General features: G+C 32.2%; 1 protein-coding gene and 1 non-coding gene across 2 annotated transcripts; one reads left to right on the top strand and one right to left on the bottom strand.

Annotated features, from left to right (window-relative positions):
• Nucleotides 1-38023: 38023 nt before the first annotated feature.
• Nucleotides 38024-113300, bottom strand: LOC126887464 (protein yellow-like). Its single transcript, XM_050655010.1, has 6 exons — nt 113139-113300; nt 62848-63249; nt 60583-60805; nt 54446-54632; nt 44966-45160; nt 38024-38286 (listed from the first exon to the last, which is right to left on the bottom strand). The coding sequence occupies exons 2-6, from the start codon at nt 63220-63222 to the stop codon at nt 38076-38078; spliced, it is 1191 nt and encodes a 396-aa protein (XP_050510967.1). The 5' UTR covers nt 63223-63249; nt 113139-113300; the 3' UTR covers nt 38024-38075.
• Nucleotides 66101-66173, top strand: Trnay-aua (transfer RNA tyrosine (anticodon AUA)). The gene has a single exon. It is a non-coding gene; the product is annotated as a tRNA-Tyr (tRNA).
• Nucleotides 113301-141121: the final 27821 nt, after the last annotated feature.

Raw genomic sequence — 141121 nt, 5'->3', positions numbered from 1 at the left:
CCGCTATCAAAAATTGAATTTTTGATTGCGGCAATAATTTTTTTTGATTTCCATAAAATTACGGAGCAATCGTTTGAGAACGCCACACATTATTATTTCTTGAAGCTTTTGGAAAATCTAGGTATACCAGGGGTGACGAAGACGTCGTCGTCCTCAAAGGTTTTGAAAGTAGCCCCTGAAATTCCGTGCTGTCTGTCTTTGAATGTGTATGTAGGTATATTATATATACTTATACAGTGGAACCCCGATAAGTCGGCCTCCGATATCCCGGAAGTCCGGCTAACCCGGATAATTACATATTACAGAACATTAAAAAACTTAAATTCAGTATTTAAAACGTAAGTATATTTAAAGTAAAAATATATACCACAGCTTTGACCAACTAATATTTTTTATAATTAATGTTTTTAATTTTAATTTTAATTTTAAATTAATCACTTTGACATTTATGTCAAATTTCCGGTAAACGTTTACAGACTTACCAATACTAGCGCTCGCGAATTTGTAAATATCCCCTCTACGTACGAGCTCACAGCGTATACACATAAAATTTCCTATCTAGAAGTTCTTGTCAATATTCTTTCAATGTCATATTTCAGTCTGTCAGTTTGAAGCCAAGATGAAGACTCCATTATATTTTAATTATATTCTTTTAACATCGACTTATTGTCGACATTGTTGTAGCCTAAATGGCTTAATTTTTATAATGGTAAGGTCATTCGACCTACCTATGTAGCTAGTTCCAACTAATTTGCTTCTGAAATAAGTAACCACATGTTTTAATTTTTTCCTAACTTTTTAACAGTCAAAATTTAAACTTTGCCTTTTTATACAGTGGTTTAATTATTTAAGGTTTCAACCTGATGATGGACTGATTAGTCCGAAAACGTTTGTTTTGTACTAGTGATGTAACCAATTTTTTCCAACCTGGATCTTTTTAGAAAAATTTTAATAAATTTATATACCATCTACCTACAAGAGAAGTTTTACTTCCATAGTAATTTTTTATTATGGTATACAGTCAATGAGAGGAATGTTTTTCCTTTTTATTATATTTGGTATTCTCTTCATACTATGTGTACAAATGATTCCAATATAACAAAATAATACAAAATATAAAATTATATTACTAGATTTCTGATCACCAAAAACTGATTTAAAAGAAAATGTATTCATTAATAAAAGCAAAACATGGTAAAGCCCATCAACTTCATTTAGAAAGATTAATGTCCTACGAGAATTTGACTCCGTCAATAATTAACAAACTTTTGCTTCGGAACAAAGAAAACTTTTAAGATTCATTTGGCTTTTAAATTTTTCGCAATATTTTCCTACTGAAATAATAACTTTGACAATAAATCAATGATTAGTTAGTTTATGAAGTATCTTTTGTATTTGCCAAGAGTTAATTCTCTTTGTAGTTATGGAATATTTTTAAGATAAAATCTGTGTCTGCAAAGAAATAACTTTGTGAAAAAGCATACAATTTATTTTAGAATTTTTTTAATTACACTGAAAAAAATATTGTACATAGTACCAATGAACGGCAATCATTGAATTTTTTTACATTGATTCAACGAAAATTTCGTTAATACTATAAACACGTAGTCATTAAGTAATGACCATATTCATTATTACAATGTAATTCTATTTATTAAAAAATAATGAATAGAATCATTAATTCAACGAATCGTTTTATCTATTCAATGACTTTTTTCACAATACTAATAATTTGTTCATTGTCTATACGAAACTATGCATCAGGATTATGCGGTTAAATTAATGAATATAAAACGTTGCACTATGTACAGTGTTCATTAAATTACGAACTCGTTTATTGAATCAATGTTTTCCTACATTAAATTAATGTTTTCGTACATTAAATTAATGTTTTCGTACATTAAATTAATGTTTTCGACTTTGATTAATAACTCGATACATTGTTTTGATGTAACGCAATCATTGTTTTAACGTAATATACCTGAACCAATGATTAATACATTGTAACAACAATCTTGTACATAAATCGATACATTTCTTAAAACTCTATAAGTGTTTTTATTGGTGTAAAAAATCACGTGACAACAGTTGTAACCTCCTAGCAGACAGTTACCCTGCAGCTGCAGACTCTGAAGAGCGGTGTTTGGCACTAGTGATTTGGTTGATTTTTCTAAGGTATGTATTTACATATATTTTTAACTATTTATAAATTATTTTGTTGGATTTCTATAAAAAAAGTTGTACTTCTATTTCCACTTTTGCAGATTAATATGGACTTTGGAGTGGCATTTGGAAATGGAAATGGACTTATTGATGGATGGAACAGCAATTTCGAAAGAATTATCTCCTTTCTTTAGTGTGAAAGTCATATCAAGGATAAAACAAATAAATTTTTATTTGAAAAGATTACCTGCCCATGAAGACATTACGGAATGTAAGTACCTATTTCATTATTCAATGCTACATATCTAGTATTAATTAATTTTTTTTTATTTACCTGATGCCTCGACAACTAATAGCCATTGGCATGGTAGGTACGGTGCATTTTTTCAGTCAGGTACCCAGTGTCATGTGTAGTGTGTGTGTTGAGTAAGTGTCTTGTTACTTTGAAAAGTCGACGTCATTGTCTTTGCAAAGAGACGCTAATTGTATCCGAACGTCTGCAGTCCCTCTGGTGAGTAATTAATTTTTGTTCTCTGTAAATTTTTTGAAAAGCTAATTCGACAAATGAATCGCTTATTTATGAAATGCCTCTTGTCACAAAGTGTAAATTTTGGGAAACAAGAAAAAACTGTTTAATTTTATAAAAAACGATTTTATACTTTTCTGATTTTTCCAAACATTTTAAGGACCTTAAAACTCAAAATAAATCATGTTAGTTACACTTTTTAAAATCAATACTGTATTTTTTTATTATTGAAAATAGCTGACAAAAGGCCTTTCATAAACAAAAGTGTTGTTTTACGGGAAAATTTTAATTGGTGGCTGAATGTACACCGTGTTTATTTATAATTAATATTACTTTATTAAAACAGTTCTAAGACAATACAATTAGCTAAAATTAAATGCCATTTTATACATTTTTGCTCATTTTTTGGTTGCAACTGTAGGCCATAGGGCAAGCTCATTGTAAAACCACTTGTGTTCTTGAAGGAAGTACTGCAAAAGTTTCTTCAGGTCATTAATTTTTTCTTGATGAGTTATTGGTACCTTTGATTCATGAATTATCCTTGCTAATAACGAAGGGGAAGATGGATCAGCAATAGACAGTGGATTAGATAATAACTTAAAGGTTTTTCTAAGAAATTCACTTATAAAATCAGGTACAACAACCACTCCTTTTTTAAATCTTTCGCAAGTAAATTCATAGTAGGAAGAAATAGTTAACATTTCCTTTTTTGTTTTTCTCAATTTTACTTTCTTCTGAAACACTATGTTGCTAACAGTGCTTTTATTTATGAAAAGCCCCTTGTCATCGACATGAGGCTTTTCATAAGTAAACGATGTGCGAATATATGGGTTATCATTTTTTAAGTTAAACTAAAATTTGAAAAAAAGTGATACGAGGCCTTTCATAAATAAGCGATTCAAATAGGTAAAATAAAATAGGAACCATTTGAAAATATTTCTAAATGGTATAATTTTAAAAAAGATTAGTAAATTAAATCTTTAGATGATTAAACCGTAAATAATTGAAAAATATTGTTAACTCTTGCAGTCGGCAGTATCTACACTGAACCAAAAAAGTACGTAAATATAATGAAAAAAACATTGATTCAAAAACGGGGAGCATTAATTTTCGTCCAAAGATCAGTATCGTTGGTCGAATGTAAGTATGTAGATACATTAACTAATGCTCAAAAACATTAACTTCTATGAACTAGTACGTTCATTCAATGTACTTTCTAGTTAAGAATTAATGTACCGATACATTGATTCAATGTACCGATCCATTGATTCAATGTACTTTCTAGTAAAGAATCAATGTATCGGTACATTGAATCAATGTATCGGTACATTGAATCAATGGATCGGTACATTAATTCTTAACTAGAAAGTACATTGAATCAATGGATCGGTACATTGAATCAATGTATCGGTACATTAATTCTTAACTAGAAAGTACATTGAATGAACGTACTAGTTCATAGAAGTTAATGTTTTTGAGCATTAGTTAATGTATCTACTTACATTGGACCAACGATACTGATCTTTGGACGAAAATTAATGCTCCCCGTTTTTGAATCAATGTTTTTTTCAAGTGTATGTTAAATCAGTGTATGTTAAAATGATCGGTTTCTTTATTCTCAAACGAATTACCAACAGAATTGTGTCAATAAACCCAATCTTAACAAGGATAGTCTACTCAAACATCAAAATAAGCTCAGTAAAAGGGCAGTAAGAGAACGGGACCATAAAAATAAAATTTATGGGAATTTTTGACACTTTTCTGGTAGAGGCGCGACAGCTCGTAGGATCGTGACGTATGACGGTTCGTTCGAAGGGATAGGGGATGACGACTACAAAGGCATACAGAAATAATAAAAACAGATGCCATGAAAAGCCGATTTATCAGACAAGAAGAAGATTTGACAAATGAGAATAAGTAGACTTGGCAGACAAAAAGAAGAAGACTTGAAATACGAATAATCTCCTTCAATTTGATGCCTCAAACGCTTAAATCGGACCAATAGCAACAAAGATACGATATAGTGTCTACTTGGCAATGTCGTTGTGTTTGTTTTTTTTTTGGCTTAATATATTCGCAACCCCTTCCTCTCCTTCATTTAACGTCTCGAATATTAAAATCGTATCAATAAAAATGGAGAAACGAAATAGTGTACTTTTGACCATAACATTGTGTTTGATTTTTTCTCTGGTAGCCTCGATATCCCTCCGCTTTAATTTAACGCGTCAAATGTAACAATCTGACCAATAACAAAGAAGATATGATGTAATGCCATTTTGGCACTGCCTGTGTGTTTGTTTTTTACCTTTACATATTCGATGTCCCCTCCCCTTTCATTTAAAGCATCAAACGTAGCAATCGGACCAGTATTACCAAAGATATGAAGTAATAAGTAATGCCTGTATAGCAATGCAGTCATGTTTTCTATTTCTTTCTAATGACACAAAATCTTTCACGTTCTATGTATTTCTCGAGAAATATGAATCAGAATAGAAGAGGGCAGAAGCACAATGACAAGAATGAAGAAGCTTCCCTTTTGTTGAGGCTTAAACCTTGAGTTAAAAATACAACTGCCGGGGTGCTATGTGCTATCCGTATTATATGTACTACGGGGTGGAAACGTGGACACTGAAGAACATTGACGTGAGGAGACTCACTGAAGAAACTTTAGGGAATGTTTTGGATATAATAACAACGAATTATTTAGAGCCGCGGTCTCAAAAGTAAAATCGCTCTGATGATGCCATGCCAACCTTGCCAAAAGCGAAGACAGCATCTAGAGAAGAAGTGATGGTAAGGTCCGAAGGAAAAGTCTCCTAGCCTATTAAGTATGAAATAGGCATTAGGCCAGGAAATTCATTAAGTCTATTGATATTTAATCGGATAATGGATGAAAGCATTAAGAAAAATAAAAAAGAAAAGGATATAGAATTAAATAAAAGAAAATACAGATATCTTTACAATATTTGTTGTGAATAAGCCACAAGTTTACTTTAAAATTAGGTTTATTTTAGCGTTTCGATTTCCACTTCGGAAATCGTTATCAAATTATAAAATATTAACAAACTTATATAACTATCAAAGCAAAGCTGATGTAATTATCTACATTCAAAGTTACTATCGTATAAAATAACAACCAATCATTATTTACTACAGGGAAATAATCTAGAAATAGACCATGTTCGGGAGATTCAAAGATCCAGGTAGCTGACTACTTTTTAGTTATTTTAGACCTATAGGAAGAAAACCTACCTGTTTCTTGCCTATAGTTCGCGTCTGTTTTTTTTTATATTATCAATTTAGTGCAAAAAATCGCGATTTTTTTTATTTTTTGCACCCCGTTCAAAATCTAAATAGTTGACATAAAACTACAAAATTTAATTTTTTAGAACATTGAAAAACCCTCAAAATGCCGATTTTCGAAAGTTAAAAAGTTAATTTGTTGCTACGCAAACTGCAAAATAAGTGAAAATCGTTGTTTGTTAATAACTTTTACTAAAAGTACTTTTAGTCCGTTCTTTAACGGTAAAATATTGCAAAACCTCTAAATTTTAAAGAACCCCTTGGATTGACATGGAAATTGGCATACACATAGCTAATAAGTCAAAGAAAAAAAGTGATATTGTGCCGATATGTGCTTTTGCCCTGGGGGTGGTTTTCACCCCCTCTTGTAGGTGAAAAAATATTCGTCCAAAGTAAGTCAGGAAATGGATAAATTGGCTAATTTTAAGAAACTTTTGTTCTATAGAGTATAGAGTTTTTTCACCAAGTCAATACTTTTCGAGTTATTTGGCAGTGAATATGTTCATTTTTTTTTTTCAACAAAATAGCCACGCTTTTAGACAGTTTTTCGCAAATAACTAAAATAGTAATATTTTGTCGAAAAAACATTCTTAGCAAAAATATAGCCTGTAAAAAATTTTAAAAATGGTGTATATCACACGTCTCTATACCTAGTAGAAGCAGAGTTATAGCTAATGAAAAATAGGTTCATATTCGTCAAATTCCAAATGGAATACTTTAACGTGAACAACTCCTTACTCCTTACAACTTATTTAAAGTGTTTAAAAAAGCTTCATTTTTGTTTTATAAAAAAAATTTCTAGCATCAAAAGTAAACAAGTTACACTAAAAATAGTTAGTCCCATTTTGTTTTGGTAAAAAATATCGAGAAAATCACCCCCTAATTAGTATCTTAAATGAACTTAATCGTTACGACTTCACAAGTTTCTTGACTCGCGTATGTATTGTTTATATGATCTGTAAGTTTCATCTGTTCAAAGTCCTTATTATTGAAATGGCTGTAGTTAAAAGTGGTTGAACGAGTCACTGATCACGAATGTATGCAAATTTAGAAACACCAAATCTTAATCAATTTTTGTCTAACAGAAAAACAAAAAAATACGTGATATTCAGAAAACCAATGCTGACTTTTTTTGTTTTTAGAGATTTTTGGTATCTCTAACAATTTTTAAATTATTTTGAAAAAAAGCATATTTTTCAAAATTAAAATTTTTAAAAATTTTACTTCGAAACCAAATTTTTTCAAAAGTAAGCACTTTGAATCGATGAAACTTGCAGATCACATAAACACAACATAAGTAAAATAATTTGTGGATCGGTAACGATTAATTTCATTTAAGTTGCTAATTAGGGGGTGGTCTTCCCGATTTTTATTTGCCACAACAAAAGGGACCAACTTCATTTTGAGCGTAACTTGCTTAAATTTAATGCTAGAAGCTTTTTGTAAAACAGAAATAAATATTTTTTTAAACACTTTAAAAAAGTTAAAATGAGTTTTCCCCAAAAAGGGCATTTTTTGGATATTTCACGTCGAAATATTCTATTTGAAATTTGGTGAATATGAATCTTTTTTTCATTGGCTATAACTCTGGTTCTACGAGATCCAGAGACCTAACGCGTACACCATTTTTTTTTACTTTTTTATAGGCTATATTTTTGATAAGAACGTTTTTTTCGACAAATACTTTTTGAGTTATTTCCGAAAAACCGTCTAAAAATGTGGTTATTTTGTTGAAAAATGAACATATTATTCACTCGCAAATAACTCTAAAAGTGCTAACTTGGCGAAAAAGCTCTATAGAACAAAAGTTACTTAAATTTAGTCAGTTTACCCATTTCCGGACTTATTTTGGACATATATTTTTTCACCCACAAAAGGGGGTGAAAGTCACCCCCAGGGCAAAAGCACACATCGGCACAATATCACTTTTTTTCTTTGACATGTAAGCTATACGTATGCCAAATTTCATGTTAATCCAAGTACTTCTTTAAAATTTAGAGCAAGAACCGTGAAAGAATGTACTATTTAGAACAGTGTTTCGCCCAAAGTTGGGTATTGGGGTAATTAACATATCACTTAAAACTTGAGATCGATCCGTTAATTAGTTTAAAAGTTATTCTATTTGTTTATTCCAGAGACCTTTATTTTGCAATAACATGAGGCAGAAAATAATGAAGATGGAGCAATTCTCAAATGTCAATTCGCAATATGTCAAATGAAAGTAGAAAAGAGATACTAATAAAATTTACTAAAAAAAAGATAAAAAAGTTATCTAATATAGTTAAAAATCCTATTGCCAAATTTTCAAAATATTGTGGTTTAAAAACATTTAGAAACAATTTAAAAATATTGTCCGCAGAAAAAATCATTTTACATATTCAAAATGCTGGTGTTTTACACGAATTTTTAAAAATGTAGTTCAATTAGTGACTAGTCGTGGTAAGTGAAGGGGGATCTGGGGACCGACGAATGCACGAGTTCAAAAACTAAAAAAGGCAACTTAAAACTACTATCATTTTCTATATCTCGGGATATACTGAAAAAATTTTGATTTTTCTTTTTTTAATTTGTATTTAATATTTTTGTACATTACAAAAATGCAATTTGTCTATTTGCAATTTAACATTTGTTGATTAATAAACAGTCTAATTTGTTTAAACAATTTTTGAAAAAATAATTTTTTTCCAAAAATATTTGTTTTTAATCATACTACCATTATTAATCACAGAAAAAGTTAAGGTATACTTTAATAAATAACTTCAATAAATAATTATCTAATAAAAATAATTTATTTATTTAACTTTTAAGTGTAATTTAACTTTTTCTATGATCATTAATGATAATATGATTAAAAAATAGGTTTTTGTAAAAAAATATTTTTTCAAGAATTGTCTAAACAAATTAGACTGATTACTAAATAATAAATTTATAAACAAATTGCATATTTGTAATGTACGTAGAAATTTCATACAAAATTAAAAAAGAAAGATCAAAATCCATTGAGTTGATCCATAGATACAGAAAATTGTATCAGTTTGAAATTGCTTTTTCGGTATTTTAACTCGGTGGATTGGTAGGTTCCCCCTAGTAACCGTCTGAACTACATTTTTGTGAAAATGGTAGAGGGTGCTGTAAAGATACAATGTTTGTGCAAATTTTTTAACAAAAAAATACAAATCCCATTATTTAAAATGACATCAATAAAATTCCTTAATCATTATAAACAAATTAGCTGTGAAATAAAAAGAACACATGCCTAATTTTGTCCCAAATGAACCCAGGCTAAGTTTTTTTATTTGAAAATTCGTGTTAAAATACTAGCTTTAAAGATTGTTGCTACGGACAAATGTTTATAAACTACACAATTTCAAAAATTTGGGATTAGGATTTTTGATTATATTAATTAATTTTTTTATTTTTTTTTAAATATATTTTGATATTATCATTTGTCATACTCAGAATTGCCATACTATTCATTATTTTCTCTCTTATGTTATTGCTAAATAAAGGTCTCTGAGATAAACAAATATAATGCCTTTAAAAATAATTAATCGATCGGCCTCAAATTTTGAAGGTTTGTTAAGTACCAAAATACCCAACTTTGGGTGAAACTCTAAAAATTCTAACTTAAATTTAGTAAAAGTTATTACCAAATATCTATTTTCAGTTATTTTGCAATTTGCGAAGCAACAAATTGACTTTTAAGATTCAAAAATCGGTATTTTGAAGCTTTTTCAATGTTTTAAAAAAATCAGATTTTGTAATCTTATGTCAACTATTTAGCTTTTTAATGGGGTACAAAAATCGAAAAACTCGATAATTTTGCACTAAATTGTTAATAATTAAAAAACGGACGCGAACTCTAAACAGGAAAAAGGTAGGTTTTCTTCCTATAGGACTACAATAACTAAAAAAGTATTCAGCTACCTGGATCTTTGAGTGTCCTGAGAAAATCTTTATTTCGCTGGACTAATTACAATTAATTAAAATATGAAATAATAATTATTTTGGGAAAATGACAATGACTATACTAGAATCAAAAATATCCAAAATATTGAATAAAGATTCTAGCAATATACATGATTCTAGCAATGTCTATTATTTTTCACTGAATATATTTTACATTTTAAGAGAGTATTTTTAGTGCATAAATTTCAGCATCGCTACCATTATTAACAAAAAACTGTTATAATGCTTTTGATCAAAATTTTTCGCTTGAGTTCAACGACGAAAAAACTAAAACAACATAAACGTCCCTTACGTTTCACAGCAGGTTAGGCACCGCTTTTTTGTCTTGCGTATATTTTTTACCCTTTTATCTTACGCCGCGATCGCAAAGGCTTTTCCAAAACAACATTTTTCATGCAGATGACATTTGTTTGACCAGACAAAAAACAAAACGGTCGTTAGCCTATATACCGGTCGTTTAGTATTACAGCAGAAAAAATAATTGGAGAAACGATGACACCCAAGCGACTCCATTTTCAAACAAATAAATATTTAAAAATAAAATCTTTGGATTTCTTAATTCGGAAACAGATTATCTCTTATACTTATTCCCCATCCTTCTAAAGCTTGCAAGGAATAAAGGGTGATGAATTCAGAGACATGGGGAGTCTATATAATTGCACACCACAACACATCAATTCAAAGAGGCAAATATATACAAATCTGTTTCTTAGTACTCAATACGTGAGTAAAAACGCAGGTAGATAAAGGCCTTTAATATTTAATTTCGATTCAGAGATCATTACTACCTCTCTATGGACCATTTCGAACTTTTGTTCTCTTCAGGAGAGAATGTAATGATTCCTTGAATCGAAATTAGACATATTTGCCAAGTATGCCAATTACAAGGAAATAATTAACATTTAGATGCACTCGCGACCTCTATTAAAGAAACGGCGAAATCCAAGCAACTCCATTTTCAAACAAATAAATATTTAAAAATAAAATTTTTGGATTTCTTAATTGGGAAACAGATCTCTCTTATACCTCTTCCCCATCCTTCTTAAATTTGCAAGGAATTAATAAATAAATAAAAAATGCCTCCTGTCGTTCTCTTAAAGTCGTCCGTCCATTTCATCTATGGTCTTCCTATTTTTCTTTTCTGTTTCCAAAGTCACTATAGGTATTCTTCTTAACGTGCTCTATCAAGTTTCTTTGAAGTTGACGATTAACATGGCGAAACTGTCTCTATCTCGAGCTAAATGGTGTTCTGCTTTCTTTATTCCTGTCCACTCCCGGATATTCTTCAACCAAGAGGCCTGCTTTCTATCAATTCCTCTGCGTCCTTCGACTTTACCCATCATAATAAGTTGAAGAATATTATACTGGTCTCCCCTTACTACGTGTCCAAAATAGCCCATCTTTCTATATTTGATGTTATCAAGCAGCTCGCGGGCAGCATTTGCTCTCTTAAGGACGGCCACATTTGTCAGCATAGCCGTACATGGTATTTTCAGTATACGTCTGTGTAGCCACATTTCAAAGGCCTCCAAACGATTAATGGTGGATATTTTTAATATCCATTCTTCGACACCATACAAGAGGACTGACCAAATGTAACATTTAATCATACGCTTTCGAAGTTGAAGTTGCAAGTTATCATTACAGAAGAATAACCTCATTTTTAAAAATGTCTTGCGAGCTATCTCGAATTTACATTTTATCTCTTTATATGGATCTAGTTGTTCAGTAATATGGCAACCAAGATATTTAAAACTGTATACTCTTTGAATTATATCACCATCAACATAATAACCGTGAATCTTGATGGGCCAAACGGCTAAATACCATGTATTTTGTTTTTGAACAGTTTATGTTTAGGCCAAACTCTCTTCCCACTGCGTCAATGGCATATAAAAGGTGTTGTAATCCATTCATATCATCACTTAAAATAACTGTATCGTCTGCATATCTGATTGTATTTATTAGAATTCCATTAACTTTCACACCCCATTCCAATTTATGCCTCGCTTCCTTAAATATTCTATCTGAATATAAATTGAATAACAATGGGGACAGTATACAACCCTGTCTGATACTTCCTTATATTTTGCATATTTCTGTTGATTTTCCATTTATGCAAGCTGTCGCTGTTTGACGCCAGTATAATTTTTCTATGATTCGTACATCTTGACTATCAACTCCTTTAGCCTTTAATATTTTAATTAATTTGTGATGTACTTGATCAAAGGCCTTCTCATAGTCAATAAATACTGCAAAGACGTCTTTCCTTTGATCTCGGCATTTCTGCAATAATACATTTAGTGCAAAGAGTGCGTCCCGGGTTCCCAGTCCATTTCTGAAGCCAAATTGTGTTTCATCCTGGTCTTCTTCACATTTATCTCTGATTCTACTGTGGATGATACGTAGAAAGATTTTCAAAGTGTTGCTCATAAGGCTTATCATTCTATAATCGCTACAGTTTGTCGGACGTTGTTTTTTTGGTAGGGTTATGAATTCGGACTTTAACCAATCTTCAGGGATATCTCCAGTCGAATAAACATCATTAAAAAGTTTGGCTAGTATTCCAATGTTTTCGTCATTTATGAGCTTTAACATTTCTGTAGGTATGTTGTCAGGACCAACGGCTTTCTTGTTTTTTCCCAATTTTATAGCATGTAGTATTTCTGATTTTAGTATTTCTGGTTCTTCATCTTCATCTAAAGTCTCCAGTTCTTCGGGTCTATCATCATTATACAGTTCATTTATATAGTTATACCAGGTAGTTCGAATTTCGTGTTCGTCTATTATCATTTTTCCCGACGAATCGGTTATAGTATGTGGAGTTTTCTTATGATAAAAACCAGCTACTTCTCTAGCATTTTTAAATATATTAAACGTATCATGTTTTTCATTTAACTTTTCTAATTCCTTGCATTTATCCTCCATCCAATTTTCTTTAGCTACCTTTATTTTTTGTTTAATTAGTTTCTGTTTTTCTTTGAGTTCTGTCTTTTTATATTTCAGTTTTCTTCTTTGTTCCATCAATTCCAGGATTTCATTAGTTCACTATGGGTATACTTTTTGAAAAAGACTGAATATATATCAGATAAAACTGTTGAGAGTGTTCTCTTTCTTCCATTATCCCTTTTCTTTGGCCTTATCAGGGTGGCAGATTGGGGCTTGCTATTTTAATTTCGATTCTCCTATCTCTTGGATTTTTTTCTATTTCCTGCCATTATTCCCAATATTGCTCGAGTGATATTTGTTTAATTTTTCCTGTCTCTACTACTTGCTGTATCCATTTTTTTCTTCGTCTATCTTTTTTTTCTTTTTACGATGTTCTTTGCTTTGTGGAATTTTCTTGTAATTGGGTTTGGTTGCATCCTTATCAGATGCCCATACCAGTTCATTTGTCTCTTTACTATTTTATTCAAAGTTAATAGTGTTTTTAAGTTATAACTTGTGATAAAGTCAGTTAAATTAATATAATTACTTATATAATGTCAAAATAATAAAAACGCTTTACGATATGAGTTTGGAGGTATCCTACCTATTTTACGAAAATATGTTGTTGATTTTTAGATCACATTCAAAATTTTTGAAAATTTAGACATTGCTGCTCCGTTATAAACTGTGTCCGAAAACTATGGAATAAATTCATTATTTCCTAAATTATAAATAAATAATGTATTATCTTCAAGCAACGGGAACAAAAAACAAAAAGTAAATTTTGGCGAATGTTCTAGAATGTATTTTATCCTGGTGAAATCCTCCACCATTTCAGAGACTTAATAATTGCCAATAATTGGTCACGGTCACCCTAAACCTCTAACCACAAAGAGAGGGTGGACAAATTATTAGGAACAGTAAAACAGTTTTTAATTTTTTGAATTTGTTCAGCAAGTAATCGACTTTAAGGCTTACATTTATTTTTTGTATACGAGAGTGAGTTTTAAGGTCACAAAACCAATGAGTTTTGTTAGTAAAAGCAACTTTTTTAGCAAACGAATATTTTTCAAAAAAAAAAATCACTAATTTTAATATTTTTGGTAATGAACCCTTTGTTAGTGTTTAATTGCAGTTTCTACGCGTCATGGCATGATCTGAATACAAGCTTCTGCGTTATTTTTAAACGTTCTTATTTAGTTCAATAGTTTGCATCAAATCTTTAGACGTTAATTTGACTGCCCTTTCTTCAATGCAAACGAATGAAAATTTGCAGACATACGCACTCGCGGGAACAATACACGAATAGTCAATAAAAAAGATTTTTTTATGTTTATTAATTGTTTAAATAAAAAAACGATTTTAATGGAAAATGCTTAAATTCTCTTGTTATTTACAATGTAGAAACTTGAAACTTTTACAGATTGTAGCTAATGATATGAACTATACATAATTTTACTTTCGACGTTAATTTTTTACGTTATGCTTCATAAATAAACAATATTGTTTCAAATTTTTTGCCTATTCCGACTACTTTTCATGTTTGTACATCATATGTTTTATACATATTTTAATAAACATAACGATATATTTTAATGTTTGAAAAGTGTAAAACTAAAAAGTAAAAAATAAAAAAATATGAAAAAAAATTTAAGAAACGCTTTTATTTAGTTACGAGTGACTAAGATTAAAAATATTATAAAAAAAAATCAACTAAAAGGCAAAAAATAAAAAAAAAATGAAAAAATCCAACACATTCGTTAAAGAAAAGCGTGGGGCGAAAATCGTTGATTCAATGAAAATGCGCCACGCTTTTCATTGACGAATGTGTTAGATTTTTTCAATTTTTTTTATTTTTTGCCTTTTAGTTGATTTTTTTGTAATATTTTTAATTTTAGTTACTCGTAACTAAAGAAAAGCGTTTCTTAAACGCTTCTGATTTTTTTTCTGAATTTTTTTTTCATATTTTTTTTAAGTTTGAAATATGATACCATTCTTTAATAAGAGCTACAATCAACTGGCGATAATAACTTTCGTGACCCCCCACAGAAAAATGAAAACGGAGAAGACCAGCAACGACTTATATAAAGAGCATCTCCAAAGCGATCTTGGAAATAAATTTATGAGAAGAAGACTGTCACAATAGAAATGAGTGGCTATTGGAAACGGGGAGGCATAGAACGCTATAAAACATAACGGGAAGTTACCAAGTACATAATAATATACGTTGTATATAATATAGGTACAATGTAAAACAAAAATAAGAGCAGGACATTATTTGACAACAGAAAACATAGTTATAAACACAGAAATCCCTCAAGGCGATTCACTAATGCCTTTTATATTTAATTAATTAATGGATAAAATAATAGAACACCTTCCCAGAACAGTTGGATTTAAGGTGGGTAACACATTCTTTAGAGTCGTTTGCTACGCTGACGATGCTGTCTTTATCGCCGATTCTGAAGACAATCTCCAAAGGCTACTGCATGCATTTATTACTAACGCTAAACAACTAAATATGCTCATGAGTACCGAGAAGACTAAGTGCTCAGTAATTTCCAAAGAACCGATAAGATGCAAATTGAAAATTGACTCCAAAACTGTGGAACAGGTGAATCACTTTAAATACTTTGGAGCGGAAATAACAAGCTATGGAAATCTCTCCAAAGAGGTCAGAGAACAAACAATGAAAGCAGCTACCCAAGTAGCACAATAAAAACATTTTAGTTATATTTAAGGTTTATAAAGGTTTTATTGTGGTAAATAAGAAGATAATGGTTTTAAAGTTACCTTGTAGATATACTGTCAGAACTTTAAAACTCTTAAGCATTTGTCACTAGTTCTAAAGTATCTAATAAGACTATCAAATAAGACTAATTAATCTTAATAAATAATTTGTCTTATTGTAGTTTTAAAATGGTTTATTCTCAGTTCACTTTAAAACTAAATAGTTTTATGAAGAACTTCCTGACTGTTTCTTTTCATTAGATTCTTGTTTGTTACCTTTTAGTTTTAAAGCAGTTTTAAAGATTCTCCTAATATGACTAATAAAATCTATTATTAAAACTACTTGATCCCAAGACTATTATGTCAGTAAAACATATGCCTTAAAACTTTGTTTTTAGTTGTCTTTAAAGTTGCTTTCTTAAAAGCAATTAGTAGGCTATATTAAAATCAAACGCTCTTAACTGGATCAATTTGGTTATCGTATAGACTAAACTATGCTTCTTATTAGAAACAATAAAACTAAACCCATCCCCTCTTCTTCCATGTCCAAAATGGTCGGCTATTTGTTTTAGAGCGAAACAGTAGTGCAGTGTGTTGTAAAAAGTGGAATTACAGTTAGTATGGAAGAAATATGTGACGTAGGTACTTAAAATATAAACGAACTGGTCATTTAAAAAAATATATAACACACACAGAACTACGACGCCTCGATTTTAGGTTAGATTCACATTAAAACCGAGTGTCATTATTGACAGCAGCATTAAAACTAAAAGGTTTTAATTCCAAGGCAACCTTGCTTTTATGTAGGATATATGCTCTTGGCAAGGTATAAAACAAAACCATTTGATCTTAACAATTCTCTGTCGATAGACCAAATACTTTTATTTGGATTTCGGCCATATTGCTTTCTGGAGATGCTGAAAGCCATGATAGATTACAATATAAGGCTAACATAAAAATTATAAATAAGCGATTTAAAGACATAAATTCGATTTACTTTAACATTACATTAAAATTGTAGATAAAATTAATATTTTTCGAATTTTAATTTTTTTATTATTTTTATTCTTTAATCGCCAAAAGTCAGAAATTTTAGGGCGCGTGGGTTATTTAGACCTCTTTTTGTTAACATTATCAATAAAGTTGGGTGCGCTAGTGATTTTCTACCTTGACCTTCAGCCATGGACCTTCAACCTTTCTTCGTCCTGTACTGTGTTTTCCTGCTATTTTTTCTTGCATAATACTACTTTATAGCAACCTATATTTAGGAACTCTTATTACATATTTCCGAAGGAATTCAAAATAATCTCAATTTTTTACAAATAGTTTCTGAGGACTTTAGAATTGAATATAAACTAATTAGTGTAACAGGCATTCAATAGTTTAGATTTTTCCATTGCGTTTCCAATAAAATTGTGAATTCCCTGTTTACCGCCATGTATATGTTTAACTGTTATGCACTCATTTTATACACTAAAACATCCAATTAATATAATGGTATACATAACAGGTACATCTCTTGTTAAAATGAGATTATATATTAAAATTTTGTAGTCGGTTATACAATAAATGGTAGTATGTAGGTATTAGCTTTTGGATATCAGCAAAAAAATTTAATTTAATATTTTTTGAAAATCCCGATGGAAAAAATGGATGGACCAAAAGAATGAAAATTATCTATCCATTAAACTGTCCACAAAAGTGCAGCAAGGATCATCACAATAAGTCGAACGTTTGGGAAACTTATTAAGAACAAAATAGAAAATGAATATTAAGCTTAGTCCTGTCGCCAGGGGGATACAACGGCCTCCTTAATTCAGTTGGACTTACCCAAGTTTTCTTTATGTATTTTTACCCGTAGATCACGAATTTTTTGGGTAACAGTTGATCCGGATGTCGATAAGATTGTTATAAACAAAGAACTTGAGGAATTACATAACAGCGATTGCTCGCAAAACAAAACATTATTTTGTATTTTCTGGGTGATTCTCAGCAAAAAATGGTCTTTTGGACAAGTTTTTTCGTAGGATGCCTAGTTTTCGAGATAAACGCGGTTGAACTTTCAACAAATCGAAAAGTGCAATTTTTGAACCCGAATAACTTTTGATTAAAAAATAAAATAGCAATTCTGCTTACAGCATTTGAAAGTTCAAGTCAAATTCTATCGGTTTTGATTATTTGCATTGCTGAAAACTAAGTTTTTATTTGTTAAACAAAGCCATAAACAAAAAGTTTCCCGTGCCCAATGCATGCGTTTTAATGTACGTAATCTACGTTGAAATTGTCTGTATGCACGCTTACTCGTTTGGTTTCAAATTAGAAATGCATTGAAAACATCATTTAATCACTATGTGTTTATAGCTTTGTTTAACCATAAAAAAATTAATTTTTAGCAATGAAAACAATCAGAACCGATAGAATTTGATTTGAGCTTTCAAATGCGGTAAGCAGAATTGCTATTTTATTTTTTAATCAAAAGTTGTTCGGGTTCAAAAGTTGAAATTTTTCAATTTTTTTTAAGTATAACCGCGTTTATGTCGAAAACTATGCATCCTACGAAAAAACTTGTAAAAACATTTTTGCTTAGAATGACCCAAAAAATAGAAAAAAATGTTTTGTTTTGCGAAAAGTCGCTGTTATGTGATTCCTCAAGCTCTTTGTTTATAATAACCTTATCGACATCCGGATCGACTGTTGCCCAAAAAATTTGTGTTCTACGGGTCAAAATACATAAAAAAACTTGGGTAAGTCCATCTGAATTAAGGAGACCGTTGTACCCCCACTGGCGACAGGACTATATGAGGTAAACTCTATACTAAAACAAGCCGTTTTTATAGAAAACCCACCGGCAACTATTGATGAACTCCGTGAAAAATTTTGAACTTTTTCAAAAGAATGCAGCAGCCTATTTTTAATAACAAGCTAAGCATCTTGTTAAGCGTTATGAGTACTGAGTGGAACGCAATGGCGAGCACTTTGAACACATTTTGTATAGAAGCAAAACTTAAAATTCGCATTATTTGAAATGTTGTTATTTCATTTTTCATGTTTAATAAAGCTTTAGTTTTTCAGTGTCATTTGATTTGGCGCATACTCTATTAAATATTTTCAAAGAGATAATGAAAAGATCTAACTAAATTACAATAATAACCGCTAAACTTACCTTTAGACCAAAATCTACGTAGAACTATATCTCTTATGCTCCTGGTGTGTATCAGCATCCACTAATCGTAAACTGGCTCTTCTCTGCATCCTTTCAACCATAGTTCGCGTTCGCGTGAATCACTCCGGACATCTTCGGATCCCGGCGGCGACCAACTCATTCTGACATATATACACGCCATCACCAAACAGTTCCTATTGGTTAGCCATCAAGAAGTCTAAAGAAGAGATTTTGATGATTATTTTTCAGATCTTGCGCTGCTGGTAATGTAAATTTATTACACTTTAGAAATTCTGTCTTGCTCCTCTTCGTTGATCTTGTTTTGTCCCACTTCTTTCTCCACAACAAAATCCCTCTTTTAGACGACTTTTTGGCAGCACCTGGATCAGCCTTGAACAACTTACCCCGGTCTCTAAAGACTCACAGATTAGTTACGCTTATTGACCACTTAGAAACTGTCAATGATCCAATCTTATATCACACAGTTATCAAAATCTCGCTTTCACTCTTACCCTGTGGAGTCAATACATTATTTAATAAATATTTTAACTATTTTTTAAAAATATTTCAATATTTGAAATTAAATAATTATATCAGTAATTTTGTATTTCATTTTATATCTCCTATCTCCACCAGATATAAATATACTCTTACCTTTACCGATAATAACGAACCGACATACGATACCGTACTGGATGCTGTAACAAAAAGAAGATTTAAGTTGATAAAGATTTAAGAAGATAAGTTATATTTAAAAATGTTATAGGTAAAAAATAAAAAGAAATAGGAGAAAAGAAAGATGGAATAAGATCATCCTACCAGGAAGCAAAAAAATGGAAAGAGTTTACCAGAAAAACAACCCATACATGAGAGATTATAAAGGGATACTGCTAAATTGGCCGGAAAAAATAATGAAAAACTGGCAAAACTATTCCACAGAACTGCAAAATAAGAGCGAAGTACAAATGGAAACAAAACATGAAATTGAAGATGATCAGATAGCAATAGAAATACCCACAGAGCAAGAAATAACAGAAATACCGAACGAAATGATAAAATCAGGACGGAAAGACTACAAAAAGAGATATATGGCCTGATAAAAAGAATATGGGAAGTAAAAAAAAATACCAGAAAAGTGGGCCATAGCAAGGATATGCCCTATGTATAAAAAAGGTGATAGAATTCTATGCTAAAAATATAGAGACATCGCACTAATAGAATTAGTTTACAAAATCTTAGCACAAAGTATAAGAAGAAAGGCTAAATCATTATTCGGAAAAATATTGGGAGAATACTATTACCTCCGATTTCGTTGAACCTCCATAGATTTGTATGAAAATTGGTGAGTAGTTAAAGGATATCTCAAGGAACAAAGGTGGTATGGTGCTAACTTGCGCTTTTACCCTGGGGGTGGATGTTACCCCTTCTCGGGGGTGAAAATTATTTTATTGAAAATAACCCCATAATTCGATAGAGGAGCAAATTCTAAGTAAAAGTTGTTATACATTGTGTCCGTAAAATATGGAACAAATTCTTTTTTAGCTAAACAGAGCATTTTAAGAAATAATCCTGAAACAAGTCGATTTTTGATTTTAATTTACGGTAATATTACTCTACTATACAGGGTGAACTACTTTCGAGTAATGACGTCACCGTCATTTTTTTTTAAATGGAACACCCCCATTTTGTCTCAATTTTCGGATTACACTAGCTGAGCTGATGAGCTGATTCCAAAAATGTATCACATGTTGATTCAAATTGGTACAGGGTGGAAAAAAATACAATAGCTTTGTGTGTGTTCATAAAGTAACGCGTTAGTTAAATTAAAAATATTATCAAAAATACTTATTGTATTTTTGATATTTTAATTATTTTTGATTTTAATTAATTTTTGATATTGTTTAATTTAATATTTTAATATCAAAAATTAATTAAAATTTAATATTATGAGCACACACAGAACTATTGTATTTTTGTCCACCCTGTACCAATTTGAATCAACATGTGATACATTTTTGGAATCAGCTCATCAGCTCAGCTAGTGTAATCCGAAAATTGAGACAAAATGGGGGTGTTCCATTTAAAAAAATGACGGTGACGTCATTACTCGAAAGTAATTCACCCTGTATATTAGAATATTATTTTAAAATACGGTAAATTAAAATAAAAAATCGACGTGTTTCAGGATTATTTCTTAAAATGCTCTGTTTAGCTAAAAAATATTTTGTTCCATACTTTACGGACACGTAATTTGACTTGTTCGCATCATGAGTGTATGGTGGCAAGTCACTGGCAAGACTGTATGGTGGTGCTACCATACAGTCATGATGTGAACAAGCCAAATTCGAGCTCAATGGTACCTAGAGCATGAAACATTGGATATTTTAAACATCCATGTTTAAATTCACACCTTTTTGCTATGTTCCTATGACGGATTAATTGTAAAGGGTTTTTACCCAAATATTTTTTACTTTTTTTGGTTAGCATGTTAGATTCAAACAAACACTGATGATGATTGGTCAACCGATTGAAAACTAGTTCTGTTCTGTGATGTAGCCCTGTATAGGGATTTTAACAAATATACTTTTTATAAGGGATTTTATGGTTTTTTGAAATAAAAAGTATAGAGCATTACGCACATTATTGAAATCCAAATACGTATCAAGAAAAACAAAAATCAGACCTTTTAAGACTGTCATCAGACCTACATTAATATACGCATGCCAATCATCGGTACTGATAAAGTCATAAACAGAACCTTTAGTAAGATGGGAGAGAAAAATGCAAAGAGCAATATATGGAGGTTTGAAAATGGAAGGTCAGTGGAGAAGAAGAACCAAAAAAATTGGAAGAACTATATAAAGAGCCAACGATCACAACGACGATAAAAGCACAGAGATTTCGATATCTGGGGCATATCGAGAGAATGGGAAGTAAAACAATGCCAAAAATGGTAGACTAAGAGCTGCTATAGGTGAAATTTCTTAATAATTTTAGGCACGATGGGACCCTATAACTTAAATAGTAGAACCTAAAAGAAAACGTCTAAATACTGTGCCGTCACTTTTCAGTGGCACATGCGTCGACAGTGGCGCATCAAACTTTCCACTTATGGACGGGATAAATAAATTAAAAGTTACCCTCCCTTACTAACAGAATTAAATGTTTTTTATTTTTTTAAGTGCTATGTGATTAACACATAAGATTCAGCGTAAGTTTAACCCACCACCTCCTTCCCCTGCCCCCACGATCAAAAACTTCATTTTTCGTTTTTATTTTTTTTTTTTTTGTAGGATGCAATCAATTTTAAAATTTCAAAAAATTCACACGTATAGCTGAGGCTTTTATAAAACACGTCTATTTTTTATAGACCCGTAGGTAGAGTGTACATAACCTCAAAAAAATGAAAGAAAATTTTTTTTTAAAAAAACGTATAACTTTTTTTGGAGAATAGCTGCAGGTCTAATTTTTTCTTAGTCTTGTGTGTTTTATCAAACACTAAATTTCTAATTTTTTTCAGATTTTTCCGTAAGGCTCGCCTCCTTCAAAAATCCGAAAAACTGTTTTTGGGGGGTTTTTGGGGATTTTCCCTATTTTATAGACTTCATAATATATCAAATAAATTTATTTTTGATAGGTTATATGTAACTTGAAATAATTGAGTCCTGTAGAATATTTAAAAATGAGAGAAACACGTTAAAGCCCCCCCAAAACCCCTTAAAAACAGTTTTTTTGATTTTTGAAGGTGGCCAGCGTTACAGAAAAATCTGAAATAAATTAGAAATATAGTGTTTGATAAAATACACAAGACTAAGAAAAAATTAGATCTTCAGCTATCCCCAAAAAAAAGTTATATACTTTTTTCCAAAAAAAAATTAAAATTTTTTTGAGGTTATGTACACTCAACCTACAGGTCTATAAAAAATAGACGTGTTTTATAAAAGCATTAACTATGCGCGTGAATTTTTTGAAATTTTAAAATTGATTGAATCCCACAAAAAAAATCGAAAAATAAAGTTTTTGATGGTGGGGGCAGGGAGAAGGGGGTGGTGGGTTAAAATTACGATTAATCTTATGTCTTAATCACATAGAACTTAAAAAATTAAAATAATTGAATTCTGCTAATGAGGGAGGGTATTTTTTAATTTATGTATCCCGTCTATAAGTGGAAAGTTTGATGTGCCACTGTCGACGCATGTGCCACTGAAAAGTGACGGCACAGTGTTTAGACGTTTTCTTTTAGGTTCTACTATTTAAGTTATAGGGTCCCATCGTGCCTAAAATGATTAAGAAATTTCACCTATAGCGGCTCTTAGTCTATGGTACTCTCGCGAAAACCAATTCAAAAGAGAAAGAAAGGCAGGCCAAGGAAAAGATGGAAGGACAGTGTGTAAGAAGACCTGAAGAAAAGTAATATTGAGAGATGGAAAGAACTAGCATTGGACAGAAGGAGATGGAGGGAGGTGGTGAGGGAGTGTATAAAAAGACTGAAGTGTAATTAAATTAAATTTATAAGTTATGTAAATTACTTATAATGTTATTAATTATTTATGCAATCAGAAATGTTAACATTTTAGCCCTAGGCCTGCAAGGCCTGTCGAGCTTAATAAATAAATAAATAAACTAAGGGAAGAATCAACGAAAATAAAATACACAGAGAATCTAGACAAAGAGATGGACAAAGAACATATAACAACAGAAAAAATAGAAGAAAATTAGGATATATTTAAAAATGTAATGATATAAACAGTTAAATCAATATGTGGGACTACAAGAAATAACAACAAAGGGAAGCGAACATCCTGGTGGAACGATTTAGTGAAAAGAGAAATGACAGAAAAGAAAAAATTATGGAAAGGATACATAGAAGACGAAACACAATAAAAATATGAAAATTATAAGAGACACAGAACAATAGGTAAAGAGATAGTTAAGATAATTAAGACAGAAAAAGAAAAGTTGGGAATAATTCGGAGAAAATGGAAGAACGGAAGAAGAATGGAAGAAGAATGAAAGAAGAAAGCAGCACAGAAAACGTAAAATGATTTTATAGAACACTGAAAACCTAAAAAGCAGCAACAAAACAAATAATGAGCAAGGAAAGAACAAAAACAAACGATGATAAGAAAATAATGAAAAGATGCAGGGAAGATTTTGAGCTGACACTGAACGGGAAGCAATGGAATACAATGGAAAAAGAAAGCCTACACTACAAGTAACGAATATCTATACAGGTAGGTACCCTAAGTTTTGTTGACGACCAAATAGTGATCGCACAAGCCTAAGATGACCTCAGTTTTATGATGAAAAAACTGGAACGGAAATATACAAAGAATGGGATGGAAATAAACCTAAAGAAAACTGAAAACCTAACAACGTAGAATACAGAAATAAAACAGCTGAGAATAGATGAAGGTAAAAAATCGACGGAACAGACGAGTACAAGTATTTAGGCTTGATAATATCAAAAAAAAAAAGGAAAAACGGAAGAAGATATAAGAAATAAAGAGTTGGACACACAAGAACTGCATACGAAAATTAAAGCCAGTAATATGGGATAAGCCGGTTTCGATAATCTAAGGAGATAAGAACATCAGGATAAAAACAAAATGAAGAACATGAAGCAAGGTTCAAAATTATGGTATTAATTAATGTTTTCGAGAATAGTCCACTTTTGAAGAAAATCCCCAAACAGGTCGATTTTTATTTTTAAATTATTATCATTTTTGACATCTATGCCATAATAATGACGTCATCCATTTGGGCGTGATGACGTAATCGAGGATTTTTAAATATGAATAGGGATCGTGTGTTAGCTCATTTGGAATGTTATTCAATTGTATATTTAGTAATATAAACAGTCACATCATTATTTTTGTACAGGGCGTCAAAAAAATAATTTTCAAATTAAATTAGTTGGTGCAAAAAGAGGAATTTTTGTAGTTTATTTAACTCAAAATACATTTTACTGCTGTTTACCTGTTTAGAAATAATGAAGAAAATGTAAAAATTTATTTAATTAAAAAAATAGGTTTTTGGCCACCCTGTATAAATAATGATGTTAATGTTAATACACTCCTGGCCAAAAAACCGGGACACTTTAAAAATGGGTCATTTTTGATGTCTCGAATCTCCTAAACCTCTTGCCCGATTTTAGTGATTTTTTTAAATATGTTATAGCCTTATTCCCTAAGAATATGGATGTAGTAATAGTGTTGCTGAACAGGTGAATGTCATTGTATACCGGGTGTAAAATAATACTGTGTTTTTTCCTGAAAGTTCGTAACACCCTGTGGAATATTCTAGCATTTAAAAAATATTGAAATTAAAACTCAATTATAGCCTTACCCTTTCTTAACAATCTGCTTTTTGACTCATTCACTTATGTTTTAGAATGAAAAAGTTAGGTACTTTGACAACTAGCCATGTTCTTCATCAATACAGGGTGCTTCTAAATAAGTGCGACAAACTTTAAGGGGAAATTCTGCGTGAAAAAATAATGACCGTTTGATTTATAGACATATTATGTCTGCAAATGCTTCGTTTCCTAGATACCGGATGTTGAATTTTTTCTAACACGCTGACAATTTATTTATTGATCTAAAACCGGTTGAGATAGGCAAATGAAATTTGGTGGGTTTTAAGAGGCAGTTATTACGCATTTTTGACATACAATTATGTATTTTAAATTCACCATTGGCGTGCATATGGGTCATATTACTCGGTCATATTACCTGTATGCACGCCAATGGCGAATATAAAATTTTTAGTTATATGTAAAAAAATGTGAAATAACTACCTCTTAAAACCTACCAAATTTCATTTGCATATCTCAACCGGTTTTAAAACAATAAATAAATCGTCAGTTTGTAAGAAAAAATTAAACATCCCGTATTTTGGAAACGAAGCATTTGCTGACATATGTTTATAAAGCATACTCTCATTATTTTTTTATGCAGAATTAACCCTTAAAGTTGGTCGCACTTATTTAGAAACACCCTGTATTGATGAAGAACATGGCTAGTTGTCAAAGTACCGAACTTTTTCATTCTCCAACATAAGTGAATCAGTCAACAAGCAGAATGTTAAGAAAGGCTAAGGCTACAATTAAGTTTTAATTTCAATATTTTTTAAATGCCAGAATATTCCACAAGGTGTTACGAACTTTCACGAGAAAACATAGTATTATTATTACACCCGGTATACAATGACATTTACGTGTTCAGCAACACTATTACTACATCCATATTATTAGAGAATAAGGCTATAACATATTAAAAAAAAAACACTAAAATCGGGCAACAGGTTTAGGAGATTCGAGACATCAAAATGACCCATTTTTAAGGTGTCCCGGTTTTTTGGCCAGGAGTGTATTAGTGAATAGAAACATTATTTTAAATGAGATACCACACGACCCCTACACCCATTTAAAAAACCATCGATTACGTCATCACGCCCAAATGGATGACGTCACTATTATGGTATATACGTAAAAAAATAATAATTTAAAAATAAAAATCTACCTGTCTCGGGATTTTTCTCAAAAGTGGCCTATTCTCAAAAAAATGAATTTATTCCATAATTTTGAACCTCTCTGTATAATACCATGACAAAAATTATCTTCACTTATGGGTGTGAAAATTGGTCGATAAATAAGAAACCCAAAAACAAAATAAGAGCAACAGAGATTGAATTCCTAAAGAGAAGCTGCAGGGTAACAAGAAGAGATAGAATAAATAACATAGAGATTAAGAATAGAATGGGCATGAACTCAGATATAATAGACTACATAGAACAGAAGACATTGACCTGCTATTATACGGGCATGTCAGAAGAGTAGACCAAGATGAAGTGGGCGATGAAGTAGATCTTTCATAGATGAAGTGGACGAAGCAATGGAAAGAAGAAATCTGCTGGGAGGGGACTGGCAAAACAGAAAAAAACTGGAGAGAACAGTGTGACAGATACAGTGAAAACTGTGGACATCTTAGTATATAAATATGCATGATTACATTAATAATACAATAAATACCTAATATGAAAACATTTGTGAAGCTTACCATGGGTACCAGTCTTTCTGCCATATACCATATCCATAAATCCATATCCACCTTTTCCACAAGGACGCGGCACTAAAACAAAAAGAAAACTGTTAAATAAAGAAAATTAGACAATATAAACAATGAATTACTAACTCTAACATGTGAAATAAATGTGTTTGCTACAAATTCAGTCTTATTTTACATTTATTTCAATATAAAACACTTATAATTTGCGATTTTGTTAAGAACAATGCATTTACTTACCACTTGCATTCAAACAAAGAAAATTGAAATGATAAAAATGAAGTGAGCTATCTATGATCTATTATCGATCGTAGAGCCTTTTGACGCTGCCGAAATACACCCGATGTGACTGCGAATATTACCGAGGGCGGACTTCGCTAAAGAACCGGTTTTGCTAGTGTGTAACAGTACACGCAAAACTAAAATTTTGTTTACCTAAATTCACATAAAAACTGATTTTAAATTATTTATTTAATAGGTAATTCAGGGTAGGGCGTAATAAATTTGCAATAACTTTTGAAAGAAAACCTGTAGGATTTTGAAACTTGGTACACAGATTTATGTTAGTATTACGAGAAACAGTAGTATTGAATCTGATATTAATAATTTTTCCTCTTCTTATTTTCAAGCTTTATAATTTTATATTATTCTTTTATCAATAACTTTTGAAGGAAAAACTGTAAAATTTTGAAACTTGGTATATCGATTTATGTTGGTACTACGCGAAACATTATTGAGTCTGACAATTCAATTTTCTTCTTCTTCTTCTTATTTTCCTGTTTTATATTATTTTTTTATCAATAACTTTTGAAAGAAAAACTGTAGAATTTTGAAATTTGTTATATAGATTTATGTTGGTTCTATGAAAAACAGTATTAAACCGGATATTGATAAATTTTCTTCTTCAAGTTGTTTTCATGCTTTATATCATTTTTTATCAATAACTTTAGAATGAAAAACTGTCTAATTTTGAAACCTGGTATATAGATTTATGTTGGTGTTACGAAAAATAGTATTGAATCCATAGAGTTAAATATTAGCATATATATATATATACCTCTATGATTGAATCTGATATTAATAAGTTTTCTTCTTTTTCTCATTTTCATGCTTTGTAATATGTTTTTATCAATTACTTTTGAAGAAAAAACTGTAGAATTTTGACACTTGGCATAATATAATGTATATTTTTGTTCGTATTACGAAAAACAGTTTTAAAGCTGATGTTAGATAATAAATACTCTTCTTCTGATATTAATAAGTTTTCTTCCTCTTCTTATTTTCATGCTTTGTAATATGTTTTTATCAATAACATTTGCAGGAAATTCTGTAGAATTTTGAAACTTGTAAACTGCTCGTCAAAAGTTAGGGATATAGAAAATTCTGCTGATTTTCATAGTTGATTTTTCGCGAACAGACGGATTCCGTTATTTTTTTTATTTTAGGCTTTTCTTTAGTATTTACACAGTTGTGCAAAGGTTTACTCAAACTTATTTTTTGTACTTATACCGGGTGAAAGAAAAAAATATGTTTTTCTTGTGTTAAGTTTGAGACACCATGTAGCGAGAACGAGGTACAAATGTGAGTATACATCAGAATAATATTGTAGTCTTATGTTTTGTGAACATGCTGTTGTTTGATTGTCCCTGATATCTTTATAAAAAAAAAATTGACGGTTTTGTAATTTAACATGTGTTTTAACCGAAACAAAAGTTTGAGACACCTTGTAGGGAGGAAAAGGCACAAAGGTGAGTATACCCCGATATTATGTTGTAGTCTCATATTTTTTGAATATTTTTTTTTAATTTCTCTGATGTCTTTAATAACCAAGAAACTAGACGGTATTAATCTTTAATATGTTTTTCTATGTTTCACATGTGTGATGTGAAGCATGTCGTCAATAATTCAATTATCTTCGTCTTCTTATTTTCCTGCTTTATATTATTTTTTTATCAATAACTTTTGAAAGAAAAACTGTAGAATTTTGAAATTTGTTAAATAGATTTGTGTTGGTTCTATGTAAAGCAGTATTAAACCGGACATTGATAAATTTTCTTCTTCTAGTTGTTTTCATGCTTTATATTATTTTTTATCAATAACTTTTGAAGAAAAAACTGTGGAATTTTGAAACTTGGTATATAGATTTATTCTGGTACATATTACAAAAAACAGTATTGAATCTGATATCAATAAATTTTCTTCTTTTTGTTGTTTTCATGCTTTATATTACTTTTTCATCAATAACTTTGGAAGGAAAAAATGTAGAATTTTGAAACATTATACAGATTTATGTTGGTATTACGAAAAACAGTGTTGAGTCTGATATTAGTCAATTTTTCTCTTCTTCTTGTTTCCCTGCTTTATATTATTTTTTATAAATAAGTTTTGAAGGAGAATCTGCAGAATTTCGTAACGTATATAGATTGATGTTGGTATTACGAATAACATTATTGAATCTGATATTAATAAATTTTCTTCTTCTTATTTTCATGGTTTATATTATTTTTTATCAATAACTTTTGTTTGAAAAACTATAGAATTTTGAAACTTGGAATAATATATTGATTTATTTGGTTTTACGAAAAAAATTGAATCTAATATTAATAAGTTTTCGTCTTCTTCTCATTTTCATGCTTTGTAATATGTTTTTATCAATAACTTTTGAAGAAAAATCTGTAGAATTTTTTTTTTTTTTTTTTTTTTTTTTATTGAAAATTTACCGCATCCACCAAGAGGTGATTAGCGGGAATACAGTGTAAAAGTACAGTTCCAATAACTTACAATCTATAATATAATTCTATGAGTTTTAAATAATTATCGATATTATTATCTATAATTACAGTATGTATCTTAAATTAAGAATACAGTGTAGGTATAACTTCCAGTAATTTAGATTCTATAATATAGCCCTATACATTTTAAATAGTTTGCGATATTGTCATAGTAACCATCTGTGCCTAAAAGTTTGTTGATGTTGTTAGGAATATTGAATCTAATTCGTTCATTTGCAAAAAGTGGACAGTCAATTAAAAAATGTTTTACATTATTTATTTCGTCACAAATTTCACATTTAGGGGGATCGTCTCTTGTAAACAGGTGAGAGTGCGTGTATCTTGTGTGACCTATACGCAGACGTGTGATAACAGTTTGAAGTTTTCGGGCTCGTATTCTCGATAGCCGCGGGTAAACATTATCCTTGATTGTTCTTAAAGATGTCTGTGAATATTTCCATTCTTGGTTCCATTTACACGTGATTAGATTTCTAAAGTACGATTTTATGTCACTCGCGAGATTTCGACACTCCGTTACCTCTGTTTCGACACTTTCCGACACTTTACGGGCGCACTGATCTGCTGCTTCGTTTCCATCGATACCAATATGAGATGGGATCCATATGAGGGTAATGCGTCTGGAATTTTCTTGAGCCTCTTCTAGTTCAGATTTTACCATTTTCTCTAGGGGGTTTTTAGGATACACATGATTTAAAGTTTGTAAAGCACCGAGTGAATCACTTAGGATCAAGCATTTTGGTATTTTGTTTTTGTTGACATGTTCAAGGGCTTTGAGTATTGCATAAAGTTCAGCAGAAAAAATACTGAAATATTTGGGAAGTTTTACCAAAGTGGCAACCCCACCAGAAGAATAATTACTATTACTTTTTCTGTCATTTCTAAAACAATTGAACTGCTTAGAATTGTAACCTGTGTTTGGACTAAGGTTAGTTTCTTGTAGGCAAATTATTTCTGGACAGTATTCTGATTGGATGATTTGAAGCATGGGTAAACGATGGAACAGTCCATCAATATTCCACTGTAATATAGAGTTGAAAATTAGGCATCGGAGGAAGATAATTCACTGTCAGTGATATCTTTACCTAGATAGTGATTCAATTTATTTTTAAGTCGGGTGAAGCGATGTTTCGTAGTTTTGTCTGATAGGTATGGGTAAGATATGGTTAATAGGTTTATTAAACCGGGGAGATCGGTTGTGTATTCCTGGATAATTTCTATAGGTGAATTGTTACCTTGGGTATTTTCAATTAGCATTATTAGCTGATCATAGTTTAATGGGAGTGTTGTGGAATTTTTATTCATGAAAAATTTAAGTGCGTCAGGAGTAGGTGCTGTGCGTTTAGGTTTTTTGGGCTTTTGGATGTTGGTTTGACGTGGTGTTTGAGGGAGAGCAAACGTTGGATTATTAGTATTCAGATTTTCGATGGGAGGGGATAACGTTTCGTCAATACTTCTTTTCACAGATGTACTGGATGATTCTCCTATGATTCCGAGTGAAGCTTGTTGATCCATTACTTCAGAGGTTTTTTCACATGGATTTTTAGTGGGAATGTTCTCTTCGGTGGGAATTATTTTGCTCGCTTCAGAAGTTGGCAGTAGGGTTTGAGGAGTAGAAGAAATTGAAGAAGGTTTTTGAATATTTATGTTGTTTGGATCACCGTCTTCAGCTTGATGTGATTCAGTATGGGAGAAAAGTTGTGTGTTCTGTTGCTGTGGCGTAGATTCGGTGGTGGTGGTTAGGTCATAAGAGATAGTAGAGTTTTGAGATAACACATTGTCTGTCACAAGTTGTGTATGCTGTTGCTGTGGCGTTGATTCGGTAGTGGGAGTTGGGTCATGAGAAAGAGTAGAATTTTGTGATAACACATTGTCAGATGAAGTATTGGGGCAATTTGACGCAACGTGTCCAGCCTGTTTGCATACGAAACATTCCATCTTGTCCGTTGAAAGAAAAATTCTATTATCATTGCCTTCAAATGAAATTAATAAGGAGGTGTGAAGCTCGAAATTATCAGAGGGTGAAAAGACATACACTTGGCGGCGGAAACTGAGGATGTGGGAATATTCATCACCTGGAATTCCTGCTCTAAGGAAAGACACTGGGGAGGCTATTTGAAGACCAAGACTCTTGATTGCATTTTCTGCAAGTTGGTGGGGAATATAAGGAGAGATATTCGAGATTAATATTCTTTTTGTCGGGGAGACAAGTTTCCTAATACTTAAAATTAGGGATCCGATTAGGATAGTTGGGTGGGACTTCAGAAGTTGATCAACGAGATTTGGGTTGGCTAGATATATGCAGATTCTATTATTTGAGATTCTGGAAGCAAAGGAAATATTTTTTGGTCCGATGACATCACCAATAGCTTTAACGTAATCTAGAAGTTTAAGGTTTTCTTCTGCGTGAAGGACTATGGCTTGCTCTTTTTTGGGTAGGGATGGTGGTTTCGGCGAAGATTTTGCAGCGTTTACGTACGAAATTGATGTAGTAGCTTGAGTATTTGTAGCACTTTGAAGGGCCATGGTTGAGGTAGAAACTGTAGGATTACTGTGTATGTTTGTACTTGTCATGCAGATACAGACAATAGCTTCGTGTTATATTTTTTCTTTAAATGGTTCTGGTATCAGAATTGCATTCAAAGCCATTATGCTGGATGGTCAGCAAGAACCAGCAAACTGGTGAAACCAGCCGCTGGTATGCACTTTTTATAAATTAAATACAATTTATAATGGTTTAATAATATAAAGAAAGCAATACGTACAAATTTTGTCCAGAAATCACTTTTTAAAATACACTATTAAATCGAAATCAAATACACTAATTACTACTGATAAGGTAAACTAGATTTTAATTATACTTGGCACAGGTCTTACTCGTATGAATGCTAGAACAAGACTCCCTGTAGAATTTTGAAACTTGGTACATATGTATTATTCGGTTCGTATTACGAAAAACAGTTTTAAATCTGATATTAGGTAATAAAAACTCTTCTTCTTATTATTTTAATTCTTCAGATCGAATCACCTCATCTACAATATACGTACATAGGTACCTACATAACCAACCACGTGAAAATACAGTCATTTATGCTGTTTTAATGATAGTCTTGACAGTTATAATAAAATAAATATCCTAATTAATTAGGAACTTAATGAAAACGAATATTATGTAGTCGAGATCTCAAATTACAATTGAAAATACTTCCTTGAAATACTATGTTTTATGTATACAGTGTGTCAATTTTAAAATTTACAATGGCTATATCTCACGAACAAAAGCTGATATCGAAAAATGCTTGAAACCGTTTCTAGGATAGTAAGGGGGAACTAAAATGACATGAAAGAGAACTCACCCCCATCAACCCTCTAGGCCCCACCCATCACAACCAAAAAAGTTTAAATTGCAAACCCCTACTTGTGATACATCATTGAAAAGGCTATAAAAAATGCTAATCAATGGTATAATTAATAATTATACAGGGTGAAGCAATAATTGTGAAACTTTGGCTTAAATGAAAAATTTAATAAGGTTTTGTTGAATTAAAAATGTCAATTAAGTAAATATTTAATGTGAATTCCGTTGTTTGGTAAAAAATAATACAGCCTATTTTCATATTCTGCACGAAATTTAGCAAATGTTCTAGTAATAGGGCGACATGCTTGAGTAATTCTTTCTCGCAATTCCCCAAGTGAAGCAAGTTGAGTTTTATAAACAACTGATTTAGGGTAATCCCATAGAAAAAAGTATATATCCTACTATATAACTATTTTATAATATCCTACTATAAAAAGTACTATCCAATTGTATAAATTATAATTATACAGGGTGTTAATATCAGCTGGCTTACTATGACTTTTGTATTTGTAATGATATCTCCCGGACTATTATTTTAAAGTGTCAGCTCGCACTTTTTTTGTTAATTAAAACTTAATTTGCCATTTTTGCCTTAAATCAGTTGTTTATAAAACTTAACTTGTGGTCACTTGGTAAATTGAGAGAAATAATTACTCAAGCATGTCGCCCTATTACTAGAAAAACATTTGTCAAATTTCGTGCAGAATTTGAAAATAGACTGTATTATTGTTTACAAAACGGTACCCACTTTGAATATTTACTTAATTGACATTTTTATCAAATTTGTAGTTCAACAAAACCTCATTAAATTTTTCATTTAAGCCAAAGTTTCACAATTATTGCTTCACCCTGTATAATTATTATTTATACCATTGCGTAGCATTTTTTATAGCCTTTTCAATGATGTATCACAAGTAGGGGTTTGCAACTTAAACTTTTTTGGTTGTGGTGGGTGGGGCCTAGGGGGTTGATGGGGGTTAGTTCTCTTTCATGTCATTTTAGTTCCCCCTTACTATCCTAGAAACGGTTTCAAGCATTTTTCGTTTTCAGCTTTTGTTCGTGAGATATAGCCATTGTAAATTTTAAAATTGACACACTGTATATCCATATACCATCAACAACAGTATCATCCTGTTTTAATTTAAAAATAGTCACCCAGTTTCTATAATTGATCTGTAATTAAAGTTGTAAAACATTGTAAAAGTCAAAAAATGCCTGTTTTAAGTTCGTCCAACAAAACTGTAGCGTAATTACTCCTTTTCGTTTTGTCAGCTGTCACCTACAGCATGATTAATGAAGTTTATCCTGTATGTAGTTTATAGCTCTTCACATCAGAGGTGCGAACTCTCATACATAGTGTATCGATCAAAATTGTCTTTTGATTTATTACTTAACTTTATTAAGGCTAGCACTCTACATACATATTGCACTAAACTATTCAAGTACATAAATATATCACGGGTAGTTTATCAATACACCATTGAGTTTAAAAAAAATACAATTACAATTACAGTTACTAAACAAAACAACAAACGAATACACAATTAACAGGCTCACTGCCGTAACGGTCATATCGTCTTTCCGGATGGCATGTTTACTTGTTTACTGCTCTTATTTGAAACTCTCTGATTCGCTTATTGCGGTGAAGCACTTCACATGTATTGCCAAAGATTTTTATATGAATCAAAATTCTAATAAGTCAGGAAATAAAATTCGAAATTATTTATCCTCCGAGCTTTTTAAGTTGGAAAAATAAAGCATAACAGAGTGGCGAAATACTCGAAAAGGGAAATCTAAATTGTATTTCACGTCCTGTCATTCACCGTGATAATAATTTTAGCGAACTAATTCCTTTAATATCTACCAAAGGTAAATAAAGTATAAACTAAAAGAAAATAAAAGATTGTTCAGATTTGATTACAGTGCAGAGCCTCTATTATGTGCTTATACCTATTTTTATATGAGTTGTCTTTCGCAATTATCTTCCATTTTTTTCGACATGCGCATAGTTTCCCATTCTACAGGTTCTTACTTTCAGGATTTTTATCTCTCATGACCTTGTTCTCCCATCTCTCTATGTATCTCAGTCATCTCAGCATCTGCGCTTTAATCCATTTAACTATACCTTCTACCTTTATTATGTCTCTCCGTTCATGATTCATTCTTCTTCTCATTTCTCCGTTTTTCATTTTTGTAGGGCCCATAATTCTTCAGAGGAGTTTTCTTTCGAATATTCTCAATTTTTCTTCACCTTCTCTGAACCACATTGTCTGAACTACTGGTCTGATTGCTGTAAAACTCTGTGTATTTTCAGTTTTGTATTTCTGACTAAGCTCTTATTCTTCGTTAGTCTATGATATATCCAGTATGAACTGCCTGTTAGTAGTCGCTCTATTACTTCTTCAATTCTCTAGTAATTAACTAGTTTTGATGCGAAATAAAATCATCAAAACTACTTAATTGCAAAAATGCCACAAGAAAATAGCTTCAGAACAACAATTCTCTTGTATTTGCCATTCAAAATTACTCCCAAATATTTAAATTGTTGAACTCTTTTAAAAGTGTAGTTTTTTATCTTGATTTCTCTCGTCTTGTTATCTTCTCTTCTGGAGTAGAGTAGATATTTTGTTTTCCCTTTTTAAATTTCTAGGCCTTTTTTCCGTGCTTCATTTGCCAAGATTGTTACTTCTTTTTTAATCTTTCCTAGTCTCTTCCTATAAGAACTATGTCATATTCATAATATGCTACAGCTTGTGTTGATGAGTGGGCTATATTTGCTTTAATTCCTTTGGCCTTAGTTGTTCCTTCTACTGCTATGTTGGATAGTGTGGTTGGCAGAGAATCACCTTGCCGCACTCCTGTGTCTATTACAATTGATGTTATGCTACCTTCTTACTTTACTTTCCTTTAGCTCATTTCTTTCATTTATCTTACTCTGATTAGCTTTGCAGGTACTTTTTGGATTTTCATTTCAATAAACAATTCAGCTAAATTTAATTTTCTTCCATTGCACCTCTCCAGGGTATATACCAAATCAACATACCTGCGAGCTATTAAGTTGGTTGGATGTAAAATGAAGAATTTTATACCGATAATAATGCCGCTACAGAACATGGCACTTCCTCTTTTATATTTGTGAACAGTATGGATGGCGGTTTTGACAAAACACCGGTTTTCGGTTATACCCGTTCTTTTTGCTTACGGTTTAACCTAGTTTTTTCAAAAACCGGTTTTTAGATTTTTTAATCCAATAGGTTACAATGTTACATTTACAATGCACTTTAGTTTGCGATACTCCACTCGACTCGATACTCGATATCAATATGATCAAAATTAGTACTATCGAAAGAACATCAATATCAATATAAATAAAACACACTTTTTAATAAAACAATTTTAATCTAATAATTATTATATTTATTTATTATTTTATTATTATTATATATTTATTAAATATAATAAAACTTAATTGTTTCTGGCTGATGTGAGTTTGCACTTTCAGTTTGCTTCTGTATTTATAAAATAAAATTTGAATTATGATTTTATTTGGAATAATTACTTGAGAATAATAATTATGATTGGGATCCAAAATAATACCTAACCTAATCCTCATCACCGTAAAAACCTAATAACCGGTTTTTACTTTAAAAAGAAAAAACCGGTTATAACCGGGACAAAAAACAACAGGTAAAACCGGTTATTTCAAAGTAAAAAAACCGGTTTTAAGTTAAAACCGATAGGTTTTTCCCATCCTTAGTGAACAGATCTAGCAGTTTTCATTCTTGCTTGTCTTTCTCGACCTCTAAGTACACGAATCCCTTGATCATTTGATTTTACATAAATCCTACTTTCGTTTGAAAATAGTCCCCCTTTTCCAATTTTCAATGTTCCCGTTTTGGTGTTAAAGACACCAATTTACGTGATCAATCCACTTCTTCTTCTTTAGGTGCCGTGTCCGTATTCAAACGTAGGCCGTCATCATGTTTACAATTTCCAGAAACCTCTCTCTATCGGCTGCTGCGCGAAATAATTCTTCTACTGTGCAGCCACACCATTGTCTAATATTACGCAGCCATGAAAGTTCTTTGGAGCAATCCATCTCTTTCCCTCCACTTTTCCTTGTATTATAAGGCGAAGCAGATGGTATTGAGGTCCTCGAATTATATGGCCGAAGTATTCTGTTTTTCTCCTCTTTATGATGTTTATGAGCAGACGTTCTGAATTCATCATTTGAAGAATATCTTCATTGGAAGTGTGCGAAACCCACGCTATCTTTAGGATTCGTCGATAGCACCACAATTTGAATGCTTCTATTTTGTTTAGTATTGTGGTTTTTAACATCCATGTCTCACAACCATACAATAGGATAGACGACACATAACATTTCAGGACCTTCTTTCGAATATTCATCGACAGGTTTCTGATACATAAAATTGGTTTCCAGGTCATAAAAGCCTTCCGTGATATTTCGATCCTATGGGCCATTCCACGAACATACGCCTGTTTTGGATTACTTCGACAACGAATATTTTACTGTGCAACATAAGAAGTACGAAAGTAAATGGCGCTAATAATTATTCCAATAAACAACAATGTAAGTTGCAATTTACGTTCGTTCTTCTTATTTTGCACAGTAAAATATTCGCCGTCGAAGTAATCCAAAACAGGCGTATGTTCGTGGAATAGGGTATAGTTATTATCTCTTCATCAGAGTCACAATTTACATTTAACCGGCTGCCAAGGTACTTGAAATGATTCACCCTTTCTAACTCCTCTCCATCAATCTACTGCTGCCTGGATAACTCGAGATCCCGTAATTTTCTCTTGCTATATAGTCCTTGGGCACACGAACTCTTCTTCTTAACGTTTTAACTGAAAGACTTACACCTATAGCTTCCAAAAGCTGCTGGTTTAAAATATATGGTAATTCCATATAAGTTTGGTTGAGATATATTCCTATATTGACAATTTCAATCACCTGGAATATTATTGATTTACATGAAAAATTGTTAAAATATTAAAAATAAATTTCTACACTTAGTATTTTATTAAAATTAAAATAACAATATATTATTTTTGATCACTTAAAATAAAAGTTGGGACTAAATCCTGAAAAACGGGAAACTGTTGGCTTCAAAGGTATTCTTAAAATTCTTATATTCGTTTCGTTTGGAGTAACGGTCCTTTTAAAGAATTTATGGAAACGTGAACTTAGTATATAAAGATATCCATTATTCTTCCAGCGAAGTTCTGCAACAAACTGAAGATTGACTGGATCTGACACTAGCACCCTAAAAAATTAAAAAAAAAAATAGTGTGATCAACAAAATATTTTCTTTATTTAGCTTAATGTCTCTACAACTAATGGGCATTGGCATGGTACAGTTGATTTCGCAATCTGATGTGTAATGTCTAGTGTGTGTGTTAAGTAAGTGCCTTGTTAGTTAGTAATGTCGACTTTATGGACTTTACAAAGAGACGCTAATTATACCCGAACTTCTGCGGTCACTCTGGTGAATACCGATCACACAATGAGTTGTAAAGAAAAAAATAGGGGTGTACCAATACAACAAAATAAAATTATTAGGCGTTTTGTAGATTTCCATAAAGCCTTTTGTAACGTTACAAACGTCACATCTTTGATATTTTGTTTTTAAATAATTATTTTACCTTATTTTCTTTAATATTTCATTAATAATTATCTTCTTCTAATTGGTTTACCCATTTTCCCCTTTAAAAATCGGTTGGCGCTCTCTTTTATTACCTTCTTTTATTATCTTCTATTTAATATATCTCTTTCATTTAAATCATCATACTGAACATACCTCGTATATTCATACTCTCCAAATATCTGTATTTTCAATACGGAACATGCCGCTACTTCATAGTACTTGGTTGTCATTTTAAACGTCGTTTTCAATGACAGTGTCACTTCATCGACTTGACCCCCTACTCCCTGACATACACTGGAAGGGAAAAATTAATCCTTAAAAAGGCATGTAATTCGAAAAATAAATCATTTCTATTTCAACAAATCATCTTCCTCTTGGGGTGAGCTACATATAGTTTTTTTTAATAATTTCTTACAGTAATTATATTTCTCCATCTAACAGTTTTTATATTGTTTTTTTTTTATCTAACCTTCCAATTTCAGACCATGTGTTCTGATATTTTAGTTTCAAATATAATTATCTTTTAATTTACATGTATGCACGTTTAGTAATCAGAATTTTAACTATTCTCATCTAAATTTCATTTGATTTATTCTTGTCATCTGCTACTCTTTCTGACGATTAGAACGGCAGATGGCACACGTTGGTTTTTCTTCTTGATGATTGATATGTGTCTCTATTTTATAGTTTTTTGGAAAGAAACCACTTTTCTCCCTCCGGAAGTTTCAACAACCCTCAAATCGCCGGCGATAGAACAACGAGGACCATGTCATCAGGGCTGCAACTGCATCACCAAGACTGCAACGACCAACATCCGTAGGCCTGGTGGCCTAGAACATCCACGTCTCCAGAGCCAGTTGCAGAACCAGCAGCAGTACCATTCGACATCAAGAAGATACCATCAGCTACCAAAAGCCATAAGTATAATCCAGAATTGTTAGTTTTTGGCAAGAATTTAAATACATTTGTTAATGCAATTTACAAGTCATTTTATTTATTATATCTTTATGAACAATAAACATGATTAGTTAAAAACTATGTTTTGTTTGCTTCCATTCCAATTTTCAGAGTTCATTCTAAGGTTAGGACAAGACGAACACACACCTGAGTGACTGAGCTAAGCTAAGGGTGTAACGATGGCTATCTTGGTTAGTTGAGGTAATATTTTCGAATATTGTTTCAATTAGCTGGGGTAGTCAATCGCTTAATTCGTTACACTTTGACACCGTATAGAATTTGACAAAATTCTGCAAGCACTACAAACATGCCGCATTGACTACCGATACACAAGGTTAATTTACGGTGAAACTACATAAAGACACGGATCATATCCCAATCGGCAGAGGAGTCCGACAGGGCGATACGTTATCGTCTAAACTGTTTAGCGAAGTACTAGAATATGCTTGTAAAAGACTTAACTGGGAAGAGCGAGTCCTGAATATTGACCGTAGAAAATTAACAAAAATTTGAAATTCGCAGACGACATAGTTTTATTCTCTGAAAATCTCAAGGAGATATGTACAATGCTACATGAACTTCAGTTAGTGTGTGCCAGTGTAGGCCAAAATAAACATCTCCAAAACAAAATTCATGACAAACCTAGTACCTAGCGGAAATATCAATATTGGAGACGACGAAGTAGAGCTAGTGGAAAAATACATATACCTTGAACGCGAAATAAAGATCACAACAGACAACCAAACATGCGAACTACGAAGAAGAATAAACCTAGCATGGGCAGCCTATGGAAAACTTTAATAAAAAAAAAGAAATATAAGTAGAAAAACGATATACCAAAATCTTTAAAACATAAAACATTTGACCAATGTATGTTACCTGTCATGACTTATGGTGCCGAAACTTTGACATTGACAGATGAAAACGAAAAGGTCAATGCTGAGTATATCGCTTCGTGGCCGAGTTAGAAATGAAGACTTAAGACGAAGAACAGGGGTTACTGATGTAATTTCCCGAATTACCATCCTGAAATGGAACTGGGCCGGACACGTCGCCCAAATCAGTGATGGGAGGTGGACAACGAGATTACTTGAGTGGAGGCCGAGATTAGACAAAAGAAGTAGAGGAAGACCACCTATTCGTTGGACTGATGATCTCAAGAAAATGTCGAGAAATTGGATGCAAAGTGCTCAAAATAGAGCACAATGGACAAAAATGAGAGAGACCTATGTCCAGGAATGGACGCAAAGGCCTGGAGGATGATGATGTGATGAAGGCCCTCTCTTATTGAACCGCAAAACTTATTGAACAGCCTAGTGTGTATGTATTGTTCCTACTTGTTCATGATGAGACCAAGATATTTGACATGACAAAACTATGAAACTATGAAACACAGCAACCAAACTTATAGTAGCCCAAAGAAGAATGGAACAGCCTCTAGTTGGACTGATCTCAGAGACAGGGTTAGAAATGAGGAAGTCAGAAGAAATACAGGCGTCACAGATATCACAGATCGAATATCATGACTGAATTGGAATTTGGGGAACCTTGTATCCTGAATGAAGGACGGGAGGTGGACCCAAAAATTATATTGTTGGGACCACGAGCAGTCAGAAGAAGTAGAGGTAGACCATCTACACGATAGACATCCCACATAACAATTTCATGTTCTTAGTAGATTCATAGAACATACTTTTCAGAAAAAGTATATACTTAGAATATGCGTAATTACCATTGCGAATGTGCAGAGCATATACTGAGTATATACTACATTACAGTACTTAAACGTTCTATGTATATACTTAGAATGTACTACCGCACTTCTTTTCAGTATATACCAAGAACATACTTTTTAGAAGATTCTAAGGAGGTGCTATAAACCTTCTATTTATATACTTAGAATGTACTATCGCACATATTTTTAGAATATGGGAAGAATATTCCAAGGAAGTGCTATATACCTTCTAGTTATATACTTAGAATGTACTATCGCACATATTTTTAGTATATGGGAAGAATATTCCAAAGAAGTGCTATATACCTTCTATGTATATACTTAGAATGTACTATCGCACATATTTTTAGTATATGGGAAGAATATTCCAAGGATGTGCTGTATTTCTCAGAAGTATGTTTTCAACATCACCCAATCTCATCCTATAGGTTCTACCAAAGAATACTAACACACCCACTATGGGGGTGTGTGTATTCTTTGGTTCTACTAATATATTATAGTTACATATTCTAATTGCATATGAGAATGTAGTTATTACATTCTACAATATTACGTAAAAAGTAAGTATAAAATATATAAACTTTAGTTAGTTATATAGGTACCTATGTATAATAAATATTATATGGGTAAGTAGCCTATAATATATAAAATATAAGTAATATATTTAGTTATTATGTGCACATCAAAATAAAAATGCTGCTTATATAATTATATAATAGCCAAATATATAAATATGTATGTAAATTACTAAAATTTATAGGTATCTATATACATTATACATACTTTTACTTACTAGGTATTTAGGAAATAATGAAGTACCAATATGAATTTATTATTTTCAAACTGCTTTTTATGTTCTTAAAAATGTTTTAGTCCTTGTAGCTAGAAATACTTGGTCCTACCTAACATCGTAGACATAAATGCATAACTGTACTGGAAACTATTTTCATATAATTTTGCTCTTTTTTTACCTACCCCCTTCCCTTGTGCAGGTATAAAATGCAATGCAAGGGTCAGAATGACAATGAATGGCCGTTTCCGGATTCCCGAAAATTATAGGTAAAAATACTTAACACTTATGGTATAAACTCAAATCAAAATGGTATTTCATTTCAACTGAAAACGAAACGAGAATTTCTCATTTTTCTTCAATAGAATCAAGTTTTAAACTTTTTACCATACAATTAAAACGGTTTAAGAAAAAATGAATTAGATAGTTCAGTAGTACCTACCAAAATACATAAATTTTATTAATTATTCTTAATGCGAAGTTGATAATCTATATGCTAACATATTGTTCTTCTTCCTATAGGTACATTCAGTATATTCTTTTTAAGATATTTTAAAAGTATATACAAGGATGTGTTAAGCATATACTTTTGCATATACTTACGCATATACTAAGAATATTCGATTAAGGTATATTCTAAGAATAAACTTTTACGAACATTCCGAGATACTACGTACCCGAATGTGCTCAGTATATTCGGTGCAAGAATATTCTTTGAGGCACATGCATAGAACATGAAATTTAGAATGTTTTTTATGGTACATGCTATGCTTGTACTACGCATATACTAAAAAGGATATACTTCGACGAATGTTGGTAGGATATGCTTAGAACATGATCCGAACATCATTGTTATGTGGGATACGACGTCAAAAGGGTTGCTGGTAATTGGTTACAGGAAGTCCAAGAACTGGAAGAAATTAGGGGAAGCCTATGTTCAACTTTGGATGCCGAAGGCTGGATGATATTGTAAGCTTAAAACATTGATTACTTTGAATCTTTCTTTTGTAGAAATGTTGTGTTTTGTAAAAGTGAATATTATTGATTTTGTGATAGATACAAGATTTTTTCAAAGAACCCCACACATGACTATCAAAATGCATTCACAACATTTCACTGTTTGGTGCAGATTTTGGAATGTTTTGGGACCATACTTCTTTTAACATGAGGCTCTGCAAGCAAAGACTGTTACTTGTGCTCGGTGTCGTAACATGAGGAGACTTATTTCTACCTTAATTGAATGATATGGATATGGACGAGATGTGGTTTCACAAGACGGTGTCACATATCATACAGCTCGTGAAACAATTGAATTACTATATGATATTTTCTGGTCGCCTACTCTCTCGTCTCTTGATCAGAATGAGCCACCTAGATCGTGGGATTTAACACCACTGGATTTCTTTTTGTAGACCTGGGTATTTAAGGAATAAATTAACTCTGCATCAACAACATTCAGCCACATTTATGCAAGGTGGTCATAAAAAATTTCGAGAAATGAGTTTTTATGTGCCAACACAGCCGTGGAGGGTATTTTCCTTTGATATTCCATATTTTTTCCATATAATATGTTTTCTATTCAATTTAAATCTTGCGTAAATTTGGGGATAACCTTTATATTCTTCTGTAATTCGTACACAAAGGTTGTGAGTTTTAAAATAATATATGAACCAGTTATCTTTTACCAACCAGTATACTAGTAGTTAGCATATGGTAATAATTGATCTTGAGAAAGCATACGATAGAGTTCCTCGAGAGATTATGTGGTGGGCAGTCAATAAGAAAGGAGTCCCTGGCGAATATGTAAAGATTGAGAGAGATATGTATGAGGGAGTAACGACTAGTATTAGCACAGGTGTGGGAGAGACGGATAAATTTCAGGTGAAAGTAGGATTGCACCAAGGCTGGGTGCTTAGTCCTTATTTTTATTCTCATTAGTTTTGGACCAGATAACAGAGAAACTACAGGGTAGCATTCCATGGTGCCTAATGTATGCTGATGATGTAGTGTTAATAGGAAATAGTGAAAGAGACTTGGAACAAAAACTGGAACAGTGGAGGCAAGCTCTGGAAGGAAAAGGTTTAAAACTTAGTAGGACAAAAACAGAGTATTTGGAATGTTCATTTAAAGATGGAGTTACTACAAATAAAATGGTATCTTTGGATGGTGAAATGATTGTGAAAAGCAATAGTTTTAAGTACCTAGGATCGGTATTACACAGTAATGGAGAAATAAATGGAGATGCATGCAGTAGAATTAGGGCTGGATGGATGAAGTGGAAAGAAACGAGTGGTGTGTTGTGTGACAGAAAAATTCCAATGAAGCTGAAGAGAAAATTCTATAAAGCAGCCATAAGACCGGCTATGATGTACGGAACTAAATGTTGGGCAGTGAAAAAGAAAGGGGAACAACGAATGCATGTGGCGGAAATAAGAATGCTTAGATGGATGAGTGGAGTGACAAAGAAGGATAAAATTAAAAATGAGTATATTAGGAGAAGTCTAGGTGTGGCACCAATTGATGCCAAAATGAGAGAGCATACGTTAAGATGGTTTGGTCATGTTCAACGTCGAGACGTTAATCACCCAATTCAAAGAATAGCTGAAGTGCAGATTTCTGGAAAGAGTAGGAGAGGAAGACCAAAGAAGACCTGGGGTGAGACGATAAGGCAGGACATGTTGGTAAAGGGGATTAACATTGATATAACTCAAGATAGAATTGTGTGGAGAAATGCAATTAGGGAAGCCGACCCCGCATAGGGATGAGGCAAAAGAATGATGATGATGATACTACTAGTTATTGCAAGAGCGACTTACTGCTGATTATTATTGACAACATTCCAAGCGGCGATAGACGTTTCTGTCATTGGACTAAAGAACAAAGTGTTATCATCTTCATTAATCGCCAGAGGAAGTCCTTGGGATGATTTCTTTCCCGCTACCATTATCGGAATTTTCTCAAATTCAGCTGGGGGTCCTTTCGTTAATGTTGCTGTTGGAATACTAAATATTCTAAAATTGGAAAATATATTTTACAAGTATAATAAACGATAACATAAATTTATATAAATATGTTACTGTGAAAGTCCGAAATCCGGTGAATGTCGAGATACACCAGTGAATGTCAACATTCACCAAGTCGCTTGGTGTGTGTCCGAATTATTGGTTAAATATCGTATTTTCTAACATTCACCGGTGAATGTCGACATTCATCACACATTTTTGGTGTATGTTAAAATATATTTCATATCACGTAAGTTTCTTCCCACATAACAATTTCATGTTTTTAGTAGATTCATAGAACATACTTTTCAGAAAAAGTATATACTAAGAATATGCGTAATTACCATTGCGAATGTGAGTATATACATTACAGTACTTAAACGTTCTATGTATATACTTAGAATGTACTACCTCACTTCTTTTCAGTATATACTGAGAATATACTTTTTAGAACATTCCAAGGACGTGCTATAAACCTTCTATTTATATACTTAAAACGTACTACCGTACATCTTTTTAGTTTATACTAAGAACGTACTTTTTAGAATATTCCAAGGAAGTGCTATAAACCTTCTATTTATATACTTAGAACGTACTACTGCACATCTTTGTATTAGAAGAATATATTTTTAAGGATATTCTAAGAGAGTGCTATCAAGTGCTATATTGCTCAGAAGTATGTTTTCAGCATCACCTAATCTCATCTTAGGTTCTACTGGTTCTACCAAATACCTTTTATATTTACATATTTTAATGGCAAATGAGAATGTAGTTAGCACCTATATTCTGCAATATTACTTAAAAAGTAAGTATATATTTATAAATTTTAGTTGTCTATATAAACTATTATATTATAATATTTAGCTAAACTAAACTACGTATGAGTAACTAAAATTTATATACTTATATGTACTTACTTATATGTATTTATTAAATAATATTGAGTTACCAAAATAGATTATACCTATTTTGAAGCACCGCAAACAAATTTGTTATTTAAATAAAGAGATTATGTATGTTCTTTAGTCCTAGTAGGTACTTTATTATCATTCGTCTTCATCCTTACTGCCACACTGCATAGATACATATTTTCGATTTCATGTTTTACCGTTATTTCCTACCCTGATCCATTCAGGTAAGAAATGGTCAGAACAAGACAAGACGGGGTTAGGGGGATATGTATTGTGGAAGTGGAATAACAACATCGGTGTTGCCAAACGGAGGGAAATTTCACTTTTTGCGGGAATTTTCAACATAAAAGGTGATAAAGGGAAAAGTAAAAGGGAATTTTTGTTTCAGTCCAAATTGTGAAATATTAAAAAAAATCAAAATATTTGAAAATAATTAAACATATCTTCTCAGATTTTGTAAACAGGGGGGAATTTTTTATAAAAGTGGGAATTTTTAAGGTTGACGGAAAAAGCTTACTCGATGGTTGGCAACACCAATGCCTTTGCGGTTGTGGGTTTTGGCATGCTTTGGTTCTGGAATGGCCCGTATCACAGCTCCCCGTATTGAATTGAATGTACCTAAATTAAAATTCCAACGATGTTTAAATACTCGTGATAAACTCGAAATGGTAAAGTTATTTCAATTATGAAAACGAATTTTTAATAATAAACGTTAATACAATTAATGTTTCAACTTTTTTACCATACAATAAATTTGAAATGAAATTCGTTCAATACTACCTACATACATAAATTTTAAAAGTATCTACTTATAAGTGTGTGTTAAGAATGTACTTATAAGTATGTGCTAAGAATATTCGATAAAGTTATAATCTAAGAATAAACTTTTACGAATATTCCGAGTAACTACGTACACGAATGTACTCAGTATATTCGGTACGAGAATATACTTTATAGTATATGCAAAGAACATGAAATTTAGAATGTTTTTTAAGGTACATGCTATGCTTGTACTACGCATATACTAAAAAGAATATACTCCGACGAATGTTGGTAGTATATGTTTAGAACTAGGGCTTACAATACCGAGCCAAAATCTCAATACCGGTATTTGGTATTTAAAATTTCAAATACCGGGATCCCGGTATTAAAACCGGTATTATGAATAAAAATATCCACGTTATATTTATACTATCCTCAGTTGTTATATCGACTTGTCATTAAATAATACGGCTTTTTATGCACAGTCATTTGTTTCGAGCTTCTGTCATATGTCATATAATCCGTGTATATTAATATTATACACAGATTATACAACATATGACAGAAGCTCGAAACAAATGACAATAGATGAAAAGCCCTATATATGAAACCTATTAAATTTTGTTTTCAAATGAGAAGATGTTTATAATATTACATAGAGATTAGGAATAGATAGATACAAAAAAGGTGCAAATAGAAAAACTATATATTTGATTCTAGGATAAATTTTGCATATACAGTGGAACCCCGATAAGTTGGCCTCCGATAACCCGGAAGTCCGGCTAATCCGGACCGATTTTCGTCACCCGAAATTGACACAACCTAAACTGATGTGAGTTTTTTAGCGAGAAATGAACAATACTGTATACAACTTTACGCAATTTAGAATTTAGATGTAGGTACCTACTGTGCGTATGTACTTCATGTTTTTGCAATTATAATGGAGTTTATCTGTAAGTATACTGTATATTATTAATTTTTACCATATTCTCCGGCTAATCCGGATTTTCGATAACCCGGATCGGCCGCGGTCCAGATTAATCCGACTTATCGAGGTTCCACTGTAGTACTTTTACTTGTGAAATTTGCTATTTTTAAATTAATTTAACTTTAAAATATATTGATACAAAGATTAACTTACTGTGACATATATTCAATATAGATTACTCTGTGTTTAGACTGCTATATATTTTCAATTATTGTAAATAATTCAGAAAATAAGTGAGCCTAATTTATACACCACAATACACAAAAAAATGAAAAATAGATCTAAAAATGTAAAAACAATTCTGATTATCTTACGGCTTATTTATAAAATAAAGTAGTCTAATTTTAAAAATTTAAGAATTTTTATATAACTCATTTTATGTATTTGTTTAGACGAGATTTAATAATTTGGTCGTAGAAACTGATAGAACCATTCGCCTGAAATTAACGACATTCACGCTTTTAGAAAGCGCTATACTTGACTTGTATATAGGTAATAAACGTGTTTAATAAATATTTTTTACAATGAAATTGGTTGTTTATCTTCAAAAATAATTTCTTGTAATAGCAAAAAATATTTTATAAGAAAGTTTATTGTACATCAATTCACTTTTTATAAATTAAGCTAATACCGACATACCGGTATTTTTATTATAAATATCGGTATCGAATACCGGAAAAAAATCGTCCGGGATTCCGGTATTCGGGATCCCGGAATACCGGTATTGTAAGCTCTACTTAGAACATGATACGAACATCATTGTTATGTGGGTTAAACTTCTTGATGATGATTCTTTACGAATACTATGTAAAATTTTCAATAATATCTATGACACAAGCAATATCCCAAAAGATTGGCTAGTTTCAGAATTTATTACCTTACCAAAGAAACAGGGAGCAAAAAAGTGCGGAGAATATAGGCTAATATGTCTAATGAGCCATACATTAAAACTTTTTCTTAAAATTATACATCGTAGAATATAGAAGCTATGCGAAGACAGAATACAAGACACACAGTTTGGATTCATGAAAGGCGTAGGTACAGAGATGCACTGTTTAGTCTACAGGTTTTATTTCAAAGATGCAGAGATATGACTTGCGATCTTTACACCTGCTTTGTGGACTACCAAAAAGTATTTAATACGGATCAACACCGAAAAATGATGGATGTTCTAACAAAAGCCCAAATGGATGATAAAGACCGACGTATAATACAAAATTTATATTGGAACCAATCAGCCACAATAAGAACGAATCTTGGAGGTGAACCAACGTAAGCGATTCAGATTCTGCGAGGCGTTAGACAGGGATGTAAACTTTCACCGTTAATATTTAACCTATATTCAGAGGAAATATTTAGTGAAGCCTTGGAAAATTGCTAACATGGAATACTTCTAAATGAAGAACGCCTAAACAACATCCGCTATGCAGACGACGCCGTTATTTTTGCAGACAGTTTGAAGAGTTTCCAGTAACTAATAAACAAAGTAAATAAAGTAGGTGAAAGATTTGGACTTTAAGTAAATATATCAAAAACTAAATTTATTATCATCAGCAAAAATAAAATTAGAGACGCCCAACTACCTATCAATAAACTGTTAGCTTAGTCTGGGCTGATTATATCGGAGAATAGGCCATTTTTGGGAAAAGTTATTTACCAGCAATTTTATTTCTGGAATCGAATCTTATTATTGTATGTATTAATAATATAGGTATGCAAAGTCCGCAGATAGTGTGCTACTTTTTTTATAAACAAAATGGCGCCCGAAAATCGTGTTTTTTTCAATTTTTTCTCTATAACTCCAAAGATTTTACAAAATCTTTAAATTTAACTTTACACCAAAAACATTTAAATAAAAATTCACCGCAATTAAATTCTGCATAGAGACGTGTTCTTTTCGATTTACTTTGACGAAAACTTTGAATTAACCGTCGCTATAATAACGACAATAATTATGATGCATAAGAATAGCTATGATTTTTTCATAAAAATACATCATACCTATCTAATGTACCTTACAGAATTGAAATTAGACTATTTAAGCGGCCTCGGGAATATTTTAAAATTATAAACAATTTTTTGGCTTATAAACAAATAGAATATCTCGGGAAATAATAAACTAAATTAAATTGTAAAAACGGTTTTCGAAAAACAGCGGCAGGGCGCTTCTTTTAAAATAAAAAACGTTTAATTGTGATGAGTAGTTCCTGAGATACAACCGGTCAATGTTGACCGGAATTTATGGCAAAGATATAAACAATAGGATCATAATTTTTAAACCATCACCTTTTTATTTTTGTCCTCTTTCTCCACACCAATTTTCATATCCTTAAAGTACTTATAACATATATTATTATAATAAAAACTATCGATAATACGTGTGAAAATTGCCAAAACTAGCAAAATTCCAATCAAAAATTAGGTTGGAGAAAATGTAACCCTCTATGTTCAAAATCGGTATAAGTTAAAAAAAATGCATTTTCTCGGCTTTCCATAGAGCAATTTCCTTCATTCTTTTTTTGTTTCCAAGTAACTCGAGTAGAGCTATCGAACTAACGCATTATTAAATGTCAAACTTGTTTTGGTTTTGGTATAAGAAATTAATTTATTTATTATAACACAAAATTTTAATTTGTTTAAATAAACATTGTTTAAATAATTATACAGCTTTCAAATGAGAATATTTATGTTTTTAACTTTAAAAGGTTCACTTGTAGTAAGTTTATCTAAAAAAAAACCTACAACTGGAAAGAATATGTAGTTTTCTGTTCTTATAAATAAATTAATCTATTATAACAAAACAAAAGCAAGTTTGACATTTAATAATGCGTTAGTTCGATGGATCTACTCGAGTTATTAGGGAATAAAAAAAGAATGAAGGAAATTGCTCCATGGGAAGCCGAGAAAATGCATTTTTTTAACGAATCCCGATTTTGAACTTTGAGGGTTACATTTTCTCCAACCTAATTTTTGATTAGAATTTTGCTATTTTTGGCAATTTTCACACGTATTATCAATAGTTTTTATTATAATAATATGTTATGAGCATTTTAAAGATATGAAAATTGGTGGGGAGAAAGAGTACAAAAATAAAAAGGTGATGGTTTAAAAATTATGATCCTATTGTTTATATTTTTGCCGTAAATTCCGGTCAATTTTGACCGGTTGTATCTCAGGAACCACTCATCATAATTAAACGTTTTTGCTTTTAGAAGAAGCGTCCCGCCGCTCTTTTTCGAATACCGTTTTCATGATTTAATTTAGTTTAATGTTTCCCGAGATATTCTATTTGTTTATAAGCCAAAAAATTGTTTATAATTTTAAAATATTCCTGAGGCCGCTTAAATACTCCAATTTCAATTCTGTAAAGTAGATTATATAGGTATAGTGTCGTGTTATGAAAAAATCATAGTTATTCTTATGCACCGTAATTATTGTCGATATAATAGCGACCGTAAGTTTTTAATTAACAATTCAATTGTTGCTAAACTGTTCATTAAATTTTCATCGGCTTCTGGAATTGTAATCTATACAAAAAGGATTTTATTAACGTTTCGACGCCCAAGTCGGGTGTCGTTGTCAAAATACAAAATAATACTGTATTATTTTGTATTTTGACAACGACACCCGACTTGGGCGTCGAAACTTTAATAAAATCATTTTTAGGTAAAATTGTGGCTTATTTCCCATTTGAATATACTTGATTATAAAAATGCCACAAGAAAATAGCTTCAGAACAACATTATACAAAAAGGGCTTTTACATTACCAAGTTATTTAATTATTGATTAACAATTACTTATCTAAAATTTTAGTTGAAAATTAAAGATTTTGTTGGAAAAACCCGCTTTTTCCGGGGAAATTTTTCTTCGAAGTGAATCGGGAAAAACACGTCTCTATGCAGAATTTAATTGCGGTAAATTTTTATTTGAGTGTTTTTGGTGTAGAGTTAAAATCTTTGGAGTTATAGAGCAAAAATTGAAAAAAACACGATTTTCGGGCGCCATTTTGTTTATAAAAAAAGTAGCACACTATCTGCGGACTTTGCATACCTATATTATTAATACATACAATATTAAGATTCGATTCCAGCAATAAAATTGCTGGTAAATAACTTTTCCTTGTATTTTGATAATTAGCCCAGAGTATCTTGGAACAATAGTAAACAAACAATGGGATCACTCACAAGAAATAAAATATAGAATAGAGAAGGCTAGGAGTGCATTCAATAACATGGCCAAACTCTTTAAATGCCACAACCTTAATCTGGAGATAAAAATAATTCGGAAAGCGGTGAAGATCATAAGCCAACATGTGGTAGTAGTAGTAATCACTTTATTTATTTTTTTTTTTTTTTTATTTAAATTAACGTGCATGTGACATCTATGGCCATTAGCACGAGTTACAGTTTACATGGTAATATTATAAATTACAAATTATAAATATATAGTTAACATAAGTAAAAAAAGATCAGTTAACAATAATTATATTTTGTTTAACAGTTGATTCTTCTCGAGGAATTTGATAACCTTGTTGATTTGGTCTGTACTGTTGAGGACATCTTTGAAGTTAGGACTAATACCAAGCTGTTGGCGTTACGGGTATGTCCTATACGCAGTCTTCGTAAGATTGCCATGTTTTTCCGAGATAAACTAGGGCAGGTAAATAGGTTCACTGAGGGCTTAATTTTATGCAGCACTGAAGTAATTTTATTCCAGTGAATTTGCCAGGTGGATAGAGCGTGCTTCTTCAGTCTGGCTTTTAGATCATTACAGATTTGTACATTAAGTATGGTATCCATCGATGATGCAGCTTTTTTGGCAAGGCAATCGGCTTTTTCGTTACCACTAATGCCAACATGGGATGGTACCCATAATAAAGTGACTTTTGTATTATTTTTAGAAAAGATCGGTATCATTGGTGTTGGAGGTACATGAATTATTGGATGAAAGGCTTGCAACTTCGTCAGCGTCTACGGGATTTAATGTGATCTTAAGCTTTTTAGATAATCTTGTAATTCGATTTTTAAGCGATCTATCAGATACAGCTTGATATATTTACGTAAGGTCTTCTAAAAGAGACTTAATGTTGATGGTAAAGTTATGAGCTTCTTTGAGAGGATCACTGCTACCAAAGAAATTTTCCAGGAAGGCAATAAGCTGTAATGCTGTCAAAGAAAATCTCTCTGGGTTAGCACTAATTAATTGTTCAATAGTTGATTGAGCAGAGGGAGTAATTTTACCAAGTTCTTTGTCATCAGTTTTTAATTTCTTTTTAGGAGCTGTTTTAGGAGTTGCAAAGGCTGTGGGAGATTTATCATTTATAGGGTTTAAGTCTGGGGGGTTATCAGTAACCGATAAAGTGGGTGATTCGAGACTTGTGTCGGTAGAATAAGTTGTTTTGATGCAAGGATTTGAAGGTAAGGACACTGACATTAGAGACTGTTCATTTGGAATTATTAAGTCGTTATTAGTTGGATTGATTTCTTCTTTTGAGGAGAAGAAAGGACGAGACATAGTAGAAGGAGTTTCAAATGGGATTAGGCTAGAAGTTGTATTTTGAGAAAGATTGGTAGATATTTCTTGAGGGTTAGAACAGGAGTCTGCAGTGTGTCCAGATTGTTTACATAAGAAACATTCAAGTTTATCCGAAGTGATAAAGATTCTATTATTGTTATTTTCATGCGATATTAAAATTGAGGTATTTAATTCAAAGTTTTCTTTATCCGGTATAATATAGATAGAGCGTCGAAAACTGAAAATGTGAGCGTATTCGTCCTCAGGTGAGCCGTATCGGATAAAAGAGATAGGAGAAGCAAGTTGTAATCGAAGTTCTTCTTTAAGTGCTTGCTCTATGAGTGAATTCGGGATCGAAGGGCTCACGTTGGACAGTAGTAGCCTCTTTGCAGGTGTAATAAGTCTGCGAATAGATACTGTTTGATTTCTAACAGTAATGGTCGGATAATTTTGCAGAAGATTATCCACTACGGATAAGGAAGAAAGATATATGCATATACGCTGGTTAGAAATTCGTGAAGCAAAGGTTATTTCTTTAGGGGTAACAATTTCGCCGATTGCCTTGATGTATTCAAATAGCACGACGTCAGGAAGAGCGTTCATAACGATGGCGAAACTTCTACTGGGACATGATATTGCTGTTGTAGGTTTTTTTGGTGTGATTTTTGTTACTGCGGCGAAGCTGGGTTGTACTGTTTGTGATGATGTTTGAGATGATGTTGATGCCATAATTTGATTTTAATATTCTGGATGCCAAAATATTAAATATGTATGGCCAGTAAGAACTGGCCTAATTTTTTGGTTGTCGATATTTGCTGTTAATTAAAAATCGCCTTACCAGTATTTTTGTTGGTAAACACAGCACATTAACTAACTAGTTTTTATATGATACACTATTAGCAGAGACGATAAGTGAGGAGTACTTTACTCGTTGGCTTCTGAAATGGGAATGAATCACTTTATTATACAAAATAAAATACAGATTAAAGTTTCTGGAATCTGCTTGGTTCGACCTGAAAAAGACTGCTTTCCGATATTGTAACGCAGATTAGTATTTCCACACAGAAAATACTATCAAATTCAATAGAGATACCCTATATATTCGTTAAAAATATTACCTATCAGTTGCAACTGCTTGGTAAAACACCGTAGCAACCTGAGGTGAATGCGCCAATCCTATTATTCCATCCATCAGAGAAAATTGTTCTCCCGCTATGTTTATGTTCGCATAATCTGGATTAGGATACATTGACGGGTCTGAAACTCTCCATGTTTTGTCGCTAGAGCCATCGTAGACTACGATTCCTAAAATTAAACTGATTTATTAACATAAAGAATATTCTGGAAATTAAAAATGATTTTGCTATCTTTTGACACGTTTTTCACAAAATAGTACGTATATGCAGTGAGAAATGAACGTGTGGAATAAAATTATAGGGGAGTGCAATTAGAACGAAAAGATACAATGTTTCGGAAAAAATCAAACAAGGTTATATTTTTCTAAAACTTTTTTTGTTACTTTATAAATATGTTAAAGTAAAAAGTTCTACTCACAAATTTCGCCGCTAATTGTTTATTAATTGTTTAAACAATAACAATTGTTTTGTATAAATAATGTTAAGAATATGGGTGAATTAATTTTGTGAAAACATTTTATTTTGATAAAAAATGTTTTTATTTTAGTTTTGATTATACTGAACCCGAATCTGACATTACAATTTGCAAATTCAAAATGGCGGATTCAAAATGGCGGATTTTTTCCTAAAAATCCTTAAAAAGTAGTTGTAAAATCCGAATTTTTTTTATAAAACGTGTTTGTTTACATATATGTGGATATTTTTGAGAGGTTGCTGAACCTGAATCAAATTTTGATAATTTATATTATAAAATGGCAGATCCAAAATGGCGGATAACTTAAAAATAGTTGTAAAATAATAATTTCTTCACAAAATGTATTTATTTCAACATATATTTATTTTTGAGAACTTTGATAAACCTAACTTAAATGTTAACATTATAAACTATAAAATGGCGGATCCAAAATGCGGATTTTCTAAAAAGAACATTAAAAAAGAACCTTTTTCTAAAACATTTATTGTTTTTATTTTTAACAGGTTGTTGAATCTGAATTAAAGATTAAAAATTTAAATTTCAAAATGGCGGATCCAAAATGGCGGATATTTAAATGAAAAACAAGTAGAATCCAATTAAACAAATATGGAATTTCATTCTTAAAAAAAAGATAAACAAATAATTTTCACAATAATATTAAAAATTAAAATGTATTAGAAAGAAAGAACAAATTTTCGATTAGAAGGATATAATTACATATTGGAACATAGTTTTTAATTCCAAACAACTTTTCTTTATAAAAATTTTCGATATTGTGAAATATAAAGGTACTTTACTCTTGAGTGAAATTCATATTTTTTGACATACCTCGTACAAAATTAACAAAATTTGATATTTGATGGCTGCATCTTATGTTATATACGATGCAGAGTATTTTATAAAGAATAACTTTTTTTCGTAAAACTGATATTAAAAAAGTTATCAATAGGTTCCAAGTTACGCAGACATACTGTATAAGAGCTAAAAAAAATTTTTTTGTTGAATATTTATTATTGTTGAAGCTTATTATTAAATATATTTTAGGTAAGTTTTAGAGAAAAAAGTTTTGATCACTCTGTATATACATTTTTTCAGCTGATAATTTTCGGTTTATGTATTCCATTTTTGTTATCTTTCTTAGTTTTCTCAAAAAGAAATTGTTTATTTCATTTTAAAACTAAAATAATTCAGTGTTTTTTAAAGATTACATCCTAAGCTTCAAAAAAATATCAAAAAAATTGTATTAGATTTATTCAAACTTGAGTAATACCGTCTTAAAATGGTGGGAATTCTGTAAAACTACGAAGATTTCAAAAATTACATTTTTTGAGACATCGTATTATTTGAATTAAATTTTTGATATTTTTTTTGAATGAAACATCGTCTAATAAGATGATTGAGAGATAAGTTGTGCAAATTTGAGTGTTTTATATGTAAAATTGTATTAGTTACACATTTTTAAATCATTTTTAAACAAAATTCATGTAAGGCTCACTTTCCGCCCACACCGTACTTATGTCCATACATTTTATTTCTTTTTATTACAACCAGAAGATAGCTTGTTTCATCTTCTTACATGTCCAATTTGTAAAATTTCTTTTGATCCATTAGTTAAAGAATTACATTAAAAAAACTCAACCGTGCACTTCTTCCAACGCTAGTGTACAGTGCGCCAATGTGTGTGAGAAGGGTGACTTTAGCGTTATAAATAAAAAATTACAGAAGCTAGAGATTTAATTTTAGAAAAATCTTTATATAAGGTTTATTTTGGAGAATTTTCTGAATTTTTCAATGGTCAAGTCAGTTTTTTTCTAAAAATTATATTTTCGGAGTTATTTAAAAAACATCTAACTTCGCTGTTCATTTGTTTAATAAAAAATGAAGCACCCACTTCTCGAGTAGAACTTTTTGATATGTTGTTTATTAAACATTTCTTAATGAAATTACAAAAAGTTTTATCTTGTTTGATTTTTTCCGAAGTGAAAATCTAAATGCACTCCCCTATTATTGCTATTCTTGTTTCAAAAAATTATAAAAAAACGCTGAGATCTGTCGATTTTTATATACACTGTGTTTCAACGAAAACTTGACCCCCGCAGAAAGTTAAAAACCAAGATATTCTTCAAAATTTAACAAAAATACGCCAATTTATACTAGGAGGCGGATAAAATTTCATACAAAATTCATACCCTCAAATGTAACCCCCTACAGCCCCTTTTTAAATAGCAAATGTGATCGAGTGGCATATCGTTTGAAAGGTATTTTTCTTCTCTACATAAAACTCTATTTTTTTTTTAATTTGCTGAATAATTCTGAAGATTATTTTTTGATGATTTTAACTTCCAATCGTATAGTAAGATATTTGATCACGTGTTTAATTCTGTCCAATCAGATTAAAATTATACTGAGAATTATCTACTGTAGAAAATTACCGGTAGAATTTTTTTAAGTAGATTGTTTCTGTTTAATGGCAACCAGTTTCCTAGTTTTGACAACTGTCCCATTTAAGAAAATATCCATAGTATACGTATTAAAAAATAATCTGACGAATATGACACGACAGTAAGAATAAATAAGAAAATAATGCTTCATTTTTACTCAAATTTGTTGTCATTGGGCAATAGCCACTCGAGCCCTGCGGGCTCTCCTGTCTATTGCCAGACAACAAATTTTCGAAAAACTGTCGCATTATTTTCAATTTATTCTCACTCTCTTTTGATATTATACCCGATAATTTTGGATTTGTCTAATTGATTGGTTGAAAATCATTAATAACAAAAAAATATAAAATTTCAGCAAATTTACCAATTAAATATTCGAAATAACCTCCTCTGACCTCCATACAATAATAGAGCCTATTTTCAAAGCCTCTTCGTGTATTTGAATCTACCTTAAGGGGGGATATAGTCAAATCTGCGTTTTTTTGCATAATTTTAAAACGTTTTCCCTTGAAAGTGGTGGGGTTAAATTAAATAAGTAAAAGGATATGTTAAAGAACAACACTTGGAAATTATTCAGTTAAATTTTTATTGAAAAATATTTAAAAATGAAGCAGTGGCGTCATTTTTAAATAGACGATCCAAAAAAGAAGATGATTTTCGGTGTACACTATATCTTCAGACAAAATAATTTGAAACATACAAACCAAAAGATTATTTCAGTTTAAGAGTTTCTTAAGGTAGTGACGTCGAGTTTTTACGATTATATTGATTTTTAAATTTATGGTATAACTTTAAATTAAAAAATCGAAAAAAAAAACAAAAAAGTGTGTTTGGTAAAGAGAAAAATGGTAATATAAACAAAAAATTGTTAAAATAAGCAAAAACTCGACGTCACTAGGTACCTAGTAAAATATCTAAAAAAGAAGTGTGCACAATTTAAGAAAGATCGATGCATTACTTTTTGAGTTATGATATACACCGCCTCAAAAAAACATGTTTTTCAGAAAACGCGTTTAAAAAAAATGTAGTTTTGTCAATAATACTAAGAAAATTTTTGAATACATAGATCCATATCTCCGTCAATTTTGCTCGGATTAACTTGAAATTTTAATGGTATACTCTTGAAAATATTTACAATCGAATAAGATAATAAAAAAATCGAAAAAATAATCAAAAATACTATAACCCCCTTAATTTAATTGAAATTGAATATTCAATCAACAGATAAGTTAGAACCCAAAATTATCTTTAAAGTTATTAGGTAAATTAAACTACGTAAATTAAAAAATATAGTGTCGTGCAGAGAAAAAAATCTTTCAAATGATGTGCCTCTCGACCAAACTTGATATTAAAAAAAACTGGAGTTGATGCGGGGCAGTAGGGGGTTATATTTGAGGACATAACTAAACTGAAAAATCTTAGATACAGAATCCATTATAATAAAAATTAAAATTGTAAATAATTATTTAAATCTGCAAACTTTTCTTGATGGAAATTCTTTCTGGTACATCCTTAATCTGCGACTTTTACAATTTATAAGACAACAGACGACGAAGAATATAGAAAACAAAAAGGACTGTACATATTTACAAATTCTGTTTTCTAAATTTAAAAATGAGAAAAAGGATAGGGAACTTGACAATTTTTTTTATTTATCTATTATATTTGTCTACATAATATAGAAACAACACATACCAAATATCAACCCTCAAATCGCAATATTTAATTTACAATGAACATTTAAAGTTGTGATCGCCAGCTATCCAACACGTAAAGCGCCGCACGCTATGTGACGTCACGCTGCTCGTTCCAGGATAAGAGAACAAAGAACTGGCAACACTGGAAGATTGTTTGTAATTAATATTGACAGTTCGTTGATTTAAAAACATTGTGTTTTGAAGGCAACTAAAGATCAAAAACGTCGTTTAAAATGGTTAGAGGCATGCAAAAGAAATGAGGAAGATATTTCACAGAAGACATGTAATGATCAGTTTAATGTGAGTATAAAAATCAGACTCTATTCTCATCTACATATCAGTTCAATAAGAACTTATTTTATGTGCACTTCTTTGCTACACAATGCAATAATAATATAATGCAATTATATAATACCTAATATAATACCGTAAAATGGGGTGACTTTGACCGATTTTGTACTTTAATCCTATAAAAATCATATTTTAAATTGTGCTACATTTTTCTATATGCAAATATGTTATGGGTTTAGGCGTCTACTTTCAGTAGCTTAGATTATAATTACAAGAAAATAATCATGACTTAGAAAAAAAAATAAAAAATGGCTTTGGTCAAGTTCACCCCATCTGGGAAGAAGTTGACCGTATATGCATTTTGCCTGTAAAATTATTTTTCCTGTAAGTGGGGTTAATTTGACCGTTTTTTAAACAATTTTTTCTTAATTCGTTATATCGGTGGATTTAACAACCCTTGGAATATTAACTCTTTTTTTTTAATTAAAAATTAATTCTTAGATATTTATAAATTTGAATCGTAAAAAATAATTTTAAAAATTATACAGGGTGGCTGAAGTATATCACAATAGATATTTTTCTATATTTTCGGTCAAATTCACCCCAGCGGTCAAAGTAACCCCATTTTACGGTATATTATATTAATGCAATATACAATATAATAGGTATTTACTAGAGTTTTACAAAGAACCTTATGTTTTTAACACTAATTCATTTAATTCTTTACGATTTTATGATTCCTTATGATTTTATCGCATAATGTACCGTTGTAGCGTTGCAATATTTATTGCTTTCGCCCGTTTATAGGGACGACCAACAAACTGTCCGACGTCACAACCGATTCCGCCCGTTGAAAGAATAAATAAAATTCTGCAATAATAAAATATGAGCTTTTTTGTAAACTGGGGTTCTTTTAACAACATTAAATAACGTTTATCAGTAATATTTCCTTAATATAATTTTTATGCAAGTTCCCTATTAATTAAAGGATGTCTTCGCACTGAACCGATTTTTAGGTTACTAATAATTTTCCTGGATTTATTTATTTACAAATTCTATCATCTCAGTAATTATTATATTACCTAACAGAGCAAATAATACAATTATCGCAGTCACTATCAAAAATGAAACCAGAGTCTTATTGGACCTTGATCTATTCAATTAAAACGTGACGGCACGACTTTAATCATTCATAAAAAATAGAACACAATTTACCTGGTGCTATAGTGTCGCTAATATACACAAAAGCCGAGTCACATTTTCCTTGAATACTTTCATCTATGATAAGGTTAGTAAATATGGAGGCTGCCTGAATTACCTCCCTAGGAAAGACAATAGTCCTTACAACTTGATCAGTCTTTAAATCAAATATCAATATCTTTGGTGGACAAGCTCTTCTAAAGTTTTCAATGGTGTCCAAAGTCCCAGCGTCTAATACCTTAAAATTTAAAATACAAATTAAAAAAAATTATTTATTTATTATTATTTATTTATTTATATATTTATATATTTATATATATTATTTATTTATTTATTTATTTTTCTTCTTCTTCAGGTGCCATCTCCGCTACGGAGGTTGGCAATCATCACAGCTATTTTAATTTTTAAGGCAGTAGCTCTAAATAGTTATCCAAAGCTGCATGCAAACCGTTCTCTCAGGTTCTTCAGCCATGAAATTCGTCTTCTTCCGATGCTTCTTCTGCCATCTATCTTTCCTTGCATTATAAGTCGCAGGATGCCATACTTCCCGCCCCGCATCACATGTCCGAGATACTGTAGTTTTCTTTCTTTAATTGTAACTTCAACTTCCTTCTCTTTACCTATTCTTCTTAGTACTTTGTTGTTCGTAAATCTATCTACCCAGGAAACACTCATAATTCTTCTATAGGTCTACCTTTCAAAGGCGTTAAGTCTTCTCATTGTCTCTGCATTTAACGTCCATGATTCCACTCCATAGTATAATACACTGTATACGTAACATTTTGTTAGGCGTACTTTAAGAGCTAATTAAATCTTTGCTACATAGGACCTTTTTCATTTTCATAAAATTAGAACGTGCTTTTTCGATTCTGACTTTGATTTCTGCAGTGTGGTCATTATTTTCTGTTATAAGTGTTCTTAGGTAAGTGTACTTTTTTACTCTTTCGATCTGTTGGCCCTCTGCTATCAAGATTTCGTTAGTATTATGGTTGTTTTTACTAATTTTCATAAACTTCGTCTTTTTGGTATTGAGAGAGAGTCCGTACTCCCTACTACACCATACTATTTTACTCATGAGTCTTTGTAGGTCTGGTAAACTATCGGGTATTATTACTGTATCATTTGCATATCTGATGTTGTTAACTAAGTCTCCATTTACTCTTACGCCGACTGTTTCATCTTCCAGAGTTTTTCGCATTACCTCTTCAGAATAAGCGTTAAATAATAGAGATGATCGTATGCAGCCTTGCCTGACTCCTGTCTTTATTTCCATCTCTTCAGATTTTTTTTTCAATTCTTACTGTTGCTTGCTGATTGTAATAGAAGTGTGTTATTAGTCTTAAATCTCTTTCATCTAGGTTTTTAGTTTTCAGAATTTCCATGAGTCGATCATGTTTTACTTTATCAAACGCTTTATGGTAGTCTATAAAACAGACGTAAAGAGGACGGTTAACATCCAAACATCTCTGTGTCAACACGTTGAATGAGATTAATGCCTCCTGGTACCCATACCATTGCGGAAACATATTGAGTGTCACTAATATCCAGCTCCAGTTTAGAGTGTATTCTGGCGTGGTTAATTTTCAGAAGAATTTTCAAGGTATGTGACATTAAGCTTATGGTTCGGTAGTCAACTGCATTCTTTGGCATTCACTTTCTTTGGCAAACACACAAATGCTGATGTTAAAATTTCTCTAGGGATGATTCCCGTAGTATAGATAGCGTTGGACAGTTCCACTATTATGTCCAAATTTTTCTCGTTGACCAACTTTATCAGCTCGCTAGGTAATTCATCTGGACCAGCAGATTTATTGGTTTTCATAGAGTCTATTGCCTTTAAACTTTTAACTAATTTAAACTTTTACTGAATTATTATTATAGTAGACTATGCAAGTCAACAATTTGGCATCTATCAAGATGTTAATTTCTCATAGCCTATTGTAGGCTTGTTTATTAAACTAAGCAGAAAATGAGGATTTAATGATAAAAAACGTGACAATTTGTTAACATACCTAACTTTTTTATTATCCAACATAAGTAAATGAATAAAAAAACAGAATGTTAAGAAGGTCTACGGCTACAATGGAGTTTTAATTTCAATATTTTTTAAATCGTCCATAAGGTGCTCCGAACTTTGAGGTAAAACAGTATTATTGTTACACCTGGTACACAATGACATGACACTCCATGGGCTGTCAGTAGTCACTGATGATGATGATGATCTATTGTTTGTTATACTACAGTTGTTTATTACTAAAACGTAAGGAAAAATCAACTTACCCAAAGTCTATTACAGGAATCTATTCTAGTTCTGTAGACCGATATAAGTCCAGAACAGTTATAATTTCCACTCCCAGCACCATGTAGAGTCCAATCAGGGTACGCTTGAAGAACCGGACTTATATCTTTTGGATTATTGATGGGAATGGAGGTTAATGTAGCAGGAACTCCAGATCTTAACCTCGGAATAGAGATGAATATCCTGTCGTTAGTTATCTCAATACCAGTGGGCACTGTAGCTTCTGGTTTAAAATTATGAGCCGCCAATTGTGGCGGGAAATCAAATGTCAGAAAGTTCCATTCTTTTATTAATTGTAGACTCGAGGAACCAGTAATTAAGAAAACTATTAATGATGCAATTATTGCGTGTTTCATTGGTCTACGATATTGAACTAATATGACCTGAAAACAAAAGCAAATTATATAATCTACATTAATAGGACTGGATCCTGTGTACAAAAAAAAGTTTTATTAAGAGCAAGCTGAAAATTTGTTAATAGCTTAACGGTATCTAGTCGGGCAATCTTTGATGTAGGGGAACATTGGAACAGGGGAAATTTTAATTATGGAACTGGTTACAGATTTCGAACGGCAGACTACGAAAATGTCCCCTGTATTTTGTCGGACAGAACTTCCAATTGATTTGGTACTCTCTCATTAAACTTTTATGCAAAAATCAGACTGCTATTTACCTCTAATATAATGCCTATCATTTGACATGTTGTACATGTCGGACTTATTAAAATACCCAACATATTAGTCGGACAAACATTTTTTCATATATTATATAAAGTTTGCTACTGAATAAAGTTAAAAACAACCTGCTAGTTTTCACAATCATAAACTTTGTCAGGATAATACATTCCACAATTAAAATCAGGTTCCACAAGTACAACTTTCCCTGTTTCAATGTTCCCATACATCAAAGTTTGTCCGAGTAGACACCGTTAAGCTATTAACAAATTTTCAGCTCGCTACTAAAAAACTTTCTTTGTACACGGGATCCAGGCCTATAACGCACATCTTTAACACGTTCACTGCCAGACATATTCACGAATCAGAGCACTAGTAACTCGCCATATAAAGAAAACGTTGTGCAGCCCAGTGAGATAAGTTAGTACTATCGTGTGTCGTTGGTCCGGTGCCATATAACATATCAAAACAGGAGAAATTATTTTTCTTAAAAATGACGATGAAATAACCATTAACAACCGGAGGGACGTGCGAGGAATTTTTGTTATTTCTCCCTCCGGGGAAGACCTTTTGCAGTGACACTTCATCGCCAAAACTTTGATTTTCGACCACCTAAAGACTTTATTAAACGCTTAAAATTTAGGTGTTGTCGTCCACTTTAATAATTCGTTGAGTTATAATATTGCAAAATAAATAAACAGATAAGAGAAATAATTAACAGCAACGCGTGTTGACTTATTTATGGATCAAAAAGCTCAATTTTTATTTGGTTAAAAAAGTTAAAGGCTTTCGGGCTTCGGGTCAAGAGATCCCATAGATAGTAACTCTTGTATACATATAGAACTGCCTTCGCTTAAATTTTTATGCAATTTGAGATTGTCAGGAATAAAAATGTTTAATTTCCAGTTGTGACTTCTTCCTTCCTCTTTCCTTGTGCACAATAGGCTTTTCTGCAGTTGAAGTAATAAAGAACAAGTACAGGTCAAAAATAAACGAGGAGAAGAAAATGAGAGTAACAATTTTGAAACTGGAGCCCCTGTTTTAGAGGCTTTGCTCAGAAAAGCAATCACATAATTTTCATTAGCCAGCCAGTTAGATAAATATCTCTTTTTATTTTAATCTCTATGCCTTAATTTTGCTCTTATGTTCGAATAAAAATTTAAATGTCAGAATAGTGCTTTGCTGCTAATCTGCTGCTAGGCTGATACTAAAATTGATTTTTGGGGACTGGGTCATAGTACAAATAAGTTTGGGAAGCCCTGTTTTAATATATGTTTGAAGTTATACTTCTTTATAGTCCTGTCGCCAGGGAGGGTACAACGGCCTCCTTAATTCAGATGGACTTACCCAAGTTTTTTATGTATTTTGACCCGTAGAACACGAATTTTTTGGGTAACAGTTGATCCGGATGTCGATAAGTTTGTTATAAACAAAGAACTTGAGGAATTACATAACAGCGATTTTTTGCAAAACAAAATATTTTTTAAATATTGAAAATATTTTTTGTATTTTTTGGGTGATTGTCAGCAAAAATGGTCTTACAAGTTTTTTCGTAGGATACATAGTTTTAGAGATAAACGCGGTTGAACTTTCAAAAAATCTAAAAAGTGCAATTTTTGAACCCGAATAACTTTTGATTAAAAAATAAAATAGCAATTCTGCTTACTGCATTTGAAAGCTCAAGTCAAATTCTAGCGGTTTTGATTAGGTGCATTGATAAAAATTAAGTTTTTATTTGTTAAACAAAGCCATAAACACATAACACATAGTGTTTCCCGTGCCCAATGCATGCGTTTTAATGTACGTAATATACCTAGAAATTGTGTGTATGCGCGCCTACTCGTTCGATTTCAAATGGGAAATGCATTGAAAACATCATTCAATCACTGTGTGTTTATAGCTTTGTTTAACACTAAAAAATTAATTTTTAGCAATGAAAGTAATCAAAACCGATAGAATTTGACCTGAGCTTTTAAATGCGGTAAGCAGAATTGCTATTTTATTTTTCAATCAAAAGTTATTCGGGTTCAAAAACTGCAATTTTTCGATTTTTTGAAAGTTCAACCGCGTTTATGTCGAAAACTGTGTATCCTACGAAAAAACTTGTAAAAACATTTTTTGCTTTGAATGACCCAAAAAATACAAAACAATGTTTTGTTTTGCGAAAAATCGCTGGTATGTGATTCCTCAAGTTCTTTGTTTATAACAATCTTATCGACATCCGGATCGACTGTTAGCCAAAAAATTCGTGTTCTACGGGTCAAAATACATAAAAAAAACTTGGGTAAGTCCATCTGAATTAAGGAGGCCGTTGTACCCCCACTGGCGACAGGACTATTTACGATTGAGAGTGAAATTTTATAATTCTGGGCGCATACTCACACAGACACAGAATATATTAGTGTTTTTAGTAAATGTATTATTTATTATAATTTTTGTGTCTTTGGATTTGTCGTCCTCGGGAGTAAGATAATAAAATATCTATTATAACATTTTTATACTTCACTTGATCTATTTGTCACCGTGATGTGTAATTTTATCCGAGACGTCACGTAGACGGGGCTTGATAGCTTGGTTGGTAGAGCATTCGACCATAGATCGAAAGGTCCCGGGTTCAAATCCCGGACGATTCATATTTTTTTTATTTTTGGTACTGTTTTAATAAAAAATTTTTGAAAGTGGTAGGTAAGAAAACTAGTTTAATATTTAAATAAAAATACAAGTAAACTGTATAAAATACACATAAGTGTATTTATTTTGTTGCAATTATAATATAGAAGTGCGTAGAATTCTTACGTGCGTACAAAGTACACAAACATTCATTTTATGTTAAGTGCATTTTCAAATTTAAAGCTTAATTCTTAATTTGCACGAATTATTAAAATTTCAAAGATTGATCAAAGAAGGCAAAATTTGGACAACTATACTTTTTAGTTATCAGGCTTCTGTACAAACAGTTCGTTATATCAACCAGGATATACACATACACAGCTCCCCTAGCAACATGTTCAAATATCAACCGTGACACAACATTAGTTCATTACTATTGAGGGTGTGGTCTGTACGCGCTTTTAAATGATAGTTTTAAAAATGTTCTGTACCTCGACATGCTGCAATGCCCATATATTAATTCAACTTTTTTTATTTTAGATGACGCATAAATTACTAATTCTTCTTACTGGTGAACAGATGTTATTTTTCCTATAAATGTGAAACCGCATTTGTCAAACGCTCTGTGAACATTGATTTATAAACGGATATTAATAGGCGCAACAATAAAGCAATAAACTGTTGCCACTATAGTATGCGGTCTATCCTTAAGATGCGGTCTACCTTAAACATGAGGTCTACCTTAAACATGCGGTCTACCTGTGCTATTAATGATAGTGTGCGGTCTACTGATCGCAATCTGATAATTCCTGAAAGATTTGAGCAAAATAGTAAAATTCAAGAAAGCTCTTATAGAAAAAAATATTCAGTCGCAAGTAATAAACATTTAGTCCAAGTAATAAAGCTCAAAATAGGACAAAACCTCGCAATTTTTACAGAATGGATCGATTTGCTTGAAAATTTGAGAATAAGTAGTGGATAGCCCAAGGATCAAAATCTATTTCAGGCCAAAACGCGCTTATACCATGGGCAGGTTGCCACCCCATCTCAAGGGTGGAAATTTTTATTATATTTTGACTGCAAGAGTTGGTAAAAACATTCATTATAAGCAAAAAACGTTATTACATTTTTTTGATAAAATTAATAGTTTCCGATTTATTCGCTATCGAAAGTGTTAGTTTTATATCGAAAAAATCAATGTTTTTAATCAGTTTTCTGCTAATAACTCGTTTTATCAAAACAACTCTACTTACGAAAAATCATAAATTTTTCGTTTTATCAAAACAAATTTACTTAACAAAAATTTACCTTTTAAAAAAATAAAAAATACCGTTTTTTTTTTTATTTTATTTAAGACCAATAGTAATCGAGCTATACTTTATTATAATAAGTATGTTGGCTCTTCTTCGTCAAATGCTAAATATTGTAGTTTCAAAGTCAAAGGACGGGAAAACTATGCATTTTTTCGAGGATAACTTGTTAAAACTTATTTAAATTATTTAAAACTATGTATCTCCAGAAATAAAAACAAATCTCTAGCTTAAAAAATTAAGTGACTTATAATGAACAGAATGTCAGTCCCTATTTTTTTCAGCAAAAAAGTGATCATAAACAACCCCCTAATCACCACCCTAATTAAAATTTGTCATCAACCTGATTTGGTTTTCTTGATTTATGTATTGTTTGTAAGTTCTAAAGGTTTGATCGGCTTACAATTATTAGTGTTTAAAAAAATGTAGTTAAAAGCGAATAACGAGTTTTTGTAGTTTGGCAAAAAATGCCCTTTTCTTCATAATAGAAAGATTAGCATCAGAGATACGAAAAAATATTTAAATATGAAATTGTAGCTTAATTGATGGATTCGACCGTTACTTGATGGAAGTTCATTTTATCTCACAATAAAACACTGAAAAACGTTTCTTTTCTATACTTCCACAAAAATTTATTGCAACTATGTTATTACTACAGCTGTTTCGGCAAAGTGCCTTTCTCAAGTGATATATTTTACAATGTGTTTGCCTTTTTAAGTCTTTAACTGAAGAGGTTGGGGAGTGGGGAGCTGTTTGTCTCGAGTTGGTCATTCAGAATTATATCTGTATTTTTCAATTTATTAATTTCCATTGATTCTAAAAGTGATAGCTTAAGGCCTTTATTTTGGATATGTAGAATTTGAAACTCTTTATTGAAAGAATGATTATGATCTAGAAGGTGAAGTGCGTATGTAGAAGTATCTGTTTTTCTATTGTTGAAAGCTCTTTTGTGTTCTGCTATCCGTTTGTCAAAAGTTCTGCCAGTTTGACCGATGTAAGTTTTCGGACAATCACCACAAGTTAGTTTGTACACACCACTCTGTAGTTGCTTTCTCTTTCGGCTTTTATTGTTTTTAATATGTTTGCTTAAGTTGTTGTTAGTTCTGAAAGCTGCATCATCCCATCCTACACAACAAAAATTAGCAGCCTACCGTAGCATGATACATAGACTGACAGAAATGCCTATGACAAAAAATAACTTCGAGACAGAGCTAAATATCATTAGACAAATAGCAGTAAACAATGGCTATAACGAACAAACAGTTAACAACATTTTAAACCAAAAATTCCATAAGAAAGCCTTGAAATTAGTGTATCCACCACCACAGAAAGAACCCATTACCTTCTGCTCTCTCACATATACTGGCAAAATAACAACAAAAATAGCCAGATACATAAAAAAGAAAGGAATAACACCAGCTTTCAGAACTAACAACAACTTAAGCAAACATATTAAAAACAATAAAAGCCGAAAGAGAAAGCAAGTACAGAGTGGTGTGTACAAACTAACTTGTGGTGACTGTCCGAAAACTTACATCGGTCAAACTGGCAGAACTTTTGACAAACGGATAGCAGAACACAAAAGAGCTTTCAACAATAGAAAAACAGACACTTTTACATACGCACTTCACCTTCTAGATCATAATCATTCTTTCAATAAAGAGTTTCAAATTCTACATATCCAAAATAAAGGCCTTAAGCTATCACTTTTAGAATCAATGGAAATTAATAAATTGAAAAATACAGATATAATTCTGAATGACCAACTCGAGACAAACAGCTCCCCACTCCTCAACCTCTTCAGTTAAAGACATAAAGAGGCAAACATATTGTAAAATATATCACTTAAGAAAGGCACTTTGTCGAAACAGCTGTAGTAATAACATAGTTGTAATAAATTTTGTGGAAGTATAGAAAACAAACGTTTTTCAGTGTTTTATTGTGAGAATTGTAGCTTATTTAATTCCGGTCAAAATATAATAAAAAATTTCCACCCACCAGATGGGGGGGGGTAGAAACCGCCCCCATGGTAAAAGCGCCTATCGGCATCATATAGATTTTGATCCACGGACTATCCGCTACTTATTCTCAAATTTTCAAGCAAATTGATCCATTCTGTAAAAATTTCGAGGTGAAAAGCTGTGTTTTCAGGACTAATTTTGACGAAAATAAACGTAAAATGAAAGGGGACTGTAATAATATACAAACAAAATGCACCCCAACTATTTACACAAAAGATTTATATTATGTAAACGAATTATTTACAACACCATGCAGCCAAATTATTATTAAAGAATAAATTCATGCACTCTTTTGAACAAGTAATTTAATATTCAAATATCTAATAGATGTCGCTACCAAGAGTCCGATAAGCAAAACTATTTTGATAGTTTTGCTTATATAGGCAGCTTCGTTTCGTTCCGATTGAGAGTTTCGATTGAAAGTACTCAGGATAACTGAGTACATAGCAGCTAGCTTCAACAATAAGCAGTACACTGGAGCAGCATTCCTGGACGTAAGCAAAGCTTTCGACAGAGTACGGCATAAGGGGCTCATATTTATAAAATGCGAGGTTATGGGTACAGAGGGGCGATGACGAGGCTGATCTCCTCGTACTTATCCGGCCGGAGCTTCAGAGTTCGAATAGGACAAGTCCTGTCCGAGCTCGGAAGCCCGGAGGCTGAAGTACCACAGGGAGAGGTCCTGTTACCTCTGCTGTATACAATATACACCGCTGACGTACCTAGAACTCCGGGTACCCTTGCTCAGTGGGGCTTGGTACAATGACCTGGGGCCCAAGCAAGCAATTTTAGTTCCGCGGATAAGTAATCAGAAGATAAAGGCATAGAGCGCTTCACGCTGGCCTAGTTTTGAATTCGATTAAGGCACCACATTGGTTTCTTATTACCCAGGATTCCATTGTGAAGAGCATTTGGCTACGATACTTGTGCCCCCATCCCGCATCAGCGTGCTATGGGGGAGGAAAGGGATGGCCTGGGGCATTGGAGCGAGGTGGGGTGATCCCTGTTTCCACTCGGGTCAAAACACCTCGCCCCAATGAACTGTTACACCCGAATGTACTTTTTTCGATAGGGTGAACATCTCCCACATGTCGGGTTGAATCATATTGCTTGCTTGCTTTCGATTGAGAGGTGTTCATGTAGTACCACTGAAGACATATGGAGAGATAGAAATGTACATATGGGAATGATGCATCACCTCTGAACCGAATTGAAACATACGCTATTTTTTATTTTTTCATTTTACTCATATTTTGAGTACTAGGTTACAACTTTTGTTGCATTTTTCCTAGACGAATAGACGGAATGTGATTGCGTTTTGTAGAGTTCCTTTCGTTTTCTTTATTCGTCGTCTCCTTATCTTATAAATTGTAAAAGGCAGGGATAAAGGATGTTACCAGAAACTGGTTTAACGAGATAGTTTTAGATTTATTGTTTATATCTGGGTTAGTTGTGCAATTAACTCTTTTTAACTCATTAACTGCAATGTAATCCCTCTTATATGCATCCACATGAATTTCCACAATATCAAGCTCATGATGCTTAGCAAACCAGGTAATTGTGTCAGTTCTATGGAAAGCAAAGTTTTTTCTTTAAGTGCCGATCCTCAGTTTATGGAATTTAAGCCATTTTGCTCTCCGTATGGCCAGTTTTGCAAGGTTTTGAAGATATATCTCCCTTCATTTGTCCCGCCAAGTCTGATATATCCAAGGATAACTTGTTGCCACATGCCTTATTAATAGAATGGTCTAGTGAACTACATCTTTTTATTTTTGTTTTATTTTGTAAACGTATTTTTGCTTTCCTTAACAGCGTTTATTTGCAGCTCTTAGTGTGTTTATACGACGTGTGAGATTATCTTAGCTATCTTATAACTAACACCACAATTTGTGCAATGGCAAGCAAAAGGCCTAGCCGGGTAAGATGGTGAAAAGTGCCCCCAGCTCGATTTAAATTCCATATAGGCCACTTTTTAGCACATATAGAGGAACTCACTTTCTGAAATTTGTAGACCCCTAGGTGGTCACGTGACCCCCCTAGAGCCTAATTAGGCTTTTTATGTTTTTATTTTTTATCTCAGCCGCATCAAGAGCTAGCCAAAAACTTTATTTAAAAAAGTTGTAAGTTTCAAAAAGATCTATATGAAATTTTTTTTTTTATTTTTTTGGCGGGAAATTCGAATTTTTAGAACAATTTTAAACTTTTAAATAACTCTGAAAAAAAACTAAGACACTCGTTTTTACGAAAATTAATTATAACGTGTATTTTTGCACAATCTTTCACCCTGATTTTTTTTAGATTTTTAAAATTGGTGAAACGTACCTTTAAAAATTAAAAACCGCATTTTTTCGTTTTTTTTTTCGTTTTTTGATATAATTTTATACATATTTTTCAAAAAAGGTAACACCGTCACTGTAATAAGTAAAAAACTGAAAAATAATTGGGGTTTGCTTTATAAAATTTTTTTGTAACGCCATCCATTTTTAAGATACAGGGCGTTGAAGAAAAAAAAATTTTACACATTTTTTACGATTTTGCTGAAACTACTGGCAACATTGTAATAAAACTTGGCGGGTTTTAAGAGGTAGTTATTGTGCATGTTTTGACATACAATTAAGGATTTGATATTCATCATTGGCGCGCATAGGGGCAATGGTGTGAACTTTTTAAAGAATAAAGATAGTACGCCACCGACATATTTCAAATTAACAATCGTTTTTGGATTCCTCGTTCAATTTGTGACAAAAAATCTATCTTCTTATTTTTTCTTACGACGCGCCATTTTTATTCAAAAAATAAAAGATCTTAATCCTTACAAAGCATTCGAACTTCTAGTAGTTTCTACATCTACATATAGGCCAATCAAGTTAGGTTTTTACTAGACATAACGGAAAAGACGAGGTTTGACAGTTGAAATGTGTAGTATGAGATATTACAAAAAGACTACCATCTTGGGATTCATCAGTTTTTTAGTGGAACATTTTTTAAATAAACAATCAAAACGTCAAACTTAGTTTTTTGCTCATAACTTAAAACCTTGTTTATTTAGAAATTTGACGTCCACAGGTAACTTTCTCAGAAAAAAAAGGTACATCGAATGAGATACGCTAAATAAAAATCGGTTAATAAACAAAAAAGTTATTGCAAAACGGATGACAAAATCACTGTTTTTGAATATAGTTAATAACAATTTTATTGTTTGTTAAAATACGTTTTAATATACCCAAAATTGAGGGCACTATGGTGTTTGAATGGTGTGCAAAAAATGGTCCAGATCTGTTAAAGAGTTTTCGTAAAATTGAATTTGTTTATAAAATTTTTTGAAAAACGGGCTAATTTCTGAGGCTGGTCCAGTTAACATGGATGAATGTATCTCAATAATCCGGGGCCCATTTCCTTCGTTAAGATGTATACTAACAGCTTATGAAAAAAAAGTAAAAAAAAAATTACATATACGTACACAAAATTATTTGTTAATAAATAGCAGTTTTTAAGCTTATAAACAATTATAATAATTTCGTAGAAATTAGATCAAATTAAATGGCAATAAAAAATACGGAAAGCTGGTTAAAATACACAACTTTCAAAAAAATTTTTAGGTCCTACGACCCTTGGGGTCTGAGATAGCCCCTTTTTTGAAAAAATCACTGTTACGTTAATTAACAACACTAAGAGCTGAAATTAACCAATCTTTTATAAGAAAAGTCAAAGTTTTTAACAAAGTTTTTAGTAAGAAAAAATGTTAAAAATTGTTTAAATAAGAGTGTTATGAACACAGAGTATTTTGCGTTCCGACTAAAGTAAAAAATAGCGGGCGTAGTCGACTGACTGAATAGTGGGAGCGGTTGGTGACCGGCATGCGGCAGCAACTATTAAAATTACGTTATCCCGACCACAAAAATCCACTTTAAGGTGAATGACAAATTTTTGTCATTTCTTATGTTTTCGAGGTCTCTGAATCGGAATATGGAGTTAATTTTTTTCTAGAATTAGTGGAACATGTTCAAAACTCAAATTTTATGCAAAAATGCGAAAAATCCATTTTGATGATTTTTCAATTTTAACTCATTGTATTTTTGGTCGCTGTAAATATTTCCTTTTGAAAATTTTACTGTTATCTTTGAAGCATTTAGATAACAATGAGATTTGTCCAAAATGACTCAACACGTTAAAAGAAAAGTTGTTAATTTTTAAACATTTTGTCGTCAGATTTCGTTAGTTTCATGTTTACTTAAAAAAGTTGAGTGACAAACTTTTTAGTTTATAATTTTAAAAATTTAATTTAAAATATGCAATGGGAAAATGTTATGTGACTTTATAGACGAGCGGCACACCCCAAAAAAAGCTTATTTCTCGAGATACTGATACTAATTTTGGTCATACTTTATACATATTTTTGATGGTGCTGAAAACTAAAATTAGGGTTGTTTTGAATTTTACGTGGGGGAACATTATCAAAATCGCAACTTTACCCTAAAAATAAAAAAAAATCAGGTTTTTTGAGTTTAATTTGCTACAACTCTGTTCCATTGTAATATTTTTTTTCTGATATTTTTATAGTATATATTTCTCACCTTTCTGAAGACAATGGGACCTGCTTCAATATTTCTGTTTTGCCATAAAGAAAGTTATAAATTGTTTGAAGTAAGAGTGCAGATTCTTGAATTGCAAAGTTTAATGGCAAAAGTTGAGTAACAAAATTTGAAATTTAGCTGTTTAATTAATTTTAAGTTTAAATCTAGAGTACAGAGAACAAAATGTTTTATAGAAAAAAAGTGGTGTAACTTTTAATTTTAAGAAAAACGTGATATCATTTTTTTTTATTTTTAGGGTAAAATTGCGATTTTGACAATGTTTCCCCATCTAAAATTCAAAATAAAACTCATTTTCGTTTTCAGCACCATAAAAAGTATAAAGTAAGACCAAACTTAGCCATTCACCACACCGTGGTTGATATCTCAAGAAATGAGCGTTTTTTTTGGGGGGAAGTACCACGTACCACTCGTCTATAAGGTCGCGTAACTTTTTTTTCTGTTGCATATTTTGACTTTGTGGCCTTTTTATTGTTATTTTTTAAATCTGTTTATTTAAAATATAATTTTACTAAATAAATGTGCAACATAATAATATTCATAAAATTCAAGTTTCTACCAAAATATATAAATATAATATTAAGCTTCAAATCCGGTATACTGTCAATGTTAAAAATGGGCTGCAACGGTCTAGCGCTAGCGAATGCTAGTCCGCGAATTTATTCTCGTTCGGCTGCGCCCATCATTTTTTTTTACTTTTATTTAGTCGGAACGCAAAATACTCTTTCTTTATAACAATACTGTTTAAACAATTTTTAACATTTTTTCTTGCAAAAAACTTTGTTAAAAACTTTGACTTTTCTTATAAAAGATTGGTTAATTTCAGATCTTAGTGTCGTTAATTAACGTAACAGTGATTTTTTCAAAAAAAAAGGGGCTATCTCAGACCCCAAGGGTCGTAGGAGCTAAAAATTTTTTTTAGAAGTTGTGTATTTTAACCAGCTTTCAGTATTTTTTATTGCCGTTTAATTTGATCTAATTTCTACGAAATTATTGTAATTGTTTATAAGCTTAAAAACTGCTATTTATTAACAAATAATTTTATGTACGTACATGTAATTTTTTTACTTTTTTTTTTCATAGGGTATTAGTATACATCTTAACGAAGGAAATGAGTCCCTGATTATTGAGATACATTCAGCCATATTAACTGAACCAGCCTCAGAACTTAGCTCGTTTTTCAAAAAATTTTAAAAACAAATTCAATTTTGCAAAAACTATTTAACAGATTTGGACCATTTCTTGCACACCATTCAAACACCATAATGCCCTCAAGTTTAGGTATATTTAAAGATATTTTAATAAACAATAAAATTGTTATTAACAATATTCAAAAACAGTGATTTTGTCGTCCGTTTTGCAATAACTTTTTTGTTTATTAACCGATTTTAATTTGGTGTATCTCATTCGATGTATCTTTTTTTTCTGAAAAAGTTACCTGTAGACGTCAAATTTCTAAATAAACAAGTTTTTAAGTTATGAGCAAAAAACTAAGTTTGACGTTTTGATTGTTTACTTAAAAAATGTTCCACTAAAAAATTGATGAATCCCAAGATGGTAGCCTTTTTGTAATATCTCATACTATACATTTCAACTGTCAAACCTCGTCTTTTCAATTATGTCGAAAAACGGCTTATTTTTTACTAACTTGATTGGTCTAATACATAATATATTATACTCGTACATCCATTATAAAAATTAATTCGCATACTTTGGAAGCGTTAAGATATTTTAATTTTTGCAACAAAACGGCGCGTCGTATGAAAAAATGGGAAGATAGATTTTTTGTCACAAATGGAACGAGGAATTCAAAAATGATTGTTAATTTGAAATATGTCAGTGGCGTATCATCTTTTTTTCTTTAAAAAGTTCAGACCATTACCCGTATGCGCGCCAATGATGAATATAAAATTCTTAATTGTATGTCAAAAAATTCACAATAACTACCTCTTAAAACCTGCCAAATTTTATTGCAATGTTGCCAGTAGTTTCGGCAAAATCGTAAAAAATGTGTAAAATTTTGTTTTCTTCAACGCCCTGTATCTTGAAAATGGATGGCGTTACAAAAAAATTTTATTAAGCAAACCCCAATTATTTTCCATTTTTATCTATTCTAGTGACGGTGTTACCTTTTTTGAAAAATATGTATAAAATTGTATCAAAAAACGAAAAAAAAAACCGAAAAAATGCGGTTTTTTTATTTTAAGGTACGTTTCACCAATTTTAAAAATTTGAAAAAATTCGGGGTGAAAGATTGTGCAAAAATACACATTATAATTGATTTTCGTAAAAACGAGTGTCTTAGTTTTTTTTCAGAGTTATTTAAAACTTTAAAATTGTTCTAAAAATTCGAATTTCCCGCCAAAAAATTTAAAAAAATGTTTCATATAGATCTTTTTGAAACTTACAACTATTTTAAATAAAGTTTTTGGCTAGCTCTTGACGCGGCTGAGATAAAAAATAAAAACCTAAAAAGGCTAATTAGGCTCTAGGGGGGTTACGTGACCACCTAGGGGGCTAAAAATTTCAGAAAGTGAGTTCCTCTATATGTGCTAAAAAGTGACCTATATGGAATTTAAATTGAGTTGGGGGCACTTTTCACCATCTTACCCGGCTAGGCCCTTTACGTATATTAGAAAAAAAAGAATGTGTGTGTACTTTGTACGCACGTAAGAAGTTATACTTCTATTATATGATTTCAACGAGATAAATATACTTTCAACAGGTTATTTGTATTTTATTTAAAGATAAAACTAATTTTTACTTACTATTTTCCAATAATAAGAAAAATAAAAAAAAATAGAAAACACACGGATTCGAACGGGGGACCTCTCGATCTCCAGTCACACGCTCTACCACTGAGCTATACTCCCTTTGCTTTGACAGTTTACAAGATTTCTCATACGTACTGACAAATTTAATAGACCAAGTGAAGTACACAAAGTTACTTTAAATATACTTACTATTTAAAATAAATAAAATAAATTTCGACCAAGAGTCAGGATTCTGTTAACCGAGATACGATAGTATCAAGCGGCGCCGCTAGGAGGAGCTTCTCCAACAATGCGTCTCAGAACACCTTAAGAACACTTGGTCATTTTGTACTCTAAACCGAGTAAAGCATGAAAAAGAAAAAGAAAATAATCGTTTTCGTTTTGATTCAATTCGAGTCTCTTGCCATCCTCTGACACAGTGTTTCTGGGTCTCTACTCTTTATCGAAGAGGCTATTGCAAGTAGACTGAATTGAATCAACTCGAGACGAAGAAGAACTGCATCTATTAAAATATCTGCAGTATATGTGGTTAGACTGTCCTCTAACGGGGAATGACAAAATAAATAAAATAAATTTGCTTGATACTATCGTATCTCGGTTAACAGAATCCTGACTCTTGGTCGAAATTTATTTTATTTATTTTGTCATTCCCCGTTAGAGGACAGTCTAACCACAATATACTGCAGATATTTTAATAGATGCAGTTCTTCTTCGTCTCGAGTTGATTCAATTCAGTCTACTTGCAATAGCCTCTTCGATAAAGGGTAGAGACCCAGAAACACTGTGTCAGAGGATGGCAAGAGACTCGAATTGAATCAAAACGAAAACGATTATTTTCTTTATACTTACTATTATTATAAAGTATCTTATTCCCGGGGAAGACAAAACCAAAGACACGAAAATTATAATAGATATATTTACTAAAAACACTAATTATATATTCTTTTCAAGCACAGCTTATTTGCGCTACATAAAGATGTAGCGACTAATACCATACTGTCGGTGTGCGCATGCGCCAGAGAATGTAAAAATTCACCCTCGTGCCTAAAGAAGTATAACTTCAATAAATTCTTCACAATTCTACAGAAATTTGCCATCATACCAAGTTTTTATACTCTTCTTTGGAGATGGTTCTAAGGTTCTCTCCTTATTCGACCATCTCTGATTTATTTGACATTCAATTTATGAATTTAAGATTTGTAAAATATAGTGGAAATATTAAACAATATTTTTTTAAATTTTCTTCACTTTCTTTAGTAATTCATTTTTCCGTATTTGGTAATATGATAATCCTGCAACATACTTTAATTATTAATGATCAGAATATAGTTATTTTCTTAATCGCTCTACCATTTTCATATTTATAATTTTCATATCTACAATTATGTTATAATAAATTACCCACTTTCTCAAATAGTTTATATTTGCACCTACATTTTTTGTAAATATCTATGTATGGCTATGTGACATTTTTATCCGAAAACAAATTAATCCGATCGTTATTTTTCAAGTAAACGTTGTTCCTGGTTAGTTGCCGCTAGCTGTATCACAGGCGTGTCTTTTAGTCTGGCATTGAACTACAATTGCATAATTTGTTTAAGAGTACATAAAATATGTACTTTCTTACTTGTCGAATATTTTTGGTAATGGTGTGTAAAGGTCATTTTTCTTTTGACTTGCTTTATTTAATTGAGATTGGACTAAATTTTTATTCGTCTAATACTTAATAATGTGGTCATGAAACTCTGCCACTTTTCTAGTAGCCTGTTTTTCACTCAATAATATTTATCACAGGAATCAAATACAATTGACTGCAATAAAAGTTACATTTACTTTGTTTTATTTTGAGCTTTCGGTTTCCATTTCGGAAGTCTTATAAAAAACTCTTAAATAAAGTTTTGAAAAGCACGTGGGTAACTGGACTTCGTAAGTCCTTTGTAAGTCCTTTTGAACTTTTCGTGTAACTTTGAGTCGATTGATATATAATTCACTAATTATTAGTCGATTTTACCAAACTTTACAATGTAGCGTGTCTCCGCGAGTATCGAGGGTACACCACCAGTGGTGGTGGTAGAAATTTCAGTAACTTAGTTAATTCATATTATGATAAAAATTCCAACGCAATGTCGTTAGACCACTCCATAGTAAAATTACCACGACACTGACTGTTCCAGCCCTTAGCCGATTCGGAAGAGTTGGAGGCGTACATACCTACTTTGTCTCAGCTTCTGACTTTCTTGGGACCGTGTTAGTTTACCGATAAACGAAGGGAGAGCTCATGTCGATCCGGGCCGGCCATAAATAGAGGGTTGGTTCCTAGCCCAAGGATCGTGAATCACAAATTTTTAGGGAATTAACGGCTATTTCACGTTGCCTTGATTACCATCTTTAATTTTTATCGTATTCTATTACATATTTTCTTTTTTTCTTGGCATGTCATGCCATGTTCCATGGGATCCTAACTTTATGAGGATCACTCTGTACGAAATAATTCTCGTTTTGAATATGTAATGAGGGTACTGTACTCTCAAGTACTAAGAAATACACTATAATAAATCTATAAATGGATTGTTAAAAAAATATTCCTTAAATTTACAGTATATTACATAAAAGGAATGTTTTATGGGTAATAAATTTAATACTTTAGTAGAACATTGCATAACGAATGGTTTAAATAGCAAATTATACAGAAGGAAGAAAATTTTTAAGTCTCATTTCAAAATGCGAAAACTGGGGCAAGTACGTAGTGGATGTGAATTTTTCCAAACTATTTATAGTAGGGGAGGAAATTGTGCTAAATTTGCAGTTACTCGAGCGTTATGGGGACCGATTGGGTTGTGAAAAGTAGGTTGTAAAACCAAAAAAAGTTAAGTAAAATTTTCGATAAAGTGGGGGACTTTTCCATTTCCAACAATTGTTTTTTTCCGATTATAGCGCCATCTATCCATAATTCGAAATATTTCGAATAATTTTTTACGTAAATTATCTCCTTATTCTTTTTCTTTCTTTTTGTATGTACGCTTTAAAGCCTGTTTCTTATTCAATATTACCCTCCTAAATTGTTTAAGTTATCGTACCATCTTTTTCTTGGTCTGCCAATACTTCTTCGTCCATTTGGTGACTTATCTCGTGCTATTCGTACGATCCTATCCTCTGACATTCTACTAATGTCTTCGTTCCACTCCTCTTTCCGTTTTGTCACACATCCATTTATGTCTTCTACATTACATGATCTTTTTATGTTTCCGCTTCTTTCCCTATCCAACAGACTTTTTCCTGATATTTGTCGGAGTATTTTCATCTCTGTTTTTTGTAGTAGTCGTCTCGTTTTAGATGTGTCAGGTCGTGTCTCCGCCGTGTATGTCAATATAGGTCTAATTGCTGCTTTATAGATTCTTGTTTTTGTGTCTTGTCTTAGTGTTTGTTCTTCCAGATTGTGTCATTAAGAGATCCCGCCGCTTTACTTGCTTTTAAGCTTTGTTGTCGTATTTCCTCTTCAACATATCCGTAACTGGTTATATCTATTCCTAGATATCTAAACCTTGCTTCCTGCTTTATTATTTTCCCATCAATTTCGATTTTAAATCGTAGTGGGTATTTAGATGTTGTCATACATTTGTTTTTTTCTTCTGATATTATCACATTGTATTTCTAGGCTGTTGTATTGAAGATGTGTGTTAATCTTTGGAGATCGTCTTCTGTCTCGGCGATTAATGCGGCGTCGTCGTCTGCATAATATAATATTTGAATATCTGTGTTCTCATTCTGTAACCATGACCCTTACGTAATGCTTTTATTATTTCGTCCATCATTATATAAAAGAGCAATGAGCTTAACGAGTCACCTTGTCTGACTCGGCTTTGTACTGGTATAGAATGCGTTAGTTTTCCATTTATCTTTGCCTGTATTCGATTATGAAAGTAGATGTTGTTTTCGATGGTTTGTATAATATTTATTGGTATGTTTTTTCTATACAGTAAATGTAACACGTCTTTGACTTGGATGCGATCGAAAGCCTTTATCAGGTCTATAAAACATAGATATGCTGGTTTATTGTACTCAATGGCCTTTTCTGTGATTTGTCTCAGTACAAATACGGCGTATACACAGAATCTTCCGGATCTGAATCTGAATCCTTGTTGTTCATCTGATAAAGTTGTTTGTTTATTGATTTTGTTGGTTAGGACTTTTCTGGTTAGCTTAAGTGCGGTGTTCAGTAGACATATACCTCTATAATTGTTGGCGTCTTCTTTGTCTCCTTTCTTGAACATTGGTATCATTATGCTGTTTCTCCATGCATTTGGTATCTTGCAGTGCAGTATTAGTTTCTGTATAAGTTTTGTCATCTCTAGGATTATACTTTCTCCTCCGTATTTTAGAAGCTCGTTGGTTATTCCGTCTGGTCCTGGTGACGTAAAGAATCCAAATCTGCAATAAAAATTGGGGGCTCCTCTTTAAGATCTTTTTCTAACAGAGATTTTTATCTGTGTTACAAAAAATTTATTATAATTTCTTTAAAAATTATAAATATTTTAAAAATATAATCAGTAGCCTTTATCTCATAAACTGTTAACCGCGTCCACAACGATCGCCTGACCTGTCTCCAGTTGAATTTATGTATATGGGACCTAAGTTGCACGCTCTTTAATTTTCAATACACTGCAAAGGCTTTAGCAGCTTTTACTCACGAACTTTCAGTAGCTTGGAAGAGACTTACCCCAACATAATATCGATCATCATCATCATCATCAGCCTCTCTCGATCCACTGCACCCTGTTTGTCTCCAAAATGTTTTATCTTGTACTTTCTGTATCCAGTTTTTGTTGTCTTTCGTAAGTCGTCTTGCCATCGTGTTGGTAGTCATCCTCTGCTACGTTTATTCGTCTTCGTTCAACTAATTTCTGAGTCCTGTTTTCGTCCTTCTCCTCCTTTCTTCTTCTCTTTTATTCTTTCCATTTAGCCCAAATTGTCTAAGTGATGTTTCTTCTGGACATGTTGTAATTCCTATTTTCGCATAGAAGTCACCACATATTATCACGTATTACGTCGTTTAGTGCTATTGAGATGGAGCCGTAGAATTATTCGACTTCTTCATCTGAATGGCTGGTTGTTGGTGCATGGACTTGAATTATCTTAATGCTGTAACTTTTATTGAGTTGTAATGTTAAGCAGGCAACTCTGTTCGATATTCCCTTAATAGATGTAATTTGCTAAAATTTTGCTATTCCCTTAATAGATCTAATTTGTTCCCTGGGTTGGCTGTATACCTTATAGTTAAACAAACTGGAACATGAAGTAAAACCACTTTTATGTAAAAGGTATATTTACTAAATTTTTTTAAAAATCCTAATGGATTGAATAAAATATGTTCATCAGAACGTTTTCGAACCTATCGGTCCATCATCAGTGAATCTAAAATCAAATAAGTAATCCCACTATTAAAATTGAAAAGATGGTTGAAATTTTGAAAGTTACAAAAGTGTGGTTATGATTACTTACTTGGATACTTGCAAAATAGCCACAGAACCAAACAACGGTTGTGATTATAAATCAATCCACATAGTGTTAAAATAATATTGTAATGGCTAAACGCCGATGTTCATGGATATAACCTCCGGGAACATGGTGATACTCTACCCGAGGATCCAATCAACCATCTTAGGTCAACGATGACTACCAAGTGTCAAAGGTTTTTAAGAAAATGCTTAATGTGACATTGACAGTTAAGGAAGAAGGTAGTCGATTTTCAAAAGAATTTAAAACAAAAGTCATGATCCAAAACGATGATATGGTAAAGATTTTAATATCTGAAAATGTCTGTTATTTAAATGTATTGTTTTTTAAAAATGTGTTTTACAAAATTAAATTTTTTTTAACTGTAACTACAAATTGACTATATAAAATAAAATTAAACTGATCAAATTAATCAAGATGAAAAAGTGGGCTGATTAGTAGTAATGATAGAAATAAAATAAATAAGAAGGTGATGAGATAGAAGAAAATTTTTTTAATTTTTTTTAATTGGGATATTATTATACAAAGGAATTGTCAGCAACATAATGTATACTAATATTCTATTGGTGTTTGTATATGTAGAAGGGAAATATTTATTTGAATGTAGGTGAAAAAGTTGAAAATAAATAAATTGGAATTTAGATATAGTGAATCTGATAGTAGGAAATGTATGATTAAAGGAAAGCAATTATTATGAAACATTTTTTATCAAATTGAGAAAATTCTTGTGACAAAATGGTGAATAATAGTAAAATTGAAGATAAATAATTGTAGGTTTATAGGTGAGCCCAGTTGATACAAAATAAAATTAAGATTAAATTAATATAGAAAACAGGTGTAATGAATAAAACAGAATTAGCAAAACAAAATTAAGAGAGTGAATATTGTTATAATTTAAATTGCAATAATATGATGTAATTTGATCGATATATTGACATCTGATTGATATATTGACTGGTTATATATCTGATTGATATATTGACTGGTTGACATCAACCAGTCTTTTGCGACGTTCTTACAACAAAAATCCAACTGTACTGAAAAAATTAACTTTTATGACAATAATACTTATGAAGAAAATTTAAAATTTTCATTTTAAATGGTGACTGTACATAAAGTTAATAAAGTTCTTAATTCAATACAAAGCAATGCAACCGGTATGGATGAAATTTCACCTCTTATGTTAAAATACTGTAGTCCGTTCATTGATAAATACATAAAACATATTATAAACTGTTGCATCGAGATAAGCTATTTTCCAGACCAATGGAAACTTTCTGTAGGAAGGCCACTCCCAAAGTCATCTAACCCAACAAGTTATAATGACATTAGAGTTATAAGTATTCTCCCTGCTCTGTCAAAAATATTTGAGAAGGTACTTTATGAACAAATGTATGACTATTTTACTATGAACAACATAATTCCAAACTCACAATGTGGTTTTCGTAAAGGTTTTGAAACATCAGTAGCACTAACGAATGTTTTGGATGATATATTTAGAGCATATGACAATAAAATGTGTTCTGCTTTGGTACTTTTGGATTTTTCTAAAGCGTTTGATACTATTAAACATGAGTTGCTGGTAGCTAAACTTAAATACTATGGATTTTGCGAAGAATCATTTTTGCTCATTGCATCTTATTTAAGCAATAGATTTCAGTCAATTTTCTCTAATAATAAGTATTCTAATAGAGCAGAAATACTTGCTGGCGTTCCTCAGGGTTCGATATTGGGTCCTTTGCTATTTCTTATTTACACGTCTGATATATTGAAATCTATAAAATTTTGCAAACTGCAAGCGTTTGCTGACGATACCCAGATTTATGTATGTTTTGAATTAGAGCACTATAAAGAATTTCAGGAGTGCCTTAATCAGGATCTTCAGGCGATTTATAAACTTTCTTTGGATCATAATTTAAAGCTAAACCCTGACAAATCGTGTGTTATGATTTTTGGTAATCAAAATAAAACAGAGTTTCTTAAAAAAAATTTAAGTATTTTAATTAATAATTCCAAAGTAAACTTTGTAGAGAAAAACAAAAACCTGGGCGTTATTTTAGATGAACAGCTTAGATTTAAAGAACATGTAAAAAAATTTGTTCAAAAATCATTTTGTTCTCTAAAAATATTATATAATAATAGACATGTCCTAAACAAAAAATTAAGAAAAAATTTATGTGAAGCTCTCGTCTTATCTAATTTTAATTACTGTGATTTTATTTATGGTTTTTGTTTAGACAGTTACAGTAAAAACCGTATACAGAAAGTCCAGAATGCGTGTATCAGGCTTGTTTATGGTTTGCGCAAATTTGATCATATAGCACATTTATATAAGGATGTTAATTGGCTTAAAATGAATGACCGAAGGACTCTTCATTTTGCTACCTTTTTATTAAATATAATAAATAATCCTACTTCACCAACTACGCTTAGGGAACGCCTTATATTTCGTAACGATATACATAACCTTAACATCAGAAACAGGATTAAACTAACAATGCCTCAACATAGCACCGCTATATTTCAGAGATATTTCTCATATAATGCTGTTAAAATTTTTAATTCCATTCCTAATGATTTCCTCCCATTAAATATAAATACCTTTAAAGTCAAATATAAAAAATACCTGTTAAATATGCCATAATAAGTAAACAGTTCTTAAATCTTAAAAAACCAACTAAATTATTAAATTTTAATTTATTAGCTAATTTGTAGACCAAATAAAATATTTATTCAATGATATTATTAATTGTCAATCCGTCATTTTCTTTATCAGTATAAATTAACATAAAAGCCTTTGTGTAACTTATCTTATAAGTGACAAAAAATATAAATGTATTAGGGTTCTGGTTTGGTTCAGTTGAGTAGCCTTGAGCTAGACTTGCGCCAAACCAGGACATGATAGGGAACATTTTTTTTATTATTGTAACTGACTGTAATTGTTTTCCCCTTAAATAAAGTCCTTTATTATTATATTATTATTATTATATTTTCTTTGTATAAAAAAACCAATGCCTCCCTCTGACGTTTCTTCATTAACCATAATACAGAAAAGATGACCTGTGCTTCGGGTCTTCAGACTTTCATTTTTCCTTCTCACTTCGCTGACTCCTATTATGTCCCATTTGATATTCAACATTTCACTCTCCAGATCTGCAAGTCTTTCTTCAGATAAGCGACTTCTCGTATTGTAGGTAGCAATATGCATTAAGATGTGTCTTTTTGGGTCTTGTCGTTTGCGAATTTTTGCCTCCCCCACTATCCTTGAGAGAACCTTATGTGATGTGGGATTTACCATTACTGATCTACCCACCTGGGTACGCCGTGGATATCGATAACCTCATCAGAATTATGTCCAGGCATGTCAGTGAGTGTATACAAAGTCGTGATTCTTCAACACATTATTGAACCAGCTTCTGAAGTAAGTTGATAAATCAAGCGGAAAATTTTCTTTTGTCACTCTGTATAAGTAATACGCTATGATTTTGTCGTATTTTTTAAACATATGTAATTTTTGACACCGTTTTAGTAAATCAAATTTAAGTACGTACACTTTAGGAAGGTAATTAAAGTTTATTGGTATTTAAATAGTGCGATAAATAATTATTGTTTATGCCCCTGCATATGCTATACATATAATTTTACCATAATTTTACAATAAACTTTCCGTTTGCTGAACATTTATATTAGTTCTTATTTATATGTAAATACATGTCGATAATAATTATTTTGTAATAAGTATGCAAAATAGTGTACCTAATGAAACGAGGCATTTCAAAAGATGGAGCCTTCACTGTCCTATTTCAAGTTTATGGATCTCAGATAATCCGGCTGTATTGTTCCAGAAAAAACACAGTTTGTTTTTTTGATAGTAATAAAAACTGCTTATTTTACTTCAGTAAACACAAACATCTTCTACTTCTGATTCCTATCAGTTTCGGATATTGGAAATCATATTGGCAATTATAACCTTGCTCGCTGCGGCTCCAAACAGTTCCGTTGAGGTTTTTTTAAACCATGTTCTCAAATTCCGCAGCCATCACATTCTTCTTCTACCGGGTCCTCGCTTACCTTTGACTTTACCTTCCAATATGGACTGCAGCAGGGAATAACGGTGATGATTTCTCATAACGTGTCCCAGATACTGCAATTTTATGCGTTTGATGGTAAACACAATTTCCGGTTCGTTCTTCATTCTTCCTAGATCTTCCTTGTTCGTGATCCTTGCTGTCCATGATATTCTCAGCATTCTTCTAAAAAGCCACATCTCAAATTCTTTAAGTTTTTTAATAGTGGTGTCTGTAAGCGTCCATGCCTCCGCTTCGTACAATAATACAGAGAAAACATAACATCTCAATTGTCTCATGTCTGTATACAGGGCTGCTTTATCCATTAGGCAATATAGGCAGTCGCCTAGGGCGCAAATTATGAGAGGGCGGCAAAAATACTGTACAAAAAAATATTTGTATATAAAAATTATAATCGAATAATATTTATTTAAGTACATACTATATCCAGCAATGGAATATAAGTGGGCATTCATTTCTAGAAAACAAATTGCATTTTATTAACACTATTCATTCAAAAAGGACAGAAGTCGTAAATTTAGGGATTATTGCGCCGTCGGCAGTATCTCAAATGCGCCGGGCGCACTGTTCTATATTTGTTTTAAACTGAATCCTTTCGGGTTATTCGTGGCTGAAAAGTTGCCATTTTCATTGAAAAATGTCACCTTTTCGGACGGTTTTTTGCGAATACCTTAAAAATTATGCATCTAACGAAAAAAACTATATAAAACATTTTTGTAGCTTATGAAAAATCATATTCGTTCCTTCATAAGTCTTCTAGTGATAACATAAAAAGAGATATGGTAGGTGAAAAGAATTTTTCTGTGCATGCTCAAATGGGTATGTTCAACATAATAACAGAGAATTGGTCGATTTTAAGGGTATAATGCTATCAATATCTTTTGTAAGTACTGCCTGAAAATACCTTTACAACGACCGCACTGTTAAATTTCGATTACACTAAAACTGAGCGAGATATGGTACAACAAAAAAGGATGACTAATTTATTTTAAGATAAAATGCGAAGTATGTAAATTTTAATCCCTCATCCACCAAATTTAAATGCATCGTTTTGCTTCTACAATACCTTTTACTATAGTGTTATTTCTATGTTCAACAAGTTGGACGGGTATAAAATGTATGGTTTTTGAAAAAAATAAGATCAAATTATAGAGAGCATTTTTAATTTTTTTTAAATCTTCCTTTTTCTCCATGTAACTCGAAAATGATAATAAGAGACAGTAATAAAAGAAAAATTAAATTGTTATCTAAAAGAAAACCTACATTTTTGTAAGGTATTTTTTTACGTATCTCTTATCACTTTCGAATTACATGTAGAAAAAGGAAGATTTTTAGGAAAATTTAAAAATGCGCTATATAATTTGATCTTATTCTTTTCAAAACCATTCATTTTAAACCCGTCCAACTTTTTGAACATACAAATAACGCTATAGTAGAAGGTATTCTAAAAGAAAAACGATGCATTTAAATTCTGGTGGATGATAAATATACTTCTCATTTTTTCTTAAAATACATTAGTCATAAGATTTTTTGCACCATATCTCGCTTAGTTTGAATGTAACCGACATTTAACAGTTCTCGTTTTAAAGTTTTTTCAAGCACTACAAAAGGTATTCGTAAGCATTATACCTCTAAAATCGACATTTTTCTGTTATTTTAAGTTGAAGGCACCCATTTGAGCATGCACCAAAAAAAAATCTTTTTTCACCTACCATCTCTTTTTTTTTTATTAAAACTAGAAGATTTATGAAAAAATGAATCTCTCTGATTTTTCATAAACTACAAAAATGATTTATATAGTTTTTTTCGTTAGATGCACAATTTTTATGGTATTCCCAAAAAACAGTCTCCGAAAAGTGTAATTTTTCAATGAAAATGGCAAAATTTTAACCACTAATAACTCAAAAAGTATCGAGTTTTCAAAAAAATTTATAAAACAGTTATTGCTTAGAATTAGGTTCTCTGGCCACTTCCGGTGTTAGTTTGATAAAAAAAATTCCACCCCCGAGATCGGGGGTACCACCTCTAAGTTAAAAGCGTCATAGCGTAGACTTTGTTTCTTGAGCTATTCCCTACTTAAAGTGAAAATATCAAGTAAATTGATGCAGTAGGATGGAATTCGGAGCCAAATATCCTCACTGACTGCACTAATAGATACCTACATCATTCATACAAGAATGCATTCACTTAAAGGTTCATTTGGATACCACAATAAAATCACCAATCACCAATAATTGACATATCTAAGTATTTGAAGAAGAGTGGATTGAGAGATATTTTCCCTAATTTTTGTGCCTATTTGTGCCTCCCAGTTGCCAACCAACGTGTCCGTTAAAAGTAATTTTCGAAAATGTCAAGAATTTAAAATACTCATGAAAATAATATCCGAACTAGTATGACTCAAGAACGTCTTAACAATTTGTCGATTTTGTCCATAGAATGTGACAGTGAAAGTAACAAAGGCGATCAATTATAACGACATTATAGATGATTTTTCCAAAGAAAAATCAAGAAAGAAATCTGATGTGATCGAACTGGAATGAAAACTTTTTTATATTCTTATTTAAATAAAAAAATCTGCTTGCAATTTTTTTTTTCGCAAAAATGCTACATGGTACATTGTACATGCTACAAAAATGGTACATGCTACAAAAATGGTACATGCTTGAAGGGCGGCTACTAGAGAATTGCCTAGTGCGCCAATTGACCTAAACGCGGCCCTGTTTGTATATAGGGATATATTGTGGCTTTTTAAGATGGCGCGTATTTTGTTAAAGACCGTTCTTGCCTTTCCTATGCGGCACTTTATTTCCTGTACATTGCTCCACTGCTCATTTATATTAGTTCTCAGGTAACAATACTGTTTTACGCGCTCTATCTGCGTTCCATTAATGTATACATGAGTTCCTTTTATATTCCCTTTGCTAATAATCATGTGTTTCGTTTTTTGGATATTAATGTTTAGTCCGTACTGTTGACTGTACTCATTGATTCTGTTCATTAGTCTCTAAAGTCCCTCTAAGCAATCTGCTGTCACCATGGTGTCGTCGGCATATCTAATATTTTATACTCTTTCTCTATTTAGAAGGATACCTTTGTCTACTCCGAATAGAGTCTCGTTAAAAATTCTCTTTCTTTTTCTTCTTCACGTGCCACCTCCGCGACGGAGGTTGGCAATCATCATAGCTATTCTAATCTTAGATGCTGCTGCTCTGAATAGTTCGGTTGATGTGCATCCGTACCATTCCCTCAAGTTACGCAACCACGAGATTCGTCTCCTTCCTACACTTCTCTTGCCCTGGATTTTCCCCTGTATAATCAACTGAAGTATGTTGTATCTCTCATTACGCATAACATGCCCCAGGTACTGCAGCTTTCGTGTCTTGATGGTTTGCAATATTTCCAGTCTTTTGTTGACTCTTCTCATGACTTCGTTGTTTGTTTGTTTATTTGTTATATGCTCGGTCCGGTCTCTCAGTACATATTAAATATCAACGGCCATAGAATACATCCCTGTATAAATACACGTAGTATTTTTAAGTGATCTACGATCATTAGAGTTCTGAAATTATTCTCAGGTCTTTGTCAGCCAAGTCCACTTCTTTTAAAATGTTAATCATCTTTTTGTGTTAAACTCTGTCAAATGCCTTTTCACAGTGGATCAAGCACGCGTATACGTCACAGAGTTATTCAATCAACGGTCTCAGTTAACGTCTCTGCATCTTTAAATCAGGACTTGTAATTCGAAAAGTGCCCATCTGGTACACTTTTTGTTCCTCGCACTTCTTATAAATTCTTGCATGGATGACTCTAAGAAACAGTTTCAACATATGGCTTATTAGGCTGATTGTTGAAAGACAATGTTTATTGCAATTTTACGAAAAAAAAAATGTATTCTTTATAAAAAGTTCTGCATGGACCAAAACCTATGATAAGATTATCAGATCATAAGATCATAAAGAATGTGATGTACAAACTATTAACCAAGATATTAACAAACAGATTAACAACTAAATTAGATGGATACAAGGCAAGAGAACAAGCCGGATATAGAAAGAGCTTTAGTACAAGTGACCACCTTTTAACGATGAAGATATTAAGGTGATACAGTAGCGATCAACAGGTAGCCAAAACGCGTTCCAAGATTGCGGCTGTAATTTTGAATATTTTTTCGAGATATTTGGCACACGCATTCGTAATATAATAAAGAATGGTGGTACGGAGCCCAATTTGAAAAATATATTATTATGTGGAAATTACTCTGTAATTAAATACAATATTAAAAAGACAAGCCTGTACCGCCATTCAGAAGGACAAAAAAATACACTTTCTTCAAATAAACTTTTTTATCCGATGACGAGATTTTGTGTTATTTTGGAACTACTAATGAAATAAATAATTTTAGTAGTTCCAAAATGACACAAAATCTAGGCATCGGATAAAAAAGTTTATTTGAAGAAAGTGTATTTTTTTGTTCTTCTTAATGGCGGTATAGGCTCGTTTTTTTAATATTGTATTTAATTACAGAGTAATTTCCACATATTAATATATTTTTCAAATTGGGCTCTGTACCGCCATTCTTTATTATATTACGAATACGTGTGCCAAATATCTCGAAAAAATATTCAAAATTACAGCCGCAATCTTGGAACGCGTTTTCGCTACCTGTTGATCGCTACTGTTTCCTCTTAATCGAAAAAGCTAACGAATATCATATCCCGCTATACATGGCATTTATTGACTTCGAAAAAGCATTTTATAGTGTGGAACACTGGGCAGTAAAGAATTCCCTACAAAACAGCAGAACAGACTACAGATATACCGACTTAATTACAAATATATATGATAAGGCAACAACAATTATTAAGCTAATGAAACAAACGGAGCCTACTAAAATAAACCGAGGAGTAAGACAAGGAGATACCATCTCGCCCAAGCTATTCAACCAAGCTCTAGAAGATGTGTTCAAACAACTACACTGGGATGGCTTGGGTATAAACATAAACGGGTAATATCTGAATCACTTACGATATGCTGATGATATTGTATTAATAGCAGAAAGAAGTGAAGAATTACAAAAACGATGGAAGAACTAGATAGAAAATCGACAAAGATAGGACTGAAGATGAATTATAGTAAAACAAAAACCATGACCAATCAACAAGAAGAACTAAAAATTACACTGGTACAAACAAGAATAGAACAAGTAAAAGAGTATATATTATATCTAGGACAAATCACTAGATTAAATAAAGAAAATCAAACCGAAGAAATAAAGAGAAGAATATGATTGGCCTGGGCATCATTCGGAAAACTGTCTTATATTCTAAAGAACAGAAAATACCCGCCATACCTAAAAACAAGAGTATTCAATCAATGTTTACTCCCTGTTCTAATATATGGCTCTCAGACTTGGACGTTTACAAAAGAAAATATGGAAAAAATAGCAAAGGCAAAGACAGAAAGATCCATGGAAATACAAATGCTGAGCATTAAACTATCAGACAGGAAAAGAAACGAATGGATCCGTAACAAAGTGAAAGATGTCTCTACCCAAGTAGCAAAGCTTAAATGGAAGTTCGCCGGACACACCCTACGGCAGAAGGATGAAAGATGGACTAAGAAAATTATACATTGGAGACCGTGAAAGCACAAACGAAAAAGGGGAAGGCCACAGATGCGATGGTCGGATGACCTGAAGAAACACACTGCGTCAAATTAGATGCAAATTGCCCAAGATAGAGAGGCATGGAAGAAGGAAGAGGAGGCCTATATTCAAAGATGGATGTTTAGGGCTGATTAGATAGATAGATAGAAGATCATAAAGATGTATCCATCGGATATTAATGTTTATCAATGTTATACGAAATTTGTCAAAAAATATGAATTTCTCTCAAGTAGCTTTCAGTACCGAGTTTCGAGTACCTACCTTCTACAATATCAAAAATTGTTATTAACAAAAATAGTGAACTTGAGAGATCTGAGTAAGTTCAACAGACTAGTTCCTTTAAAAGTTCAGTTAGTTTGACTGTTAGACACTGATTTCTTGTACTTAGATTAACTATAAATTAAAATTAAAACTTCTTACAGTACCATTTTAAAAAGAGAAGTACATATTATAATATGTACAAATTATGTAAAAGTATACAGGTAAATGATAAATTAAACAATAGGTGTATAATTACGATCACAATTGAAATTTATGTTTACTAACATTATATCAGTAACTGAGCAACTCTAGTTGTAGGTGAACTGAAGGCCGATCAGTAAAAGGTTTTTAGTAATTATATGTTGCAAGTTCGCTAAGACAGAAGAATTACGATTACGACTAGATTATATCGGGATAAAAAAGATCGACATTAACATGCACAAACGTATAAAATAAATGTAGAAAAAGAGGCATAACGGATATAAATATAAGTTTGAAGAAGCTGTTTTCGCTATTTTTACCGGACTTTAAAATACACTTAGGGCATAAGTTTTGTAGCACCAAAAATTATGTTCATTTTAAAAATTGATTTTCTTTTAAATCGCTTTACGAATTCCACTATTTTTTTTATTATTGTTTTCACCCAATTTTGAAAAAATGTGAAAACTGGATTATCCACGTCCGTCTGTCCGTCTGTCCGTAACCACAACTCCTCCGTCATTATACTAGGTAGAATGACAAGTGAGGTGTCAAATGAAAGCTTATAATCCAAGGATGGTACTAAAGGTGAGAAATTTGACCTAAACTATCTGTCCGTCGGTCTGTCCGACCGCGAATATAACTCCTCCGTCATTATACCAGGTAGAATGACAAATGAGGTGTCAAATGAAAGCGTATAATCCAAGGATGGTACTAAAGATGAGAAATTTGATATTGGCTGTCTGTCCGTCGGTCCGTCTGACCGCGAATATAGCTCCTCCGTCATTATACCAGGTAGAATGACAAATGAGGTGTCAAATGAAAGCGTATAATCCAAGGATGGTACTAAAGGTGAGAAATTTGACTTAGGCTGTCTGTCCATCGGTCCGTTCGACCGCGAATATAACTCCTCCGTTATTATACCAGGTAGAATGACAAATGAGGTGTCAAATGAAAGCTTATAATCCAAAGGTGGTACTAAAGGTGAGCAATTTGACTAAGGCTGTCTGTCCGTCGGTCCGTCCGACCGCGAATATAACTCCTCCGTTATTATACCAGGTAGAATGACAAATGAGGTGTCAAATGAAAGCTTATAATCGAAGAATGGTACTAAAGGTGAGAAATTTGACTTAGGCTGTCTGTCCGTCGGTTCGTCCGACCCCGAATATAGCTTCTCCATCATTATACCAGGTAGAATGACAAATGAGATGTCAAATGAAAGCTTATAATCGAAGAATGGTACTAAAGGTGAGAAATTTAACTTAGGCTGTCTGTCCGTCGGTCCGTCCGACCGCGAATATAACTCCTCCGTCATTATACCAGGTAGAATGACAAATGAGGTGTCAAATGAAGGCTTATAATCCAAGGATAGTACTAAAAGTGAGAAATTTGACTTAGGCTGTCTGTCCGTCGGTCCGTCCGACCGCGAATATAGCTCCTCCGTCATTATACCAGGTAGAATGACAAATGAGATGTCAAATGAAAGCTTATAATCCAAGGATGGTATTAAAGGTGAGAAATTTGACTGAGGCTGTCTGTCCGTCGACCGTCCGACTTCCAATTCCACTTTCGATTACTTTGGGTGAAAACCTAGGACTTACGAAGTCCAATTACTTGTTTTAGATTTTTCTTTAGGCGAATGGAGAGATGAATATAATGGATATGAAGAAGCTTGCCTCCAATAGAAGCGCATGGAAGGGCACTTGTATATTTAAGGATTATGAGAAAGACCCCTGTATATTTAAGGATTCTGGGAAAGACGATTTTTCTTTGTTATTTCCACTGTTGAGCAAACTTTTACTAAAATTTCTTTTTTGGGCTTCTACCGGGTGGAAGAAAAGACATATTTCCTTTATATTAAGTTTGAGACTCCCTGTAGGGAGGACAAGGTACAACTGTGGATCGACATCGAATTCGTGTTATAGTCTTATATTTTGTAAATACATATAGTCAAAGTAATGAAGCTTAAAATAGGACAAAACCTCGCAATTTTTACAGAATGGATCGATTTGCTTGAAAATTTGAGAATAAGAAGTGGATAGTCCAAGGATCAAAATCTATATGAGGCCGAAAGGCGCTTTTACCATAGGGGTGGTTGCCACCCCATCTCGGGGGTGGAAATTTTTTATTTTATTTTGACCGCAAAAGTTGGTAAAAACATTCATTCTAAGCAAAAAACGTTCTATACATTTTTTTGATAAAACTAATAGTTTTCGATTTATTCGCTATCGAAAGTGTTGGTCTAAATCGAAAAAATCATTGTTTCTAATCAGTTTTCTGCTAATAACTCAAAAAGTTTTTGTTCTATCAAAACAAGTTTGCTTAACAAAAATGTACCTTTTGAAAAAATAAACAAAATCGTTTTTATAATTTGCTTTAAAACCAATAGTAATCGAGCTATACTTTATTATATGTTAGCTCTTCTTCGTAAAATGCTAAATATTGTAGTTTCAAAGTCAAAAGACGGGAAAACTATGCATTTTTCGAGGATGTTGCTGTTGTCAACTTGTTTAAGCTAATTTAAAGTATTTCAAAATATCTATCTTCAGAAACCAAAAAATAGCCCTAGCTCAAAAATTAAGTGACTTATAGTAAAAAGAATGTCAGTCCCTATTTTTTTTTCAGCGAAAAACTGATCGTAAACTTCCCCCTACTCTCCATCCTAATTAAAATTGGTCATTAACCTTATTTGGTCTTCTTAATTTATGTATTGTTAATAGGTTCCAGAGGTTTGACCGGCTTAGAATGATTAGTTTAAAAAAAAATGAGTTAAAAGCGAATAACGAATTTTTGTAGTTTGGTAAAAAATGCCCATTTCTTCAGAATAGAAAGATTAGCATCAGAGATAGGAAAAAATATTTAAATATAAAATTGTAGCTTATTTAATTCCCAAGAACTTGTTTTGCAAAAATTTTTTCTACGGCAAAAATTGAGTGAGCTATTGAAAATTAAAACTTGTAATAACATGCAAAAACCGTCTTTACCAACCCTTTCAAAGTCACCTCTTTTTGCGAATGAGGATTTTAAAATGATATAATATTAATAGCCCTGTAGGTCCTGTAAAAACCTACAAAATTCTTTTTTAACAAACTTTCTAGGATAAAAAATAAAAAAGTTACGGTTAAAAAATCAATATATTTTTTTTTTTGAAAAAAAAGGAGATATCCAATTGGAAGCATAATAATGTAAGTTAGCGGTGTTCTTAGTCATCGGCCTTATTCATTCTTCTTTATTTATGTATTATTCATAGATTCCAAAAGTTTGACTGCCTTAGAATGATTAGTTTTTAAAAAAATGTAGTTAAAAACGAATAACGAATTTTTGTAGTTTGGTAAAAAATGCATTTGCCTCAGAATAGAAAGAGTAGCATCAGATATACGAAAAAATATTTAAATATAAAATTGTAGCTTATTTAATTTCCAAGAAATTGGATTGCATAACTTTTTTCTACGGCAAAAATTGAGTGAATAGTAAATGAGTATAATACCGAAAAACATTGATTTTTTCGATATAAAACTAACACTTTCGATAGCGAATAAATCGAACACTATTAATTTTATCAAAAAAATGTATATAGAATTTTTTGCTTAAAATGAATGTTTTTATCAACTTTTGCAGTTAAAATTATAATAAAAAATTTCCACCCCGAGATGGGGTGGCAACCACCCCCATGGTAAAAGCGCCTTTCGGCATTATATAGATTTTGATTCTTGGACTATCCACTACTTATTCTCAAATTTTCAAGCAAATCGATCCATTCTGTAAAAATTGCGAGGTGAAAAGCTACGGTTCCTGGACTAATATTTTGTTTTTCAAGTTCTCTGATACCTTTAAAAATAAAGAAAATATACGGCTTTATTCTTGTATTTGTGTGTAAAGATGTATTTTAACTGAAATAATACTAATTCAACAATAACAAATAAAACTTAACAAATTTTATAAATAGAGAGACACATAAAGGCACACTTATAAGAGTTATTTGTCGACCAGATGAGCGGTATGCTCAGCTCAACATACGAGAAACAAGATTATTTAATGGAGACTTTGTGATGTTTTAACGCACCAACTGCGCTCAGCCTTTGACATTAAAAACACCCTCAATGCTAGTTCACCCGAAATCCATGAGAGGTCGTCGTTGTGACTTAACATCGCGATTTAGTTTACTTTATATTTCTTTCAGTTTTTCAAGTTTTATTAGATAACTGTTGTTTTACTATTGCTACGTTTTGTTCTTTCTTTATTGTCAATTTAGTATTGTTTCAGTTCAAACACATCATGTTAAAGAGTAAAACTGCCCATTTGCTTTATTTTTAGAGATATCAGGGAAATTAAAAAAATAATACGAATACGCTTCTAAAATACGAAAAAATGTTTTGGCAACTAGTAATAGTTTAAAAGTTATTTTAAATGCTTGGACACTGAGAGTATCAGTAATTTTGAAGAATTGTGTACTCTCTTTGATACTTATTAAAAGTAAAAGTCTTCAGCATCCATATGTACCAGAAGCATATGCATTTAGCATATGTTTTTACACAATATGTTTTCCGTTATTAAAAAAAATTACCTCTGGTATAAACAATTTAAATATTATTGATTTGTCAAGTACTATATTATATTTCCGGCTTATAGACCAGGAGATAATAGATACAAGTTCAGTCACGATATTGTTCAGCCACGATGGGGTGTTGCAATGAATTTTTGAGTCCTGTCATATCCATAGAATGACAGGATACTATCAATTTTATGAAGAAAATGTTTTCTCAGGACTCTAAAAATCACGAAAATTTTATTATTTTCATTACTTGTTTGCACTCCCTTAGCTCTTTTGAAATCCTCCTGCTTAAAAAATTTTCTTCGTAAAATTGATAGTATCCTGTCATTCTATGAATATGGTAGAACTCAGAAATTCATTAAATTCTATTTATTTTTTCATGGGAAATCTAATTTTTATAAGAGACCCGTGACTTTTTCCACAAATTGTAAGTACCTCCCCTAACCTTCCAGTATTGCAAAGGGCAGGACTCAGAAAATCGTAGCTAAACTTATATCTAATATCTCCCGGTCTATTAGGAGTAGTCATAAAGGCGTAAATTTATTTTTACAAAAGTTATAAACAAACGAATTTGAAAAATTTTAGAACACGACATTTTTTTGTATTTCTTAACAGATAAAATATTTATATTTAGTAGAAATACATAGCTTTTTAATGGTACGCTAAAATTCGAAAAAAAAAATGGCATTCTTCGCACTAAATTCCTAATAATTATAAAAACCCGCATAAGTTCTCTTACTCTAGGCATATATTGTACAATCTACATTAAAGAAGAATCTTTAAAGAAAACACCCAGATAAAATACTTGGGATGTGTGCTAAATGACCAATGAGACCGCAGTCTTGAAATAGAACGAGGCATTGAGATAGCCGACGTATCTCAGGCGGTAGTATTTTTGGCTCGAGTGCTGATAGGCCGGGGTTCAAATCCCACCGCCGGCAAGAAGAACTAGACAATGTCTAGAGGCCCCAGGTCGACTCAGCCTGAATAAAATGAGTACCTTGGGTAAAAAAAGGGGTAATAATAGGCGGTTGAAGCGTAGCACTGGCTCTGTTACCTTCCTTGTATACCGTAGGCCCTAGATATAGCAGACTACCCTGCTATAATCTCAAAGCCGCGTCAACGGTATAAAACGGGAGACTATTATTATATTGAAGACCAACTAAAGGGAAGTGGTTCGAAAACGGGAGACCAACTGAAGGGAAGTGGTTCGATGAAGAGTGTCGTAACATAACAGAGAGAAAAAATAATGCATATCAATGACTACAACAACAACATAGAACAAGACAGGCAGAGGAGGAATATAGAATGCTAAGGAGGGAAGAGAAGAAAATACACCACAGAAAGAAAAGAGAACATATAAAAAAGAACTCCAAGAAATTGAAGAATTAAATAAACCAACAGAAACCAGAAAATTCTACCAAAAACTTAACAAAAGCAAAAAAGAATTTAAACCAAGAACAATGATGTGCAGAGACAAAGAAGGGGATATAGTAACTCAACAGAGTGAAATACTGCAAAGATGGACTGAATTCTTCAAAGAAAAGTTTGAACAAAACGGAGATCCACTATACGATGAAATTATACTGGATCAAACGGATACCAGAGAAACAACCCCCCTTCAGTAGCTGAAATGCAAGAAGCAGTTACCACACTGAAAAACAACAAGTCACCTGGATTGGACAACATTAGCGCAGAATTAATAAAAGAAGGCGGAGACTCCCTATTGAATGCGATAAGACTGGAATACCGGAGTAATCATTCCACTACATAAAAAAGGGAGATCCGCTTCAATGTAACAACTACCGGGCAATAACGCTACTGACTTGGCATATAAAATACTGTCAAGTATTGTGTATGAGCGATTGAGACCATATGCGGAACAAATAGTTGGGGGATATCAATGTGGTTTCTGCAGACAGAAGGCCACAATAGATCAGATCTTCGTTTTGAGACAAATCTTGGAAAATACTAGTGAATTTAATATAGAAACACAGCATCTCTTCATTGACTTTGAGAGTGCCTATGATAGTATCCATCGAGAATTTCTGATCAACGCCCTGAAAGAGTTTAATATTCCAACTTATCTCATTGATATAGTAAAAGAAACTTTTAAAGTACAAAGCAGAGTTCGAATTCAAAACGCACTAACAGATACAATCCATGTTAGAACAGGAATACGACAGGGAGATGCCCTATCCTGTATTCTATTCAACATCACATTAGAGAAAATAATTAGAGAGTCAAAAGTCAACACCAGAGGAACAATAATAACAAAAAGTGTACAAATATTGGCATTTACAGATGATGTTAATATCATAGCTAGAAGCAAAAGAGAAATGATAGAAGCATTTAATGCGATAGAAAGAGCGGCACAAAATAGTGGCCTAAATATTAATGAAATAAAAACCAAATACATGATGGCCAGCAAATCGACAGGCCAAAGAAACCTACAGAATCTGACAATAAGAGACTATAACATCAAAAGCGTAAAATTTTTTACATATCTAGGTTTACTAGTTACTGCAGATAACAATGTCAGCGAAAAAGTTAAGAGAAGAATATGTACATATTGCTAATAAAACATATAATGGACTCATAAAACATCAAAACCCTGATAAAACCGGTCCTTATATATGGATCAGAGACATGGACACTGTCGAAAAGCGATGAGAACTTATTAGGTACGTTTGAACGAAAAATCCATATATAAGGGAGTGAAATAAAATGACGTATGACGCAGAAGATATAATTTTGAACTACACGCAGCATACAACGAACCCGACGTCATAACATCCATAAAGACCGGATGTCTGCGCTGGATGGGCCATGTTGAACGAATGTTAGAGACCGAAACACCAAAACACATAATGAAGCAAACACCAGTAGGGGGAAGGTCAAAGGGAAGACCCAAACTTAGATACATGGAACAAGTGGAACAAGATCTGAAAACACTTGAGATTACCCACTGGAAGAACAAAGCAAGGAACAGAACAGAATGGCGGAAAATCCTAGAACAAGCCAAGACCCAAAAAGGGTTGTCGAGCTACTGATGATGATGATTATTATATTGAGATAGCTGAAAGCGCTTTCAATAAAATGAAAGCTATATTATGCAATGCAATACTGTAATATAAATTAGATCTATAGTATTGATATGCTATGTATTTTCTGTCCATTTAGATAGAGTTGAAGTCTGGACAATAATTACGGACGCAACTGCGAAAAGACTTGCCAGCTTTGAGATGTGGTGTTATTGAAGAATGTGGAAAATATTATGGACACGACACATAACAAACACGAAAACTTTAGGAAAGATAAAAAGGAAAAAAAATAATTGATGGATTCGACCGTTACTTGATGGAAGTTCATTTTATCTAATAATAAAACACTAAAAACGTTTGTTTTCTATACTCCCACAGAATTTATTATAACTAAGTGACTACAGCTGTTTCGGCAGAGTGCCTTTCTCAAGTGATATAGTTTACAATGTGTTTGCCTTTTTAAGTCTTCGACTGAAGAGGTTGAGGAGTGGGGAGCTGTTTGTCTCGAGTTGGTCATTCAGAATTATATCTGTATTTTTCAGTTTATTAATTTCTATAGATTCTAAAAAAGACAGCTTAAGGCCTTTATTTTGAATATGCAGAATTTGAAACTTTTCATTGAAAGAATGATTATGATCTAGAAGGTGAAGTGCGTATGTAGAAGTGTCTGTTTTTCTATTGTTGAATGCCCTTTTGTGTTCTGCTATCCGTTTGTCAAAAGTTCTGCCAGTTTGACCGATGTACGTTTTCGGACAGTCACTACACGCTAGTTTGTACACACCACTCTGTAGTTGCTTTTTCTTTCGGCTTTTATTGTTCTTAATAATATATTTGCTGAAGTTGTTGTTAGTTCTGAAAGCTGGTGTTATTCCTTTCTTTTTTTTTTGTGTATCCACCACCACAGAAAGAACCCAGTACCTTCTGCTCTCTCACATATACTGGCAAGATAACAACAAAAATAGCCAGATACATAAAAAAGAAAGGAATAACACCAGCTTTCAGAACTAACAACAACTTCAGCAAATATATTAAGAACAATAAAAGCCGAAAGAGAAAGCAACTACAGAGTGGTGTGTACAAACTAACGTGTGGTGACTGTCCGAAAACGTACATCGGTCAAACTGGCAGAACTTTTGACAAACGGATAGCAGAACACAAAAGGGCATTCAACAATAGAAAAACAGACACTTCTACATACGCACTTCACCTTCTAGATCATAATCATTCTTTCAATGAAGAGTTTCAAATTCTGCATATTCCAAATAAAGGCCTTAAGCTATCTTTTTTAGAATCTATGGAAATTAATAAACTGAAAAATACAGATATAATTCTGAATGACCAACTCGAGACAAACAGCTCCCCACTCCTCAACCTCTTCAGTTGAAGACTTAAAAAGGCAAACACATTGTAAACTATATCACTTGAGAAAGGCACTCTGCCGAAACAGCTGTAGTCACTTAGTTATAATAAATTCTGTAGAAGTATAGAAAACAAACCTTTTCAGTGTTTTATTATTAGGAAAAAAAAAAATACTCAACACCACGGAGGAAAGAAAAATGAGCTGCTATATATTAAGAAATGAAAAATATGAGTTGATGCGATGGGATTTACAAGCGAAAGTAAAAAAAAATTAATGGAGTGGAAAAATAACAATAGAACTCTTCAGAGTAGCTTCAGACAATGCCCTTAAAGGGTGAGGCAAACGGGGAAGAAGCAGCCATAAATTACCGGAAAAATTTGTCCTGGGAAAAGGTGTTTATCTGGCTATTGAGATGATCTGAGAAAAATTTAGTTCTCTTGATTCTCAAATACTAACAGGAGAATATTGGCGTCATGATTTGCTATTATAAATTTATGATACAACACGTCACGATTACTGTTTCGTGGATAGTCTGATTTAATGTTGACTTATATAATCAAATACGATATAAGCAATTACATCCTAAAACAAGACTACCTCAAAAATACACCGGAAAACGTCGCAAGCACTATTTTAAATTATTCTTATTTTTTAAAACGTTTATTAACCCGGCATTGGTCGCTAGGTAGGTTGTTACGAGAGTGGTCGCGCGTGAGATTTTCTCTCACATATCCAACTTTTGCCTTTCTTTACAAAATTTTACAAAAAGGATGAGGTTTCATCAACGATAAAGCCATTTTCTTTAAAAAGACAAGACGTTTTTCTGTTTTATTATTATTGTCTTTATATAAAATGTGACTATTGATGCCGCCAATATTTAACATTGAAAAATAGATGGTCACTATCTACAACTAACCCGTGAAACAGAATACAGTAAACCCTCGTTATCCGCGGACTCATCAACCGCGGTTTCACTTATCCGCGGTTGCGATTTCTGTTGAATTTTTAATGAGAATATTTTATTATTTTTATACATTTTTTATAATTTGACCAGTCGCGTTAAATTACTCATGATACACCACTGGCGCTTGTTCTAGGAGCAATTAGTACGGCAATTAGTACCGGCGAATGTAGACGCTGATCTCAGCGTCTTTATTTTTGTTGATATGATACTATTTCACGGATATGCAATAATGTACATATTTTGTACTTCTACAGTTCTCGTTTTAAACCTCGAAAATTACATAGTTTTGATACTGAAAAAATGTCTTCATCTGAAAGGAATAGTAAAGATTTTGTTAAAAGGAAAAGATGTGTAATGAGTTTAGATAAAAAAATTCAGTTGTTGGACTGTTTAGCTGCAGGAGAATCATTTGTAAGTGCCTCAAAGAAGTTTAAAGTGAATGAGTCTACTGTAAGGACTATCAAAAAGAGTGAGACATCCATTCGTTCCAGTGTTTTGTATGGCACTAGTTCAAGCAACAAAGTAACTTGTTTTTCGCGATCTCAAACCTTGGAAAAAATGGAAAAGCACTGGCCGTTTGGATCGAAGATCAAACAAAAAAAAGAGTGCCAATTAGCACGCGAATAATACAAGAAAAGGCTCTTCGTCTTTATGAAAATCTAAAGGCTGACAACGAATCTTCTAGTTTCCAAGCAAGTAAAGGATGGTTCGAAAGATTTAAAAAAAGAGTTTCTTTACATAACGTCAAAATCGTGGGAGAATCAGCTTCAGCGGACCAAGATGCGGCCAACCAGTATCCAGCTAAACTTAAAGAACTCATAGAAAGGGAGGGGTATAAGCCGGAACAAGTTTTTAACGCCGACGAAACAGCCCTTTTTTGGAAAAGAATGCCTGCTCGTACCTTCATATCGGAAAATGAGAAATCTGCACCGGGCTTTAAAGCAGCAAAGGACAGGTTAACTGTTTTATTTTGTTGTAACGCTTCAGGTGATCATATGTTAAAACCAATGCTGATTTATAGGTCTCTAAATCCACGGCCTCTTAAACATAAAAATAAAAATGAACTACCGGTATTTTGGAGGGCAAATAGAAAAGCGTGGGTTACGGCAACATTGTTTACGGACTGGTTTACTAACTGTTTTGTGCCTAGCGTTAAGCAATATTTATCATCAAAATCGCTACCGTTTAAAGCACTTCTTCTTATCGACAATGCTCCTGGACATCCGGAATCCCTCAACTTAATAGATTCACATGTGAGAATTGACTTTTTACCTCCCAACACCACTTCGCTTTTACAGCCTTTGGATCAGGGAATCATAGCTGCATTTAAACGGTATTACCTAAGGCGTACATTCAGCCGTATCTTCAATTGTATGGAATTAGACCCTTCATTGACCGTTACCGATTGTTGGAAACAATTTAATATTTCTCACTGTATAACTATAATCAAAGAAGCCACTGATGAAATACGCCCATCAACTATAAACGCGTGTTGGAAAAATCTATGGCCAGAAGTTGTTATTGTAACCTCAGAAGTGTCCCATAAAACAGAGGAAGTCGATGATATTCTACAAGTGATGCACAAAATACATGGGGAAGGTTTTGAAAATCTGCAATCAGGTGATGTTGAAGAAGTTCTAGCCGCCAATGACAGTGAACTTACAGAACAGGAGCTCCTCGAAATACTGGAAAATAGTAAAGAAAGCGATGAAGACGATAACTCCCAAGAAGTAACAGCCGAGACGGCAGTCACATCTCTCACTTTAAGCAACATAAATACAATATTATCATCTGCTCAAAAACTTCAGGATATGGTTTTTGACGTGGATCCTTCTATGGAAAGAAGCCTGAAATTCAAAAATGGCTTAGAAGGCTTATTGGCACCGTACAAAGAAGCGCAAAAGGAAATTAGGAAGAAAATGAAGCAGCCAACCATCCTGTCATATTTTAAAAAATCAAGTTTTTAAAGCATTTTATACTCTTAATACAATGTCGTTATGCATAAATTTAATAAATATGACTGTCTAACCGCTTATTTTATTGTTTCATTAATATATGTACATAATTTCATTATATTTTTTTCTATGTACTAATATTCTTATCCAAATTGGGATTATATGTCATATTATTCTTTGGATCGTGGATCCCTCACCAACCACGGTTTCACCAACCACACCTTTCTCTTCGGAACGTAACCCCCGCGGTTGACGAGGGATTACTGTATAGGATTTTCATATCATCGACCACATCTACGGCGCCTTTTATTACATCATAAAAGGATATTATTTTAGGTTTTAAGGGGCAAAATAAAATTAATTTTTATACACAGTTGGTGACGCCGGTGGTCGCTTGATGAGAGAATCTCTCACATGAAGCGCACTGACTCAACAATATGGTGATACTAAGTAAACTGAGTCACTATCTGAGCGGACGAGTCTATGAGATTGTCGAGGGAGGATAGTTAGGAGACTAGATGGAACTACAGCGCGTATAATTTCCCAGAAAAAAAGTGGTGCGCAATTTTCTGAAACCGTGAGAGAAAATCTCATATAGCGACCACTCGCGGGTTAAACTTTCCTAGTTATCAGTATGTTAAGAGGGTTAAAATTGGAAATTTACCATTGAAGTAGAAACTTGCGCATATAATTTTTTTATTATTTTTTTTTATATATTCAAATGGATTTATAAAATTCATCAAAACGTTTTCGGTCTGAGAACGTTTATGCATCAGTATATGAAACTAGCCCCATAATTAGCTAAAACGATCTTTAAATTATTAAACGATCTTTATATTATTTAAACTAACAACTTTATCAGATGAATACCAAGGATTTAGATCCGGAAGGTCCTGCGTGGACGCCGTATTTGTACTGAGACAAATCACAGAAAAGGCCATTGAGTGCAATAAACCAGCATATCTACATATATGTTTTATATACCTGACAAAGGCTTTCGATCGCATCCAAGTCGAAGACGTCTTACATTTACTGTATAGGAGAAACATACCAATCAATATTATATAAACCATCGAAAACATCTACTTTTATAATCGAATACAGGCAAAGATAAATGGAAAACTAACGCGGTTTTTACCAGTACAAAGCGGAGTCAGACAAGGTGACTCATTAAGCCCACTGCTCTTTAATATAATAATGGATGAAATAATAGAAGCAGTACGTAAAGGTCATGGTTCCAGAATGGGGAACAAAGAAATCCAAACATTATGTCATGCAGACGACGCCGCATTAATCGCCGAGACAGAAGACGATCTCCAAAAGATTAACACTCATCGTCAATACAATAGCCAAGAAATAAAATATTATAATATCAGCAGAAAAAACCAAATGTATGACAATATCTAAATACCCACTACGATGTAAAATCAAAATTGATTGGAAAATAATAAAGCAGGAAGCAAGGTTTAGATATCTGGGAATAGATATAACCAGTTACGGAGATGTTGAAGAGGAATAATGACAACAAAGCTTAAAAGCAAGTAAAGCGGCGGGATCTCTTAATGACACAATCTGGAAGAACAAACCCCTAAGACAAGACACAAAAGCAAGAATCTAAAAAGCAGTAATTAGACCTATATTAATATAGACGGCGGAGACAAGACCTGACACATCTAAAACGAGACGACTACTACAAACAACAGAGATGAAAATAATCCAACGAATATCAGGGAAAAGTTTGTTGGATAGGGAGAGAAGCGAAAACATCGAAAGAATATCATGCAATGTAGAAGACATAAATTGATGGGTGACAAAACGGAAACAGGAGTGGAACGAACACATTATTAGAATGGCAGAGGATAGGATAGTACGAATAACGAATAGCACGAGACAAGTCACCAAATGGACAAAGAAGTATTGGCAGACCAAGAAAAAGATGGTACGATAACTTAAACAATTTAGGAGGCTAATATTGAAGAAGAAACAGGCTTTAAAGCCTACATACAAGAAGAAAGTAGAAGAAGAAGATCTTTAAATTACATAAATTAAGCATTATAATTAATTAAAATTATGACACCAACTCAACGTTAAAAGATAACTTATTGTTAAGGGGATATACATATCCCTGCGCGAAAACCAGGTTCCAATCTGGTGAGAGGTGACGACCAACTGGTCATCCCCTCTCACTAGATTGGGTATTTAAAAAAATTAATAAAAATTTTTCTGTCATTTTACATTAGAAGCTTTTACTTTCATTTTAAGTTTTTAGAAATATGGTAAGTGTACAGCCACCTACAATAATTTCCCTTTTAAATTCAGGTTAAGATTGGATAATTATAATATGACACTAATAGGGCGTAACAAAAAAGGAGGTCATAAATTAAATTACATATTGTGGGACCAAAAAATAACTCGACTGAACTTAACTTACCTTTAGTACAAATGGGCACATAAAAAAGTTGCAGCCCTTAGAAGTTATAAAATGAAAATCTATTTTTTCCAATATATCGAAAACTGTTACAGAATTTATATTGAAAATGGGCATGTGGCATTTTAAAAAAAAAATAGTAACAGTGAAATTGATGCACCCCATAAACGTTTTATGAAGACTTTGTTTCCTTAAACCCACCGAAACATTTTTGTGTACGTTCCAATTAAATTATTATTTTGGTACTATTCGTTAAACAGAATGTTTTTAAAACTTGTTTACCTCTTAGTACTTTTTCAATAAGATGCTGCATATTTTTTAATAGTAGTAGTATAATTTTTAATATGTTTTAAAAATTTTGAGTACCTAACAAAGCGTAAATTATAAATAAAACTAGTTCTCTTACTTAACCATTATCTTACTCTACTTTATCGTACTTAAGAATTTACAAATATGTGTTGGATTTTCTCGATAGTTCTTGATAAAAACTGGCCTACCGAAAAAGTACTCAGAGGAAAAACTATTACAACATTGTGTTTGACTAATGATACCACAATAATAATTTAATTGAAACACACACTAAAATTTGTGGAAGTTTAAAGGCAAGCGTCCACAGGTCCGCATCATACGCATCGGACGGATCGCATCAAACGGATTAATTTTTCATACTGCATCCACTGTATCGGCAGCAATCGGATTGCCGATGCGATGCCTACCTGCGGAAAGTGTTTGTGAGAATGGACGAAATCCTATGAAGAATAAGTAATTATTAAACCTATACAGAAGTAAAAACTTCAAATTGTATTTTGGTATAAAATAGTTTATTTAAAACTTCTAAAAGTCATCCACATGGATTGCAAAACGTTTTCGTTCTGAACAGAACATCTTCAGTGCCTGGAATGAAGTATTTCCACGTTAGATTAAGGCAAAAAGGTTAAAATTGTGACTGTTAATGAGAAAATTATGTGGAGAATACTTACATTCCGCAAAGTATTTGTAACTAGCACACCAATGAAGGTGGTAACTTCAAAATATATGGCTTACATTGTACCTTATGATAAAATATTATGACTACAAGTCGATGTTCCTAGATTAAAATATGTATGTGCCTAAAGAGCAACATGTTTCCCTGCTCGAAAAAACTAGGTACTTGCCATTTGAATTAGCACAGACCAACTGATGTAAAATGAAAAGGAATGACAAAGAGTGACATGACAAGACAAGGTAAAGTCAATTTTTGGTTACGACCTTCAAAAAGTGTAGTTTTAATTTTTTGGATTTTAATAAAATGTAAAGGTAGGTAAAAGCTGATTGAAAATATAATTAAAAATGTTTAGAAAATAAGTTGAGAATCTATTGTAAAGTCTAAATAGCAACTCTCTAATCCAGAAAAAACTTTAGGTTTGTTGGAAATAAGATCGGTATAAGTCATGGTTAGAAGCTTGACGTCATCGATTGTTAAATTTAAAGGTGAAAGTTTAATTTGGTGTAATAGAATGAGATTTATACTATATGTAAACATTAAATGACCTGAAGTGGAGAGATTGGATGGTAAATAAAGCGGATTTTAATGTAAATGTTATAGATATATGTAATGTTGGTTGCCTAACATGGTGAGGAATGTTTAAATTTGGCTGTATACTGTTGTAATGATGATTCTGTCCACAAACCATACATACTCATAGACGTTTTACGTAAATTGTCAAGGTCAAGACAGCAAATTAGTTACCATTCCAATCCAGAGATGTCGCTGTCAGTCAATTCTCTTGTCATATTTAACAACTGACAGTTGAGAATTAAATTAATTTGTTATTTACTTTTTATTTTACAGTTTGTGGCTTATTTTATTATAGTGGTGTTACGTTTTTAATTAGATTTAATCACAATTTTAATAAGTGTATTAACCTCCTCTCCATTTTTTAAGAGTAGAATTTTTAGTTTACATTGACCATCCCGTGTTGTGTTTCTCCACATTAAAAAAAACAATATAATAGATCCTGAAACAGTTTATTCCAATAGGCAAGTGTGTCATCAACATTTCGGACCTATATATTTTTGGAAGTTTGTAAAAGATTATAAGGTAATATTTATCTAAACAATCATCCTATGTACAAGATTCTTTCAAAAATTTTCATTCAACTCGATACACATCAGTGCTTTCACGTGACACATAGCAGTAGTGTTTAGCATTTTGAAAACAAATTGGAATATTTGAAGTTTTCAGTAAAATATGGAATAAAACATTGAATTGTCTTTCTGTTGTTTTAATTTCCTGCGAAATTTCATCAAAAATCCCGCAAAATTTATAATTTGAAATTCTCACGTAACTAAAATTTGTCAATTTAGTTCCCATTCCAATCAAGAGATGGCGTTAATTCGATCCGAAAGATTAACATGGTCGTGAAACGTCTATAAGTATGTATGGTTTGTGATTCTGTCTGTTAAAATTGTAAAGGAAATTATGGAAAAAAATTAAAGTTAAAATAACTAAAAGAATACAGATCAAGAGTAGATTACAATATTAAAGAGATAATTGTAAACAATGGAATTAATAAAATAATAATGGATTAGTAACGAAAAGGAAAATAAAATATGTGACAGCCAAATCTAATTACACTTTATGTTGTTTAGGATGGGATAAAATCGTTCAAGAAGAAATACCATGAAGGCTTCCAGCAGCAGTGGTTAAAGTGTGGGTGAATAATGTAATGATATCTAATAATATAGGATAATTATGTGTTAGTGTCAATATGTAATGGAGAATCTAGAATGCTGAGTATCTGAGATAGCGAACTATGAGTTTGATGTGGTATATGGTAGGGGAGTGAACAAACTGAACCAAGTTTGATGTAATCTTAGTGCAAGTTTATAATCTTAAATGACAGAGATGTTAACCAGAATTAAGAATGGTGAAAAAGAACTAATATGAAATTAAATTAAAATAGCTGAGTAATGTGGGTTGCCTGATATGTAGATGGAAAATGAAAAAAAAAAGAAGAAAAAATGAACAGACTGAATTTAAGCTAATGGATTTATGTTTGCAGTACCCTATTGTTTAGTATAGTCTAATAAAATTATTTTGAAAGAGAAAAAGGTAACATCAAAATAAAGTAATCAAAATAAGTAATTATTACTTGGTTGTTAGTAGAAGAGGAAGAAGAAGAAAGAAATTTAGAAAAAGAAGCATAATTTTTAGATATACAACATATTCAACAAGAAATCGAGACATGGAGAATGTCACACACTATCACATTTTTATTCACTTTGCAAACATTTTTTTCTTAGCATTGTAATATTACAGCTTATACACCGATTCTCTCGGTAGACCGCAAGCTATAGAAGAAACAGGACGGTAGACTGCATAGTAGCACTCATTTTTCTAATTAATTATACATTTGAGTATAAAGGAATACACAAAGCTGTTAAAATTTGATTTAAATGGAAAATAGTAACTATATCAGTAAAAGTTTGTATTCAAATATACAATTAGTAGTCCAAGTAATGAAGCTTAAAATAGGACAAAACCTCGCAATTTTTACAGAATGGATCGATTTGCTTTAAAATTTGAGAATAAGTAGTGAATAGTCCAAGGATCAAAATCTATATGATGCCGAAAGGCGCTTTTACCATGGGGGTGGTTGCTACCCCATCTAGGAGGTGGACATTTTTTATTATATTTTGACCGCAAAAGGTGGTAAAAACATTCATTCTAAGCAAAAAATGTTCTATATATTTTTGTGATAAAATTAATAGTTTTCGATTTATTCGCTATCGAAAGTGTTAGTTTTATATTAAAAAAATTAATGTTTTTAATCAGTTTTCTGCAAATAACTCAAAAAGTTTTCGTTCTATCAAAACAACTTTGCTTAACAAAAATGTATCCTTTGAAAAATCAACAAAACCATTTTTTTAAATTTTCTTTAAGACCAATAGTAATCGAGCTATACTTTATTATATGTTAGCTCTTCTTCGTCAAATGCTAAATATTGTAGTTTCAAAGTGAAAAGACGGGAAAACTATGCATTTTTCGAGGATAATTTGTTTAAACTAATTTGAAGTATTTAAAAATATCTATCTCCAGAAATAAAAAAAGTCATTAGCTAAAAAATTAAGTGGCTTATAATGAAAAGAATGTCAGACCCTATATTTTTCAGCGAAAAAGTGATCTAAAGCAAACCCCTGATCACCACCCTGATTAAAATTAGTCATTGACCTTATTTTGTCTTCTTTATTTATGCATTATTAATAAGTTCTAGAAGTTTAACTGGTTTAGAATGATTAGTTTTTAAAAAAATGGAGTCAAAAGCAAATATCGAATTTTTGAAGTTTGGTAAAAAATTCCCTTTTCTTCAGAATAGAAAGATTATCATCAGAGATACGAAAAAATATTTAAACATGAAATTGTACCTTATTTAATTCCCAATAAATTAGTTTGAAAAAATTTTTGCTACGGTAAAAATTGAGTGAGCTATTGACAATTAAATCTTGTAATAACATGCAAAAATCATCTTTACCAACCCTTTCAAAGTCACCACTTTTTGCGACTGAGGATTTTAAAAGGATTTAATATTAATAGTCTTATAGACCTTGTAAAAACCTACAAAATTATTTTTTACCAAACTTTCTAAGATAAAAATTAAAAAGGTTACGGTTAAAAAATCAATATATATTTATGAAAAAAAAAGAAGAAATCGAATTGGAAGCATAATAATGTAAGTTAACTTTGCTTTTAGTCATTGGACTTATTCATTCTTCTTTATTTATATATTATTAATAGATTCTAGAAGTTTGACTGGCTTAGAATGATAAGTTTTTAAAAAACAGGAGTTAAAAGCGAATAACGAATTTTTGTAGCTTGGTAAAAAATGCCATTTTCTTCAGAATATAAAGATTAGCATGAGAGATACGAAAAAATGTTTCAATATAAAATTGTAGGCTATTCAATTCCCTAGAACTGGGTTTAAAAAAATTTTTTCTACGGCAAAAATTGAGTGAATGGTAAATGAGTATATATCGAAAAACATTGATTTTTTCTGTATAAAACTCGCACTTTCAATAGCGAATAAATCGAAAAGTATTAATTTTATCAAAAAAATGTATAAAACATTTTTTGCTTAGAATTAATGTTTTTATCAACTTTTGCAGTCAAAATATAATAAAAAATTTCCACCCCTAAGATGGGGTTGCAACCGCCCCCATGGTAAAAGCGCCTTTCGGCATCATATAGATTTTGATCCTTGAACTATTCACTACTTATTCTCAAATTTTCAAGCAAATCGATCCATTCTGTAAAAATTGCGAGGTGAAATGCTTCGGTTCCTGGACTATAGTTAGAAAAATGTGTTGTTTTTTTTTAACGAGAAAAATCTTAAGTAGTTAGATATTCGAAATATCTTTAGAACGACCAATAAACATGAAAAATAAGTAATGTGTCTGACATTTTAATCCCCAAATTCAACTTATGGCCTATGATATTTTTTCTGCATATACCTGTGTATAAACTAAAAGTTAAAACTGAGTTTACTTGTCTGATTACTACAAAAAGTTATACATTAAAAATAATTATAAATATTAAATGCCCGCGGGGTGCGTCCCCTCATCGGCGTTCCGTATGATTCAACGCCCCTCGAAGCAACCCTTCGACATTACCGATGATGCGATCCGTACGATGCGGATCAGTAGACGCAATTACATAAGTTTTTGTACAAGGCAAACTAAAATCCGTTGCGTACGATGCGGGTCTGTGGACGCTTGCCTTAAGGGAACAAAACTCCCCTAAAAATTTTATGGGGTGCACAAATCTCACTGTCATTTTTTTTTAATGTTCCTACATTACAATGCCATTATATCCATTATAATATTTTCAATATAAAATCTCTAATTGTTTACGATATACATATTATAAAAAATCAATTTTCATTTTGTAACTTCAAACAGCTGCTACTTTTTTTATGAGCCCGTTTGTACTAAGGTAAGTTAGGTTCAATCGAAATATTTTTGGTCCGAGAATATGCGATTTAATTTATCACCCACCTTTTTGTTACACCGTGTAAACTTTTACAATTTATATTTAAGATCTTACTAGTTCTCGAAATTTTTCAAAACATTTTTATTTGTTAGAACGTATTTATTTGTGTATTTATTAGTAAATAACAAAAATTAAAACTATAATAACGAATTTATAAAATGAGTTTCTAAAACTTTAGAGTAATAAAAAAATTAAGTCAAACTCACCCACGCAAAAATATGCTTTACTTACGTTGAAACAAAGACAGTATAACAACGGAGTACGATGTCACCAAACCGAACTGTTTGCTTGCTTCACGGTCAAATAACACACAGTATAGTATAATGCACAGGTTGTAAATGCGAGGAAGGATTGGCACGACGAAAGTGTGGTAAGAATATAAAGGATAGGGTTATATACATGTAACATATTGAAAGTTGTTCATTTCCCGTAGCTTAATCGAAGAAAAAATAGTGGCATACTGATACATGAGTTTTCTAATAATTTTGAGAATTCGTGTAAAAGCTAATTTTGTAATACAAAATGTTTAGTCTATTTAAGAATTAAATAGTAGGCTTTTAAATAGTAAAGGCTTTTGTAAACTATATAGTGTTTTAACCCACTGTATCCAGTGACTGATCATCAAGGGGGGTAGGGTAAATTCCCCCCTCCCCCCAACCAGGTCCAAAATTAAAGAAAAAAGGTTGAAACATAAAAATAATATATTATTATGATCTGCTTTCTATTACTTTTATATTAATTAGTATTTATTTGATTAATTATTTAATTGTCGCAAATCGTACATAAAAAATATTAAGAAAAAAATCTCAGGGTGCCTTTTGTCATAAAAAAATTTAATCAAATTATCTTAGGTTATACTTATCCTTTCTCGTGGCTTCAGTATCTCTTAATTGATCCTTGTCGGGATAAAATAGGAAAAGGAAATAAATAGAAATATCATAAATAAGCACATACAAATATATTTATTATCAAAAGCAATGCTCTGTAAATTTATCAATTAACTCCTGTGGGCATAACTGTCCAAAAGAAACCTTTACGATATAAATTAAACTAATTCAAACAAATATTTATCTCTTTGTTCTTGATACCATTAATAAAACAAGCTAAACAAACAAATTTGGTATTCGCAAAATTAATTATACTTCCTATTAAATTTTTGAAATGTTGGAACCTTCAATTCATATGCTTTTGCGTAAAAAAATTAACTTCTGATTATAAAGAAAATCTATCACATAGGTTATTGACTGACCTTTTTGATTCACACACAATGATGTCTCCTCTTGACCCAAACAGCTCCTCCTTGTTGATTATGTTAGGCTACCAATCAAAGCCCTCTCCGTTGTCAGCAAAAATCCAGCAGCATACCAGCAACTATTTCTCCAAAACACCAGCCAGGCTTCCTTTGAGCAGGACTCGTTCAATAAACTCCAAATCTCTCTCCTCTCTTTCTCTCAACAATAATCTCCTGAGACCCAAGTATCTTTTTTACTTGGTGTCACAAATAATTTTAATAACGATAATTCTTGTAACGTACTCTCTTGGACTTTACAGGATCAAAGAGGTATTTCTTCTCGATTTGATTTGTCTCTCGTTCCACTTTTCAGCTACTCTCACTATCAACACAACCACTAGTACTTGCTTCTGAACTACTCACGAAATCTTTTGGCTGCTCCTCTCGGATGCCGGTAACACAATAATTTTTTCTTTTCCAGACTGTCTCAACATTCAAACCTGTCTTTCCCCATTCCAAGTTGCCAAGCCAATCAGAAACATTTCTCTCTCCACCTTACTCTTTTTCATTCGAAAAACCCAGTCATTCTTTCAAACAATATTTCTACTCAACTAATCACTTTTCGGAAATTATCTTAATATTCTTGTCCTTAAACAAACAGATTTAAAATTCCAAATCTCTTTACCATTAATTTTTCTAAAAACTAATAATTACAGCTATCTGTGGATCCTACCTTTCACGTAACAAAACAAATGTCTTTAATTCTTCATGGAAAACTCATTAAGGAGAAACCACCTTGCGTGAAAGCTAACTTCTAATAAATATTTACAAATCAATATACAGGGTGTATCAAATTTATGTGCCCGCGTTATATTAAAAAAATTAAATTTTTATTCTATCTTTGATTGATAAATTGATACACAATAATATATATATATATATATATATATATATATATATATATATATATATATATATATATATATATATATAAAACCTCTAGTTAAGAAAATTAAGGGAACCTAATACACAAAGTTATTGTACATGTCTTTTATATAAGAAGTTCTGAGTTTATCTTTTTTATCACTCCTAGACAAGTTCTCCTTAGACAAGCCTCCCTAGACAAGCCTCCTCCCAAGGCAAATGTCTAGATCTACCACTGACTCTATCTTTGTAACAAATCATCGATTTCAAGTGAAAATCTTATACAGGTATTAAAGGTTCTAAAAGGTTCTGTTGACAGCTATCCCTCATACACCTTCAAAAAATATTTACATTTTAAAAACAGCTCATGATTTCTTAAATAAATACAGCTAATTTTGCTTTGTTTATTTAAGCAATCATAAAAATGAAAAAAAATCATTTTTCGCCTACAAAATATACTTTAGTCCAGAAAGCCACTGCGCATCTGCTAGGAAAATATTCTAATTCGGATTTTTTGCACAATCTTACCCAAAAAGTACCCCTTTTAACAAAAGTTCTTTTTAACCATTTTTTAAACGTTTTTTTTTGCTTTTTTCCTAAAATTATTTTTTGCATGGAAAAAAGTTTTCTTAGGTTTGTTGGATCATTCCAAACAGTAAAGGTCTTTAGTGACTTTTCTCTAAAAATGATAGTTTTTGACATATAAGCGATTAAAAATTGAAAAATTGCGAAATCGGCCATTTTTAACCCTCAAGAACTATGTGAAAAACTGAAAATTTGAATGTTGCCAAGGTAGGTAGATATTCTTTAAACATCGATTGATGAAATCCCTAAGAGTATTTTGCAATACAATATTCAAAACTCCTTTGTTTTTTAATTGCTAATCAAGCGTGAGCGACACTATTTTCCACCGACAGTATGGTGCAAATGAAAGGAATAAATTCGTTATTTCGTAAACCGGCGACTTTAAGGTAAAATCCCGAAACAGGTCGATTTTTATTTTTAAGTTGTGATATTGTGGCATATATGGTATACTAGTGACGTCATCCATCTGACCGTGATGACGTAATCGATGATTTTTTTAAATGAAAATAGGAGTCGTGTGCTAGTTCATTTGAAAGGTTCTTCAATTCTATATTCAGTAATGTAAACATTTACATAATTATTTATACAGGGTGTCCAAAAAGTTTTAATAAATTAAATTATTTGACAAAAAAAGAAGTAAAAGGACACTCTGTATAAATAATTATATAAATGTTTACATTACTGAATAGAGAATTGAAGAACCTTTCAAATGAGCTACCACACGATCCCTATTCTTATTTAAAAAAATCATCGAGTACGTCTTCACGCCCAGACGGATGACGTCACTAGTATACCATATATGCCACAATATCATAACTTAAAAATAAAAATCGACCTCTTTCGGGATTTTTCCTAAAAGTCGCCGGTTTACGAAATAACGAATTTATTCCTTTCATTTGCACCATACTGTCAGTGGAAAATAGTGTCGCGCACGCTTGATTAGCAATTAAAAAAAAAGTTTTGAATATTGTATTGCAAAAAACTCTTCGGGATTTCATCAATCGTTGTTTAAAGAATATCTACCTACCTTGGCAACATTCAAATTTTCAGTTTTTCACATAGTTTTTGAGGGTTAAAAATGGCCGATTTCGCAATTTTTCAAATTTTTATCGCTTATATGTCAAAAACTATCATTTTTAGAGAAAAGTCACTAAAGACCTTTTCTATTTGGAATGATCCAACAAACCTAAGTAAACTTTTTTTCATGAAAAAAAAAATAATTTTAGAAAAAAAGCAAACAAACGTTTAAAAAATTTTTGACCACCTTTTGGCCCTGGCAACATGCAAATTTGTAAAAAGGAGTCCTTTTTGAGTAATGTTGTGCAAAAAATCCGAATTAGAATATTTTTCCTAGCGGATGCGCAGTGGTTTTCTGGACTACTTGAACATCTAAAATCCTTGAACAACAGAGACCAGGATGATCACATAAGCAGGATGTCTGAATCAAGGATAGTAAGAATAGCCAGGGACAAGTCACCGTTAGGCAGGAGAAGTATAGGACGCCCAAGGAAAAGATGGAATGACAACTTAGGGGCAGAATGAAAGGCACCGTTGAAGAAAAACAGGCATTACTGTCCATATAAAAGAAGAAGAAGAAGATACTTTATAGATTGCTTATACACGTTAGATAAAAAATGTTCTAATTGTAGATCCTGAATTTATTTTTTAATTTGCGTGTTTGTAAATTAAAATACGTACATAAACAATCGCCTGAAATGATATGCAAAAATCCTTATTTTTGCAGTAATTTATGAATATTAATAACTTTTTATTTAGAATAATGATACGTAATAAACTACTTACAATAATGGAAGTTAATGAACTATTAAAATGTGCTTAAAATAAGCTAGATATACCAAATAGTTTAAAAGATATTCAATATGTTTTTCTTTGAGAGCGATTTAAACTTGCATCGATTCAATCGAATCAAAATTGTTATAAAAAACCTTTAATAAAGGGCTGGACCCGGATTACGTACACTCGATGCGCATCGTATCCGCCATGTTTTACTGTAGCGCCTTATGGGAAAACATGGCGGATACGATGCGTATCGAGTGTACGTAATCCGGGCCCTGATTTTTTAGCTTATAAACATTTATAAAAACTTTGATCCTTTTCATGTCACACGCTTGTAAGTAGACTCACCGAAAATATGATGAAAAACACAATATAAAAAACCTTCTATGACCAATAGAAACCAAGATGGCATTTGTTTTTTAAAAGGTGTATTTCCATTGTTTATATATTGTACTAAATAACTTAATTCGGCCATTGACCGAAGTTTATATTCATTGTGGTTCAACGCGTTGTGAATTTCGTTTATTTCTCACCTCGCCTTTCGGGCATTTTTGACATGCACAGAACGCGTTGTGGGTATAACGCGAAGACCCACAATGCGAAACTACGAAGACCGTCGGACACACACGACGATTTTTCGCGTTATGGGCAATAAAAATACCAACAAAGCGAAACTTCTAATTGTATTTAAAAAATGTTAATAAAAATACGTTTATAAAAATTATGGCTATAAAAGATGTAAATGATGCTAAATGATGTAAATAAAAATAAAAATACCCACATAGCGAAACTTCAAATTTTATTTATAGTCTAGGAACCGAAGCTTTTCACCTTGCAATTTTTACAGAACGGACCGGTTTGCTTGAAAATTTGAGAATAAGTAGTAATTAGAGAATAAGAAGATAGTTCAAGGTTCAAAATCTATATCATGCCGAAAGGCGCTTTTACCATGGGGGTGGTTGCCACCCCATCTCGGGGGCGGAAATTGTTTATTATATTTTGACCACCAAAGTTAATAAAAACATTCATTCTAAGCAAAAAACGTTCTATACATTTTTTTGATAAAATTAATAGTTTTCGATTTATTCGCTATCGAAATTGTTAATTTTATATCTATGTTTTTCAATGGTATACTCGTTTACGATTCACTCAATTTTTGCCGTAGAAAAATTTTTTTAAACCAACTTCTTGAGAATTAAATAACCTACAATTTCATATTTAAACATTTTTCGATCTCTGATGCTAATCTTTCTATTCTAAAGAGAATGGCATTTTTTACCAAATTACAAAATTCGTTATTCGCTTTAAACTCCAGTTGTTTTAAAACAAATCATTCTAAGCCAGTCAAACTTCTAGAATATATTAATAATACATAAATAAAGAAAAATGAATAAGGCCAATTACTAAAAACATTTCTAACTTATATTATTATGCTTCCAATTGGATTTCTCCTTTTTTCTTTCAAAAAAATATATTGATTTTTTAACCGTAAATTTTATTTTTTATCTTAGAATGTTTGGTAAAAAAAATGTTGTAGGTATTTACAAGATCTATAAGGCTATTAATATTAAATACTTTTAAAACGCTCAGTCACAAAAAGAGGTGACTGACCAAAAAGATGGTTTTTGCATGTTATTACAAGTTATAATTGTCAATAGCTTACCCAATTTTTGCCGTAAAAAAATTTTTTGAAAACCAAATACTTGGGAATTAGATAAGCTATAATTTCATATTTAAATATGTTTTTGCACGATTGATCATTTTTGACTGTTTACCGTGACAGATTTTACGTCAGTAGGTGACATTTACTAGCAACTCGACGGTAAGTAATCCAACTCGACGGTAAGTACTCCAACTCGACGGTAAGTAATTCGCTTACCGTCGAGTTAAAAAATCTCTTAATTTTAATTTATTTTTTGAAAGAATAAAGAAAACTAACGAATTATTTATTAATATTGAAACTTATGGTACAATTTGTTAAATTATTTAATGAAATCCCACTTGTTTGGGCTGTGGTTTCACTTCTAACAGAAACTCCTGCAGAATCGCATACATTAGTAGTATCCAATAATTTTTCTCTTCAAATACGCGATCAAAGTTGAAAACTTGGAAATATCAATGCCATCATAAAGAAAAACGGTGGATTTAATCATTGAATATTCTGCCCAGAGGCTTCCAGGAGCTTTCAACTGCATATGTCTTTGAACGAAATATGCCAATAGAGTCTTTTCTTCGATTCTTAAATTCTTGCCTTCGCACCATTTTTTAAAACTTTGGTAGGTATTTTGATAACGGATTTTGGATTTTTCGGGAATAATTGCGGAACACCCTTCTTCCCAAGCCCGTTCAATTTCTTCAAATTCACTTTCGCTCATATTTTAATTTATAATAATCAAAATTGTACTTAAAATTATTGACAACTAAATAAAAACTCAACTCTCCATTTTTGGTATGCACCCTAGTTACTACCTAACAACCAAAGTTGTTATGCACCCTAGTTACTATCTATCTTGATAAAATGAATGAAACTAGTCAATATGACGAAAATGTTTAATTTTATAATTTATAATGGTATCAATCGTGCAAAAAACGTTATAAGCATGTCGAACGTTAAGGGTAACCGATCTCAGACAATAATTGGAGTCGTCGCCCCGCTCCTCCTCCAAACAATTGTCTTCGATCGGTATAAAACCCTTACCGTTCTCCATACTTAATATACTATTTCGTATCTCTAATGCTAATCTTTCTATTCTAAAGAAAAGGGGATTTTTTACCAAACTACAAAAACTCGTTATTCGATTTAAACTCCATTTTTAAAAAACTAATCATTCTAAGCCAATCAAACTTTTAGAAACTATTATTAATACATAAATAAAGAAAAGCAAATTAGGTCAATGACCAATTTTATATTGTGGTGATTAGGGATTTGTTTCCGATCACTTTTGCTGAAAAAAAAAAATAGGGACTGACATTATTTTCATTATAAGTGACTTAATTTTTGAGATAGAGGCTTTTTTTATTTCTGGAGATAAATATTTTTAAATACTTTAAATCAGTTTGAACAAGTTGTCCATGAAAATTGCTCAGTTTTCCTGTCTTTTGACTTTAAAACTACAATATTAATATTTGAAGAAGAAGAGCTAATATATAATAAACTTTAGCTCGATTACTATTGGTCTTAAAAGAAAATTTAAAAATCAGTTTTGTTTATTTTTCAAAAGGTACATTTTTGTTAAGTAAGGTTTTGATAAAACAACAACTTTTTGAGGTATTCGCAGAAAACTGATTAAGAACATTGATTTTTTCGATATAAAACTAACATTTTCGATAGTGAATAAATCGAAAACAATTAGTTTTATCAAAAAAATGTGTAGAACGTTTTTTGCTTATAACGAATGTTTTTACCAACTTTTGCGATCAAAATATAATAAAAAATTTCCACCCCCGATTTAGCACACGTTCTTGAACACAACACAATTTCTTGAAAATATGTACAGATAGAAATAATTTAATCCTTTTTTATAAATTTATATTAAATATATTTAGATATTTGATTTCTAAATACAAGGTGTTTACAAATGAATGATTTATATGTTTAAATTTCAACATAAATAATTTCAAACGGAACACGCGTGACTTTATATAAGAAATATTATCATAAGAAATTCATTCATTTAATTAATAATTTTGATTAACTAATTAATAATAATTAATAATAATAATGATATTAGTCCTCATTGTTTATTGAATCGAAGATACTGATGATGAAAATATTCTGAAACTGTTTTATTGTGCCATGTAAGCTAAATGTTCTGTTTTTATGGGATTAAGCCACGATTGATTGTAATGAAAATTATTATTTATTTAAAAGACTATCCATTTAATAGCACATAAAATAATACAATATCAAAAACATTACTCTACATCCCTCCAGACTGAAAACGATGGGAAGCTTCTCTGGTTACACCTCCAAGGCTTCTAAAATTTTCAAGCCATAACGGATGCTGAGACTAAAGAAGACGAGGGAATTTTACAATTTATATTTTACGTCCCATCTGCTCAGCGCGGTAAAGTTCCAACGAGAATGGTTCCCTTCGTAATCCAATCAGAGTAAACATGTAAATCAAAAATGAATAACCATTTTCAATTTCGTTGCAACACGAAACTACAGCCGCATCATATCCTAGTTCAATCAGAGAGTGCAGCAAACACCTCTACCGGTTTCTAAACTTATTGGTCTCTCATCAGGAGGCACATATGCTGCTCTCTCTAGCCCAAAGGGGACAAACCCCGGTGTGCAGCCACGAATTGCAACGAACGAAGTGGCAGGGATGCCACTGATGCTTGCTGCACTCTCTGATTGGACTAGAATATGATGCTGCTGTAGTGTCGTGTTGCAATGAAATTGAAAATGGTTATTCATGTTTGCTTTACATGTTTACTCTGATTGGAGTACGAAGGGAACCATTCTCGTTGGAACTTTACAGCGCTGTGCAGATGGAACGTGAATTATAAATTGTAAAATTCACTCATCTTCTTTAGTCTCAGCATCCGTTATGGCTTGCAAATTTTAGAAGCCTCAGATATGTAACCAGAGAAGGTTCCCATTGTCTTCAATTTGGTGGGATGTAGAGTGTTTTTGATATTGCATTATTTTATGTGCTATAAGATTGAAGACTTAGTCTTTTGCTAGCAGTTGCCGCTAGGCCAGGCTAGGCCAGGCTAGGCCAGGCTAGGCTAGGCCGATGAGAGACTAATAAGTTTCGATACCGGTAGAGGTGCTTGCTGCACTCTCTGATTGGACTAGAATTTGATGTGGCTGTAGTTTCGTGTTGCAACGAAATTGAAAATGGTTATTCATTTTTGATTATTACTTATTTATGTATATTATTTATTTATAAAGCTCATTACATTTCGTGATGGCCTAGTGCTAAAAAGTTTAATTTTCCTTTTACAATTACTTTCTTCATATTCTTCCATTGATTTATATTCAATGTTTTTTTCTTTGTCTTGGTCTACCGTCTTTGTCTATCCATCTCTTTCTTGGTCTACCTTTTCTTCTTTTTTGTAATGGCTTTCGTGATACCATTTTGAGCATTCTGTCCTTTCTCATTATTTCAGTGTATCCTAAATATCGTGTTCTCTGATGTTCTTTGATTACCACGGCAATTTGCTATTTTTGGTTCGTTATATAGTTCTTCAAGTTCTTTATTATCCCTTCTTCTCCACTGACCACCTATTTTCACAGCTCCGTATATGCCCCTTTATGTTTTCCTCTCCCATCTTTCCTCTTCTCCTTCTTCTTCTTTTTCCGCTTATTAGAATACCGGTTAATGGAATATCCCAGTTTAAGGAATAGAAATTTGAGGCCCCAAAACGTTTTTACTAGGCTTATATGATCAGTTATTAGAATAATACTGTTATTGGAATACTTTTTCTTGGAACGACGGCTATTCCAATAAGCGGGTTCGACTGTATTAGTTTTTCGCTACCGTCAAGTTTGGCAGGAGAGCGCTGTTGCCAAATAAAAAACGGATATTTACTTACCAAATCTGCTGCAGCCTACACTGTTTATCTTTGAATTTAAGATTGTGAAACAAAGATAACTATCTTTACTAAAATTGTCAAACTGACATTGTCCGACATAAGGTTATGTAAGACGTTTGTTTGTTTGTTTATTTTTTTTTCTTCTTTTATGGCCTTTGTGAGCTGTGCCCATTTAGCCAGCAACATTTCTTAAAATTAACGCTTAATTAAAGCTACCGTTCAAGACCAATCAAGGATAGGACAGGGAAAGTAAATGTGGTAAAAAAATAAACTGTTGTTAAAATATAAACTAAATAAATAAAATTCAATTTTAAAACAATAATTTGACATTATATTTAACCTTCCAACATTATGACAGACGTCAGTTACAATTTACCATCTCACCAAATATAATGACGTCATATATACTCGTCACTACTTCTACCCAATGAAATGCTCGATGTAATAGGAATGGAATGTCAAAAAATCTGATTATTCCCTATAATCTTTTTCTCATGAGGATCTTTCAGTGCGTCATAGTTTTTCGATTTCTTTCTAACGCATTAAATTGTATGTGACAGAAAAAAACGCACGTCGGTGATTACATTTCGTCGGTGACATTTATAACATTTATTCTAGTTGTCAATAGATGGCGCTATAATCGAAAAAAATTTATTTACTAATTATATAATATATATAATCTACGAATATAATCTATACAATTTATTAGACTATACAAATCAAAGAAATTACCATTTTATTAATGCAATAAACAATTGATTTTTTTTACACCAAATTACAAATAAAATGTGACAACTGTCAGATTTAACTAAAATGTCATGTTAGAATAAATGTCATAAATGTGTATTATCACGGACTTACCTTTTTTTTCTATAATTTGTGACGCACTGAAAAATGCTCATGAAAAGAAGCATATAATATATTTTTTTAAATTTAGAATATGGAAACAAGGGGAAAATTACGTGCATTATGTATTGTTTGACTTCTAGTTTATATTTCCGATTTTTTTTAAATCATATTTCGCATGCGTATGCAGGTGTAAGCCTAATAACTATTTTTTAGATTCTAATTTTTATTTTTTTGAGACATATTTAGATTTAAGTAATGTTCGCAATGCTCCATACTTTTTGTTTCCTTTTGCTATTGTCGCCTTTATTTCAACTTCCTCATGTTCTTGAGTGCTTACTAAATTTAGAAAAAAATTAATAAAAATTGAAAACATACATTATTATGATTGAAATTCTAATCATTTATTATTTGTACCATGATATGCCTATATATCAAATTTATTAAAATAAAACTATTTATAATGGATAATATTAATAATATCGTTTGGCATTTTTGACGGGGAGATCATTTCGGGCAGGTTCTGGCGCCAATTACATATTTATCCCTGTTTCAAGCGTCAATACACACTAGCCCAGCAGAACAAACGCTTGTATCATTTTTAAAAATGAAAATGTCGTTGTTAGTGACGAGTTTCGAACTCATTCGCTCTGGCCAAGTATCTTTCTGTTGAGCTACTTTATACTGTGTATTCAGATTTCTACGTCACAGTGTAGTTTATTTTTAAGCCAGGTTAATTGATATCGAAATAGTGGTGGTCAACGTTTTATTTATTTTTATCGTAATAACCTGCTCTGCTTAAATATAGACCTCATTAGCCAATGAAATAGTTGTAAAGTATTCTTGATTATAATAAATATGTATGTAAAAAGGTAGTATGTCTACTGAATTCTAATGGTACAATTACTAGAACATATTAGGTATGTAGGTATACACTAATTAGATCGTAGCAACATATGCATTTAATAAATATAATATGATAAAATGATTATTATTTAAAAAAAAATTATCTAACGGATCAAGTTATTTTATGTATTCGCATGTATGCAAGTATCGTGCATACCCTGGTGTTAATTGGTATAAGACTGGTAGGTACATATTGGCATTATACTTTATAAGTTGCTTAAGCAAGCCACTCACTGCACTTCGGTGTCGTTCGACAAGATCGTTGATGATATCAATTCTGCAGTACTGCAGCATAGAAACAAGTTTCTCTGTGTAGACCAGGGCGGATCTGTGAAAAAACGTCTATTTTTGGATTCCACACGTCTATAACGTGGCATTCAGATTTTTGCAGCTAAAGTTAGGTGACAATTTCAACAATAATAATTGACTTATGTTCCTTCTCAAATATGCACCGAACATGCATCGGCAACAAACGCGGTCCAATATTGCGAAAGTTCTGCGAACTTTCAAAAGTGAGCCAACAGTGCGTCGGTAATTTGCCACACTGACAGTGACGTTTATACTATCAAAATAGTATATTAAGTATGGAGAACGGTAAGGGTTTTATACCGATCGAAGACAATTGTCTGGAGGAGGAGCGGAGCGACGACCCAATTATTGTCTGAGATCGGTTACCCTTAACGTTCGACATGCTTATAACGTTTTTTGCACGATTGATACCATTATAAATTATAAAATTAAACATTTTCGTCATATTGACTAGTTTCATTCATTTTATCAAGATAGATACTTTGGTTGTTAGGTAGTAACTAGGGTGCATAACAACAGTGGAGAATTGAGTTTTTACTTAGTTGTCAATAATTTTAAGGCTATGGGTACATAATTCGCAAATATTTTACGGCTATCCCTACTTTTTCTGTCTTTACACGGCAAATTACGTGTAGTAAAATTCTCACTGGTATGGAAACTGAAGATGTAAACATTAGGTTGATAGTGACATTGTCATTAGAAAGGTAGAGATGGCTATTTCGGTTTCGTTCAGTTTTTGAATGTTCTTGGATAACCTTTACTTGTATAAATGATAGGATTATTTTTTCACTAATTATGTATTCAGTGGTTACCATTATTTATATATGTACTATACAAATAGTCGAAAAAGAAAAAAAGTTGTAAAGTTATTTTAATAATGTCCTGTTACCATGGAAAGCCTAGATAAGGTTTGAACATGTGAAGAACTGCGTTGTATAAATGTAGTATTACTGAATTATTTTATAAATCGAAGAAAGCGAAGAAATAGACGGTTAGCTCAATTGAAGTAAGTACTTTTTTACATAAATCAAATTTATTACTTTTGTATTTTTCAAATTAATTTTAAATTTATAGTGAAAATATGATCTATAAAATCTATCGGTAAACCAATAATTTTCGCATTAAATTTTATTCTCGTTTAACTTTCGGATGACCAAGCGGGGGAAATTTGGACCCCAGCGTATGTTTTTCTTTAATAAATTCAAAATAATTTTAAATTTTAACTCATTATTTTTTTATTTGACTTTAGTATCATTCCAGATATCCTCATATTTTGAAATAAAAAAAAATTCCCTATATTTTACGAATAAAAAATATATTCTGAAGTTGATGTTTAGTAAAACACCGTCTATTATGTGTAATTCCAAGTAGTTTTACGCTAATGACGTCGACTTTGCAAAGTAACAAGACACTTACTCAACATACACACTCCACATGACACTAATACTCGTGTTGTGACTGGCTGAATGACATAAAGTCCATGCCATAAAAAAAACTTCATTTTTTTGTTATTGTCATTTTTGACATTTTTGACCTGGGGTCATTTTCCCCCCTTTGTCATCCGTGTAACAAAAAAAGGTTGGTCATCGGAAGGTTAAAGAAGTAAACTATGTGTTGGATTGTTGGAAGTTTTTGCCGATTGTAGATATGTTTGTGGTCATATCAAATGATCACATCAAATGATTTATTACTATGATCACTACAAAGCGTCGCGCCAGCCGTGTCTGCATTACATCAATCGTGATGGAATTAGTTTTCCATGTGCTTGTGATTTGTGAATTCACATTTTTACGTACCAAACTATTAGAATTGTACATGAGTAAAAATGAGTGACTCAGATCCGAAGCGACAAAAGAGATACGCGAGGATAAAAATGAACAATTGTTATTTGTTAATCTTCTTCACAATTACTAAATTTTATTTGATAAAAGAATGACCCCAAAAATTAAGAATCTCCTTCTTAGTTTGTAAATTTTTCTATGACACACATTCATAAATGCTGCCATATTGTAACAAAAAAACACCTACGCCGAAGACATCCACTAACCAACTTCACTTAAACTGAAGCAAAATACTACTAAACAAGCACATACTTCAAAAGCGTAGTACATTCTTCTATGTAGGCTGGTAAATAGTAGCAAATACTACGGAGAAAAGCAAATGCTTTTAAGTGTAGTGAAATCTTCAAAAATGTAGTATGTACTTGAAGCATTAGCATTTACTACATTTTATGCCACCATGAGCACTTTACTTTATAGCTAAACTCGTACCTATTTACGGTTATCGGAACAAACTCTTATAAAATAATATTTTTATTTGAACTTTAATGGCTTGAAATACTTGGATTTTCCATAAAAAATATATAAACAATAAATAAGTTTTTATTAATTGTACGCCTTAAATAAATTATTATTTTTCAAATACACTATCAATACTATTTAATAAACAACTCTTTGATTGATTTTATTATCATCGTAAAAGCGTTAAAAAGCAGTAGCAGAATGAACTGCTATATCAAAATAGCGGGTCGGACACATCTCCACTTGTCACTGTCTTGAGTTTTGTCATAACATTATATTCGAATGAGTGCATTGTATGACAAAGATAGCGAATGTTCGATTTCCACTAACTTATAAATATTTTTAAAAAATTTGAACACAAAATGAAAGACTAAATTATTATCGAGGGCCGAAAGTCCCTTAGAATATATAAGAAGTTTCTTTCAAATGAGATATTTGAAATTAAAAATCACGCTACATTTTCTCTTAGTTTTTCACCCCTGTAACTTATTAAAATAAACATTATAGAAGTTCTCGGGGACTTTCGGCCCTCGCTAATAACGTAATCTTTCATTCTGCGTTTAAATTTTTCAAAAATATTTATTAGTTTTCTCAGGATTCGAAAAAAATGAATCCCCATTTGAATAACATTGCAGCTGAAAATACGTACCGATCCTCTTAAAATAGTTTAAATCTGGTTTAAATTTAAACAAATTAAGGCAGTGCATTAATTTTTTAACTGATTTCTGTGTAATTTGTGTAGGTATAAGGATTTAAATTGAATAGTATTAATTAAATACAGTTTAAAACTTTTAATTTATTATTTTAATAAATCTTCGTTTGGAAATTGTGATTTTTATTTTTAGCAAAAACTGTGGTTGTAGAAAAAGTATAGTGTGTAACACCTGCAGAAAGGTAATTTCTCACTAGTTTGAATTGCAGCACTTGCTTGCGCTCATACCGCAACTTTTTAAACTCGTGAGAAATTAGTACCTTTCTGCACTTTTTGCACAATATACGATTTCGTAACAAGTACGGAAAGTCATACTTTTCCTCACGCGATTGCAGTTTGCCGAACGATGCGAAGCGGAGTTCGGCAAGCAGTCGAGTGCGGAAAAGAGACTTTCCGTAAAAGTTAGGAACAATAGTTTTTCTACGAGCGTTAAAAAATAACAAAATCTTAATCAATTAATTGAATTAATAAAAAAATACAAACACAAATTAATTCTTTGACAAGGTTGTCAAAACCAAACTTTAAATATAATTGGTTTGCATGACGACGATCTTGGTTTCCATGAGGACGATTGAAAACCACTCTTATTGTCTACTAATTTGACTTTCGAATATTATGACAAAATAATTTTATTTCATCAAATTGTCGCGTTAATTTCATTAAAACATGACCACAATAAGATACATTTGAAATAAATTAGTAAATAATAATATCTAAATATTAGTTTATTGCATGTATTATAATTATTTTAAGGCCATATTAAATGCAGAAGTAATGCAGAAAAGTAATGAGGAAAAGTAAAATTTTCCCAACTAAAATGCGTGCGGAAAAGTAGATTTTTTTTGCATACTCGTAGAAAAATAATAAAAAAGGACCATTATTGATAATCTTGATAACGTGTACTTTCAAGATAATTAGCATTGACACATATAAAAAATAAAACCTATGTTACTCAAGTAATCTCCAGAGATATTAATCTTATCAGACATAATAATTACCTGGCAGGCACTAAATAATTTAATCGCAAAGGCTACTTGCATAAAGCAAGAAATCCAATTTACTTTCTGTCATATCACCGCCAACTCAAAATAAATAAATATTTATATTTCCTTTGGTTTCGCTTATTTATTTTAGCCTTATTCTGATGTAAATGTCATACGTTATACCCGTTTGCATTTTATACATACAAAGACATACTGATTTTGTCACTAATGAAAGATTATTTCATAATGTTTCTCACATAATAAATATATAGTAGTAATTTTATAATTTATCTCAGATAATTAGTTAAGTTGTTTTAGTTTCTTGACAAATTCCGAAATACAGGGTGTCCCGAAAAGATTGGTCATAAATTATATCACAGATTCTGGGATCAAAAATAGGATAATTGAACCTGATTTACGAACCTGACTTACTGAACAATGGCACGATATTTTTAATTTACATAAAAAGGTAAAAGCGTTTACATCAACTACCAAGCGAACAACTTTTCACACCATGCTGAACACGGATGGCAAACTGCTAGAATCAACAGAAGATAAACTGATGGAATGGGAAAACTATATTAAAATTCTTTTTCACGACATACGAGAAGAACCAAGATTGGAAAATAACAACGAAGGGCCAGCAATTCTGAAATCTTAAATTATAAAATGCAATTACATAATCAACTCAAAACAAATAAAAGCTCAGGTTAAGATGGAATATACCCAGAAACGTTGAAACTAATCAGCGAAGAAAATATCGAAATATTTGCCCTTTTATTCAATCGCATTTATAATACAGGTAAAATACCCCAAGACTGGCTAGAGTCAATATTCATCCCACTACCGAAAAAGCCAAACCCACAACACTGCAATGAGTTCCGTCTGATAAGCCTTATAAGTCATGCAGTAAAAGTCCTATTAGTGCAAGTAATTAAGCTTAGAATAGGACAAAACCGCAATTTTTACAGAATGGATCGATTTGCTTGACAATTTGAGAATAAGTAGTAGATAGAAGGATCAAAATATATATGATGCCGAAAGGCGCCTTTACCACCGGAGTGGTTGCCACCCCATCCCGGGGGGGGGGGGGTGGAAATTTTTTATTATATTTTGACCGCAAAAGTTGGTAAAAACATTCATTCTAAGCAAAAAATGTTCTATACGTTTTTTTAATAAAATTAATAGTTTTCGATTTATTCGCTACCTATCGAAATTGTTTGTTTTATATCGAAAAAATCAATGTTTATAATAAGTTTTTTGCTTCTAACTCCAAAAGTTTTCGTTTTATCAAAACAACTTTACCTAACAAAAATGTACCTTTTGAAAAAATAAACAAAACTTTTTTTTTTAATTTTTTTAAGACCAATAGTAATCGAGCTATACTTTATTATATGTTAGCTCTTCTTCGTCAAATGCTATATTGTAGTTTCAAAGTCAAAAGACGGGAAAACTATGCATTTTTCGAGGATAAGTTGTTTAAACTATTTTAAAGTATATAAAAATATCTATCTCCAGAAATAAAAAAAAGTTTCTAGCACAAAAATTAAGTGACTTATAATGAAAAGAATGTCTGTTCCTATTTTTTTTTTTCAGCAAAAAAGTGATCGGAAGCAACCTCCTAATCACCACCCTAATTACAATTAGTCATTGACCTTATTTTGTCTTCTCTATTTATGTATAATTAATAGGTTCTAGAAGTTTGACCGGCTTAGAAAGATTAGTTTAAAAAAAATGGAGTTAAAAGCGAATAACAAATTTTTGTAGTTTGGAAAAAATGGAATTTTCTTCAGAATAGACAGATTAGTATCAGAGATACGCAAAATTGTTTAGAGATGATATTGTAGCTTATTTAATTCCCATGAACCTGGTTTGCAAAAATGTTTACTATGGCAAAAATTGAGTGAGCTATTGACAATTAAAACTTGTTACACATGCAAAAACCACCTTTACCAACCCTTTCAAAGTCACTTCTTTTTGCGACTGAGGATTTTACAAAGATTTAATATTAGTACGCTTATAGATCTTATAAAAACCTACAAAATTCTTTTTTACCAAACTTTCTAAGATAAACAATAAAAAAGTTACGGTTAAAAACTTACTATATTTTTTTGAAAAAAGAAGGAGAAATCCAATTGGAAGCATAATAATGTAAGTTAGCGGTGTTTTTAGTCATTAGCCTTATTCAATCTTCTTTATTTATGTATTATTAATAAATTCTAGAAGTTTGACTGGCGTAGAATGGTTAGCTTTAAAAAAACTGGAGTTAAAACGAATAACGAATTTTTGTAGTTTGGTAAAAAATGCCATTTTCTTCAGAATAGAAAGATTAGCATCAGAGATACGAAGAAATATTTAAATAGGAAATTGTAGGCTATGTAATTCCCAAGAACTTGGTTTGCAAAAATTTTTTCTACGGCAAAAATTGAGTATATAAAAAATTGAATCGTAAATGAGTATATCGAAAAACATTGATTTTTTCGATATAAAACTAACACTTTCGATAGCGAATAAATCGAAAACCATTAATTTTATCAAAAAAATGTATAGAACACTTATTGCTTAGAATGAATGTTTTTATTAACTTTTGTGATCAAAATATAAAAAATTTCCACCCACGAGATGGGGTGGCAACCACCCCATGGTGAAAGCGCCTTTCGTCATTATATAGATTTTGATCCTTGGACAATCCACTACTTATTCTCAAATTTTCAAGCAATTCAATCCATTCTGTAAAAATTGCGAGGTGAAAAGCTTCGGTTCCTGGACTATATTAAAAATCGTACATAATCGTATCTTTACAAAGTGCGAAACAATCATCGGAGACGATCAGTTTGGATTCAGAGCCGGCATTGAAACGAGAGAAGCCCTCTTCAATTTACTAGTTCTCACCCAAAAATGCTACGATCAACAGAAAGATATATTTATATGCTTTATAGACTTCGAAAAAGAATTTGATAGAGTAAGAGACGACCTACTATTAGAACGTTTGCAAGAAGTCGGTTTAGATGGAAAATACATCAATTGACTAAAAAACTTGTACTGGAACCAAAACGCCAGAGTTAGGACAGAAGGTTCCACATCCGCAGAAGTAGAAATTAGGAGGGAAGTTAGACAGGGATGTGTTCTGTCGCCTCTGTTGTTTAATCTTTACTCCGAGTTTCTATTTAAAGAGGCACTGGAGGACTCCAAGGATGGAGTCAAGGTGAATGGCGTAAATATCAACACCATCAGATACGCCGATGATACGGTGTTGATTGCGGATTCCGTTGTGTCTGCAACGACTCATCGACAAGACCAACTCGACCTGTGAGCAATTTGGTATGAAAATAAATATTAAAAAAACCAAAGTGATGTCAATCCGAAAAAACCAAAACGTACCTCAACCTTGCACAATAAATGGGCACATTTTAGAACAAGCCAATAGATCTAAGTATTTGGGATGTTGGATCGATAGCAGCCTAAATCCTGATCTAGAAATAAGATTGAAAATAGAACAGGCCAGAAAATTTTTCGAAAAAATAAAAAAAATAATGTGTGTGTACTTTGTACGCACGTAAGTCTTTAATTATATGACTTCAACGAAATAAAATAGGTAAATCAGTTTATTTTTATTTTATTTAAATATTAAACTAATTTTAATGCTTACCACTTTCCAAAAATAAAAAAAGAATAGGTATGGTCTGGATTTGAACCCAAGACCTCTCGATCTGTAACCGAACGCTATACCAATGACGCTACGAGCTCTCTGTTCACAGTAATGCTCTCTTTGACAATTCACGGCAACAAAGAGACGAGGTAAATAAAAAAAATGTTTTAATAATACTTATCTTACTCCCGAATAAGACAAATTTAAAGGCACAAAAATTATAATAAATATATTTACTAAAAACACTAATATATCCTTTTCGCACCTTTTTTGGACTGATATATTTATACATAACTTCAAAGTTTAGCAACTAACACTATACTGTCTGTGTACGCATGCGCGCAGAATAATAAAAATTCACTCCCAATCGCGCCTAAAGAAGTATAACTTCAAAAACTGATTTGTGATTCTCGCATAAAACTCGAAATTCGACTACGTTTATCCAAATGCTAGGTCTGGTCGACTCTTCTCTATACAGTTGAGACATGGACCCTTAAAACAACAACTGTAAATAAGTTGGAGGCCTTTGAGATGTGGATCTACCGGATAATCCTCAAAATTTCATGGACATCGCATACCTCAAACGAAGAAGTGTTGCTGCATAGAATAGGCAAGGCAAGAGAACTTTTCAACACAGTGAAAGTTAGAGAAACATCATACCTAGATACAGAGAAAAAATAAGTACTAATAAAAATCGAAGGAAGGAGAGGACTAGGGAGGAAAAGACTGTCGTGGCTCAGAAACACCCGACAATGGACAGTGCTAAATTTTGAACAGCTAATAAGAACAGCTGAAGACAGAGAAGAGTTTAAAATTGTAGTAGCCAACCTCCATTGAAGAGACGGCACTTTAAGAAGAAGAATAAGAACTGATTCTGTACCATCATTGTTCTCAAAGGTTCTGTAGAGAAGATCATCTTTTGGTACAAAACAATTCCATTGGCTCCAGTTGGACTTGACTTCTGGACTACATGCACTAATATCTTGCCAAGAAGGCCTCTCTCCACGACGTATTCAATCCAATATGGATCCTGGATCATTTTGATCGTAGATGCATGGATCATTTTGAGTTTTTTTAGTTTTAAATTTCTTTTTAATTTGAAAACGATAAAATTTAGAGAAAAATTACTTTAAGGTATGCCAAATGTTTCTCATTACTAAATTTTTTCTTCTCTTTCCAATTCTTTTTCTGCAATTTCTTTTTATTAAAACCAGGTTGATATATTTTCATGATATATTCTAACTAACACACCATTTATTTATTGATATTATTATCTCATTTGGATTTAATTAAAACAATATCCTTGAATTCACAGAACAAAAAATTCTTGACATTGTGGTTCATTAATGTGCAAATCAGACAATATCGCTTACTTTTACCGCAAGTACCAATAAATATAAATATATTCTCAGCGAACTGACCGGCGAAAGTAAGAGTGGTTTGGTTTACGGTACTGTATATCTTATTCAACACACGATGGTACCAAGCCGGCACCAATCATGTTTTGATTATAAAAACCTAGCAAACGTAGATATATTAAACATGGCACCTGCGCTTAATAAATCAAAAAAGCAAAGTTTCGAGAAAACGATGTTTAAAGTTTGTCCTATATATTTTAATAATGTAAAAATATTTTCTTTTTATCATTTCTTTCACTTTTGCGGAAAATTAAACACAACCATTTCTTGAGTGAATGAGGTTAACTTTGTATGTAAATTAATGGCAAAATAATAATACACTATACACTTACTATAAAGACGCGCTGAGCTGGCCACCAGCCGTCTTACACTATCGGCCAAGAAACGCAGATACGCCCAATACTCCACTAGGAGTAATGGTCCAAGAGAGAGAGAGAGAGATACACTTACTATAAAATTTCAAACTCAAATATAAAATTAGTGGTGAAAACAAGTTTGTGTAATATAGATAACTTCTAAACGCAAAAACATGATAAAAAACAGCAAAAAATTCAGTAAACTGACAGCCACAAGTACATAAACCAGAAACGTTACAAATTGTACATACATTTGAAAACGTCCCCAATCCTCTTTTGTGTACCTATCTCTTTTCGATGTACTCGATAAAAATAACAGACGTCTTTACTTAATAACAGGCGGTAGCTGATTTGTCTTTAGTTTCATGCGTGGAAGACAATGGTGCTAGATGAAAAGTATGTGTTTTATCTCGCTACGTAGAAGGTTCTGTAATTTGGAAATGCACTAATTTGCATATTATTGCACTTATTTCACTTGTATCATCATCACTCTCTTTGCCTTATCCATATGCGGGGTCAACTTCCCTAATTTCAGTTCTCCACATAATTCTATCTTGGGTTATGTCAATATTAATCCCCTTTACCAACATGTCCTGCCTAATCGTCTCCCCCTCCCCACGTCTTCTTTGATCTTCGTCTCCTACTCCTTCCAGGAATCTGCACTTCAGCTATTCTTCGTATTGGGTGATTAACGTCTCGACGTAGAAGATGACCAAACCATCTCAACCTATGCTCTCTCATTTTGGCAGCAGTTAGTGCCACACCTAGACTTCCCCTAATATACTCATTTTTAATTTTATCCTTTTTTGTCACTCCACTCATTCATCTAAGCATTCTCATTTCCGCCACATGCATTCGTTATTCCTCTTTCTTTTTCACTGCCCAACATTCAGTTCCGTACATCATAGCCGGTTTTATAGCTGTTTTATAGAATTTTCCCTTTAATTTCATTGGAATTTTTCTATCACACAACACACCACTCGCTTTCTTCCACTTCATCCATCCAGACCTAATTCTACTGCATGCATCTTCATCTATTTCTCCATTACTTTGTAATACCGATCCCATGTACTTAAAACTATTGGTTTTCACAATCAGTTCACCATCCAAAGATACCATTTTATTTGTAGTAACTCCATCTTTAAATAAACATTTCAAATACTCTGTTTTTGTCCTACCGAGTTTTAAACCTTTTTCCTCCAGAGCTTCTCTGCACTGTTCCAGTTTTTGTTCTAAGTCTCTTTCACTATTTTCTATTAACACGACATCATCAGCATTCATTAAGTACCATGGAATGTTACCCTGTAGTTTCGCTGTTATCAGTTTCAAAACTAATGAGAATAAATACGGACTAAGCACCGAGCCTTGGTGCAATCCTACTTTCACATGAAATTAATCAGTCTCTCCCAGACCTGTCCTAACACTAGTCGTTAATCCCTCATACATATCCCTCACAATCTTTACATATTCACCAGGGACTCCTTTCATATTGAGTGCCCACCACAAAATCCCTCGAGGAACTCTATCATACTCTTTCTCAAGATCAATGAATACCACATGAGCGTCTGTTTCTTTACTCCTGTATTTTTCCATCAACTCCCTTATAATGAAAATTGCATTTGTTTTCGATCTGCTCTGCATAAAGCCAAATTGATTCTCGGATATTTCGGTCTCTTCACGTATCCGTCTATCAATTAGTCTCTCCCATATTTTCATTGTGTAACTAAGCAATTTTATAGCCCTGTAGTTTGTATATTGTTATTTGTCTACCTTGTTTTTGTAGACAGGTACTAATATACTGCTTCTCCATTCGTTTGACATTTGTCCAACTTCCATAATTCTATTAAATAAATCTGCTAGCCACCTTGTCGCTGTCTCTCCCAATGCTCTCCATACTTCCCCAGGGATATCATCTGGTCCGACCGCTTTTCCTTTCTTTATTTTTTGAAGCGCTTGAGCCACTTCCTCGTTTGTTATTTTGGTGTCCATTGCTGCTACTGTCTGTCAAATTATTCATTTAATAAACGAAATGAATTTCGACTCAATTCAAGCTTTCTGCTTAACCCAGGTATAACATACCAAAAACATTTAATAAACTGTCAAAGTACTTTCTCCATATCTTTTTAACATCCTTTTCGTGGATGTTCAAAAGAGATGGAGAAGACTTATTGCACTTGTATAGAAGCCAAATTTGAAGTTTCTTGAAGCCGCGCCTTAGCAGTAAATATCTTCAATACTCAGTAATAAAATTTCAGTGTCGGTAACCAATCACTAAGTTAAAGACAGTTCTTAGACCATTTTTAGATGCACCATAATATGCAAATTAGTGCCTTCCCAAATGAGGGGACCTCTATTTGTTTAGGATGCCCACGTGCAACCTTGTGTTCCCAATGAATAAAACTGCTGACTAAGTGGACTGTATATATTTTTATTACTAAGACATGTGTGAACTCTTTGAAGACAACAAACAGACTGATAAAAAATGAACTTGTCGCTAATAAGCCATATATGCACGCAGGCAGGGCCGTCTCAGGACATTTCATTAAATATTGCAGCAAACATGCCGCCCCTCCTTGAAAGCACAGTCTTTCAAGATAACTAAAACTAAAGTTCCTATTATACCAACAAAACAATGCAACAATATAACCTAAAACCAAAAATAATGTCCTAAAACAAACGAAAGTTTCTCTTTCCCCTATGTCTAATTATCCATCGGTAACACGCAAATTTTTGCCACCGCACGTTTAATAAAGTGTCCTTTACTCGTTTTGAGCGTCACTACCCGCACAATACCGTCTTTTCCAAGATGCACCTCCATTACCCTTGCCAAAAACCATTTCATGGGTGGTACCTCACCCTCCTCCAAAATTACTATTTGCCCGGGTTTAATCTGGTCAGCTGAAGAACGCCATTTATTTCTTTCTTGCAAATTTGCCAGATAACCCTTGGACCATTTACTCCAAAAATTTTGCATCATCTGCGTTACCAATTGGAACCTTTGAATACGACCCGGATTCAGATGTAGAATGTTTTCTTGCGGTAACGACACCAATGGACAGCCAATTAGAAAATGCCCAGGAGTGAGAACATTAAAATCAGTAGGATCCTCAGAAAGAGGGGTCAAAGGACGGGAATTTAAGCAGGCTTCAGTCTGCGCAATTACCGTATTCAACTCATTATAGGTGAGACTAGTGTCCCCAACAACCCTTTTTAAATGATATTTTGCCGATTTTACAGCTGCCTCCCATAAACCACCGAAATGTGGAGAATAGCTTGGTATAAAATGCCAGTTAATAGACAATTCAGATAAGTATCTAGCAAAAGTACACTGATTTACCCTATCCCGTAAAAAATTAAATAAATCCTGAAGGTGGTTGTTAGCCCCTACAAAGTTACTTCCATTATCCGAATATATATCCCGTGGTAAACCCCTTCTGGGTGTAAATCTTTTAAAACAAATCAAAAATCCCTGAGTAGTTAAGTCACTCACCAACTCCAAATGACCCTTTGTCACCAAACAAACAAAAATACAGAAATACCCCTTAATAATTTTTTGCCCTTTAAGCTTATGAGCCCCTATATGAAATGGACCTTCATAGTCAATGCCACACCGTTCAAAAGATTTAATACTAGGAGTTATGCGACTAGCCGGTAAATTTCCCATTTTTTGTTTAAGATGCAATGGCTTTGCCCGAAAACACGTTATGCACTTACGTAATATATCCCGAACCACGCTCCTACCCGATATAGGCCAATAAGTTAATCTCACAATATTTAATAACGTTTGCGCACCCGCATGCAAATTTCGATAGTGTTCGTTTTGTATTATGAGTCTTGTTAACTTATGTGATTTCGAAAGTATAATCGGATGCTTTTGGTCGTACCCTACCTCAGCATTCTGTATTCTTCCTCCTACCCTTATTATACCCGAATCATCTAAGAATGGATTTAAACATATTATTTTACTTGAATTCAAAACCCCTTTTGATTTTTTCAGAGCTTGCCAGTCTTCATAAAAACTCTGTTTCTGCGATAATATTATTAATCGTCTCAAAGCTGTTTCTTGTTCGTCACTTGAGAGAACTTTACTTAAAACCCTTTGTTCCCTTTTTAATTTAGAATTTTTGTAGAATCTAAATAATATCCAACCTGTTACATTCTTTAATCGTTTAAGACTAGAATATTTATCGAATATGTCCTGTACTAAAATTGAAGAAAATACCAATTTTGGCTTTCTAATTTCTGGCAGCTCCTCGACTTTAACGTCTAATTCTGTTTCAAACCACATTTCTTCGTGCAGTCCTAAAAAATTAGGACCATCCCACCACAATCTAAAATCCTTGGATTGCTCTGGTTCTATCTCTCTTGATAAAACATCCGCTGGATTTATCTCTGACCTAACATGTCCCCAATAATTTTTATCCGTTAACCGTTGAATATCCCCTACTCTATTCGCTATAAAAGTTTTCCATTGGCACGGTTCTCCCCGTATCCATGCCAATGCTATCGTGGAATCTGTCCAAAGTCTTACCTTGGTAAACCTAATATTTAAAGATTTAATCACCTCTTTAGTCAATTTTGCTCCTAAAAGAGCAGCACATAGCTCCAGTCTTGGCAAGGATACGGACTTCCAAGGAGCCACCCTAGATTTTGAACAAACTAAATTTACATTATGTATACCGTAAAGATCCGTTGATTTTTCACAATCAATTTTTCGATTTATTTTTAATTCTTCCCGAGCCGTTATTTTATCCCTGAACCTGCTCCAGGACGAGTGAAGTTCCCGAGGTAATAATTCATCCCATCCCAATTTCATCTGCCATAATGCTTGTACTATTAATTTTTCCCTTATCATCACTGGACTAACTAGGCCCAGTGGATAGAATACTTGAGCTACGACCGATAGAATGCCTCTCTTGCTCACCTTATCTTTTATTGTACCAATCTTGATTCTAAAATGCAAAACATTTTCCTTTAAATTCCATAATAATCCAAGTGTTTTATTAATCCCATCTTCCGCTAGATAATGTTCTATATCCCCTGCCGAATTAAACTCATCCATAAGAACCTCTGGATGATTTGACTTCCATTTTCTTAATGGAAGATATCCTGAATCCAAAATACTACTTATTTCCCCTTTCAAACTTCTAGTTTCTTCGACCGTGTTTGTACCCGTTATTAAATCATCCATATAGAAATCAAGAAGTATAACTTCACTTGCCCTTTGATATTTATCCCTCTTTTCCCTAGCTAACTTTAATAAGCATCGACCTGCTAAATAACTAGATGGAGCTAACCCGTAGGTGACCGTGTTCAACCTATAAACTCCTACTTCATTTTTCGTTGAAAATTCCCTTAGAATTCCTTGAAATTCCCAGTTTGAATCATAAATCAAAATCTGCCGGTACATCTTAGCTATATCAGCAACAATTACTATAGCATGTTCCCTAAACCGTAACAAAATATTAAATAGATTATCCTGTAACTTAGGACCCGTCATTAAATTATTATTCAGCGACATTACCGAATCGCTAACCGCAGACCCGTTAAAAACAACCCTACATTTCGTAGTGATAGAAGAATCCTTGAACACCCCGTGGTGACAACGATAATAAGCAGCTCCTGAGAATTGATTCTCATCCTCAATCTTGGACATGTTTCCTAACTGAATATATTCCTTCATAAAATCATGATATTGCTGCTTCATGTCGGCGTTCCGTTCTAATTTCCCTTCCAATTGACTAAATATTTTTAACGCCGTGTCATAAGATTGGCCCAACTTATCCACATTATCCTTAAATAGATATTTCACAATAAACCTGCCTTCCCAGTTTCTTTCCCTAGAATTTTTAAATAATTCCTCACATCTTCGTTCTTCCGCTGTATGAGGTGTAGCTTCCTCACATTCATCCAAGCTCCGAAACCGTTCTAATTGTGCTTCAATATTTTTATTTTCCGTAAAATTGCAACTTCGTTTTTTGTGCTGGGCACTAACCCCTGGTATTAGCCCCGATACCATCAAACCCAATTTGGTTTTTTGAATAAAAGGTCCCTCTTTATTCACCTTGAACCGCCCTATACAAAGTAAGTACCAAAATACAGTTGCTCCAAGTAGCAAACCTATTTTATTTGTTTTCCAAAACTCAGTATCCGCTAGAGTAATATTTTCCGAAATTTTAAAAGTATTTACTAAATCCATGCTACGTGACGGTAGAACGTCAGAAATTTTATCAATGGCTAAGAAACAACCATCCATTTGAAAACTATTACATTTAGACCACACCGTTAAGTTAACCGAATCCCTTATGTTTGTGCAATTGTACTCTATCCCTTTTACCGGTATATTTACTTTAAAGGACTTTAGTCCTGTCTTTTCCCATAATTCTTTAGTCATAAAGTTTGATTTTGAAGCACCGTCTAATAATGCTTTACAGTCACTTAATTTTCCCGATTTTTCCATTATTTGTAAATGTTCCGTAGATAATAAAATCTCCCTTGAATCCGTATTTTCCGATATCCTCACCGATTTGTAACTGTGAACAAGATCCTGTTCACAAGTCCGCGTACCTTCTGTATTCCCTTGAGCCTTCGAATTTTCATTATAATTATTTCCCGAATTATCCGCTGTGTTAACAGTGCTTTCCCTATTAT

Source organism: Diabrotica virgifera, chromosome 6 (genome assembly GCF_917563875.1).
Source record: "Diabrotica virgifera virgifera chromosome 6, PGI_DIABVI_V3a".
Lineage (NCBI taxonomy): Eukaryota > Metazoa > Arthropoda > Insecta > Coleoptera > Chrysomelidae > Diabrotica > Diabrotica virgifera.
The sequence above is the reverse complement of the archived record's forward strand: the minus strand, read 5'-3'. Positions and strand labels throughout refer to the sequence as shown.

What these genes read in the sequence shown, in the direction of transcription:
- LOC126887464 (XM_050655010.1), bottom strand. Translation starts at nt 63,222, where the DNA reads ATGAAACACGCAATAATTGCATCATTAATAGTTTTCTTAATTACTGGT. An exon ending in ATTCCTGTAATAGACTTTGG is followed by an intron (nt 60,806 to 62,847) that starts GTAAGTTGATTT and finishes TTAAATTTTAAG; the next exon opens with GTATTAGACGCTGGGACTTT. An exon ending in GTTGTCAATAATAATCAGCA is followed by an intron (nt 38,287 to 44,965) that starts GTAAGTCGCTCT and finishes TTAATTTTTTAG; the next exon opens with GGTGCTAGTGTCAGATCCAG.